Below are 144179 nucleotides of genomic sequence, written 5' to 3'. Positions count from 1 at the left end.
ATCACGTATTTGGCAGAGGAAGATACTGTCTGAGGAATTCAGTTCAGTTTTATTGAAATGGTGCTTAAGTATATTGACGAGGGCAGTGCAGATGATGTGGTTTACATGGACTTGACTAAGTCCTTAAACAAGATCTAACATGGAAGGCTGGTCTCACTGTTCACTTCACATCCATGTTGAACACACTGTTTCTGACTGAACAAACCTCCTGTGTGTGAACGAAACCTGTTCATGTTCAGTGGCTCCCTCTCCGGCCACCCGTGTTTAACTCTCATCATGGAATGCTGTCTTGTATTACTGTGGGAATGCCCATCAGGACTAATCCTGGAGTCTGTATCCCCGGGATCCACAAACTCCATTTATTTCCTCCTTCCTCTTTCATTCTGGCTATTGAACTGTCAGTTTCAATCCATTCTCCTGTCATGCTCTTCAACATACCCATGTGGGTGGACTATAGGCAGCTGGGATTTAATGAAGGGAAGTGGGTATGAGGCAGAAACACTAATAGAGGTGACAGCAAAGAAAGCTATCATGATAACAGCAGAGTTTCTCTGTGACCCAGTGAGTGGTGAGGCATCTGAGATTGTCGAGGGAGGCAGATTCAATCAGGGATTCGGGAAAACACTCAGACAATGACCTATCTATCTGATTGTTGACTCAGACAAATAGGCAGAAAGAAAGATGCACATTTAGATAGCACCTTTGATGACCTGGGGAAATGAAACATGCTTCAAACCCAATGATTTCAACCTCAAACCTCTGAAAACAGACACAAAGCTTCCTACTTGTACCAGATTGTCTCTCAGCCTCCTCTTTTCTTAAGAAAAGAGTTTTAAGCTGTTAATCACCCCCTGGTGATTATAACCTCTGCGTTTCTGTCAGATTTGTGACTGAACCTTTATTTTCCTGTTGTGAGTGATGCAAGCAGCAGAAACAGTTCCTGACTTGTGAGGTGTTTCGGTTGGAGTATTTATATTTACACATTCATTCCCACCCTCACATAGAGTGTGAAATTGATGTAAAACTGAAGGAAAGGATTGAGTGAGAACCCAGAGAAACACAAAATGCATCATGTGTACCTGAGCTGAATGAACCTGGCATGAGGAAAATGTGACAACAATCACAATTAGTTAGAATCACAGCATCCCTTAGGCACACAAACATGCTATTCAGTCTATTGAGTCTGCAATGACTTGCTGTCCCATCCTATCTCCATAACTCCACATTTACCATGGCTAACCCAACCCACCTAACCTACACACTACAGGCCATGTTAGCACGGCCAATCCAATAAACCTGCACATCTGTGGGAGGGTCTCAACTAATGTCTAAGTGCTCAGAATTGTGGATGAAGGCTCAAAATCCTCTTTTTTTTCAATATAAAATCTAGGGGAAACTGCAGCCAGAAATATTCCCTACCATGTGATTATTTGTTAACTAATCCTAAATTAACTTCAGATTAAAACAAGATTATCAGCTACTCAAGTCACCTTACTTTTCAAAATCTCTTTAAAATTACTACTATCTAAACACAACAGGCTTTAAGTTGCTGATCAAGTATTCAGATGTCTCCACTGTTACAATCACTTGAAGATTATCTTTACCTTCAGCTACATTTGGTGAATTGAACACTGATTGTAAATATATGAATATCAAAAGGACTTGAGTTTTATGATAATTAATCCAGTCTGACATTCTTGTTGGTTAATATCTTGAAGAGAACTGTCCTCAGAACTCCAGCTTTGCTCTGACTTCATTCACAACTGGATGTGGCTGGACTGCAGATCTTAGATCTGTTCTGTTGTTTCCCAGATTGCTTCACTCTGTCTATCACTTGCTGCTTATGCTGTTTGGAAGACAAGTCGTCCTCTTTGGTAACTTCATCAGGTTAACACCTCATTTTTTGGTATTCATGCTGCTGTTACTGGCATGCCCTCCTGAATTCTCTCAGTTGAATGAGGATTGATCCTCTGGTTTGAAGGTAAGAGGCAAGTTGGGGAATATGCTGGGACGTGATTCTGTACGTTTTGTTGGAGTACTATTCTACTGCTGTTGGTAGAAGTAAAGAGCTAAACTCTTGCACTGTAAGCCGTATATGCAAGAAGCTACATGCAGTCTCATGAACACTGATAGGCCAAGAAATGAAATGCAAGCATCACTGTACAATGATGCAGGATCACAACTGCAGCAAGGGGAGATTAAGAGCCAACTTGTCATAGGAGTAGGGAAAGAAGCAGCTGATCAGATTATTGTACTGCTGGAGGTGAGGATGGAGGAGGTCGGGGAGATGGAGAGCCCTTCAAAAGAAACTAATCTGCCTGAGAGTTATGGGATTGACTTGATAGTCATGCACTTAATAGAAAGCTAATTGAAACTGTTTTTATCCCCACAGGATAGCAAGACAACAGAAACAAACCCCAGAATACATGGTTCAGAGATGGGTGTCAATAGCCCATCAACATCCAACTCCTGCAATTATTCAACAAACATATGTGTGATTACCCTTTTCTGATGAACCAGAAAACCACTGTTCACTCTATGCAGATGGACAGTGATGTGGGGAAGTATTGACCTACTGGTATTGTTGTGAGACAGTTAATCTAAAACCCCAGATAGTGTTCTGGAGACCTGGTTTCAAAGCCTGCTGCAGCAGATGGGGGGATTTGAATTCAATAAAAAAAAGCTCTGGAATTTAAGATTTTAATGATGACCATTAATCGATTGTCAGAAAAACCCATCTGGTTCAGTAATGCCCTTTCAGGAAGGAAGCTGCCATCCTTACCTGGTCTGGCCTACATTGTGACTTCAGACCCACAGCAATGTGGTCGACTCTTACCTGCCCTCTGGGCAATTAGGGATGGGCAGTAAATGCTGCCGGGCCAGCGACACCCTCATCCTGTGAATGAATAAAGGAAAATAAAAGTCTCTACCCAGTGTGAATCTGTACATGTTCAATGATGTTGTGAACATTTCTAAAACTAAGTTCTCTATGTGCACAACTTTATGAACTGCCAAAACCATTGTTCATTACTTGGTGACTTGGTGTGAACAAGAGAAAAAAAAATCCTTCAACTTGTGGTTATGAGTAAATTCACTGGTGTCTCAGCAGGATGGATGCCTGGGTGAATCCCTCCACCCCCCCCCCCCCCCACACACACACACAGCAGGTGAACAGCTTCTCCCCAGTCTGACGAGTTTGGCCAGTGTCCAGGTGGGATGGGTAAAGAATTCCCTTCTGGTATTCCTCACATTTCCAGAGTCTGTCCCTATTCTGGTATTTTGCCATTTCAGATAAATGCTGACAGACTGTTATACACACAGTTAGCAACCCCACACCCCCAACCCCCACCACCCCCAGAACCCAGTATAAAGCAGTAAACATTATCTCCTGCTGTCGAAGGACAGCCTGTATTGGTCTGAGTAGGGACACTGAGCAGATTTACCTCAATGACAATTTAATTGGTGACCAGAGCAAGTTAGGCAAGTCCAAATAAAATGCATTCTAGCACAGAAAGAAGCCCATCAAATCCAAGCTGGCTCTCTGTAGCAGAATCCAACATTCTCATTCCCCATCCGTCCCCAAACTCTGCGATTTTATTTCCTTCAGATCTGATATAATTTTTTTTTTATCAATCATTCATCTTCTCTGCTTGCAACACCATAATAGGCAGCATATTCTGCATATTTCCAGCCAAAACAGTCAGCAGATATACTTACTCATCTCCCGCTGTCACAAAACCTTACATCTAGTCTTAATTCTTGTGCCATTACCTATCAAATACAGATATTTTTGTCTGCTATATCTAGGTCTGTTATAATCTTATACAGCTTTATCAAAAATATATTTAACTTGTTTATTTCAAAGAAAATACCAATCTCTTCAAATCAATCCAGTGACTGCATTTTCTTCATCAGTGAACCACTCCAGTAAGTCTGTACTCCACACCCTGAAGATCACTTCTATCCTTCCTTGTTAATGTCTGTTTTGTTCCACAAATCCAGACAACACAAATTTTCTGTACATCAGCAGTAGCTTTATTATCGGACAGCTAGCAAGAATTTCAAAGCATCTCTAAAGAAGCCGAGTGTCTACTTGTACAGAGTCATCTTCACGAATCACTGCCTTACCCACAGAGACAGTATATTTAATAAGAATTAGACAAAGGCATATCAGTCGCATGGGCGATTGCCATTACCTAGTTTAAAGCTGGTAATTATGAAATTACAAAGCTTGATGAATATCAATGACCTGTGATTATCGTATTGTTCATGATTATGTGTTGACAGGAAGAGATTAAGGCAGAAGGGTTTTTCTCTCAGTAAATGGGGGATTCACTTACCTATGCTCATATGGAGGGGAAGTTAGACAATGGGAGCAGGAGGCAGTTTTAGAGGGTTGTGCCCAGGGTTCTCAGACTTGTCTGGAAAGGTCAAATTGCTCTATCTGGGGTTATGGTGGAATCCACATGTGTGGCTCCAAGAGGTTCTGTTTTGAAGATATGGTCTGCCTCACCCCTACTGAGGTGTTCAGTCTGTATTGGAAGAGTACAGGCCTTGTACTCTTACAATACGGCAGGAAGACCTTTGGCAGGAGAATGTTTAACCCTTGAGTCGCCAATGCATCCTGAAAGAGAAGCAAAGTATGGCACAGGCCCCCCTGTGCTATTTTAACTTCCTCATCCTGACCAGGAATCTGTTGACCACAATTGGATGCAATGATTGACTGTGACCTAACTAGAACTTTTTCAACGGTCAGCATCTTTTCCATGAGTATGTTATCATTCCCTCTGTTAATGAAGTCCAGCATCCTTACGTTTACTCAAAACACTTTATGTTCTCTCTCCTTTTAGGATTTGTACACATTGTCCCGCATTCCTGCTGTCCTGCTCTCTCTGTCTGTGCCATTCAAATATATATTCCCTTTCTACATTGCTTCTCTCAAAATGCATCAACTTACTGTGTGTTCTAACGAAGAGACGTATTATACTCAAAATATTATCTCTCGCTCCACACATTCTCCCCCCTGGAAAACAGAACGGTACAGCACCAGAATAATCGGCCCACCATGTCTGTGTGGATCATGATTCCATCTGCCTGTATATGATCCATATCCCTGCTAACACATGTTTGTTTATCTGTCTGTCCAAATGCCTCTTAAACATTGTGATTGTTTCTGCTTTTACCATCTCTCAGGCAAGTACATTCTAGTCACTGACCACCTTCTGCATAAGAAACTTGTCTGAGACAACTCCCTTTTAACTTGCACAGATGCTGTTGAAAATGCTCAGCAGGTCATGCAGCATCTGTGAAGAAAAATCAGTTAATGTTTCAGGTCCGGTCCCCCTTCCTCAGAAATGTTAACTAATTTCTCTTCACAGATGCTGCAAGAACTGCTGAGCTTTTTCAGAAACTTCTGTTTTTCTTTCTGGTTTACAACATCTGCTGTTCTTTCGGTTTTCATTTCCTTTAAACTTGCCCCCTCTCCCATTAAATCTATGGCCTGTGAATTGGTACTTTCCGCTTGGAAAACGATTCAGATTATTCACTCGAAACCTCTCGGATCACTCTACAGCCACTGACTTTCCAAAGACAACAATCCAAGATTTTCCAAACTCTCCCAATCCAGGCAACATCCTGGTAAACCCATTTCCACCCTCTCCAAAGCCTCACATCCTCCTTATAATGCGGTGCTCAACACAGCCCACAATCCCCCAAAGGTGGCCTAATGACAGTTTCATATTCAGTCCCCTGACAGAAGAAGGCAAACCTGCCATCCACCTCCTTCACCACATTCAGGGAGCTGTGAATTTGCACCTGAAGATCCCTCTGTATATCTGTGCTGCTCAGGGCACTTCCTTTTAGTGTATACATTCCTCTTACAATGAGCTGCCCAAAACACATCACGTCACATTTGTCTGAATTAAAATCTATCTGCAATTTCTCCGCATAACCTTCCAATTGATCTCGTCCTTGATCTTTCCTTTGACAACATTCTTCACGATTCACAACTGCTTCACCTTGTGCCATCGACAAACTTGCTAATTAAATCGTTTACTTTTTCAGGCTAATCATTTATATGTATTACAAAGGACAGATGTCCCAGCTCTGACACTTGTGGAACAGAGGCACTGGTCACAGACCTCCAGCCACCAACATACCCCTGCCCAACTGTTACTGGGAGAAATATCAAAGAGGAGCCTTGAGTTCTGTGCTGAGCAGCACAACCAATGTTTATTCAGAGCTCCTTACTAATGCCTGATGGAAGAGTTCCCTCTCTGGAATTCTGTGGCTCCCCCAGCCAAGTCCAGCATTTGGATGTGTTTCTTTCATACGTTCCACTAATATTTCTCCCCGACCCGATCTCCTGGGTTCAGGATGTCAGCTCGGATGTTTATGAGCTCCCTTTCCCAGTCTCTGATTCTCTGTCCCTCTGCAACTTCCCCTCTCAGCTCATGCAGTTGCTTTGTCAGTTCTTTCACAAATTGTTTCACCCTATCCTTGCCATTGTACATCTCCTGCCCTCCCTCTACCATATCCTCTGGCAGCTGCATAGTCCATCCGGTCACTAATTCAAAGGGGGATTGCTCAGTTCCCTTTGCTGGGGTTGACGTCAGTTTTATTAGGATTGTGGGGAGTACACTAACTCATCCTGGCCTGTCTCTGTCAGGGCCTTAGTCAGACTAGCTTTCAGTGTCTGCTTCATTCTTTCTACTGTCCCTGAGCTCTGGGGGTGGTGTGTGAGATGGGATTTCTGCTCAGTACCAAACAGGCCACAGAGCTGCTTAACTTCATTTCCTGGAACATGTGTCCCTTGGTCAGAATCTGTAGGGGAATGCTTCCACCCACTGAGTAAACCTGGCCAGCCCATCATATGTTTTTCATAATGTTTGTCTTATACAGTGGCACTGCTGGATCATCCTATGTCCTATTACTGCCCCACCCTTTTCCCGTTCCTGTTTCTCTTGCTGTGGGACTGTTTCTGGAAATGTCTTTAAACTTTCCTTTCTCGCTTCTGTAGCTACTGCCACTGCATCCTCCTCAAATGTATGCACTGTTTCAGTAAGTATGCTCACCCATGCTCACCAACTACCCCGTTGGTATGGAGTTTCTACTTCCCTGTGAGCTCTAATCTTCATTATTGCTGCTTCACTGGGAAAGTTAGCTGCTTCCACCAACTCTCTGACCTGTTCTTCATGCTCAATGTGGCCCCCAGACAGGGTGATATACCTTCACCGAGCTCAGTCATGAACTATACCAAAGGCATGCTGACTGTGTGCATTTTGCCTCCCTCACCACTGGTTAATGTCCGCGCTTCTGCCAGGGCTCGTGATGGTTCTCTATTTCTGGATAATTCCTCACAAAATTCCCACAATAATTAAACAATCCTAAAGTTTGCCTGATCCCTTTACGGTGTGCGGGTGGATAGTTTTATAATCATAGTTTTTGTTCCCGCTGGGTCTGTTCCCTCTCCCTTCCTGATTTGATCTCCCCACTATGATGTCCCAGTTCCGTCTCTCTCTATCTTCCCAGTTTCACTCTCTGTGTGTTAATTTTAAGCCTGGCCTGGCTAACCTGATCCAATACTCTGTCTAATATCTGGATATGTTCTTTCTCACCGCTTGAGGTGTTGTGGTTCGATCAGTGTGACAAAATCCATCAAACACACATCGGTGGGATATACTGGAATATTGTGGGATCCCTGAGGTAATAGTATCCTGGAGGCCTTTTCTCTTCGGTCAGTAAACACCACTCTCTTCTGCCATTCAATGTCCACAGGTATGGACCCAGACTATTTCCAGCTTCTGTCAATCTATCACTGTCACAATTACTGCCTCCTCAGCCCCAGCTTTGATGAGATCCCATTTGTGTGGGGAGTGAGAGGGCCCTCGATCTCTACAGAGTCGATAGACAACAACCCACTTTCCTGTTTGAGTTACGCACACCGCTGAGTGGGTCCGAGCTACAACCCACCAGATTCTCTGACTGTCCCAGTCTCCCTCCAATGTAGCTACTCCGGAGAGGTTGCCTTTCCTTTTCTTTCTGTCCCAGTCCTGGCCGGAGCATCCCCATGTTTAAATTCGGGTGTTGATGTCAGTAGTTGCCATTTTAGAAAAAATAGGAGCAACTCCCAGAATGGTCCCTTCTTGAGTTTCACACCTCCATATCTGAATACATTTTGTCATACTCCCGGTCTACATCGGGACAGGTTTGCTTCATCCAGCTTCCCAGGTTCCCTCTCCGACTGCTCTCATTTTAGTAATTGAGGGGGTGAGGGGTAAATCCTTATCAGTAACTGACAAAGGTGCTCCGGTGTTAGAATCATGCAAGGGTTGGCCCCTTAACAGCACGTCAATGAATATTCATGGGCTATGCATATACATACATGAACACAGGCCACTCACAATGTGAACACCTATCTCCCTCTCTCTGCCTATGTTCCTTGTCTATGTACCCTTTCCTGCTTCCCTTGTAACATTGTGGGTCTGATTACCCTCCCTGTACTGCAGCTATTCCCCTGTGTTTCTGTGTTTGCCTCAGCTCTCATGGCCCAGTTCAGAGTGTGGTTAGAATTATCTCCCACTGGGAGTCCCATGTTTATAATTACAGTTAAATAGTGTCCCATTTCATCTTTTAAATACATCAAACCTATTTCATCATCACAGGTTGGGGTTTGGTAATCCCCCGTGGTCCTTACACACCTCAGGCTTCCTCTCTGTATGATCCTCGATATTACCCTTGGTTCCCTAAGACACCAAGGTTATTTTAGCCCATTCAGCCTGTGTGTCCCCAGTGTGTCCCTGTAATATCTGTAAATGCCTGGCGCCATGGATCAGCTGTACTCTGGGGGGAACTGGCTCACACCCCATCCTCTCATTGCAGGGACAGTTTCTGCTGTACACGTCAGGGCATCTTGGGCCGAGGGAGGGTCCGTACATCATCTTCGGTGAGACTGTGTACCTCTACTAATTCATCCATATTGTCCCAATAAGGCCCATTACTACCATTTCTCCATCAGGCTGGGTGTTCATTCACCAACATCTGTCATTCAGCGGGTGAACGGTTCAGGTTTGGTTTCTGTCAGTTCCCTTTGTTGCTCCCTACTGTCTCTCCAAGTTGAGCTTTGATGCCCAGTGGTGTCATAGACACGGCCTTCTGGGCCTTATAGGGCAGTGGATCATCCCACCCATTGTCGTCCCTCTGTCCATACATGGGCGCTTTGTCATCTAACCCGTTCCAGTCAGTGTCACCATCCTCACTGCCTTCTGAGGAGAGCGGGGCACTCGGTACCTCCCCCCACTGTAACTACCACCTGGCCCTTTGGCTTTAAGGCCTCACGTCAGAGAGCCACCACCTTCACTTGTTCCTGTTTCCCATAATAATTCAACACATCCTGTCATTCCTGGAATAAAACAGAGCAAAATGTGAATTTGGTTTTACTTGAAATATTAATAATTTGACATTCACTTTACATATCTATACAGGTGAAAATTCTACTGTGATTATTTAAGTGAATTTAACGTGATCATCAATGAAAATAACAGATAATCAACGACAATGAATGAACTGAATAATATGATATTTTGTACAAGTTCTTGCAATGAAAATTCAATTTTATTTAACGTTTGTCACCCATTACACCGTGGGCATTCTTATTAGGGAATAAATTAATTGAAGGATATCAGAGAAAATAAATAGACATTAATTTTAGCTTTACTGCAATAATGAACCAAATATTTGGAAATATGGTTGAACTACATGACAAAGTTTCCAGTGTCATTATTGACATGAAAACTATTTTAGTTTGCAAGTTGTTTTGCTCTAAGAATAATTGGAAATGAATTGTGATTTGGAATACACCATTGAAAATATATTTTGAAGAGAATAATCAGATACATTTTTTGGAGGAAATTAGGAATGGAAATAAATATATATTCATTTATATTAATAGTTTTAAAATGTTGAGAAGTTGACTGGGATTATTTTAATTGAGAGAGGCTGCATGATTATAAAGACTAATTTGCCATTTTCATTGCACTGTTGGTTTCACGAGAATCTGTTGTGGTCTAAGCTCTTGGTGTGTGCAATGGACTGTCACTAATAGCTTAATTAACCTGCGAGTCCCTGATCAGGTTTCCTTTGTCTGGAAATCAGTCTGTAAGTGAGCAACACACCTCCTTTTGTGAGGGGAAATAAGTGGCAGTTCACCCTGAGAATGGTTTCTAGCACACACCATCAGCAGGGAAGGGTTTTTTCTAAAGATTTCCAATCTCTATCTACAAATCTGATTTGTCAGTTTGTGGAGGATTCAGCCCCTTTGTTCTGAGCTGTTTTTATACAAGCAGTTGGTTCATTCTGTCTTTGCCAAGAATGTTGTTTACTTTCCCCTTTTACTGTGATTCTGCAGGTTCGCATATTCTGTGAGTCAATAATGTTCAGTAACTGAACATTGATTGATTTTGTCTCTAACAGAGCAGTGGCCTTGTTTTCAGCTAATTATTCACTTTCCATTTCCTGGTTGTATTGAATGTTCCAGAACCAGATTCTGAGCAATGTTTCCATTCACTTGTGTTGGATTCACTGACAGCCACATGGTCAGTCAGTTTCAGCAGTTTGAATTCAATAATCATCTAGAATTATGAGTCTATTGATGAAATTATTCTCGATTGTCAGGAAAAACCCATCTCGGTCACAGATGTCCTTTAGGGAATGAAGCTGCCATCCTTACCTGATCTAGTCTACATGTGACCCCTGACCCACAGCAATGTGGTTGACTCTTACCTGCCCTCTGTGTAATAAATGCTGCCCATAGCCAGTGGCACCTACATCCAGTGAATGAATTTTCAACAAAGCTCTCAGTCCTGTGTCATGTGAGAATGAAGCAGAAGGTGAAGTTTCAGCCCCTCAAGTCCACTCCATCATTCAATAAGGCCAGGCCTGATCTGTTAGTGATTTGTGTTCCATCTTCCCCCAATGTCCCTTAACAAGAACCTATCAACCTGTATCTTAAAATAATCAGTGAGCCCACCTTCTGGGGCAGAGAGTTCCAAAGTTGCACAGCCCTCTGAGAGGAAATAAATCTCCTCATCTCTGTCCTGAAAGGGTGAATCTAATTTTAAAGCAGTTCTCTCGAGTTCACGTATGACCCACAAGAGGAAACATCCTTACCACATCCTCCTTAACAAACCAAGCAGGATCTTAGACACTTCAGTCATGTCACCCCTCACTCTCCCAAACTCCGGTTGAAACAAATCCAGCCTGTCCAACCGATCCACATTTTATTACTGTTACGCCGGGTTGAAATGTTGTATTGTGTTTATTATGCAGTGAATGTGTTGTTCCACTGTGTGGGGTCTAAGAGTCAACGTGAGCCATACTAGCTTTCCTGTCTCACTGTGTTACATATATCTTACATCACTGTGGTGATCCCATCCCTCCCTACCTCATATAACCAAAAAGAATGGCAGAGAGAGATCAAGAAAAGTTGTTAGAAAATTTGTTGTTGCCGAAAAAGTACTTGGTCTGTTTGTAGAGATTGCATTGTAATTGAAGTAACTAGTTAATGAAAAGTTACTGACAAAATATTTTAAGCGGAGTTGCTGCTGGTGATGGAAATGCTGCTGGTTGGTATAAGAGAGGGCTGGGGGGAATACTGTACTGATGAGAAAGTTGAGCAAGGTAACCTTTTATCTTTGTCAATAAGAAGAGGCAGAGACTGCAGCTAGGACAGTGTTGAAGCTGTTTTTATCTTGCAGACATTATTTTAATATTTATTTGATGTGATTTGGGTGTCACTGGCTGAGCCCAGCATTTATTGCCCGTCCCGAGTTACCCTTGAGAAATTGGTACTGAGCTGTCTTCTTGAACCGCTGCAGTCTACCTGCTGTGGGTTGACCCATGATGCCATTGGCGTGGGGATTTCCAGGACATTCACCCACCGACAGTGAAGGAATGGCAATATATTCCCATGTCAGGGTGGGTTAGTACCTTGGAGGGGAACTTGAAGGTAGTTGCCTTTCCATCTAGCTGCTGCCTTTGTCCTTCGAGATGGAAGTGGCCATCAGTTCCTTGAGTGTTGTTAGGGTGGCACTAATCCAGGCAAGTGGGGAGTATTCCATCACACTCCTGACTTGTGCCTGGTAGCTGTTGGGCAGGCTTTCAGGAGCCAGGAGTTGAATTACTCTTGTAGCCACTGTGTTTGTGTGGTGAGACCAAATCAGTTTCTGAGCGATGATTATCCCCAGGATAATGTTGATAGTGGGTGTTCAGTGATGGTAACAGCACTGAATGTCAAGTGATGGTAGTTAGGTCATTTCTTATACGTGATGTCGCAGCCTGCATTTGTGTGGCATGTATGTTACTTGCCCCTTGTCAGCCCAAATCTGGATATTGTCTAGATCTTGTTGTTCTTGGGGTTGGACTGCTTCAGTACCTGAGGAGTTAATTGGTTAACAATGTTCAATAATTACAAGATTATGCAAATTCCTTTTTCTATCAAATGTCATGGACTGTATCTTGTGGTCACTCTAATATTAACTTTCGTTATCTCCTTATTTTCTTCCTAATTCAGACACAAATGTTTGAACATCGATCAGGATAAAATTAAATAATTTAAAAACAAACGTTTCTACATGTAAACTAATTAAATGAAATACATTACTTCTGTATTGTCTGCATTTTGAGCAAAAATCATTTCTTTTCAATAATTACTGAATGACTCATTTATTGTCCTCAATCCATCAATCCAGCTGTTAGATTTTAGTCTTCAATTTACCGAGCTTAATGGTGTCTAATCAACATTAGAGCAAAGTGCTTTTAAAATGTTGAGTCAACATATTTGTTCTGATTCCAACATTTATTATGAATTCATTATCTTTATAATAATTACAGAATAATTTGTTTGTCTGTCTAACATGTATAGTCAGATCCATATTTTAATTTAATGCATTGTAACAATACTATTGTTTTCAGGTCAAGTATCCCACAATGGAACCAATGATTTTGCACCCAACATGCTTTGAAAACTGACTTTTGCTCGTTTGAATAATCACAGTAATCTCAGCCTTATAAATTCAGAGAACTGTAATTACTTTTCACTGCAATGATTGCTGTTCATGTCTACACATTGCACAGTCACATAGCAACATTAAATATCTCCTTCTTTGAAGTGCACTGATATATTTTCAAAAATCTATGTGTTGCTAATGTGTAACTATTGTTCAGTTCAGTAAGGGGTATAAATGTGTAATAATAGCTCAGTACATGAACTGATGTGAATATATTGCAGTGTACAAACTCACAATCATTGTGAAAATCAATTTTTATTTTAACCATGGAAACACAGTTGAATTAATTCAATTCTATTTCACTTTAATGCTCGCATTCATTGTATTTCTAATCACAATAAGAGTGAACTATTTCATGTGACACAATTATTTAAAATTCATGTCACTTTTTTATGGAGACAAAACAGAATTAATACCCGTTTTTGCTTTCCTTTACCTATCACAGTCAAGTTTGAATTGTAGAAAGTTAGACTGATACAGCACGGAAACAGGCCATTCAGCCCAAATTGGCATTCCGGCCAGGTTTCCGAAACTAAACTAGTCCCATTTTCCTGTGTTTGTCCCATATCCCTCTGGATGTTTTCTATCCATGTAACTGTCCAAAAGTCTTTTAGATGTTGTAATCGTACCAGCCGCTGCCTTTCCTGTCACATCTCATCTCAGTATGCCAAACACGCATTGTGAAAAGAGTTGCCCCTCAGATGCCTTTTAAAACTTTCCCCCTTACCTTCATAACATTCATACTTTAATCAGTGACCTGAAGCAAATAAATTCAATATATTGTGACCATTATAATCAACAACAGATACAAGTTGAGAAAATGTTGGATTGAAAAGTAATTCAATTGACACTTAGATATTTTCTAATCAACTCTGAGGTGCTTTGACACATCTCTGTTTAAGGTAGGAATTGAATGCCTACCTCATGGTCTATTAGTACAGACTTTACCAGAACCCTCCATAATGTTCCCATGCAGAAAGGGCAGGACTATGATCATATACTTACTGTGGTTACTCACACGGAAAACTGCTCAGATATTTATCGTGATAATTGGACTAGGATTGTATTAGACAGCTCCAGTGTGTAATGGAGAAAAAGAATTCCTAATTTCTAATAATGATGGAACGAAGCGGCAATGATCTTAAATAAATATAATTCTCATGATAATCAAATAATTCAATGTGTTTGAAGCAGTTATTCATATACATAAATTAACATTGACCTGCTTTGTAACGCACATGAATTGGAAATAAAGCATTCGCCATTCAACGTGACTACTCAGCGAAAGACAACTTTCCTCAGTTTCACAAAATTGTGATTTCTAAGAATTCAAGATTTATTGTAAAAGAATAGATCAATCATTTGTTAATCAGGTTTGTGTACACAAGAAACATGAAATTTAAATAATGTTTAATGTGAAAAATAGTTAGCTCTTTTGTATTAATCAGAAATATAGAAATGTTAGCATTGAAGTGAAATACAATCAGTACAAGAACGCAAAAAACTGTGGATGCTGGAACTCAGAAACAAAATCAGTAATTGCTGGAAAACAACACAACAGGTCTGGCAGCATCTGTGGGAAGCATTCAGTGTTAATACTTTGGGTCCAGTGACCTTTCTTCAGAATGTATTTTTGCTCACAGCCAATTCAATCCAACTAAGCTTCCATACTGAAAATTATTTTGCTAAGATTAAGAGATCGTAGAGTGCAATATTGTTTGTCAGTTGATGTATTGAGTCATTGTTCCACATCGACAGCTGGATATATTGCATTTAAACAATGATTACCAGTTAGACATTAGCAATAATTAGTTTTAAAATGGCTGAAACCAAATTTAAGGTTGATAAGAAAATCCTTATTGCAATGTAATTGTGCAGTATATCTGAAAAAAAATGAAATATTGAAGTGAAAAATAATTAGCCATCTCTTAATTGATAAGGCTGATTAATAATCCTTCCATTAATATGAGAATTCAAATGTAAGAGAATGAGATAGTTACTATGAGTGTTGGGTGAGAAAACTCTGGAAGATTGCAGGTGCGTTGACCTGAAAAGAATGTTAACATTTCATTGTGATACTGAAATAATGGATTCAACTAAAATGTGAATCTCATGATGGTGTGAGAATTGAAATGACAATCAAATAATAATTAATGTTAGAACTCAACACTTCAAATGATTCAATATATTAAAAGCAGTTTGTACTGGATATTCATTAAGATCAGTAAACTGAGAATTAAAATATTGGGTTAATTTAAAACAAAAATCACAACTTCAGAGATTATTCATCAGAATTGTTTTGTCATTGAAAAGAACACATTTATTCAAGAAATTTCCCTCATTTTCTGTCTTTTTTCCACAGGGATCTGTACTGGAACCCTTCTGGTTACGATACAAATATATAGAAGTGACATGAATTAAAACCTAATTGGGTGAGTTAATAAGCTTGCAGATGATACAAAGTTCAGTGCAGTTGTGAATAATGTAGAAGGTTGTCAAAGAATGCAGCACGAAAAAGATAAACTGCAGCTATGGGCAGAGAAATTAAAGGTAAAGCTTAATCCATACAAGTATGAGGTGTCACACTTTGGAAGCTCAAATGTTAAGGGAAAGTAGATAGTTAATGGCAGGACCCTGAACAGCTTTGTTGTTCAAAGGGATGTTGGCGTTCAAGACCATGGCTCCCTGAAAGTGTCCATGCAAGTAGATAGGGTGGTAAGGAAGGCAAATAGCATGCTTGCCTTTATTCGTCAGGGAACTGGTTACAAGAGTCAGGATATCATTTTGCAACTTTGTAAGACTTTGGTTAAGGCATACTTAAAGTATTGTATTCACTTCTGTTCGCCACATTTCAGGAAGGGTATGGAGGCTTTGGAGATGGCACAGAGGGCGTTTACCAGGATGTTGCCTGGATTTGGAGAGGCTGCTTTTTTGTGGAGTGGCGGTGGCTGAGGGGAAGAATTGATTGAAGTCTATACAATCATGGGATACATAGGTAGGGTTGGCAGTCAGGACGTTTCTTCCCAGAGTTGAAACGTCAAAACTATGAGGCACGCATTTAAGGTTGGGGGGGTAGGGAGGGGAAGTTCAAGGGGCATGTGAGGGGCATTTACTTTTTACACAGGAAGTGGTAGGTCTCTGGAATGAACTTCAAGGGTTTGTGGTGGAGGCAGATACATTAAGGCTAATTAATGTTCATTTAGATAATTTGGACGGATATGGACCAAGGATAGGCAGAAGGGATGAGTTTCTTTTGGATTATATTCAGCACAACGTTACGGGCCAAAGGACCCATTCCTGTGCTGCACACATCTTTCAGAGAAAACTAATACCTCACTCATATGACATTTAATCTAATCAATATTTAGCCACTGGTGTCAGAAATAGGAAGAAAATAAGTAGAGAACAAACTTGACTATAATCTAAAGATAGAGTCAATGACATTTACAGAGGTAATTTTTTGATTTTTTTAAAATTATAATATTAATAACTTTGGAGATGTGTTGAAAATGTTTGCAGTTACTGATGTGCTGAGCCAAAATTACCCTTTTTAAATTGAAGATTGGACTAGAAACCTGTTAGAAAACTTGAAAATATTCAGTAAGGTGTGATGCACATCATACTTTAATCCATTGATTATTACTGCCAATACTACAATAAAAAAAATTCAGCTCTACACCAAAAAGTATCAATTTTCCATCCAATGCTCATTGGAAATATTGGAATACTACTCATTTCAACAATCAAAGTAATCACAGCCTCATCGATTAAGAGATATCTAATGATATTTCACCAATAATTGCTGTTTATTTTGACACATTGCTCGTTCAAACAGCAATGTGAAGTTTCTCATTAATATTCAGTTCACTGACAGCATATTAATAATTTAGTTATTGCTAATATCTAACCATTGACCAATCCAGTCAGGGATAGAAAAGTGGAAATATGGCTCAGTACATCAACTAATGGAAAGATATTGCAGTGTTCACTCTGCCAATTATTGTGAATATCGACGTATATTTTGATTTGATTTGATTATATTTTTCTTCAACACAAAGATTTATTGTAATTCTGATCACAGTAAGATTATTTAAATTTGTGACTTTTTCATAACCAAAAAAATAGAATTTACAGGTGTTTGCTCTTTCCTTTATCAGTCAGAATACATTTGGAATTGTTGCAAGTTATACATTTGTGGAAGGAAGAGAAGATGTCTGCAGCTGAATAGTCACAGTGAATGACCTTTTCTGCTGATTCCGTCCGACTGCTAAACATTCTCATTATCTTTTTCTTTATAAGAAAAACTGCTTTAAACGTATTCAGCAGTTGTATTTTTTATGAATTTACAATAAGCTCATGATATGTCGATTTATCTTTCTTCCAATTAATCTGATGTTAATTTGTAAGTAAGAGCATATGTGCTTAGTACCATTATTATAGTGAAATACTATTTCATTCTCAGTCCATTACACAGAAACAGTCTAATTAATTCTCAGCCCAATTATTGGAATGAACACTGGTTAGTTTTCATTTGAGTAATCCCAACCTTCCTTGTTGGGACGATAATGAAAGGCACTTGTGTATCTCTAGTAGTGTCTCTCCTAAGAGACCAGATCACCTGATACAGAGCCATAGCCTTGAAAGCTCGTGCTTATAAATAAACCTGTTGGACTATAACCTGGTGTCATGTGATTTTTAACTTTGTCCACCCTAGTCCAATACCGAGATCTCCAAATTATTGTTGCACAAAGGAATTCTCGTAATTTTTAAAAGAAAATATGACTTTAATTAAGATCTTTAACACACGATTATTAATCCCTTCCTATATTCTTAAAATATAGTTGTAATTGAAAAAAAATGCTCACTGAACACGGCACACACAACCACACAATTATCTTCCTGGTCATCTAATTACTGCTCAGAGAAAAACCTGAGTAAGTATCTTATTGTTTCTGAGAACAAGAACCACAATAAACATTTGGTGAGCTGTTCCATCCAATAAATGCACTTGATTTCTTACATTTCACTTCAGTAATTGCACACGAAATATTTCGCTAAAACCAATTACAATGCTTTATTACAAATGAGCGAGGATGCTAACGTCACCATACATAGCAGATTTCCAATCCAGTTGAAGTATCGCAAAATAAAATGATGTATTTTGGTTTAGTACAACCAGTAGGTGAAAACACTTTGAGCTTGCACCTTAAAAATCTTTGCAAGAACGACATGAAGATGTTCAAGGTCCTCGAATTCCTGTTGAGTCGAATCCCCTTCATAAGGGTCTTATTGTCTCGCGCCGATGTTTTTTTGTGACTGGTGACTGATGCGTTTTCAAATCATGTGCACTGCAGAAGGATTTTTTTAATTTTCAATTTGTTATGAGCAAAAAAACTGCTTTGAACATGTTGATTTACTTTTTTTACTCCAAAGTTATTTATCAATGTACAATCATCACAAAATTATGGAAGTTCCCTGTATCTTACGTTCACTGTCATACGCACTTTCACTATCTACTTATTAACTTCCTACTTCTGACAGGAATGTCGAAACATTGGTCATGATCAAAAGTATATAAATTAAAAGTACGTCTCAAGAAGCAAACCAATGGATGGTAACATGTCATTCTTGTAATTCTGCATGTTTGACCCGAAAACAATTCTGCTGAATAATAACTGGCTCATTTTTGTGAATCCATAAAGCTAGCCATTATATTGTATTCCTCAGTTTATCGACCTTAATGAATATCCAATAATCATCACAGCAAAGTGCTTTTAGAATATTAAATCAATTTATTTTTTCAGATTATAATGTTATTTTTCCAGTCACTGCCATTACAATAATTGCACAATTATTGGAGTTAATCTTTCTAACAAATATAGTGAGAATCGCATTTTAATTGCATCAATTGTTTCTGAGTACGAACCCTACAATATAAAAATCAATTTACTGTTCAGCTGAACGATTCCATAATGGAACCAATGACTTCCCATTCAATGCCTCATTGTAAATATTTGATGATTGCTCATTTGAATGATCACGCTAATCTCAGCCTGAAGCGTTCAGAGAACTGTAATTACTTTTCATTTGAATAATTCCTGGGCATTTCTCCAAATTGTTCAGTGAAATAATCAACTAAGATTTCTCCGTATTCTTAAATTAACTGATAGAATTTTGACAATCCAATTGCTGCTATTATCTAATCATTGTTCAATATAGTTCAGGGTATATCTGTGGAATTATGGCTCATGCATGAAATATTGTAAAGATTTGCTGTGTGTGTTGTAAATATCATTTTTTATTTTAACCCTAGCAAAAGTTGAATTGATTTAATTATGTTTCGCTTACATGCTAACATTTACTGTATTTATAAACACTATAAAGTTAATAATTTTTCATGGAACAAAATCATTTAAAATTCTTGTGACGTTTTGAAGTACAACAAAAGGAACTAACATCTCTATTGTTACATGAAATAGTCACAGTACATTTTGAACTTTGGGAATTTGAACATTTTGGGTAAGAAGGGAAGATGTCTTCAGATGAATAGTCATATTGTTTGACTAATTCATTTATTTTCCTATTCATTTATGTTGCAAAAGCATTTTAATTTTCTTTTTATTCTGTGAAAACTTGCTTTGAACATATGGAACTATTTGATTGATTTTTGTTCATCAGTGTATAATGATCAAATGATTAGGCTTTTTTTCCTATCATGGATCATCATGAGATTCATATTTAATTAAAGTCATTATTGCTTTGTTACAACTTTACTGTAAATTACTAATTCATTTTGTCAGTTCATTACACACAGAAAATATGTAATTAATTCCCATACAAATTATTACAATAAGCATCTGATTCATTTTCATTTGTGTTGCCACAGTTAGCATGTGACTATGGTCCTACCCTTCCGGGGGTGGGGACATTATGAAGGGTCCGTGTGGAGCTCTGACAGTGTCTCTACGACAAGATCAGGAGGAATAATTTCAATTCCCACATTCAGCAGAGATGTGTCAGAGCAGCTCAAAATATTCATGACAAAATACCTGGCATAGATTGAACTGCTTTTCAAAACAACATGAAATATACTTCAATCTGCTGTGCATTTCAATCATCCCCATATCTACTACTTATTTTCTTCAGGTCACTAATAAAACGTATCATATCTGCTAGTTCAACATTCCTTGAAAAAGTAATTGAGAATGTTGCAATCTTAAAGTTGGAAGAGACTAAGAAATGATACTCATTGATTTTTTCTTCTCTGTTTGAAAGAACCTAGTTCAGACATTTCAAGCACATAAATCCTTTTCCTCCAGTATTATAAAGATGAAAAACTAAACAGTCAAAATTCCTCTTCAGCAAAATAACCAAATGCAACTTCATATTATTCATTGGTCAGTTGATCACCTACAATTGTAACTAAATATTGCAATTCATCTAAATATTGTTATGTGCTTTGAACAAATTAAATTTCTTATTACTATTCATTCTTGAATTGTCAGGAATTTGTTTTTATTTTCCATCCACCAATACATAATTCATAAGATTGATATGCTTTCAAAATATCGACGTGTTCATTTGAACATTTAATTTGTCTCTCTCTCTCACTTATCTCACTTCATGCATGACAGCTTCAATGCATTTTGCTCATTAACTCTACGAAACTTAAAAATGTTGTTGACTTTACTTCTTTTGTACGCAAGAAATCAATGTAGGTACACCCATCTGTTCTTTAGCTCAAATAACACTAAATTTTAAATTATTGAAAATACTACACTGGGGAAAAAAGAACGATTCTTCATCTCAAATATCATATTAAATGACACTTTTTCAAATCAATACAAAATGATTTGTATTTTAATTTCATTATAAGAAAAAAAAACCTGCTTTGGAAATGTTAAAATCTGCTTCTTTTACTTCCAGCATGAGTTGTCAATGAACAATAATCACATAATTATCAGTCATTTTGTGCAAAATAATTTTCTGTACCAAATGTCATTTATTTGACTTTTTGTTCACAATAGTACTCACTTTCCTGGTCTAATTATTTTCTTCCTTATTCTGACATAGATGTCTAAACATTTATCACGAGAAAAATTTAAAAAATAAACACGACTCAACAAAAAAACCCAATGTTGAAAGGTGTCAATTGTTGCTGAGTATTTTTTAGAATTATTAAAACGACTTTTTATATATTAATTTTCTGTTTATCAATCTTAATTATGACGCAATCGATGTCAGAGCAAAGTGCTTTCAAAATATTAAGTTAATTTATCTATCAATATTCTAGAAACAATGAACAATTACAATAATTACACAGCACTTTGTGCTTGTTACGAAGTCTAAGTTAATGTGTTATTAATATTTTCTATATTTCTTATTGTGAATGCTACAATATAAAAACCTGTTTGGTCGGGCCAATACACCCAGAAAAGACCAATAACTACCCTTGCGACATCCTTTGTAAATATCTGACTTTTGCTCATTTGAAAGATCACAGTCATCACAGTCATTGATATTCAGAGAACACCAGTTACTTTACACTGCAATATTTCTCTTCATTTCTGCACATTACTCAGTGGAATAGTAAGATAAGATAAATCATTATTCTTAAATTCATTAATAGTAGTTTTAAAATCAATTTGTTGCTCATATCAAATAATTGTTCAATTTGGCAAAGGATGTAAGTGTGGAATTATGGTTCCATGTAATAACTACTGCAAGAACTTAGCAATGTAGAATCTTTCAATCATTGTGAATATTGCTTTTCATTTTAAACTTGGAAACACTCCTGAAATGATTTGGTTTTAATTCACTTCAATGTTAACATTTATTGTGCTTCTAATCACAATAATAGTTGAATATTTTTCTTGTGCAAAATTATTTAAATTCCGATGAATTTTTTTGAAGTACACAAAAAAAGGATTGACATCTTTCTTGTTTCATTAAACACTCACGGGAAATGGTGACTTCTTAGAAACCAGACATTTTCAGAATCAATGAAAGTTGTCTTCAGCTGAATAGTAACATTGACTGACCAAGTCATCATTTTGTTCCAATTTACGTGTAGAACAAACAAAGTTTATGTTGCATTTTATAAAATGAGAAACTATTATAAACATGTAGAATGATTGTATTCATTTTTATTTATCAATTTACAGTAATCACACATCTGTCAAGTTGTTATTCCACAAATTATCATAAAAATCATATTTAATTAAGACATCTGTTAACTCCCATCATTATTATAAATTACTATTTAATTTTAAGTACATTACACACAGGATCCATCCATTTAATTACAATCCAATTATCACAATAAACATCTGATTATTTTTCACTTGAGTAACCACAGTGAGCATGTTATTATAGACCTGCCCAGCCTAGTTGGGAACATTATGAAGGAATGTTGTGCAGCTCTGATAGTGTCTCTGTTACCAGACCAGGAGGTACAGTTTCAATTCCCACCTTGCACAGAGTTGTGCCAGAGCAGCTCTGAATGTTGGTTAGAAAATATCTAAGAATCAAATGAATTGCCTTTCAATTTAATGCTAGATATGCTTCCATCTGTTGTTCATTCCAATATTTGCTATTAATTTTCTTCAGGTCACTAATAGCAGAATGTATCTAATTCCACTCAATCAATATTCGTTGGAAAATATTTGAGAATGTTGCAGTCATACAGATGAAATATACAAAGTAATGATATTAATTTATTTTCTTTTGTTCTGAAGAGCTGAGTTCAAACAGTACATAGAACTTGATGCTCCAGTGCTATAAAAATGAGGAGAAAAAATACATTTCTTGTTCAGTCAAATAAACAAATGCCAATTCTTTTTATTTATCAATTTTTAATTATTGATGTTTATGAATTGTGTGAAATTTGTTTTTTCATTTTCCACTCACCTATTTATATTGAATGTGAGATTGAACTGCTGTGAAAATATCCAAGTGCATTCATTTGAAATTTGACTTTGCATATTTATCACTGTGGGATATATGTAAAGCAGTGTTACTTCTGCAATCATAATTGTTTATTCAAGGTAAATGAACTCGCACCAGTGTATAATTGTTTCAGCCAAGAGCTGAGTTAACAAGAATGAAAACTATGTGAAGGAAATATATTATTGCTTTTGTATTAGCTAAAATGTGCATACAAGATTGAAATGTGTCTGCACATAATGGGAGATGTTATAGACAAATAGTTAAGGTGCTGTGAGGGGAGGGGTGTAGGTTAAGCTAGATATGCCTGTACAAACAGTTACAAGCATCTGTTTCCCGCTTCAGCAGGAACAAAATAACACCATCAAAAGGTCATAAGGCTCGGTGTAAATAAAGAATAAAAAGAAATTATGCTTTGGTTAGCATGGAAATAGATGGCAGTGAAGAAGGATAAATAACAATAAGACCACAGAGGGAGGTGGTCAAACGGCCTTGTGAGGCCAGAGATAAACATTTTGTCAGGGACCAGGCTGGATGAATTCAGAGATAAACAGCCAGTTTAGATTAGAAATAGTTGTAAACAGGGGAGGAGCAATAGGAGGAGGGAAGAGAAACGAATTACATAAATATTGTGTACTCATTAAATTCAGTGTGTGTGTGTGTGCCTTGTGGACAGTGGACACCACACCCCTCGTGCAACAGCGTAATAAACGATACTACTGATTCAGGTCTTGTTCCAGACTGAAGTTATTGAAGTGACTGAACTTCGTTTCTCATAATCACTTATCTCATTTATTGCATGATGTCTGAAGTGTGTTTTGCTCAGCAATTCTATCAACTATTTAAAAAGTCTAATCTTAAATAAGATCCTTAACACCCAATTACCAATCTATTCCTAATTCATGTAAATATCTCAATTTTCTTGAAGTCAATGTTCACACAAAACAGTGCACATAAAGCGACACAAAGATATTCATCATCAGCTGATTACTGTTCAGTGGAATAACCTGAGTATCTTATTGTTCCTGAGACTAATGACAACAGTAAGCATTTGTTTACTCGTCCATGCAGTAAGTGCATTTGATATCTTATATTTCAGTTCAGTTGTTAACGACGATTTATGTTGTTTAAAACAATTATTCTAATTTATCATGGATATTGACTGTAATACAAGAACACTGGAAACATTTTTTTAACTATTCTAACAATCTTTAAGCTCCTCTTCTGTTGTGTGTGTGCAAGAGACAATTCAAATTATAACCATTTTTGTTGCAAATTCAACAAACGCTACATTTTGAATTTATGAACTTCTTACAATTTTGCAAAAAGGTTAGTCTTCACTGTATGTCATATTAAAAGACTGCTTTTTCCAAACATGCATGCCAAAAAATGATTATTGCTTTCATTGCATTGTAAGAAAAGAAGTGTTGATTTTTTTTGTTGTTTCAATTCCAACATTATTCATCATTGTACAATAATGACACAATTATTACAATCGCTTTATATACCACCCAGCAGTGACTTCATTGTTTGTTTAGTTTCATGCTCATTTTCATGATCTATTAATTCTCTTCCTAATTCTGACACTTTGATTATAATATTAATCAACGTACCATCTCTACAAGGAATCCAGTGGAAAGAAATTCACAATTTGTATATTGCATATATTTTGGAGTTCAGAAAAGAATTTTGTTCAATAATCACTGAATGTCTCATTTTTTCTTTAATACGTAAAGCTAGCTACTATGTTTTATTCCTTAGTTTACTGATCTTAGTAAATATACAATCGACATCACAGCAATGTGCTTTTGAAATATTGAATCATGTTAATTCTTCATATGTATTGCAGTGTACAATCTCTCATTCATTGTAACAACTAATTTTTATTTTACCTGTTGAAACATAGTTGTATTAATGTAAATATATTTCACTTCAATGATAACACTTAAGACTTAAGCATTTTTCATGCAACAAAATCCAATGAAAAAGCATCAGCATCTCTTTATTGTTTCATTCAACAATGACAATAAATTTTGAATTTTTGGAAGTTGAACATATTTTGAAAGAAGAAATATTGTCTTCAGTTGAATGTTCGCATTGAATGACTTTTTCACAGTATGTGCTGTTTATTCTCTTCTTCGGGTTCCCAAGAAAAGAAATTAAATAGTTCTGCTGGTTCTAAATTCCTGAAAAAATATTTGAGAATGTTGCGGTCTTAAAAGTGAAAAGCTAAGTGATCGTAAGTGATCAGTATTTTGTTCGAAAGAGCTTGATTCAAACATTTCGGACATTCACATTGTTATTCTGCTGTGTTACAAGGGGGGAAACCAAGTCACTTTCTTCGTCTGTAAAGTAAACATATGCCACTTCCAATTATTCATTAGTCAGCTAATTACCTACATTTGTTATTAAAAATTGCAATTCATCTAAATATTGGAATGACCTTTGATCAAATTAAATTTCTAATTATTTTTCATTCATGAATTGTTGGAGTTTTTTTTGTTTTCCATTCATCTATTCGTATTGAATGTAAATTTTACATGCTTTGACAATAGCGGAGGGTGTTTATTTGAAATTTGTCTTTGTATATACACTGCTGCCTCACAGTGCCAGGGATCTCGGTTTGATCCCATCCTCGGTGACTGTCTTTGTGTACTTTATCCATTCTCTCCAAGTCTATGTGACTTTGCTGTGGTTTCCTGCAACAATCCAAATATGTGCAGGTTAGGTGAGCTGGCCATGTTAAATTGCACATTGTGTTCAGGGATGTGCATGTTAGTCAGCAGTAAATGTCGAGGAATATGGTTGGGAAAGTGTTTGGCTGGGTTACTCTTTGGAGGGTCATTTTTTTCAACGAAATGACCTGTTACCACACTGTGCTAACAGGGATTCTACAATAGTTTAATTGTGTTTCTCTAAGCAATTCTAACTTTTTTAAAGTTGACTTTAGTTAATACCTTGAACACTTGATTATCAGTGTTCCGAAATCTTGTAAAATATCTCAATGTTTTTTTAAATCATTGCTCACACAAAACACTAAACATGAGGCCACACAAAGGTCTTCATGACCATCTAATTACTGTTCAGTGGAATAATCAGAAGAACTATCTGATTGTTCCTGAGATCAATCCCCACTGCCACAGTAAGGATCTGGTTATCATTCCCTCCAATAAATGCAGAAGTTGTCCTCTGGTATTTCAGTTCAGTAATTACACACGATACTGGTTGTTCAAAGCAGTGGTTATTCTTTATTATAAATGGCAAAGGATTCTAACAGAAGAGGTGTTCATATGTCCTAATGTGTTGCATGATCACAAACAATTTTCAGTCCAAATATTGCACAAAAAAGTGTAAATTTGGTTTTGTTCAACTGCCGAGGCGATCATTTTCAGTTCATGTCCATTACAAATATTTGGAGAAAGTGAGGAAAGTAGATGCTGGAGATCAGAGTCAAGAATGTGGTGCCGGAATAGCACAGAATGTCAGGCAGCATCTGAGGAGCAGGAGGAACCATGTTTCAGGAATAAGCCTTCATCGGGAATCTCCGGCTCCATGGATGCTGCCTGGTCTGCTGTGCTTTTCCACCACCACACTTTCGACATAAAAAATATTTGCTTATTTGAAACAAATACTCTCTGTTTCCTCTGCAATTTAAATTTACTGTGCTTTCTATTCACTCAAGTTCTCATTTTAATAGCTCCTCGTTTTCTTCTTAATCTGATACAAATCTCAAAACTCCGGGCACAATAAAAGCAATATGAATTATAAAGTAGCATCTGGACAAGAGAACCAATGAACAGCTACATAGACCTCTTGAACAACAAAGATATTAGAATGAAAAAGCAATGCCTTCCAAAAAAATCTCTGTACGTCTGTATCCTTTTTCAATTCAATAATCCTGCAAATAGCTTATAATTGTCAGTTGATCTCTCTTAATGACTATCTAATCAATGTCATTGTAAACCACTGATAAAATTGAAACATTTTATTTATTAAAATGCAAAGATTCATTCTCAATTCGTTATTACAACAGTAAGTGAACCATATTTTATCTGTCCGCTAAGGTCAAGTGACCAGTGGCCCATAATTGAACATTCTAAATATTCCTACAGCTGGGAAAAGCAGAGCTAAAAAAAAAGGTCAAACTAAAGGAAACAGTAGACAAAGTAACCAGCTCCAGAAAACAGTGGAAAGCCCGGTAAAAGAGCTCACAAAGGTTCGGGAGATCCTGTTACAACCAGCCCAAGAGCTGTGTTTTGGAGAGGTTGAAGCAGACTTCCTGGCACCTTGACTTCCAGCCAGTGCCTGAGCATCAGACACCTCACTTGAGAATGACGACAAGTGAAGGGTGTTTGCACGAAACCCATTGAATGCTTAGAATCCAGAATTTTGGTAAATGTTGTGAAACATTTCCCAGATCATGGAAATCAGCTCAACATTATTGAAATCAAAGTACCTGTAATGGTCTTCAAGACCACCTAATTACTGTTCGGTGAAAAACACTTTGTACGGGCCTTATTGTGCTCAGGATGAATAATCATAGCAAACATCACAGTCTCACCAGATCCAAACATATGTAAGAGACACCTTATTATAATTTACACACTACGTCTTTCCCAGATTATTGATAACACCTTATTACTTATGCCTGAGGATACTACGTGCAACATGTATCGAGATGAAGCAAGTCCTGAATATAGGATTTTTTTTCTGATAGATTTCCAATCCAAAAATTATGATAAAAATGATATTGTGGTTGATTACATTGTCAACAGATCCCCATTAAACATATTTAACTGTTTATTCAGAGACAATATTGAAACAAATACGTTGATAAATGCTGTTGACTGTATGTTTCTGTGAAAATAAATCTTCCTTATTGACTTATTTTCATTATAATTCTGACTCAAATGTCTAAATATTGATGATATGAAAAATTGCATGAATTAAATACAATGCAGAATTTGTTCTTATTATATATTATATTTCTCCAGAAGAAAAGTAGAGAAACCAAGGATAGAAATCTTGAAGATCTGAGAATTGTGAATGACAAACCATTTCTGATCAACGTTCACTGAATGTCTAATGTCTTTCCATGTCATCATGCCAGAATTTTCATTCTCAGCTGACAGATGAAGAAATATCTAGTCAACATCAGAGCAAATCCTTTTGGAAATATTGAATCATTTACTTTGCCAAAGTTCTAAAATTAATTATCAATTCATTGCCATTCCAAAAATCACATAGTAATTCAGTTTAGGTTTTGTAACAAACTTCGTCAAATTCACATGTTAATTTTATCCATTATTTCTTAGTGTCAATATTAAAATAATAATAATAGTTCTCTTATTCCAGGATAACACAAACACAAACTAATTAATGATTCCTTATCCAACACTCACAGATAATATCTGTTCCCTTCTCATTTGAATGTTCACAGAAATCATTGGATTAATATTCGGCCTTACATATTAAGAGACGTCTGATTATTTTACATCCAATAAATGCTGCTCATTTTTACACATGAAGGGCAGCTATATGAGATTTCTAACCATTTTTAAGTGTTGCTATGAAATGTTTTTAAGATTAATTGTTACTTATATCTAATATTTAAGAATTGATCAAATCCAGTATATCTAGCTTTAAGTGTGAAAATAAGGCTCAGTAACGTAAACGTATTGCATTGTACAGAAACCAATGGTAGCGAATAGTGATTTTTATTTCAATACTTGAATCTTAGTTGATTTACTGTTCTGGGCACGGCCTGCCCCACCTGGAATAGAATGGTCCAAATTGGCTCGTACAAAATGCCTGACAATCAAAAACAGGCAGCCTACCTTAGAACTAAAACACAAGGTGTCAGGGGGTGATAAACTAGATTAACATTCTGTTCCAGCCTTAAATTAAAAGAAAGCACACTACCAATGGACCTACTCCAACGCCAGGACGACAGCATTCCTGACATTTCTTGATAAGAGCATGCCGACATACAGACAAATGACCAATCCTGATCTTCATAAATGAAAGGATAATTGTCCCAGTAAATGACTAAACAGCAGCTGTAGGGTGCAGCCCAGTTAACTCACGAAGCAGCTATCATGACAACAGAAGAGTTCATTTGTCAGATATAGTTATTATTTTACAGTTACTCAGAATATTAAACATAGGTTCTAATTACAGATTCTTGAGTATAATAGGGGAAATTTGCAATGTAAGTTTGATATATGTAACCAATGCCGACTAAAACATTATAGAAAAGCATTTAGAACGAGATTTGAAGTTAGCTAGTTTTAGGAATTAACTTCACGGTATGATGTTGATTGCTCATTAATTATAAAGTCCTGAAAGAACGAGTAGCTGTATAATTTTACACAATATAACGAACTTGATAAAATAAAATATAATGAATAGCAGAACTCAAAATGTCCCAGCTGATAAGGTATCCTGAGAGGCCCGAGGGAGTTCAGGAATAGCTTTGGAATCTAAGTCAATAAGATACATGGAAAGATCCCAATAGGAATCTGGGGATGTCCATTAGAATGCCCATCTGCGATTATGTGTTTCAATTGGGTGGCTGGATGAGGAGGGAAGGGCTGTAACCACATTGCATGTGGCCATTGTGATGCAGAAAGTCCATAAAAATGCTGCTTTTTACTGTGCATGTTACAGTGTGTTATGGATCTCCCTTCCGAGATGGGCTTCCGGGGATGATCCCTTCATTAACTGGTTGCTGCATGAGTAAACATCTTCCACATGGCTGAGCTCAGATTGCCTCCTGAGTCCTCATTCCCTGCCAGTGAAAACAATTCTACAGCTATGATGACATTTCAATTCAACACATACATTTATTGTGTTTGAAATGATTACATTCAGAGCGATATAATTTTCATGATAAAATTGCTTTACATTTACTATTTTTTGGTGTACAACAAAACATTTCAATTATATCCGTTTGTTCTTTTGTTCAACCAACACTAAGCTTTAAATTATTGTGAAGACTCCAATGGGGGGAAACGTGAACGAGTCTTCAGCTCAAATTTCATATGAAATGACTGTTTCCTTTTTTCAAACAAATTGCCCTACAAAATTATTTTTATTTTCATTTCATAATAAGAAAAAAATTGCTTGGAAATGTTGACAATTCTCCTTTTCCTCCCATATTAGATGTCAGTGAACAATAATCACACAATTATGAGAATTCCTTTCCGTATCAAATGTCAGTGACCCTGTGTTTTGTTCACAATAATAGTCACTTTCATGGCCTAATTCTTTTCGTCCTAATTCTGAAATAAATATCAGAACATTTATTGTGGTAAAAATTACATCAACAAAATTGACATGACTCTTCAAGAAAACTATTGGAAGCATATAAATCTTGCATTGCCTGCATTTTTAAACAAAATCATTTTTTTCAATTGCTGCTGAATGATTTTTTCACATCATACAGCTAAGTTTTATGCTTTAAGTTTCAGTTCCTTAATCTTAATGAATATCCAATCAACTTCAGAGCAAAGTGTTTTCAAAATATTAAGTCAATTTATCTGTCAGGATTCTAAAAGCAATTATCAATTACAATAATTGCACAGCAATTTAACATAGACTTGGTAAAAATGCAGTGTTTTTTTGAAAATGTCATTCATTATTTCTTGTTGTCAATGCTACTATATTAATACCTATTTGTTCAGGCCCATACACATACCAAACGACCAATAATATCCCTTGCAAAATTCTTTGTAAATATCTGATTTTTGCTCAGGTGAAATATAACAATTATCTCAGCCTTTGAAATTCAGAGAACTCCAATTACTTTTCCCTGCGATATTACTCTTCATTTCTACATATTACTCAGTCTAATATCACGATGAGATATCTCATTATTCTCAAATTCACGAATATATATTTTTAAAATCCATTTGTTGCTAATATATCTTATATCTAATAATTGTGCAATCTAGTAAGGGCTAAAAATGTGGAATTATGCTTCTGTACAATAAATACTGCAAGGACATTACAGTGTACAATCTCTCAATCATTGTGAATGTTGTATTTATTTTAAACTTGGAAACATTTTTGAATTGATTTGATTATAATTTACTTTGATTCTGACACTTACTGTATATCCAATCACAATATCAGTAGATTATTTGGAGGTATCATCGTCCATTCCAATAATCACAGTATCTGCTATATACTTTCTTCTAGTCACTCATAGCAAAATGTATCTAATTCCACTCAATCAAGATTCCTGAGAAAATATTTGAGAATGTTGCAGTCATAAAGCTGAAATATGCAGTCATGATAATCATTAACTTTCTCTTGTTCTGTAGATCTTAGTTAAAACAACACAGAATTTTATGCTCCACTGCTATAAATATGAGAAAAGTTCAATTACTTCTCAGTAAAATAAACAAATGTCACTTGCTATTATTTATCAATTTTTGGTCAGTTTATGAATTGTGTGAGATTTGTTTTTAGCTTTCCAGTCATCTATTTATATTGAATGTGACATTGAAATGGTGTGAAAATATCAGGGTGTGTTCATTTGAAAGTTAAATTTGCATATCTGTCACTTATCCCATTGATTGCATGATGGTTTAAGAACGTTTCGTTCAGCAATCCTCGTAAATATCAAAAACTGTCTGATTTTAAATCAGATCATTCGCACCCAATTATCACTCTGTTCCTAATTCATGTAAATATCTCAATTTTATCGAACAAATGTTCATACTAAACAATACCCATAAAACAACACAAAGACTTTCATCACCATCTGATTATTGTTCAGTAGATTAACCTGAGTAAGTACCTTATTGCTCCTGAAACCAATGACAACAGTAAGCATTTGTTTACTATTCTATGCAACAAGTGCAACTGTTATCTTCTATTTCAGTTCAGTAGTTAAAGATGATTTATGTTGCTTAAAACAATGCTTCCAATTTATCACGATATTGACTGTAATACAATCATGTAAACAACAAACGTTTTGTGATTCTAAAAATCTTTAAGATGGCTTATTTTAAATTTGTGTGCAAGAGATATTTCAAATTACAACCGTTTTTGTTGTATAATTCAGCAAACCTAAGTTTTGAATTTGGGAAAGTCTCCATTTTTGCAAAATGGAAGTAGTTTTCAGTTTATATAACACTGTAAATGACTGGTTTTTTTTCCAAATCATGTGCTTTGCAAAATGATTATTGGTTTCATTTAATTGTAAGAAAATAACTGTTTTGAACATGTTAATTCTTTTTGTCTTTTCTATTCCAACATCACTGTACAATAATGAACAATTATTATAATTCTTTTATGTACCAAATGTCACTGACTGTATCATTTGTTCACTTTCATGCTCACTTTCATTATCGATTAACTTTCTTCCAAATTCTGACACAAATGTCTGAACTCTGACCATAATATTAATCATCTCAATTAAAATAACATGTCTCTATGATGAAACCATTTGATAGAAATTCATATTTCTTGTGTTACCTTCATTTTTTAGTAAAGAAAGAAAAAAAATTTCTATAATCACTGAATGGCTCATTTTTTCTTCAATTCACAAAGCTAGTTACTATATTTTATTCTACAATTTACCAATTTTAATAAATATCCAATCAACATAACAGCAAATATTTTGAAATATTGAATCATTTTAATTGCTCGTATAGCAACATTATCAAGTCATTGTCATGATAATAATTGTGCAATTATTTAAGAAAGTCGTTTGAACAAGTAAAGTGAGATTCACATTTTAATTTAACCAATTGTTTCTGAGTACCAACACTGCAATATGAAACTTTATTTTCAGGTCAAGTTTCCCACAATGGATCCAAGGACTTCCTATCCAACATTAATTGTGAATGTCTGATGTTTGCTTATTTGAATGATCTCTGTAATCACAGAATTTAAATTCACAGACCTGCAATTACTTTTCATTGCAATAATTCCTGTTTGTTTGCACATATTCCTCAGTCAAATAGCAAAACGAGATTTCTCATTATTTCTAAATTCATTGATCGAATTTTATAATTCAGTTGTTGCTCATACCTAATAATTATTCAATCCAGTACGTGCTGTGAACATGGAATTACAGCTCTTTACACGAATAACTAATATAGTGTGCAATCTCTCAATCATTGTTAATATTAATTCTTATTTTACCGGCAGAAACATAATTGAATTCATTTAAATATATTTCACTTTGATGCGAACATTTACTGTATTTCTAATCATCATAAGATTTAAGTATTTTTCATGACACAAAATCATGTAAAATTCCTGCGTTTTGTTAAGTCAAATGAAAAAGAATTAACATTTCTGTATTGTTTCATTAAACAATGAGAATGCATTTTGAATTTTTCGAAGTTGAGCATTTTTGCAAAGAAGGGATGTTGTCTTCAGCTGAATAATCACATTGAATGACTAATTCACAGAATCTGCTGTTTATTCTCTTCGAGTTCCCAAGCAACCAAATTAACTAATTCTGCTGGTTCTAAATTCCTGGAAAGTATTTGATGTTGTTGCAGTCTTAAAGATGAAGAAGTCAATGTGATTTTACTGATTTTTTTTTATTGGGAAGAGCTTAATTCAAACATTTCAGGCACATGAATTGCAATTCTGCAGTGTTACAAAGATGAAAAGCAAGTCAATTTCTTCATCAGTGAAGAAAACAAATTTCACTTCCCAAGTTAGCCCTTTCCCAATTTTGTAATTAAACAATGCAATTCATCCGAATATTGTTGTGCCCTTTGATCATATTAATTTTCTAATTATTGTTCATTCATGATTTGCCAGGGATTTCTATTTTTCGTTTTCAATTCACGTATTCGTATTGAATGTAAGATTGATATGCTTTGGCAACATCAGAGAGTGTTCATTTGAAATTTGACTTTGCACGTCTCTCACTTATCTCATTTCTTGCATGGGGGCTGGGCATTGAGAACAGAGGATCAGTGGTTAGCACTCGTGTCTTACACTGTTATGCACTTGGGTTTGATTCCATCCTCGGCCACATGTTTGCGCGGAGTTTGCATGTTCTGGTTTTCTCCCACAATCCAAAGATATGCAGGTTAGGTAAATTGGCCATGCTAAGCTGCACGTTCTGTTCAGGGATGTATAGGTTAGGTACATTAGTCAGTGATAAATGTCCAGTAATCTGAGAGCAGAATGGTGCTGAGTGGACTATTCTTTGGAACGTCAGTGTAGACTTGTTGGGCCAAATGGCCTGTTTCCATACAGTAGGGATTCCATAAACTTAGAATTGTGTTTTGCTAAACAAAACTGACATTTTTTTAAAATGTTGCATTTAAAACTTATCTTTAACTGTTAATTGTCAATCTTGTAAAATATTTAAATGTCACTGAAATCAATGTTCACACAAAACCCTGCACATTAAGCCACACAAATATCTTCATGACCATCTAATTACTGTTCAGTGGAATAATCACAGTAAAATTTTATTGTTTCTGAGATCAATCACCATTATCACATAAAGGATCTGGTTATCATTCCCTCCAATAAATGCAATCGTTGTCCCTCTGATATTTCAGTTCAGTAGTTATACACCATACTGGTTGTTCAAAGCATGGTTATACTTTATTATGGATGGCCAAGGGTTCTAATGGCAAGAGATGTTGTTTGATCTGATTTGTTGCATGTTCTCAAACAGGTTTTCACTATAGATATTGCAAAGAAATGTGTTAATTTGGTCTTGTTCAACTGCTGATGCGAACATATTCAGTTCGTGTTCATTAAACATATTTGGAGAAAGTGAGGAAAGCTGTAGAATTGGAAAAGGGCAGGCACATCCAAAGAGCAGGTGTATCAACCTGTCGGGCATTAGGCCATCATCAGAAAAGATTCCTGATGAAGGGCTCATGCCCAAGACGTCGATTCTGCTTCTCCTCGAATGCTGCCTGACCTGCTGTGCTTTTCCAGCACCACTCTCTTTTGACATTAGAAATATTTGACTGAATGTTCAGAGATAATATTAAAAGTTGCCTCGATCAATTTAATTTACGGTGCTTTCTATTCACTGAAGATTCCATGTTAATTCTTCCTCTTTTTCTTCTTAAATCTGATGCAAATTTCAAAATACGAACACATTAGAATTCACATGAATTATAAATTTGACTTCTCGACAAGAAAACCAGTGAAAGGCGATATAGAATTCTTGAAAAGCCTACACATTTGAATGAAAAAGCAATTCCTTCCAAAAAATGTTTGCACGTCTGAATCTTTCTTTCAATTCAATAATCCTGCAAATAGTTTATAATTGTCAGTTGATCTCTCTGAATGAGTACCTAATCAATGTCAATGTAACCAGCTGAAACATTAACATCAGATTGATAACTGGGTGTTAAAGACCTTATTTGAAGTGAACAAATGTTTGGAATTTACTTGAATTCCACCAAAAAACATTCTTGAATCATAATACAAGAAATGAGATATGTGAGAGATGTGCAAACCTTATTTTTAAATGAACGAACTCCAATATTTTCAAAGCATTTCAATCTTATGGTCAAAATGAACAGGTGAATGGAAAAATAAAAACAAGTATCTGACAATTCATAAACTGAACAACAATTACAAATTCACTTTGATCAAAGGACAGAGTAATATTTAGATGAATCAACAACATTTAGTTACAAAGTAAGCAATCAGCTGACTGACAAGTAATAGATGGTAGAGTTTGTTAGTTTACTGAAGAAGGTATCAACTTTATTTCAAATTTATAGCATGAGAGAATAATGTTTAATGTGTTTCAATTGTTTGGACTTGCCCCTTTGCAACAAAAAAAAGATCAATCTAATTACTTAGACATCGTAATCTTGAATTCTGCAACATTTTCAAATATTCTCCAGGAACTTATAAGCGACAGAATTAGATACAGGTATCCCCACTATCCGAAAGTAAAGTGTTATTATGAAACCTTACATAATCTGAAAAGGCCTTAGTCGAAGAAGCATTAATTTATATGGGAAACATGTCCTCTTTTTTCGTAAAAGTGAAAATCCTCTTCATATTTCTTTCAGTTAGAGAAAACAGGGACAGATGAAAGTCTTTTGTAAAAGCAAAGTGGCTGAAGCGAATTTTCCAACACATATTTCTTGGTAACCTGGTAATCTGATAAGTATCAGATTTTGTGATGATTGATATAATAGATAAAAGCAGATCTAATGTTGTATTGAATAGCAATTCAGTCTGTGCTTAGGTACTCTCTAATCAACATTCAGATAGCTCTTGCTATATTTCTGTTGAAGGTGTGATTTGAAACCTTCCCTCGGGTCTAGTAATAGAGACACTGCCACAGCTCCACAGGCTCCTTTCATAATGTTCCCACTCAGGACGGCAGGACTGCAATATTGTGTTTCATGCGGTTTCTCAAATGAAAACTAATCAGCCGTTTATTGTTGTAATTTGAATGGGAATTAATTAGGTAGTTTCTGTGTGTAATGGACTGGAAATTGAACAATATTTTACAATAACAATAGAATAAATGAATGATACTCTTAAATAAACAGGAATCTCATGACAATTCTTTGAAAGACAAATTGACAAAACTGCGTGATCATTGTACTTTGATTTAAAAATGCATCATTCAATGTGAATATTCAGTTGAAGACAATTTCCCTTCCATTCAACAACGTACAACTTCCACAAATTCAAAATGAACAGTCATTGAAAAAGGAAGGAACAAGCAGATGGTAATTCTATTTTCTGTACATAAACGTGCGATGAATTTTAAGTTTTATATATGTAAAAATGAAACTCTTATTGTGGTTTGAAATACAATAAACATTAGCATGATGTGAAATATAATCAAATCAATTCAACTGTGTTTTCTCAGTTAAAATACAGTTCAATATTCAAAGTAATCGAGTGATTACACTGCAATATCTTTACATTAATTCAGTACTGAGGCGTAATTCCACATTTATATCCCTTATAGTGAAGCAAGCTTGTGCCAGGAGTCTGAGAGGGTAGGGGAGGTCCTTAATGAGTACTTTGCTTCAGTACTTACGAGTGAGTGGGACGTTGTTCTTTGTGAGGACAGCGTGAAACAGGCTGATATGGTCGAACAGGTCGATGTTAAGTCTGAGAATGTGCTGAAAATATTGAAAAGTCATGGGGATAGATCAGTCCCCTGGTCCAGAAAGGATATAACTTAGGTTGTTATGGGAAAGGAGGCAAGAGATTACTGTACTTTGGCAATGATCTTTGCATCCTCACTGTCCACCGGAGTCAGACCAGATGATTGGAGGGTGGCAAACGTTATTCCCTTATTCAAGAAAGGCAATTGAGATAATCCTGGGAATCATCGATGAGTCAGTCTTACATCAATTGTGGGCAAATTATTGGAGAGGATTCTTAGAGATAGGATTTATGATTATTTGAAAAAGCATTGATTGATTAGAGATGGTCAGCATGGCTTTATGAGTGGCAGGTTATGCCTCACAAGCCTTATTGAAATATATGAGGATGTGACAAGCACATTGGTGAGGACAGAGTAGTGGATGTGGTGTATATGGATTTTAGCAAGGTGTTTGATAAGGTTCCCCATGGTAGGCTCATTTAGAAAGTAATGAGGCATGGGATACAGGGAAACCTGCCTGGTTAGATAATAAATTTGCTGGCCCATAGAAGACAGGGTGAGATTACATCGATAGTTTTCAGCTTGGAGCACGGTGACCAATGGTGTTCTGAAGGGATTATTTCTGGGATCTCTGCTCTTTGTGATTTTTACAAATGACCTGGATGATGAAGTGGAAGGGTGAGCTAGGAGGTTTGCCAATGACATGAGGGTTGGTGGAGTTGTGGGTCGTGTGGAGGGCATTGGTAGGTTGCTAGAGGACATTGACAGTATGCAGAGCTGGGCTGAGAAGTGGCAGATGGAGTTCAACCGGGGAAAATGTGAAGTTATTCATTTTTGAATTTCAAATTTGAATGCATATTTTCAGATTAAATGCAGGATTCTTGGCAATGTGGAGGAACAGTGGGATCGTGGGGTCCACGTCCATAGATCCCTCATACCTGACATCCAAGATGATAGGGTTATTAAAACGGTGCATGGTGTGTTGGTTTTCATTAGCAGGGAGATTGAGTTTAAGAGTGATGAGGTTATGCTGCAGCTCTATGGATCCCTGGTGAGACTACTCTTGGAATATAGTGGTTGGTTCTGATCAACTCATTACACATTGGATGCGGATGCTTTAGAGAAGGTGTAGATGAGATTTATCAAGATGTTGCCTGGACTGGAAGGCGTGTCTTATGAAGAAAGGTTGAGGGAGCTGGGGCTTTGATCATTGCAGTGGAAGAGGATGAGAGTTTACTTGATAGCTTTGAGTAAGATGATGAGAGGCATAGATGGAATGGATAATGAAAGACGTTTCCCCACAAAATGCATAATTTTAAGGTGAATGGGGGAAGTTGTGGGGAGATGTCAGAGATGTTTTCTTTATAGATAGTGGTGGGTGCGTGGAATGCACTGCCAGTGGTGGTAGTAGATTCAGATCCATCAGGGACATCTAAGCAATTCTTGGATAGGCACATGAATGATAGTAAATGAAGGGCATGTTGGTTAGTTTGATCTTAGAGGAGGATAAAAGGTCGGAACAACATCGTGGCCAAAGGGCCTGTACTGTGCTGTACTGTTCGATATTCTATGGACGGAAATGAACATTTATATATTAGCAACATATAGATTGTCAAAATTGTATTAGCATACTTAAGAATAATGATAAATTTCATCTTGCTATTTGACTGTGCTATATGCAAAAATAAACAAGAATTGTTGCAGGGAAAAGTAATTAGGTTTTTCTAAATTTATAAGGCTGGGATTACACAGATCATTCAAATGAGCAAAAGTCATATTTTTAACAGTGCATGTTGCATCAGAAATAATGGATTCTTTAGTAGGTGTGTTGATTGGAAATAAAATGGATTTTTATATTACTTTATAGGTACGAGGGAAGATTGGATTAAATTCAAATATAAACTTCACTGTAGTTGTTAGCAAGATAAACTAAACCATATAACAATTATTGTCATGCAAATTCTTTAATAATTACTGTTAGAATCCTGAAAAAATGATATACTGTACCATTTTTCAAACAGTCAATAAATTAAATTGTGAACCTCAGTATACTTATTACCCAGACCAATTATTATGCAATTATTGTAATGGCAATGACTTAATAACTAATGCTAAAACCTAAACAGATACATTGGTTCAATACTTTGTAAGCATGTTGCTCTGAAATTGATTGGATATTTATTAAGATCGGTAAACTGAGGGATCAAATAGCTCGCTTGATAGAATTGAAGGGGAAAAAAAAGTGTTTATTGAACAGGATTGTTTTTGTTTAAAAATGCAGTTGATGCAAGAATAATATATTTTCCTACATTGGTTTTCTTGTAGAGACATGTCCTTTTAAAAAAAAAATGTCATGAGTCAATGTTGACACTTGTGTCAGAGTCTGCAAAGTGGAGAGTAAGAGAGAAAGAATTTTTTTAAAAGGAGAAAAGAAAGGAACTGGCGAGAAGAGGAGTTCCAACTGTAGTGTCTCACTCTGCTAACATCTTATTGGGTGAACTGGAACGCAGACTAGTCAAGCAACAAGCTGACACAATCATATGCACAGAATCATAGCTTACAATGACTTAGACACCATCGTCACCATCCTTGTATGTCCTGTCCCACCGGCAGGACATGGATGTAACTGAAATGCTGGAACATGCAGGGTAATGGACTGAGATCTGCAGAATGTGATCAATGTGATTTATTTGACACGTCTCCAGAATATTAAACTCCAGTCCAATTTGAAAAGTTACGAGCGTCATCAGACTTTAACGACAAATGTCAGAAAAAGAAATTATCAGAAAGGTACAGCACAGTTTGAGCCCATTTGGCCAATCCTGAGTATGTGTTGGCTGTAAACACCCCAGGCTTTACAGCTTTTTGTACTCACCATTGAGAGCAACAATTTCAGACTGTACTCTGCCCTCTATGCTTTTATAATCTGTTTTTAACATATTTCTTTGACAGCTGCACACCTTGTTTCCTTGTTTCTTTCCCAGCCCTAATTCTATGCCCCATGACCTTGGGGGGGGGGGGGGGGGGTCGACCATTTCTGCTGTTTAATCTCTCCTGCCTTCGGCGGTGTGACAGAGTGTCTTGATGTCCTTGTCTCACCCCCACCTTGCTCACAACCTGTTACATTTCTGATGGTTCCTAGACCTCTGTAACTATCACTGCGCCCCCTGGGTCAATGGCACGAGTTTTGAATTCTCTTCCTCCTGAGATAAATCAGAAATCTTTCCGGTTGCAGTTTCCCCCTGATTTTATTTTGAAAAGCAGAGCATTTGTGTCAGAGTCATTTGTGACCCTCCCACAGATGTGTAACGTTACTGGATTGGCTATGCTAACATGGTCGCAGTGTGCAATTTAGGTGGGTTGGGCTAGCCATGGTTAATGTGGGGATATGGGGGTAGGGTGGGTGAGCAGGTCATTGCAGACACGATGGGCAGAATAGACTCTTTCTGCACCCACTAGATTCTGTGATTCTAACTAGTTGCGAGTGTTGTCCCATTTTCCTCATGCCAGGTTCATTCAACTCACACATATGATTCTGTGGGTGCTCACTCACTCCTTCCCTTCAGTTTTACATCAATTTCACACTGTATGTGAGGGTGGGAATGGATTTGTAAATATAAATACTCCAACCGAAACCTGTCACAGGTCAGGAGCTGTTTCTGCTCCTTTCATCACTCACAAGGAACAGGAAAGTAAAGGTTCAGTCACAAATCCTAAAGGAACATAGCGGTTATAATCACCAGGAAAGGCTGAACAGCTCAAAACGCTTTTCTCAAGAAAAGAGGAGGCTCAGAGACAGCCTGGTACAAGTAGAAAGCTTTGTGTTTGTGTTTTCAGAGATTTGTGGTTGAAGTCATTGGGTTGGAAGCATGCTTCATTGCACTAGATCATCAAAGGTGCTATCTAAATGTGCATCTTTCTATCTATCTATCTGAGTTAACAATCAGATGGACAGGTCATTGTCTGAGTATCTTACCAAATCCCTGATTGAATCTGCCTCCCCCCACAATCTCAGGTGCCTCACCACTCACTGTGTCACGGAGAAACTCTGCCGTTACAATGAGAACTGTCTTTGCTGTCACCTCTCCTCGTGTTTCCGCCTCATCCCCACTTCCCTTCATTAAATCCCAGCTGCCTCTAGTCCACCCACATGGACATGTTGAAGAGCATGACAGGAGAAAGGATTGAAACCGAGAGTTCAATAGCCCGAATGAAAGTGGAAGAAGGAAATAAACGGGGATTGTGGATCCCAGGGGATACAGACTCAGTGATTCATCCTGCCCCCGAGACTCCAGCGGGTTCACGCTGGGTAGGAGCTGTTCACCCCTCTGTGTGACAAGGGATTTGCGGCGTCTTCAACACGATTGAGAGCCCAGTGAGTGCTCACAGGGAAGTGGTCAACCCCCTGATCCGTGTGGACTGCAGGATTCTGATTCTGATGTTACTGTCCATCAGAGTCAGGAGTGGACCTTGTACATGATGACACTGCTGGAGGATTGATGGTGTTGTTGTTAATCACATTAACTGGGCTGGAGGTGACTGAACTTACATTGCCACTTTCTGAACCTCAGGATGTCTCTCTGGGCAGTAAGTCTCCACAAACAGCAAAGTGACAATGAGCAGGGATCATCTGTTTTGATTTAAATTGTGATTGTAGCACGGCTGCTTCACAGCACCAGGCACAAGGTTGGAGTCCAGCCTTGTCCAACGGCTTGTGTGAAGTTCCCACATTCTCTCCAGGTGCTCTGGCTTCCTCCCACAGTCCAAAGATGTGCAGGTTAGGTGGATCAGTTGTGCTAAATTGTTCACAGGATCCAGGATTGTGCAGACGAGGTGGATCAGCCATAGGAAATGCAGGGTTACAGTGAGAGTGTGCTCTGGACGTGATGTTCTTTTGATGGTCGCTGGGGTCTGATGGGCCAATGCTCTCCTTCCACACTGTAGGGATTTTATTCTATGATTGAGGATAAAGGCTACACAGCAGGGTGTCCTTGGAGAAGGAGCATGTGGTGTGGATCAATGCCCTCAATGCCTTTAGATAGAGATGGGCACCGCAGGGGATACAGTACTTTATCTCCACCCCTGCCCCCTCCCCACAACTCTACTTTGATTTAGTCCCTTCTCACTCTGTCACTTGTAATGGTTTGCTTGGCGCGTAATGGAGTTTGAGTAGCTGGAAAGTGACGGTGTCTGGGAATAGACAGGATTTTGTTTTACAGGAGGTTGAAAGCTTTAAAACTGTTATATTCAAACAGTTCAATTTATTTTCTTTAATTTTGCTTGCGGTGCAAAAAGCTCTTACAACGTTTTAAAACCAAAATTTACAAACCTTGTGTTAAAGATAAATGTTAAATAAAATCCATCAAACCATCCCTCACTGAAAACTGTTGTGGAAGTGCAATCTCCTGGAGAATTCCTGCCCCCTTCTTCCTACCCGGGCTCCATGACTATATACATACCTGGGAGATAGCAGCAGGAGGAGACCATTCAGCCTTTCAATCCTGCTCCACCATTCAATGGGAAACAGCTGACCATCCTGCTCAGTCTCCTGTTCCTGCTGCGTTCCAATCCCTTTTCATGACTTTACCTTGAAGAACTGTATCTAAGTCCTCCTTTGGCTTCACTGCCTTTTGTTCCAGTGACGTTGCTGTGTGGGTGTAGGCAGGGGTAATATGATGGTGCTCTTCCTGGAGGATGCACTCAGCATCCCTCATCATCCTGCAGTAACATCAACTGGGTTTCAGCAATGAGAGATAGAACCCATTTCCAGGATATGGGCATCACTGGCTCAGTCAGCCTGTATTCCCCATCTCTAGTTACCCTTCAGAAGATGGGAATCTCTGCTGTCTTGAACCATTCACAGTCCATTTGGCGCAGATAGACCGACAATGCTGGGAGAGAGTGTTGCAGGATTTTGGCCGAGTGATTCTCCATCTTTGGTTCTTCAAATGCTGGTTAACTTTATCACAATCTGCACATGATTTTGAGATTTCAGTCTGCAAATCTTCACTATCTAGCACCCTGAATAAAGGAATATGTACAGATTAGAAATTCAGAACAGACAATTCTAGTTTCTGTGGAATATCTATTTCCCCTTTCTTCCCCCAAAGCTGTAACCCTCCAGCCCACTTACTCTCTCCCACCATTCTGACTCTACTGCCCCTAATGTACACCCTCTACATTCTCATGGAGTTACTGATAAACAGATCCACGGCACCACTTCCCGTCCCTAGTTAGACTCTGCACCCTTTCTGGGTTCACTTCCTTTCCCTTCAGTTGCTGCAAGTCAATAATACAACAGCAGAATGAAACAAAATAAAACAGAAAGGGAGGTGGCAGATCCTGGACAGAAGAGGAACCTTCACTGGGAGAATGGGTCAGATTCTTCCTTGTTTCCCATTGGTCAATTCCCAGTGTTATGACAAGTTGCGAATGGAACTTGGTCCCATCTGGGTGTAGTGACACTTTGCACCCCCCCCCCCCAACTGATCAATACCATCGGCAGATGCATCCCTTCTCCAGCCAATCACAGTGTGAAATGCTTTCCACTAGTTAACCCAAAGAACATGCTCCAAAACCCGCCCACATTCTGTACATATACAGAATATACATATATTTCCCCACACACATGTGGTCCCTGCCTCAGGGACTGTGGGATTTGTAGTCCCCATGAAGCCTCTAGAGACCTTTCCCTGGAAAGTGAAAGAAAGTGTGGGCTGGAGGGTGTTGTGTATAGGTTATCCATTCAGACACACAGGACATGTGGGCTGTCACTGGGATTTACTGAGACATCTGCTTAGACACCCGGACTTCTGACGTAAGGAATATACATTCAGCCAATTGTGGGGTGGGGAGGTTAATAATGGGCAGCAGATTTTAAGCAGAGGTGGCTCAGTGACTAGCACTGCTGCCTCACAGCATTAGGGACCCGGGTTTGAATCCAGCGTTAGGCAACTGTGTGGAGTATACACATTCTCCCCATGTCTGCATGGTTTTGTTCGATGCTCCAGTTTCCTTCCACAGTCCAAAGATGTGCAGGTTAGGTGGATTGGTCAGGCCAAATTGCTCATAGGGTCCATGCATGTGCTGGTTAGGCAATTAGCCACAGGAGATGCAGGGTTACAGGGAATGAGTGGGTCTGAATGGGATGCTCATCATAGGGTTGGTGTGGACTCGATGGATGAATACCCTGTTTCTGCACTATAGGGATTCTATTCTATTCTCATCAAGAAGAATGTACCTATCTCAATGTGTTGTGAATCTGTGGAATTCCCTATTCAAAATGCGGTGGATGCCAAGACGTGAGCCAATTTAATGAAGAGATACAGATTTTTAATTTGCAATGGGTTGAAGTGTGAGAGAGAGCAGGCGGGAAAATCCAGCTGAGACCGATGTGAGCTCAATCATCACCGAATTAAATGGTGGAGCTGGTTCGAAGGGCTGCATTGCCTCTCCTGTGCCCAGGGCTTATCTTCATACGGTAATAACCAGAAAGATGAATCCAAAACTCACCACCTTCACCAAAGGAGATTTTCAGAAACAGCAGGATAGTCAGGTGGATTAGCGTTCCAAACTTAGGTAGTGAGGAAGTGTGTAGGAGATAATGGTTTTGCAATTTTAAACTGAGGGGAGACAGTGATTTATGGTTTTAGACTGTGTAGTACATTCACACCGTCCAGAATACTCTGTTGTGAATATCTATCCTGGACCTTTTTTACAAAGCCAAGGTCACTGACAATGAAACCAAAACACCCAGGAAACATCACCTCCCCTCGTAATCTGATAAAGACTTGTCATTAATCTGGTTGAATTTAGAACACAGATGGAAAGCGGAAGATTAAATCTAATCCCAAGATCCTGTGCTTAAACAAAGGAGACTACAATAGGATGAGGCAGGAGTTGGCTAATGCAGACTGGAAGCAAAGACTTTACTGTGGGACAGTTCTCAGACAGTGGAGGAATATCAAAGTAATTTTTCAAATTTCTCCGCAAAAATATATATCAGTGAAAAGGAAGGACCAGGAAAAGGAGTAATCTGCCATGTCGAAGGAAATAAGGGAGTCTATGAAATTGAAGTCGAAGGCATACAAATTGGCAAAGACCAAGGATAAATTCGGAGATTGGAAAAACTTCCAAGCTCAACAGAAAGTGTGATGGAATTGGGGATAAAAAGTGATGAGTAGCTATCCCCAGGGACAGAATAGCAGTTTACCCTGCTAGAGGGAAACCTATTGTATGGGGAACATATGGCCTCTGTAATTGTTGAAGCACTTAACTGTTACCATAGAGATAATCCTGATCAAGTTAAAAATCACAGCACACCCCAAAAGCTTGTACTTCCAAATAATCCTGTTGGACTATAACCTGGTGATGTGTGGTTTTTAACTTTGTCCACCCCACCCCAACCCCGGCACCTGCACATCAGAATCCTGATAGATACCCCACTGAAACTGAAGCACCTGTCAGGTACTTGAGGGAGCCACGGGGGCGTGGGGGAGGGGTGTGTGGTTTAACAACAGAGTGCTGAACTGAACTAGACTTTTGAACTGCCGTTGCCATGGAGATAATATTGAGAGACAGTCTGTATTCAAAGTCACAAACCACAAAAGGTATAAGAAGGGGAGCTGTACATCGGACAGGCGGGGAGTTACCTGATGCTGCCTGGAGGTGTTTTGCATGTACACTATCCATGTACCTGCCATGTTTCATCAATAAAAGACTCAAAGAAGACCTCTCAGATTTCTGTGCCTAGTTATTCCTAGCCAGCAGGGTTCAGGAATATGAGCACACAGCAGTCAGTCTTCACAGTGGAGAACACAAAGAGCATGCCAGTAATTGATAAGGAGACTGAGGAATGTGAAGACCAAGAAACAACCATTATCACGAAAGAGTGAGAGCTGGGCAAGCTAATGGAGATAAAGATAAACAAGTCTCATTGCCCTGATGGAATACATCCCAGGATACCAACAGAGTTAGGGGGAAAATTAGCAAATGCACTTAGAGTTATAACGTCCTGCAGCAGAGACAGGCCCTTTGGCACAAACTGGCCCATGCCAATCAGATTGTCCATCCACACTAACCCCATTTCCCTGCACTTGGCCCATCTGCTTCTGAAACTTTCCTATCCATGTATTTGTCCAAATGTCTTTTACATGTTGTTAATATACCCACCTCAACCACTTCCACTGGCAGCTCATTCCATATACGTACCACCTTTGTGTAGAACAGTTGCCCCTCAGGTTCTCTTGTATTCTTTCTCCTCTACCTTTAACCTGATGCCCTCCAATCCTTGAGTCCCTGTGAAAAAGACCGAGTGCATTCACCTTACCCATGCCTCTCATGGTCTTATACACTTCTATAAAATATTCCCCCGCAGTTTCCTCTGCTAAATAAAAATGTCCTCACTTGTCCAACCTCTCCCTGTAACTCAGACCCCTGAGACCTGGCATCATCCTTGTAAATTTCTTCTTCACCTTTCCAGTTGAATAACTGAAACCTACACTGCACTCATCAAATTTCCCGTGTTTCCCCACGGCGCTGGAACCGATGTGACAACGCCAATGGATTACATTCAATGATCGATAATTCACTCCATTACAACAATCCCATTTTCATAGCTTTTTCCATGATGCAGGAATCCTTTTGTCTTTCTGGTTTCATGGCTAATTGTCCTCATACAAAACCAATCTGTGGCTTACCTGTTCCAGGGAAATGTGCCATGATTGTTTAGACTTTCAAAAACCAATGAAATCTCTCTCCATCGTCCCCACACTTACATGGACTTCGCTGTCTCAGTACTTTTTCCAGTCACTCAGACATTTGAAATATTCACCCACGGACAGAATACACCACCTTTCCATCCAGATGAAAAGGTCAATGATATTCAGATCGGCATGGATCCAGTAACATGAAGTTCAATTTGAATTTCTCAACTGCAAATCCCCCCTTTCAATACTCTATAACAGAGAAAACAAAGTGCTGGAGATCCTCAGCAGGTCTGGCAGCATCTGAAATGGTAACAGATGCAGGAAACATTGCAGCCTTGAAGAAGTGTTGAGATGATCACACCAGGCACGTGCGCTTGATGACCATTATGGAGAAGATGGGGACAGGGATCCCTTTCTGGAAGGGCCTTGGTGAGACCACACCTGGAGTACTGTATACACCTTTGTTCCCCTTTTCCAAGGAAGGCTCTCCTGCTTATTGAGAGAGTGTAAAGGAGGATAACCAGATGAGTCCTGGGATGTGAAGATAGTTAAGGACTGCAGATGCTGGAAGTCAGAGTCTGTACAATATGGACCTGGGGAGGTGCAGGTCAGGCAACATCAGAGGAGCAGGAAGGTTGATGTTTTGGGTCGGGACCCTTTGTCAGTCTTGATAAATAGCCCTGACTGAAACGTCAACTTTCCAGCCCCATCGTATTCATGCTGGTCATCAAGCACCTATTTATGCTAGTCCCACGTTCTGGCACTCAGCGTGTAACCGATATTGCAGTGCCTGGTGTGATCATCTGAACACTTCTTCAAGGCTGCAATGTTTCCTGCATCTGTCATCATTTCAGACACTGACAGACTTGCTGAGGATCTCCAGCGCTTTTTGTTTTTATTGCAGATTTCCACCATTTTGCTGAAGCACAGAGTCATAGACATGTAAACAGCTCCAGATTTTGTTGACTCACCTTCCTGGGATGTCAGGACTGATGGATGAAGAGGGACTCAATCTTCGTTTAATCCTCCTTTCCTTTGGCTTTCTGAGCCGCTAACTACATCACTAATATTCTACCTCCCATTCCCTGTCCTGAATCTGACCCATATAAGCCTACACTTTCGTTCCCATCTCCCTGCCAGACTAGTTACAAACTCACCAATCGAACTGGCAAAATCCCCCACCAGATTTGTCTCAGCTCTGCCCAGGGGTAACCGGTCAGGCTGGTACAGGTCCCACCCAGAAACAGTCCCAGTGCCTGAAGAATCATAACCCTTCTGCGGTACACCATTTCCCCAGTCACACATCCAGCAGATCTACCTTCTCATTCCTGCTCTCATTAGCACATGGCACTGGAAGTAAGTCTGACATTATTACATTTCAGGAGCTACATTTTAATGCATCTCTGCTCTCCCTATGTCCATCTTTCAGGCCCTCAGCCCTCTGTTTAGCAATGTCCTTGGTATCTGTGTGTTGCACGACCATGGACTGTTTACCCTCCAGCTCCAGAATGTCCTGCAGCCACTCCATGATATCATGGATCTTGGCACCAGGGAGATTACATCCCATCCTGGATTCTTGTCTGTGGGCACAGAAGTGCCTGGCTGTACCCCTGATTATTGAATCCCCTGTCACTATAGCCCTGCCACTCTCATTCCTCTTGTTCTGATCAGCAGAGCTCTTTGTGGTGTCATGAACCTGGCTGATGCTGATTTCCCGAGAAGCCACCCCACCCATTCCCGCCCTTACAGAATCCCAAGCGGTATACAGTATCTGTATGAGAAGGGGATAACAACAGGGGACTCCTGTACTCACTTCCTGAGCCTTTTACTTGATCTGATGTTCACCCATTCCCTTTCTGCCTGTGTAACCCTCACCTGCAGTGTGACTAACTCACTAAACGTGCTGTCCATAACATTCTCAGTATTGCAGATGCTGCACAGTGAGTCCACTCACAGCTCCAGCTCTGAAAGGCAGTTTCCCAGTAGCTGCAGATGGGAACCCTTCCTGCACAAATAGCCGTCAGGGACACTGGAAGCTGCCCTTATTTCCCACATTGTGCAAGAGGAACACACCACGGGTCTGAGGGCTCCTGTCACAACGTCTCTACATTCTTCTAGTTACTCCCATTAAGAGAATTTAAATGAGTGAGTAACCTTCCTTCACTTCAAACATGTCCATTATAATAACAAAAAAAATCTTTACTTAAGCTGATATGTCATACTTTAAAAACTTAAATACTCCACAGGTATCACTGACAAATTGGCTATTCCCATTGGGACTGAATTTCTGAAAGGCCTGAATTAAAACGGAGTTTCAGCTTCACCTTCTCCCTGTCTCACCTCACTATTTACACCCAACTCCAGAACACTCTCATTGAGCCAAGCAGCCCTCACAGTGCAGCCCTGTCATTTTCATTGTCTGCTCACACCTACACTGCCCTCAGCCTCCTGTACTGTTCCAATGCATCTCAATGGGAGCTCAGACCAGCATTGCATCTTTCAATTCATCCCTTTGTAACCCCAGAGTCAAAATGGACTTTAGCAGTTTCTGAATGAACAGACAATTGTCAGAATCTGGAATGTTCCACCTGAAATGGTGCTGGAATTTGATTCCACGAGAAATTTGCAGAGAATTGGAAGTAGGGTGTTTACAGATTAACATTATAAAGTGGATGATTGAGACTAAATCTGACAGTTCCTGCAAAAAGGAGAGGTGGAATTTGGTTAAATCTGTGCTCTCTCTCATGCCAATACCTCCTTCCACAGCTGCAGGGCCAAGGATTGAACACATACCCCAAGGGTGATCCAACCATGACCTTGAACATCTTTCTGCTTTTGGCTTGACAAAAATATTGAAGATATTTTCCCACAGACAGAACAGACAAACCTTTCTCATTCCACAGTTAAATGCCAATGATATTCAGATCCTGAGGACTCCGCTGACTGTAGAACCTTGTTTTTTTGAGATCCCAGTCTCAATTATTCTCAATTAATATCCTATAAAATGAATTCACAAAACAAAGCTCACAGTCAGTGCAAGATGAATAGTGAAGACAAACACTTCTCTCGGTATGTGTTTGATGTGTAAATGCTCCTCTTCAAATCGCCTCGCCCCCACCCAGGAAGAGGACACGTGCATGCTCCTTGCTGTACCTTGCCCCAAATAACGATGGCGGCTATAACCCAGGACTTCTCACTACCTGAGGCCCAAGCCATCTTCCCCTTTGCTGCAAACGTGGGACCAAGAGTTTCTAATTCAGACTAACGACTTGCAGAGTGTAAATAAACCCTCCCAGTCTACACTGAAATTTCATCTGGTTTCTGCTGCCACTCTCCCCTTTCCTCCTCCTGCACACACCATGGGTTATCGTGGGTCCAGTGACCCTTCCTCAGAACAGATGACAGCTGGGAAAATTAGAATCCCTTCAGGAAACAGGCCCTTTGACCCAACAATTCCACACCCACCCTCCGAAGTTTATCCCACCCAGAGCCATTCTCCTACTCTATTACTCTCCATTTCCCCCGAACTAATGCACATCCCTGAACCCTATGGGAACCTTAGCTGGGCCAATTCACCGAACCTACAGATCTTTGGGCTAGAGGAGATAGGGGTTAAAGAGTAAATAATAGGTGGGGACAGAGCCCAAAGAGACACAGGAACATTTGGAAAGATAAGGGAGTGGGAAGGTGGAAAGCTGTTAATGGAGGAGACAGGAACCTTCCAGCATCTCAGTGGCGGTGGTGGAAATGGTGGCTGATGATCTACATTGTGCCTGCAAAAAAAGACCCTGAGCTTCCAGTTGCCTGCTCATTAACACACAAGACTGTTCCCTGTCCAATATCTCTGTCTCATGCTTACTGCAGTGTTCCAGTGAAGCTTGATGCAAGCTGGAAGAACACTTCAGAACATACCAAATGGCTTCCTATTTCAAGGACTGCAATTTCCCCTCACATATGGTTAACAATGCCCTCCAGTGTATCTCCTCCACTTCCCACACCACTGCCCTTGAACCCCACCCCTCCAAATGCAACAAAGATGGAATCCCACCATCCTCACCTTCCACCCAGATACAATGCATCATCCTCTGCTATTTCCACCATCAGATCCAACCACCTGAGATATATTTCCCCTCCCCACCCCTTTCAGCATTCCACAGAGACCATACCTTCTGTGACTTCCACGTTAGATCCACGGTCCCCACCAACCCACCCTCCACCCCAAGCACCTTCGCTTGCCACTGCAAGAGGTGGAAAACCTGTGCCCACACCTTCCCTTTAACTCCATCCAAGGCACCACTGGATCCTCCCACATCCAGCAGAGATTTCCCTGCCCACCCAAACACCTCACCTATTGTGTCCCTTACTCTCAGGATGCCAAATTTTGGAATATTTCAGGGAACATTTCTGGGACACATGCACCAACCAACCCCACCGCCCTGTGATCGACCATTTCGCCTACCCCCCACCCCATCCGCCACCACGCTGACAAGGACATGCAAGTCCTCCATCCCCAAATCCGAGCCACCCGGCACCTGGAGGAAGAACACCTCATCTTCCACTTTGGGAACTTTCAAACACATGGCATCAAGGTTTCCTCATCTCCCACTCCGCAACTTATCTCAGATTCAACCCTCCAACTCGGCACTGGCCTCTTGAACAGTCCTACCTGCCCATCTTCCTTCCCAATTATCCATTCCACCCTCTCACCACTACCCTCCATCTACAACCACCTATTGCCTCCGAGCTCGCTTCCCCCAACCCCAAGCACCACTCCCTATTTATCTCTCAGCCGTATTCCACCACCCACATTTCTGATGAAGTGCTGACATTCCCAATACGTCAATTCTCCTGCTCCTTGGATGCTGCCTGACCTGCTGTGCTTTTCCAGCAGCACACTTTAACACAAGCTGGAAGAACGACACCTCATCTTCCACTTGGGGACCCTGCAACCCTCTGGCTTCAACATCAAATTCAATAATTTTAGGTCCTGAACTCTCCCACGTCCTCGTGTCTTTGCCCCCTACCCCACATACCAGGCCTTGTTGTTGCATAGCCTTCCAGTACACACTACCTATGGTTAGTCACTAACAGTCCCCATAAACAGCTATTCACCCTCCCCCCCGTCCGATCATTATTCACTCCTTTGTCCAACTGCTCCTATCTCTCTCTTTGGACTCTATCCCCACCTATCATTTACTCCTTAACCCCAACCTTCTGCATAAAAACAGACTTTTTTTTTTCTCAGTAACGTCAGTTCCTGAGGAAGCGTCACTGGATCGAAAATGCGAACTGATTTCTTTTCACAGATGCTGCCAGATCTGCTGAGCTTTTCCAGTCCCTTCTGGTTGTTGTGTGTGATTTACAGCATCCGAAGTTCTTTTGGTTCTAGTTTACCCGGAGTATCTAATTCAGGTCCAGCAGACTGAAACAGTGTTTATCAACCTTCCCAGTCCACACTAACTCCATCTCTCTCCCAGTATCTGCTGTCTCTCCCACTCCTTCACATTCAGTCCCCCCTCACAGTGACACTGCACCTGCAAAGCTGATGGTCATGTGTTGGCCTGCTGAACCCACCCCTCATTCACTCCCATTGGTTGTAGGATCACGCCAACTCTCCTATTGGTCTGAAGCTATGTCAATCAGCCAGGCCCCATTGTGACCTGAGTGGTGGGATCCTCCCAGGTGCATCAGAGGCTGAGGGGTGACCTCATAGAGGTTTATAAAACCATGAGGGGCCTGGGTAGGATAAATAGACAAGGTCATTTCCCTGGGGTCGGGGAGTACAGAATGAGGGGTCATAGGTTTAAGGTGAGAGGGGAAGAATTTAAAATGGATCTGAGGGGCAATTTTTTTTCCCCACTGAGGTTGGTGCGTGTATGGAATCTTCTGTCAGGAAGTGGAGGATGTTGGTACAATTAAACCATTTGGCATTTGGATGGGTATATGAATAGGAAGGGTGTAGAGTGATATGTGCCAAGTGTTGGCAAATGGGTCTAGATTAGGTTGGGATATCTGGTCAGCATGGACCAGTTTAACCAAAGGGTTTATTTTCATGCTGTACATCTCGACGGCTCTGCCCTGTGATGGGCTTCATCATTCACAGTGAATGGGTCAGTATCACAGAACACAGGGACTGGAGGCTATTCAGCCCATTGGGGCTGTACTCTCTCCCTCTGGAGATGGTGCCAGTCTATCCCAACTCACCTCCCATTTGGACATAGCCCTCCAAATCCTTCCTTAAAAAAGTTACATTTCAAATTTGTTTTGACAATAACTACTGTATCTGCATCCAGCTGTCTTTTAAACTGTTCCAGATGCTAAGAACTTAGTGAGTGAAATAATCTTCACATTTTTCCTCTGCATTATTTGCCAGTTACCTGAAAATAGTTACTAAAAATTGTGACGTTAAAAATTTCTCACTCTGTCTCTCTGTAAATGAAATATCCTGGAAACAAATCAACTCCTGGTCGAAATCACTGCTTAACCTTCTCAGCTCCAAGGAGAATTGTCAGACCTTCTGCTAACTCTCCATAAAAGAGAAACCTATCTTAATTTTAAGTTATTAGTGCCATAGAGATGTACAGCACAGAAACAGACCCTTCAGTCCAACTTGTCCATGCTGACCAGATATCCTAAATTAATCTCGTCCCACATGCCAGCCCTTGGCCCATAGACTTCGAAACCTTTCCCAATCACATATCCAGTGAGATGGCTTTTAAATGTTCTAACTGTACCAGCCTCCACACTTTCTCTGGCAGCTCATTCCATACACGTGCCACGTTCAGCTTGAAACTTTGCCCCTAATATCCCTTTTCAATCTTTTCCCTCACTCCTGTGCTTTCTGGTTTTGGACTCACCTAAACAGGAATAAGACCCTGGCTGTTTACACTATCCATGCCCCTAACGATTTTATCAATCTCTATCGTCACCTCTCAGCATCCGATTCTCCAGTGAGAACAGCCTCAGTCTATTCAGCCTCTCCCTATAAGCTCAATCCCTCAACCCTGGCAACATCTTTGCATCTTTTCTGAATCCTTTCAAGTTTCACAATATCATTCCAATAGCAGGGAGACCAGGAATGAAAGCAGAATTCCAGAAGTGGCTGAATGAATGTCCCGTACAGCCGCAAAATGACGTCACAACACCTGTACTCAATGCACTGACCAGTAAAGGCAATTACACCAAACATTTACTTCACTACCCTGCCTATCTATGGTTCCACTTTGAAGGAACTATGAACCTGCACTCCAAGATCTCTTATTTCAGCAACACTCCCCAGGGCCTTCCCATTAAGTGTAGAAGTCCTGCCTTGATTTGCTTTTCCAAAATGCAGAACCTCACATTTATCTAAATTAAACTGAATCTGCCACTCCTCAGCCCATTTGATCGGAGTCTCATTGTACTCTCAGGTAACTTTGCTGTCCATTGCACCTCCAATTTTGGTGTCTATTGTAAACCTACTAACCATAGCTCCTATATTCACATAGAAATTATTTATATAAATGGCAAAAAGCAGTGGACCCAACACCCAACCTGACAGCATATTGCTCATCACAGGCTTCCAGTCCAAAAGTACCCTCCACTATGACACTGACTGCTCAGCAAGGTTAGAGCTCATGGAATACAGGGAGAACTAACCATTTGGATACAGAACTGCCTCAAAGACAGAAGACAGAGGGTGGTGTTGGAGGGTCACTTTTCAAACTGGAGGCCTGTGACGAGTAGAGTGTTACAAGGTTCAGTGCTGGATCCACTACCTTTCTTCATTTATATCAATGACTTGGATGTGAACATAGGAAATTTAGTTAGTGAGATGACACCAAAACTGGAGGTGTAGTGGACAGTGAAAAAGGTTACCTCAGAGTACAATGGGATCTTGATCAGATGGGTGAATGGGCTGAGGAATGGCATTTTAGGAAAGCAAATCTTAGCAGGACTTATACACTTAATGGTAAGGTCCTGAGGAGTGTTACTGAACAAAGAGACCTTGGAATGCAGGTAGATAGGATAGTGAAGGCGGCATTTGGTATGCTTTCCTTTATCGGACAAAGTATTGAGTACAGGAGTTGTGAGGTCATGTTGTGGCTGTGCAGGATATTGTTTCGGCCACTTTTGCAACGTTGCGTACAAATATGGTCTCCCTCCTATTGGAAGGATTTTATGAAACTTGAAAGGGTTCAGGAAAGATTTACAAGAACGTTGCCAGGGTTGGAGGATTTGAGCTAGGCTGGGGGGTTAAATAGAGGTTGAATAGATTGGGGCAGTTTTCCCTGCAGCGTCGGAGGCTGAGAGGTGATCTTATCGATGTATATCAAAACATGAGGTGGATGGATAGGATAAATAGACAAAGACGTTTCCCTGGCGTGGGGGATCCCAGCACTAGAGGGCATAGGTTTATGGTAAGAGGGGAAAGACTTTAAAGAGACTTGAGAGGCAACGTTTTCACACAGAGGGTGGGACGTGTATGGAATGAGCTGACAGAGAAAGTGGTGGTGGCCATTATGATTGCAACATTTAAAAGACATCTTCATGTGTATATGAATAGGAAGGATATGGGCCGGGTGCTGACAGGGGGGACTAGATTGCATTGGGATATCTGATCAGCATGTACTGGTTGGACCGACGGGTCTCTGTTTCTGTGCTGTCCATCTCTGACTCTTTGACCTTCCAGCCAATTCCGTATTCAAACAGCTAGTTCCGCCAGTATTCTATGGTATTGAAGCTGCTAACCAGTGTGTTATGTGAAACCTTGTGTCTTTCTCAAGTCCAAGTTAATGATTTCAATGCACAAAGCCATGCTGACTCTCCCGAATCATTTCTTGCCTTTCCAATGACATGTAAATCCTGTCCCGGAGAATCCCTTCCAACAACTTCTCTGCCACTGACTTCAGGCTCACCGGTCTATAGTTCCCTGGCTTTTCCTTACCACCTTTCTCAAATAATGGCACCCATCTTCCAGCACCTCACCTGTGGCGATCGATGATACAAATATTGCAGCGAGGGCCCAGCAAAAGCTTCCCTATTTACCCACAAAGTTCTGGGATACACCTGATCAGATTCCAGGGATTTATCCACCTTTATGCATTTTAAGACATCCAGTACCTCCTCCTCTGTAATATATACACTTGCCAACTTATCACTATTTATTTCTACAACATCTCAACTTTTATATCACCTTTCAGTAAAAACTGACATGAAATAATTACAGAATCTCTCCCTCCTCCTGCTGTTCCATAGACAGTCTTGTTGACTGTTGAGTCTCATGTCCTCTTTTCTGCCTCCTGGTTTCCCGCGAATATACTCCTACTGCCCTTATAGTCCTCTAGGGACTCACTCAAACCCCATGGTCTGTACCTACCATATCCTTTCTTCATTTTCTTAATCAGAGCTCCAATTTCTCAGGTCACGCAGCATTGTCGACGCCTCCCAGCCTTGGCCTTAACGGGAACTTACTATCTGCATATTCTCATTGCTGCAGGCCTATGGAGGCAATGGCAGATGATGACAGAGAAACAATCATTATCAGTAAAGAGGTAGTGTTGGGAAAGTTAACAACTCATCCTTATCTCTGTAATTCCTCTCTAGCCTCTGAACTATCACTATCTTTGGGATCAAAAACATCTCAATCAATGCAACATCTTCCAATCTCTAATCTCCTCCAGTCTCAACACCCTCCCTATCTCTAATCTTGTCCACCCTCACAAATTTCTGTGATGTGCCTTTCTTTAATTCCAACGTTCAGGATAACCCATTTTTATTTCAGATTCCTGAACCCTGAGCTCCACAATGTCCCGCTTAACCTCTGCCACATTTTCGTGCAAAAAATATTAATCAATTCCGTATCACCTATTCTAATATCACCTTCTCTGACCTGGTTTCTATTGTGGCTTGTCATATTCCTATATTACGCGTCTGTGGTCTACATGACAGAAAATGGTTTTGTGGTCCATTGGGTTTATGCTGTAAAGAAATCTCCCAGCTAACTATTTTAATCCCATATTCCAGCACTGAGCCCAGAGACCTGTCAGCCTTGGCATTGCAAGTGTGTTCCTAAATACATCTGAAATGCCATCGGGATTTCTGTCTCTCACTCACTTCCAGACAGTGAGGTTTAGTGAAACCGTTGCTCTTTGATATCACCCACAGGAACACAGAGCAGCTGGGTCTGTGTGAACCAGAGATCGCCCAAAACATTAGGAAGGATGGCAGGGTCCCTCAGAGGGGGCACAGGAGATTTACCAGGATGGTTCAAGGAATGAGGGATTTTAGTTGCAGAATTTGTGGGGCTTTTTTAACATTAATTACTCATGTGACATGTGTGTTGCTAATACACATCAAGAATAACCATCCACAATTAATAGACTGTCCTTTTCAACCGAGCCCCTTGCCTGCACTGTGGTAACCTTCAGGTTAACCACCACCAGACATCTCTCTCTAATAGAGAGCAGTCCTATGGTCTGGGAGGACAATGCTGACTTGATCTTTCACACAGTGATGCCACTGTCCCTCGGGGATGGGGAGAGGGAATGCTGAAGGTGGTGGATGGGAAACCACTCAGGTACAGTGCTTTACCCTGGAGGATGTTCAATTTCTTTAATCTTGTTGGGTGAGGGGGGGTGCACTGATGCAGGCAAGTGGAGAATGTTCCAACACAATCCTGATGTGTACCTTATAGAGAGCAAACAGACATTGGGGAATCAGGGGTTTAGAAAAACTGAGAGTATTCTCCTTGTAGCAAAGAAAATTGTGGGGAGCTGTGACAGAGCGGTTTACAAAAGTTACACATTATAATATTAAATCTTACACCCGTCAGCTCATTATACAAGGGTTACAGAACACATGTTGAAGATTTGGGAAGATCTATTGAGAGGATGGTTTGTTTCAAAGAAGAACTTTTATGCAGCAAATGGTATTGATCTGGAACACAATACTCTCACACAATATGAATATCCAGGTCCTGATGTATTGAGTAATTCTGTCAGTTTGGCGTTACAGTGACTGAGATTACCATCTGAATATCTGCCTGTAATACAAGTTTATAAAATCCGTCACTGTCAGTTCAAGTTTGAAACTCATACAATCCCTTCCTCCTGGCCCAGGAGGACTGTACACATTACCGCTGGTGGAGGTCAGCAGGCAATTCAGGGGCAAATCTATGTGGGTTTCTATGAGTTTCCACCTTGGGACTTCATGTGACTGAATATGGGACAGAATGTTCCAAGATTCAGTGAGATATGGAGAGAAGGATTTGCTTCCTTTTTGTTCTTCCGTGCTGCCGCGGAGCCTCCTCAACAAGACCATGGGGTGTGAAAGGCTCATGCAGCTCGATGGGCAAGTTGTCTCCATTCTCACTAAGGGGCAGCAAGCTCCTCCCAGTCATTAAACAGAGTATCCCTGAAAAGATAGCAAATGAGCATGATTCCCACTGCCCAGTGCTCACAGTAAATATTTCAAATAATGAGGGGGAAAATCAAGACAAGGCATAACAGGAATGTTCCAAGAGAATTATAAACAGTTTACAGAGAGATATTCACAGGAAAAGTGGGCAACAAGTTGGCAAATGGAGTATAACTTGGGATAAACTGTAGAAAGCTGCACCACAAAGGGACTGGGATAAAATGAGCAGGAAACACAAAGCTAGCACACAGTTACAACAGGGAATCAGGAAGCGGTATGGAATGTTGTCCCTTATTTCAAGGAATTTGCAACATAAGAGTTTGGAATGTATACCTTAGGGCAACTAAACAAATGGCGAGTGAGACCACAACTGGAGGAACGTGAACAGATTTGGTCACTTTAGTTAACGAAATAGAGCAGTTGATTGGAGGCATTTCAGAGAAGATCCTTTGGGATCATCCCTGTTTTATAGGGATTATCCTGTAAGCAAAGGCTGAACAAGTTGGGAATCTACTCACTGGACTTTGGAAGACTGAGAGGAGATGTCTTTGAATCATACAGGAATCTGTCGAGGTTTGACAGGGTAAATATGGAGAGGATGTGTCCTATTACGGGTGAGTCTTGAACCAGATTTTGGGTCTGTCGCGGAATCAAGGGTTCTGTTTCAGATTTGGCAAGTTAAAGGCAACACTGACACAGGTTAGGGATTCAGTAGCAATGAAGCTGGGTTGAGAAGGAGATAAGCAACGTTTTAGAGATTGGAATTCCTGGTGTTTGTGATTATGTAGATGTCTGATCAGAAGGGCACCTTGGGGTCAGATATGAAAGCAATATTGTGAATAATGTAGTTCTGCCTCAGACACTTCCCAGTGAGAGGGAGGTACACAGCAGTAAGGAAAATGTATTTGGAATAACAACTGAAGGCAATGGGTTTAACAATTTCAGTGTTTCATTGGAATGAATTGCAGCTCATCGAAGCATGGTAAGCAGTTTGATAACTGAGTAATAGTGGAGTAATGGAGACGGATGAAGGGGAGGGAGAGCTGGACATTGTCAGTGTACATGTGAAACCTAACACAGTGCTTTTGGGCGACGTTACCTCCTGGCAGTGTGTAGGTGAGAAACAGGACGGACCAAGGAAAAATCCTGGAGGGACACCAAATACAAGGAATTCAGAAAGGAAAGGGAGAGTGGAGATGGAGCAGGATTTTCCAATGATGGTGAGGTCAGATATCAGTTTGTTGCAGAATGGGAGAGAAGGACATAACCAGAAAAAACAGACAGATCATGGAACAATATCTGTGAATTGCAAGGGGAGGGGGGTTTGCAGTGACAAGCAGGAGGATGAGAGAGAGATTTGGAATGTCCATAATTTAGCTACTCTAGGGTAAATTGTTAAGATGACCTCTAATAAAGCTTGACAAGGGACTCTAGGAAATGCAAGTTTAGGACTTAAATGAGGAGCATCCTTGTGAGGCAGAATGGCTCGGTGGGCTCGTGGAGAGGGAGGAAAGAAGCAGAGGCAGCTGATCGGATTATCTCAATGTTATTGACAGAGAAACTCCATGTGCTCCTCACTCTTGTTGTTGGAGGGGAGGATTGAGGAGACAGGATAATGGACATTGTTTTCGAAATAATGAAAAACAAAACCTGTGATAGTGATTCTAAAAATAAGTGAACAAACCTGTCGTATTTATCATTTATCAAGAATATTAAAATATACAACTGAAGTTCAGGTTTGAATCCCAAATTGGTAGAGGGTTGCTCTGAAGTCAAGAAAAATAAAGAAACTGGAATGAAGAATCAACTGTTTGCCATGGGACCATTAAGGATGTTTTTTTCTGCCATTGACAATGTCCTTGAGGGAAAGAAAGCCGACAATGGGCCAACAAATCACTCATTGTATTAATCACTGCACAGTCTCAACAAAGGACGGCATGGTGGCACAGTGGCACAGTAGTTTGCACTGGTGCCTCACAGTGCCAGAGACCCGGGTTCAATTCTGGATGGGTTGCACTTCGGTGGGTCGATGTGGACTTGTTGGGCCGCAGGGCCTATTTCCACACTATGTAATCTAATCTAATCTAAATGGAATGAAACTGGATGGACCACATTACATCTACCAATGCACCAGCAAATACAACCACAAAATCAGCCCTCTTGTCCCTGCAACCTCTGCCTCACTCTGGGCCAACAAGAGCAGTAGAACTGTACTCCAGTCCAATCTGAAATCTCATGGCCTGGTATATCCCCCACTCAACCATTAACATCAAGCCAGGGGAATCAATCCTGGTTCAATAGTGAATGCAGGAGGGCATGCCAAAAATGAGGTGCCAACCTGGTGCAGCTACAAGCAGCAAAAACAACACCAAATAGAACTAAGTGATTCCATAAACAATGGATTAGATCTGAGTTCTGCAGTTCTGCCACACCTCGTCAGGAATGGAGATGGACAATTACAGAATCACAGATATCCCACCCTTACTGATGGAGGGGTCTCACACACCATTCCACAGATAAGAGGACAGCATTTGCAGCAATTTTCAGCCAGCAGTGCCAAGTGGATGAGCCTTCTCCATTGGTCCCTGACATCACAGATATGAATCGACTTGGTTTAAAACTCATGTCAAATCAGATCAAGAAATGGATAAGTAGTGTAAAGGCTAGGGGCCCTGCCAATATTCTGGCAATAGTACTGATGGCTGTGCTTCAGAACTTGCTGCCCACCAAGGCAAGTACTGCTCCAGCACTGGCACCTACCGACTTTGTGGAACATTGCTCAGGGATGTTCCAACACAAAAACACAGGGCAGATCCAACTCAGCCAATTCCCCTCCATCAGTCCACACTCACTCAGCAGTGAAGTGATGGAAGGTGTCATCAACAGTGCTGTCACGCAGCTGCTCAGCAATAACCTGTTCTTCGATGCCCAGTTTGGATTCTGCCAGGGACACTCAGTTCCTAAGCTTGTTACACACTTGATTCACAAACTGACAAACAGCTGAATGAGGTGAGGATGACAGGCCAGCCCCACTCCAAGTCCACTATTTCGACTTCAGTGATATCACCTGGCCTCACCAGTGTCTCAGCTCATTTACTGAAACTCTCATTCATTCCTTTTGTTAACTCTAGATTTCATTATCTAAATCCACTCCTGGCCAGCATCCCACATTCACCCTCCCGATAATCTCAAGAATATTGAAAACTCGACTGCCGAAGTGCTCACTTGTACCAAAACTTGCTGATCAATCAAAAGATCAATAAGCAACAACAATTTACTTTCGCACCTTTGAATTAATTCCTGGGTGTAATCATTCCTATCTCCCTGCACCACACACCCTTTCATATCTCAATAGCTCATTTTAGTTCAGACTCTCAATGATGTGTTTATTTTTGAGTTCACCTGTGTGACTGTTTCTATAGACTCCAAGGGAACATGGTCTGGAATACCCACTCTAACCCTCTAAGATCTACTTTCTTCCTTTAAGGCATTCTTGAAAAACTGCTTATTTGGCAATGGTTGTGGCCACTGGACACAATATTCTCCATCTGTAGCCTTACGTCAAAAGTTCTCAATAATATTTTTGTGAAATTAAAACCATGATGATTTGTACAGATATCTTCCACTCTTCAATATCACTGAGTAAGTAATCTGTAGTGTCTCTTACCCAACCACCTTCACCACACAAACTGCAGCAGTACAAGGCAGTCAAACATCACCCTCTCCACAGGCAACAAGGCTTTGGGATTGATCACTGGTTTCTGTGGAAGGAGAAATACAGAGTTGATGTTTCAGGGAGTGCAACATGGATCACAGGGAATGGGAATGGGGCAGAATTTGACTGTCAGAAATGGAAGGAAAATGCACTCGCTTATTGGAAAAAAGAATTCCTGACTGTCAAAGATATTGTGGAAAAAATAACCTGATAATGGAACAGCATATGGTCAGGAGCCGGGCAGCAGTGGACAATTCATTTGCATTCCTGAAGAAGGGCTTATGCCCAAAACATTGATTCTCCTGCTCCTCGGATGCTGCCTGGCCTGCTGTGTTTTTCCAGCTCTACATTTTTCAATTCATTTACAAAACAGCTGTGAAAGTAATAGTAAAATACTATACAGAGCAAAAATATGCCCATGAGACTGAGGAAGCTAGATACTGAACAAGTGGACATCAGAGAACCCAGAGAAGAACCAGAGCAGAGTTCACTTTTATGATCCCAAAGTCAAAGATGTCTAGCACAGAAACAGGCTTTTTCGGTCCAACCTATGCCAACCAGATATCCTAACCTAATCTACCTAAATTAAATTCTTTTTGCCACTCCTCAGCCCATTGGCCCATCTGATCAATATCCCACTGTACTCTGAGATAACCTCCTTCGTTGTCCACAATACCTCCAATTTTGGCGTCACCTGCAAACTTACTAACTATACGGCCTCTATTCACATCCAAATCATTTAAATGAATGACTAAATAAATCCAGAAAAAAAAGTCCATTTCTCTGGGTTTGAATGTGCTCTGTGTAAATCCTGCCCTATGACTCTTTTTACCAGGGAAGGCTGTACATACATCCCTCTGAACTTTGCCCCCTACAAAGATGGCGGCCGCGCACGTGTCCAGTGAATCATTGCCCCGAATAAAGATGGCGGCGCTCACTCGGGCCGATTACTCAACGAGGCATATTCCCGTTTGCTGCAAAAGTTTCAAATTTGTATTTTCCGATGTGTACCAAATGATTGTAAAACCTCTCAGACCATACCAACACCATTTCCCTCCCGCTTCCTGCTGTTTATTTCTTTCCTTACCGACAGCTCTCCGCGCACACACACTCTGAACATCCGCGCCCCAGGAAAGTCTCGTCCCCCCTCATTCACTGATTGGTCGGAGGACCAACTGCCCCGCCAGGTCCTCCAGCTCCGCCCCTGCCTAGGCATTGGTCCACCGCTGACATCAATCACTTCTTGGGTCCAACCTGTCGATGTTAACCAGATGTACTCACCTAATCTATCTAAATTAAATCCTATCTGCCACTCCTCAGCCCACTGGCCCATCTGATCAGTATCCCACTGTATTCTGAGATAACCTTCTTCATTGTCCACAATAACAACTGTTGGCTGGAGCTTGCGCACTGCTTCGTGGCTTTTGTTGCTGTTTCTCAGTTACAAGAGTGAGGGACAAAGTTAAAAATCACTCAACCAACTGATGAACGACAGGCAAATTAGTGCTTCGAAATAAACCTGTTGGACTATCACCTAGTGTTCTGTGAATTTTAATTTTGTCCATCCTAATCCAACACCAGCACCTTCAAGTCACGAGTGATGGAGGCATGCATAATATAAAAACAAAAGATCTAGGAAAAGGAGAAGGCCATCCTGCCCTACCATTCAATAAGATCATGGCTGATCATTTTATGGGTGCAGAACCATTTACCCACGTTCTTACCGTATTCCTTAATTAATTATTTTTTTTTAAAAAAACTAACTTAGCTTTAAAAACGTTCATTGAACTAGCATCAACTACTTCCCTGGGCAATGCATTCCATAGAGGTCAAGAAGTCCCTTCTCAATTCAGTCCTAAATTTGCTGCCTCTAATCTTGAGGTGATGCCCTCTTGTCCTAGCTTCGTCTGCCAGTGGAAACATCCTCTCTACTTCTATTTTATCCATTGCATTCATTATTTTATATCTTTCCATTCTTCTGAATTCCAATGAATATAATCCCAATCTACTCAGTCTCTGTTCAGCCAAACCCCTCACCTCCGGAGTCAACATAGTTAACCTCCTCTGCACCCCCTCTAGTGCCAGTACATCCTTGAGCAAGAAAGGAGATAAAAACTACATGCAGTACTCCAGGTGTGGGCTCACCAGCACCCACTATAGCCCACCTCTGCTTTTAACCACAATCCCTTCAGCAATGAAGGACAATATTCTATTTGTCTTCTGAATTGATTGTTGTACCTGGTGACCAACCCTCCTACAGAAGGATGTTCAGGTGCCTCTGCATAGCAAATTATGCATTTTTAAAAAATTCAAGTAATAATCTTTTTACTAATATTACTCCAACCAAAGAGTATGACTTTACATTTATGAACATAATATTCCACTTGCCAAACCATTGCCCACTCACCCAATGTATCTCTGTTCCTCTGCAAAGTTTCACAGTCCTCCACACACTTTGTTCTGCGACTCATCTTAGTGTCATATGCAAACTTTGACACCCTACATGTGGTCGCCAACTCCAAATCATCTGTACCAATTCTAAATAATCGCAGTCCCAACACTGATCCTAGAGGCACACTACTAGCTACTGATTGCCAGCCAGAATAAGGTTTATTTATCCCCACTCTTTGCTTCCTGTTAGTCAACCAATCTTCTATCCATGCTAATACTCTATCCCATGCACCCTTATATAATGCAACAGCCACTTGCGTGGCACCTTGTTGAAGGCCTTTTGGAAATCCAGACATTCCATGATTCCATGCTCTGTCTGCCCAATGGAACAATTTCTATCGAGATTCCCTGCTATTTCTTCCTTGATAATAGACCAAAGCATCTTTCCAACTACAGAGAATAAACTAACTGGTGTAGAATTCCCTATCTTTTGTACACCGCCTTTTCTTACAGTCCTTCCTTTTCACTGGAATATGCCTTTGCTGAGCACTTCCTAAAATGACTTTGAAAATCTTTCACTGCTCATCAACTGTCCCACCATAAAATCTTTGTTTTCAGTCTACTTTATCAGGTTCTCCCTCATTCTATTTTAGTTCCCCATGTTCAAGCACAGGACCAAGGTATTAGATTTTATCTTTACACTCTCCATATGTACTCTAACTTCAACCATACAGTGATCACTTCTTCCCAAGAGGATCCCTAACACTGAGGTCATTAATTATTCCTGTCTCATTGCACAGGGGCCAGATCTTGGATAGATTGCTCCTTGTCAGTTCCATTTCATGCTGTTCAAAAAAACTATCATGGATACACTTAATGAACTCCTCACGGCTACCCTGACTGAGCTGGTTCGACCAATCTACATGTAGAGTCAAATCACCCATGGTAATAGACATGCCATTTTTACAGGCTTTAGTTATTTCTTTGTTTATTGCCCATCCCAACGTGACGTTATTATTTGGCCTACACACTGCGCCTATCAGTGACTTTCTTGTTAACATTTTGAAAGCATCATTCCTGTTTCTCCTAACGTATGGCAATAACAACAACTACTTGCATTGTATGGAATCTTTCACAATACCAAATCTCCTACGGTGCTTCATGGATGATCAAAACATTGATTCAAGAGAATGATTTTAAAATACATCTTAACGGAGGATAGAGAAGGTTAGGGAGGGTATTCCACAGATTTCTGTCCTTGACAGTTCCAATTGCGGAGTGATGAAGTTGGGGTGGGTTGGAAAGGGAACGTGCAAATGGGAAAACGAGGAGTGCAGGCAGTGCATAAGGTCTTAAGGACAGAGGAGGTTCTGGACTGAGTCTGTCTGTCCTAGAGAGTACGGCTGCTTCATGGAGTTTGAAGCACCGCAATGGGCCCGTGCATGTCATATTAGTCAAGAATACTATAACGGTGGCTGAGGGAACTTTTGATGAGGACTTCTCTACTGAAGTAGTGTGGGCTGAGGTTAGAAACAGGAGAGGGGAGGTCACATTGCTCGGATTTTTTTATAGGCTGCTGCAGAGTTCCAGAGAGGGGGAAGGGAGGATTAGCAAAATTACTCTGGGTAGGAGTGAAAGTAACATGGTGGTCATTATGGGGGACTTTAACTTCCCAAACATTGACTGAAAATGCTATAACTCTAGTATATCGGATGGATCAGTTTTTGTCCAACGTGTACAGGAGGGTTTCCTGACACAGTATGTCGAAGGGCCGACAAGAGGGGACGCCACATTGGATCTGGCGCTTGGTCATGAACCGGACTATGTGTTTGATTTAGTTGTAGGTGAGCACTTTGGAGACAGTAATTAGAATTCAGTTATGTTTAGTTTAGCGATGGAAAGTGATAGGTACATGCCACAGGTGAGGAATTATCGATGGGGCAGTGGCAATTATAATGCAATTCAGCAAGAATTAGGATGCATAGAATGGGGTAGTGAAATGCAGTGGATGCAGACAATGGAAATGTGGAGCTGGTTTAAGGAACAGATATTGCGTGTCCTTGATAGGTATGTCCCTGTCAGGCAGGGAGGAAGTGATAAGGTCAGGGAACCGTGATTTACCACAGAAATTGCATCTCTTGTTAAGTAGAAGTAGGAGGCTTATGTGTTGATGAGGCAAATGGTACAGATGAGGTGATGGAGACTTTACAGATCAGCTAGGAAGGATTTAAAGAGAGTTAAGAAGAGCAAAGAGAGGACACGAGCAGTCTTTAGCGAGTAGAATAAAGGAGAACCCTAAAGCTTTCTACAGATAATTGAGGAATAAAGGATAGGGTAGGAATAGGGCCAATCAAAGACAGAAGTGGGAAGTTGAGTGTGGACAATGTGGAAATTGGAGAGGTGCTAAACGAATATTTCTCATTGGTTTTCACTCAGGAAAATGAGAATATTGCAGACAATAATGAGGTAGAAGATGTTAGATGAGAAAGGATCGAGGTTAGTTATGAACAGGTGTTATCAATTCTAGAAGGATTGAAAGTAGACAATTCCCCTGGGCTGGATGGGATTTATCCATGGATTTTCTGGGAAGCTAGGGGGAAGATAGCAAATACGTCGGCTTTGATATTGAGTCATCATTGCCTACAAGTTCAGTACCAGGGGACTGGATGATTGCAAATGTTATGCCCTTGATCAAGAAGGGCAGTAGAGATGACCCAGGTAATTATATACCAGCGAGCCTTACTTCTGTTGTAGGAAAGGTTTTGGAAAGGATTACAAGAGACAATATTTGTAATCATCTGGCAAACAACAATATGATTTCAGATCGTCAATATGGTTTTGTCAAGGGCAGGTCGTGTCTCACAAACTTCATTGAGTATTTTTGAGATGGTGACCAAGCATATAGATGAGGGTAGGGCAGTTGACGTGGTATACATGGAATTCTGTAAAGCCTTTGATAAGGTTCCAAATGGTAGGCTCTTAGATAAAATGCAGCGACATGGAATTGAGTGTGATTTAGCAGTTTGGATTAGAAACTGGCTTTCTGAAAGAAGGCAGCGAGTGGTGGATGATGGAAAATAATCAGCCACCAGTGCGGTTATTAGTGGTGTGCCACAAGGGTCTGTTTTGGGATCACTGCTGTTTGTAATTTTTTATAAAAGTCTTAGACGCAGGCATAGGTGGATGGATTGGTAAATTTGCAGATGACACGAAAGTCAGTGGAGTAGTGGACAATGTGGAAGAATATTACAGATTGCAGGGGGACTTGGATAAACTGCAGAATTGGGCTGAAGGGTGGCAAATGGAGTTCAATGCAGCTAAATGTGAGGCGATGCACGTTGTGAAGAATAACAGGAAGGCAGAGTACTGGGTCAATGGAATCATTCATGGTAATGTAGATGTGCAGAGGGATGTTGGAGTCCATGTACATAGATGCCTGAAAGTTGCCACCCAGGTGTACAGTTAAGGTGGCATACAGTGTGTTAGGTTTCATTCGTAGATGGATTGAGTTCTGGAACCACAATATCATGCTGCAACTATACAAAAAACTGGTGCGGCCATATTTGGAATATTGTGTGCAGTTCTGATGCCCATATTTCGGGAAGGATGTGGAAGGACCTGCTGTGCTTTTCCAGCAACATATTTTTCAGCTCTGATCTCCAGCATCTGCAGTCCTTACTTTCTCCATGTACGAGGTAAAGTCAGGGCAATAATAAGAGGCTGCAACAGGAGGGAGACAGGTATCTGCATACAAAACCCGACTCCTTCTCAACTGTTTTCACCACAAAAACCGAGCGCCTTCCAGAAAAGCATCTCTATATCCCACCACAACATTTTGCCCCCACAATCGTGGTATCTGGCTGTGCACGAAGAGCAATGCAACAGTCTGTACTGGGACCCTGAAACGCTTGGTAAAGAGTCAAATCATCTGAGCATTGAAAGCCACATCACATTGCATGCATTTTCTCTTGTTTTCACTCTCTTTCTGACTTCCCTTAGTTTTCCTAATGAACCTGCTAAAGTTGTTATTACATACATCTGCACAAGCTGTGAATTGAACCCAGGCCTCTCGTTCAAGATTCTGGATATTTTCACCGCGTCACAAAACATCGACTCAAACTTCCTTTGTCCCTTGCCTGCTAAGTCACGCCTGAATCAACTCTGCAATTGGGAGGAAGGGGCGGAACAGGAGGACCGAGTAGCGGCCGGTCCTTTAACCAGAGTGAGTGAGGAGAGGGGCCAAAGAATTCTCGGGAGTGAACGCTTCAAGATTGGTCAGAGAGCAAACTATTTTGCAGGATTGATCATTCTAACGACATAGTGGAGCATTAAACGTCTCTCATAAATCAATGTGAGATTTTAAAAAATACTGTAGTTGAAATGTAAATCTGATAACGTACATATTTCCAATCGATTTGCATAACTCGAGTAAGAAACTTCTTTTCAAAATCCAAGAACAGTTGGTGATTTACATACCTGGCCGGTATGGTTGATTTGGACCAGACAATTTGCATGTTATACATCTCCATGATTATAACTCGACAAAGCCATTGTTAATGACTAATATTTGACCCATCAGTCTGTGCAGATATGAATATTCTCTATAAACTCACTGATAACCTCAGACGCACGCGCAGTTTGGTTTCTATGCAGAGCATGCGCAGTGTCACATTGGTAAGGGCACAGAGAGAGAGAGACATGGAGCTACTTTCTCCGGCAGCGGCTGCGATCGGCTTCAGAAAGCGGCGCTCTGAGCCGGTGTGTGGGAGCCTCGCCGGGCGAAAGGAGCGGAGAGAATTCACAAATCCCGGATAAAGGTTAAAAAAAACTCGGAAAAGTCCCTCCAGGCCCGGGTAAGGAGGCGGCGGTCTCTGATCAGGGAAGGGGCCCAGGGTCACGGCCGCCATTTGTTTGAGGGAAGAGGGAGCGCGGGCCTGAGGGCCGCCATCTTGAGAAGGTCAAGGTGCAGGAGGGCGGGGCTCCCGGGGTCTGTAGACCAATCAGAGGAAAGGGAAGACCCATTGTTATTGATTAATTCCACGAACACAGCGTCACTGGGCGATCCTGCAGGAATATCCTCTCTCAGTCCTGCTGTGATGTTTCACCCCATCAGAACCAGCAGCTCTCCTCCTCTCTCAGCTCCCCTTCTGTCCTTCCTGCAGCATCTGTCCCCTGGAACATTGAGCTGCCTGTCCTGTCCCTCCCTCAGCTGTTGTTTCTGTAATACCTGTGATATCCCAGTCCCATCTTAGATTACTTCACTAAAGACATGAATGCACCTGATGGATTTTTCTTAACATCAGCAATTGTTTAATACTCACTTACAGGTTTTTAATTACTTTTGTTTTAAGCATTTACTTCACGTTCAATCATTTGCAATGGTGGGACTTGAACCTATGTCCAGAGAACACTTGCTGAGTTTCTGGATAAATTGTCACACAATAATGCCACTTGGCCATCACTTCGCCTGCTCACAGGTTGTATTTCGCAGTGCAACATGAATCAAAACCCTTTCTTCCCGCACAATTATTTGATCCTGAACTCTGGTGATATCAGTCAGTATTTCTCCATGTGGTATCCCTCACTGTATGTGTCTAATTGCTGCCTCTGTCAGTGTCACTCACTCTTGCAGATACTCCAGATCATGAGCCAACAGAATTCTCCACTCCAGAGAGATGAGGCAGCACAGGTCAGGAATGGAGACTGGGATTTTCCAGAATCTGTGACCTGTTAATTGGTAAAGAGAATGTGTTCATTTATCCTGTGGCCTCAGGTTGGTCAATACAGTGTGTGAATGATCTAATGGCCTTAGGATGGTCAATATTGTGTTTGAATAACCGTTGATCTGAGGATGATCAATACTGTATGTGAGTAATCCTGTGGACGGAGGATGGTCAATACTTTGCGTGAATAATAATGTGGCCTGAGGGCAGTCAATAATGCTATGGGCTGTGAATTATCAGTACTGTGTGTGTATAACCCTTGGCCTGCAGATGGTCAATACTATAAGTGAACAATCGTGTTGCCTGAGGTCGTTCAGTACCGTGTGAATAATCCTGTGGCCTGAGAATGGTCAATACCGTGTAGGAAAAATCCTGTGGCTTCAGGATTGTCAATACTGAGTGTGAATGATCCATGGCCTGAGGATGGAGATACTTTGTGTAAATATTCCTGTTCCTTGAGGATAGTCCTGTGTGGGAATAATCCTGTGACCTGAAAATGATCAAAACAGTGTGTTCATTAATCCTGTGGCCGTCGGCTGGTCAGTACTGTGTGTGAATAATCATCTAGCCTGAGGATTGTCAATTCTATGTTGGAACAATCCTGTGACCTGCAAAAGTTGAAGACCGAGTGTTCATTAATCCTGTGGCCGTGTGCTAGTCAATACTGTATGTGAATAATCCTGTGCCCAGTGAATGGTCAATACTATGTGTGAATATTCCTGTGGCCTGAGAATCGTCAATACTGCGTGAAAATAATCCTGTGACGTGCAAATCATCAAGACAATGCGTTCATTAATCCTGTGGCCGTATAGTGGTCAATACTGTGTGTGAATAATCCTGTGGACTGAGAATATTCAATACTGTGTGGGAATAACCGTTGGGCCGAAGGATAGTCAATACTGTGTGTGTGTGTGTTAAATATCCTGCTGCTTGAGGATGTTTAATACAGTGAGTGAATAATCTTGTGGCCTGAGAATGGTCCATACGTTGTGTGTGAAAGATTATGTTGCCTGAGGACAGCCATACTGTGTGTGAATAATCCTGTGACCTTAGAATAGTCAATAATGTATGGGAATAATCCTGTGGCCTGTGAATCGTCAGTACTGTGTGTGAATAACCTTTGGCTTGAGAATGGTCAATACTGTGTGTGAATAATCCTTTGGACAGTGAATGGTCAATACCATGTATGCATAATGCTCTGGCCTGTGAATCTTCAATACTGTGTGTGAACAATCCTGTAATTTGAGAATTGTCAATATTGTGAGTGAATATTCCTGTAGCCTGATGATGGTCAATACCATGTAAATATAATCATGTGCCCTGAGGGGATGGTCAATACTGTGTGTGACTACTCCTGTGGCCTGAGAATGGGCAATACTGTGTGTTAATAATCCTGTGGCCTGAGGATAGTCAATACTGTGTGAATACTCCTTTGGTCTGAGGACAGTTAATACTGAGTGTGAACAATCCTGTGGCTTGAGGATGGTCAATACTGGGTGCGAATATTTCTGTGACCTGTAAATGATCAAGACAGTGTGTTCATTAATCCTGTGGTCGTATGATGCTCAATACTATGTGTGAATAATCCTGTGGCCTGAGGATGTTCAATAGAGTGTGTGAATAATCCTGCAGTGTGAAGATGGTCAATATTGTGTGTAAATAATCCTGTGGCCTGAGAATGGTCAATATAGTGTGTGAATGCTCCTGTGGTCTCAGAATGTTCAATACTGTGTGTGAACAATCCTGTGGCTTGAAGATAGTCAATATTGTGTGAAAGTAATTCTGTGACCATGTAAATGGTTAAGTTAGTGTGTTCATTAATCCTGTGGCCGTGTTCCAATCAAGACTGTGTGTGAATAATGCTGTGGGCTGGGAATATTGAGTATTGTGTGTGAATACTTGTGTGTACTGCGGATGGTCAGTACTGTGTGTGGATAATCCAGTGGCCTGAGGATGTTCAATACAGTCTGCGAATAATCCTGTGGCCTGAGGATTGTGAATACAGCGTGTGAATAATCCTGTGGCCTGAGGATTGTGAATACAGCGTGTGAATAATCCTGTGGCCTGGATACTGTCAATATTGTGTGTAAATAATCCTGTGGCCTGAGGATGATCAATACTGTGTGTGAACAATCCCGTGGCTTGATGATGGTCAATACTGTGTGGGAATAATCTTGTGACCTGTAAATGGTCAAGACAGTGTGTTCATTAATCCTGTGGCCGTGTGCTAGTCAATGCTGTGTGTGAATAATCCTGTGCCCTGTGAATGGTCAATACTGTGTGTGAATATTGCTGTGGCCTGAGAATAGTCAATACTGCATGGTAATAATCCTGTGACGTGTAAATGACCAAGACAGTGTGTTCATTAATACTCTGGCCGTATGGTGCTCAATACTGTGTGCGAATAATCCTGTGAATTGAGAATGTTCAATACACTGTGTGAATAATCCTGTGGCCTGGGGATTGTCAATACTGTGTGTGAATAATCCTGTGGCTTTAGAATGGTCAATAATGTATAGGAATAATCCTGTTGGCCTGAGAATGGTCAATGCTGTGTGGGAATAATCCCGTGGCCAGAGGATGGTCAATACTGTGATTTAATAATCATGTGGACAGAGAATGGTCACTACTATGGGAGAATAATCTTGTGACCTGAGAATGGTCAGTACAGTGTGTGAACTATCCTGTGCACTGAATACTGTGTGTGAACAATCCTTGGACTAAGGATGGTCACTACTGTGTGTGAACAATCCTGTGGCCTGAGGGTAGTGAGTAATATCTGTTGTCAAAAGCTGCCGATGGGTAACTTTCATTGGAACAGGAGGAGGCCATTCAGCCCCTCAACTCTGCTCTACCATTCATGATGATGATAGCTGATGTGTGACCTAACGTACAACTTTCAAACCTCTCTAATTTCATCAATAAACTCCTCTGAAACACACAAGATGAGTATTGGAAAACTAAACATCTGCAAACTCTGGGACATCAGAAACAAAATCAGAAATTGCTGGAAAACTTCAGTAGGTCTGGCAGCATCTGTTTCGAGTGAACCGTTAGTGTCCAGTGATCAGTCAGGTGACCAGCTGTAGCTGACCATTCTGTTGTTTCTGTAACACTGGAACAGGCTCTGGTGCGAGGGGAATGAGATTGTCAATAACAAACGAGAAAACAGGAGGACGTACTCAATCAGAATTAGGAATTCACTTACCCCTCCCAGTGGGACACCCACCGACACAGTCACACTGCGGAGAGGCCCGTCACCTGCCCCACGTATGGGAAGGGATTTACTCGATCTTACAATCTGCTGAGTCACCAGAGATAGCACAGTGGATTTAGACCCTTCACCTGCTCAGTGTGTGGGAAAGGATTCACTCAGTCTTCTGATCTGCTTAAACACCAGCGAGCTCACTCTGGGGAAAGATCATTCACTTGTTCCCAGTGTGGGGGGAGATTCACTCAAATGCAGCACCTGTGAAGTCCCCAGTGAGCCCACACACGGGGGAGAGACCATTCAGATGATCAGTGTGTGAGAGAGGATTCAGTGATTCATCTCACCCCCTGACACCCCAGCGTGTTCACACTGGGTAGGAGCTGTTCACCCCTCTGTGTGACAAGGGATTTGCTGTGTCTTCAACACGATTGAGAGCCTAGTGAGTGCTCACAGGGAAGTGGTCATCCCCCTGCTCCATGTGGACTGCAGGACTCTGATTCTGATGTTACTGTCCATCAGAGTCAGGAGTGGACCTTGTACATGATGACACTGTTGGAGTATTGATGTTGTTGTTGTTAACCACATTAACTGGGCTGGAGGTGATTGAACTTACATTGCCACTTTCTGAACCTCAGGATGTCTCTCTGGGCAGTAAGTCTCCACAAACAGCAATGTGACAATAAACAGGGATCATCTGTTTTGATTTAAATTGGGATTATAGCACGGCTGCTTCACAGCATCAGGTACAAGGTTGGAGTCCAGCCTTGTCCAACGGCCCGTGTGGAGGTCCCACATTCTCCCCACGATAGTGTGGGTCCCCTTCAGATGCTCTGGTTTCCTCCCACAGTCCAAAGATGTGCAGGTCAGGTGGATCAGTCGTGCTAAATTGTTCACAGTGTCCAGGATTGTGCAGACTAGGTGGATCAGCCGTGGGGAATGCAGTGTTACAGTGTTAGAGTGCTCTGGGCGTGATGTTCTTCGGATGGTCGGTGGGGTCTGATGGGCCAATGCTCTCCTCCCACACTGTAGGGATTTTATTCTATGATTTTATTCTAAGGCTACACAGCAGGATGTCCTTGGAGAAGGAGCATGTAGTGTGGATCAATGCTCTCAATGCCTTTAGATAGATGTGGGCACCGTAGGGGATACAGTGCTTTATCTCCACCGCTGCCCCCTCCCCACAACTCTACTTTGATTTAGTCCCTTCTCACTCTGTCACTTGTAATGGTTTGCTTGACCCGTAATAGGCTTTGTTTGGAAATATTCAATTGGTTACACAAATGGTTTACTGCTGGTGATTATATGTCTCGACTACAGTGGTGCTGGAAAAGCATAGCAGGTCAGGCAGGATCCGAGGAGCTGGAAAATCAATGTTTTGGCGAGAGCCCTTTTCCAGCACCACTCTAACCTAGGCTCTGTTTTCCAGCATCTGTGGTCCTCACTTTTGCACTGCTGGAGATTATAGGTTAACCAAAAGCAAAATGGCGTAATAATGATTTTGATGGTGGGACGGTTGCTGTGCTCACATTTCTGGGTCAGAGAAATGGGGAAAAAGAACGCTTCACACCTCACAGAATGACAACTGAAAAGCAGTTAAATCAAACCAAAGGTTCAGACAGGGAGGGAATATTTCCCTGGAGTTTGAGTAGCTGGAAAGTGATGGTGTCTGGGAATAGACAGGATTTTGTTTTACAGGAGGTTGAAAGCTTTAAACTGTTATATTCAAACAGTTCAATTTATTTTCTTTAATTTTACTTGCGGTGCAAAAAGCTCTTACAACATTTTAAAACCAATATTTAGAAACCTTGTGTTAAAGATAAATGTTAAATAAAATCCATCAAACCATCCCTCACTGAAAACTGTTGTGGAAGTGCAATCTCCTGGAGAATCCCTGCCCCCTTCTTCCTACCCGGGCTCCATGGTTATATACATACCTGGGAGATAGCAGCAGGAGACCATTCAGCCTTTCAATCCTGCTCCATCATTCAAGGGGAAACAGCTGACCATCCAGCTCAGTCTCCTGTTCCTGCTGTGTTCCAATCCCCTTTCATGACTTTACCTTGAAGAACTATATCTAAGCCCTCCTTTGGCTTCACTGCCTTTTGTTCCAGTGACGTTGTGGTGTTACTGTGTGGGTGTAGGCAGGGGTAATGTGATGGTGCTGCCTCCTGGAGGATGCACTCAGCGTCCCTCATCATCCTGCAGGAACATCAACCGGGGTTCAGCAACTAGAGATAGAACCCATTTCCAGGATATGGGCATCACGGTCTCAGCCAGCATTTATTCCCCATCTCTAGTTACCCTTGAGAAGATGGTAGGGAGCTGCTGTCTTGTACCATTCACAGTCCATTTGGCGCAGATAGACCGACAATGCTGGGAGGGAGAGTGTTGCAGGATTTTGGCCGAGTGATTCTCCATCTTTGGTTCTTCAAATGCTGGTTAACTTAATCACAATCTGCACATGATTTTGAGATTTCAGTCTGCAAATCTTCACTATCTAGCACCCTGTATAAAAGAATATGTACAGGTTAGAAATTCAGAACAGACAATTCTAGTTTCTCTGGAATATCTTTTTCCCCTTTCTTCTCCCAAAGCTGTAACCCTCCAGCCCACTTACTCTCTCCCACCGTTCTGACTCTGCTCCCCACTAATGTACACGCTCTACATTCTCATGGAGTTACTGATAAACAAATCCATGGCACCACTTCTCGTCTCTGGTTAGACTCTGCACCCTTTCTGGGTTCACTTCCTTTCCCTTCATTTGCTGCAAGTCAATAATGTAACAGCAGAATGAAACAGACGGAAACAGAAAGGGAGGTGGCAGATCCTGGACAGAAGAGGAACCTTCAGTCTGGGAAAATGGGTCAGATTCTTCCTTGTTTCCCATTGGTCAATTCCCAGTGTTATGACAAGTTGCGAATGGAACTTGGTCCCATCTAGGCGTAGTGACACTTTGATCCCCCCAAAACTGATCAATACCATCGGCAGATGCATCCCTTCTCCTGCCAATCACAGTGTGAAATGCTTTCCGCTAGTTACCCAAAGAACATGCTCCAAAACCCGCCCACATTCTGTACATGTACAGTGGTGGGTTTCCTCACACACGTGTGGTCCCTGCCTCAGGGACTGTGGGATTTGTAGTCCCCATGAAGTCTCTGGAGACCTGTCCCTGGAAAGTGAGAGAAAGTGTGGGCTGGAGGGTGTTGTGTATAGGATATCTATTCAGACACACAGGACATGTGGGCTGTCACGGGGATTTACCGAGACATCCACTTAGACACCCGGACTTCTGACGTAAGGAATATACATTCAGCCAATTGCGGGGTGGGGAGGTTAATAATGGGCACCAGGTTTTAAGCAGAGGTGGCTCAGTGGCTAACACTGCTGCCTCATAGTGTCAGGGACCCGGGTTTGATTCCAGCATTAGGCAACTTTGTGGAGTTTACACATTCTCCCCACGTCTGTATGGTTTTGTTCGGTGCTCCAGTTTCCTCCCACAGTCCAAAGATGTGCAGGTTAGGTGGATTGGTCATGCCAAATTGCTCATAGGGTCCATGCATGTGCTGGTTAGGCAATTAGCCACGGGAAATGCAGGGTTACAGGGAACGAGTGGGTCTGAATGGGATGCTCATCATAGGGTTGGTGTGGAATCAATGGATGAATACCCTGTTTCTGCACTATAGGGACTCTGTTCTATTCTCATGAAGAAGAATGTACCTATCTCAATGTGTTGTGAATCTGTGGAATTTCCTATTCAAAATGCGGTGGATGCCAGGACAATGAGCCAATTTAATGAAGAGATACAGATGTTGAATTTGCAATGAGTTGAACCGTGAGAGAGAGCAGGCGGAAAAATCCAGCTGAGACCGAGGTGAGCTCAATCATCACCGTATTAAATGGTGGAGCTGGTTCGAAGGGCTGCATTGCCTCTCCTGTGCCCAGTGCTTATCTTCTTACGGTAATAACAGAAAGATGAATCCAAAACTCACCATCTTCACCAAAGGAGATTTTCAGAAAGAGCAGGATAGTCAGGTGGATTAGCGTTCAAACTTAGGTAATGAGGAAGCGTGTAGGAGATAATGATTTTGCAATTTTAAACTGAGGGGTGACAGTGATTTATGGTTTTAGACTGTGTAGTACATTCACAGCATCCAGAATACTCTGTTGTGAATATCTATCCTGCACTTTATTACAAAGCCAAGGTCACTGACAATGAACCCAAAACACCCAGGAAACATTGCCTCCCCTCGTAATCTGATAAAAAGACTTGTCATTAATCTGGTTGAATTTAGAACACAGATGGAAAGCGGGAAGATTAAATCCAATCCCAAGATACTGTGCTTTAACAAAGGAGACTACAATAGGAGGAGGCAGGAGTTGGCGAATGCAGACTGGAAGCAAAGACTTTCCTGTGGTACAGTTGACAGACAGTGGAGGAACATCAAAGTAATTTTTCAAATTTCTCAGCAAAAGTATATATCAGTGAAAAGGAAGGACTGTAGGAAAAGGAGTAATCTGCCATGTCTAAGGAAATAAGGGAGTCTATCAAATTGAAGGAGAAGGCATACAAACTGTCAAAGACCAAGGATAAATTCGGAGATTGGAAAAACTTTAAAGATCAACAGAAAGCGAGATGGGATTGGGGGAGAAAAGTGGTGAGTAACTATCCCCAAGGACAGAATAGCAGTTTACCCTGCTAGAGGGGAACCTATTGTGTGGGGAACAGATGGCCTCTGTAATTGCTGAAGCACTTAACTGTTACCATAGAGATAATCCTGATCAAGTTAAAAATCACAGCACACCCCAAAAGCTTGTACTTCCAAATAAACCTGTTGGACTATAACCTGGTGATGTGTGGTTTTTAACTTTGTCCACCCCACCCCAACCCCGGCTGCTCCACATCACCATCCCGATAGACAGCCCCACGGAAACTGAAGCACCTGTCAGGTACTTGAGGGAGCCACGGGGGCGTGGGGGAGGAGTGTGTGGTTTAACCACTCGACTTTCTAACTGCCGTTGCCATGGAGAGAATACTGAGAGACAGTCTCTATTCAAAGTCCCAAACCACAAAGGTTTAAGAATGGGAGCGGCACATCGGACAGGCGGGGAGTTACCTGATGCTGCCTGGAGGTGTTCTGCATGTACACTATCCAGGTAACTGCCGTGTCTCATCAATAAAGACTCAAAGAAGACCTCTCAGAGTTCTGTGCCCAGTTATTCCTATCCAGCAGGGTTCAGGAATATGAGTACACAGCAGTCAGTCTTCACAGTGGAGGATACAAAGGACATGCCAGTGATTGATAAGGAGACTAAAGGAGGGTGAGGACCTAGATAATAACCATTATCGTGAAAGAGTTAGAGCTGGGCAAGCTAATGGAGCTAAAGGTAAACAAGTCTCCTTGCCCCAATGGAATACATCCCAGGATACCAGAGTTAGGGGGAGAAAGAGCAAATGCACTGAGAGTTATAGAATCCTACAGCAGAGACAGGCCCTTTGGCCCAAACTGGCCCATGCCGATCAGAATGTCCATCCACGCTAACCCCATATCCCTGCACTTAGCCCATCTGCTTCTGAAACTTTCCTATCATGTATTTGTCCAAATGTCTTTTACGTGTTGTTAATATACCCACCTCAACCACTTCCACTGGCAGCTCATTCCATATACATACCACCTTTGTGTAGAACAGTTGCCCCTCAGGTTCCCATGTATTCTTTCTCCTCTAACTTTAACCTGATGCCCTCCAATCCTTGAGTCCCTGGGAAAAAGACCGAGTGCATTCACCTTACCCATGCCTCTCATGGTCTTATACACTTCTATAAAATATTCCCCCGCAGTTTCCTCTGCTCTAAACAAAAAAGTCCTCGCTTGTCCAACCTCTCCCTGTAACTCAGACCCCTGAGTCCTGGCATCATCCTTGTAAATTTCTTCTTCACCTTTCCAGTTGAATAACTTAAACTGACACTGCATTCATCACATTTCCCGTGTTTCCCTACGGCGCTGGAACCGATGTGACAACACCAATGGATTACAATCCATTGGATTACAATCAATAATTCACTCCATTACAACAATCCCATTTTTATAGCTTTTTCCATGATGCAGGAATCCTTTGGTCTTTCTGGTTTCATGGCTAATTGTCCTCATACAAAACCAATCTGTGGCTTGACTGTTCCAGGGAAATGTGCCATGATTGTTTTAGACTTTCAAAAACCAAGTCCCCACGCTAACATGGACTTCACTGTCTCAGTACTTTTTGTCACACTGAGATTTGAAATATTCGCCCAGGGACAGAATGCAAACCTTTCCTTCCAGATGAAAAGGCCAATGATATTCAGATCGGCACGGATCCAGTAACATGAAGTTCAATTTGAATTTCTCAACTGCAAATCCCCCCTTTCAACACTCGACAGCAGAGAAAACAATGCACTGGGGATCCTCAGCAGGTCTGGCCCCATCTGAAATGGTGACAGATGCAGGAAACATTGCAGCCTTGAAGAAGTGTTGAAATGATCACACCAGGCCCGTGTGCTTGATGACCATTATGGATAAGATGGGGACAGGGATCCCTTTCTGGAAGGGCCTTGGTGAGACCACACCTGGAGTACTGTATACACCTTTGTTCCCCTTTTCCAAGGAAGGCTCTCCTGGTTATTGAGAGAGTGTAAAGGAGGATCACCAGATGAGTCCTGGGATGTGAAGATAGTTAAGGACTGCAGATGCTGGAAGTCAGTGTCTGTACAAAGTGGACCTGGGGAGGTGCAGCAGGTCAGGCAGCATCAGAGGAGAAGGAAGGTTGATGTTTTGGGTCAGGACCCTTTGTCAGTCTTGATAAATAGCCCTGACCCGAAACGTCACCTTTCCAGCCCCATCGTATTCATGCTGGTCATCAAGCACCTATTTATGCTAGTCCCACGTTCTGGCACTCAGCATGTAACCAATATTGTAGTGCTTGGTGTGATCATCTAAACACTTCAAAGCTGCAATGTTTCCTGCATCTGTCACCATTTCAGATGCTGATAGACTTGCTGAGGATCTCCAGCGCTTTTTGTTTTTATTGCAGATTTCCACCATTTTGCTGAAGCACAGAGTCATCGACATGTACAAAGCTCCAGATTTTGTTGACTCACCTTCCTGGGATGTCAGGACTGATGGATGAAGAGGGACTCAATCTTCGTTTAATCCTCCTTTCCTTTGGCTTTCTGAGCCGCTAACTACATTAGTGGGCGGCACAGTGGTTAGCACTGCTGCCTCACAGCACCAGAGACCCGTGTTCAATTCTCGCCTTAGGTGACTGATTGTGTGGAGTTTGCACGTTCTCCCTGTGTCTGCGTGGGTTTCCTCCGGGTGCTCCAGTTTCCTCCCACAGTCACAAAGATGTGCAGGTCAGGTGAATTGGCCATGCTAAATTGCCCGTAGTGTTAGGTAATGGGTAGATGTAGATGTAGGGGTATGGGTGGGTTACGCTTCGGCGGGGCGGTGTGGACTTGTTGGGCCGAAGGGCCTGTTTCCACACTGCAAGTAATCTAATCTAATCTAAAAATCACTAATATTCTACCTCCCATTCCCTGTCCTGAATCTGACCCATCTAAGCCTACACTTTATTTCCTATTCCCCTGCCAGACTAGTTACAAACTCACCAATAGAACTGGCAAAAGTCCCAACGGATGTGTCTCAGCTCTGCCCGGGGTAACCGGTCAGGCTGGTACAGGTCCGTCCCCGAAACGGTCCCAGTGCCTGATGAATCATAACCCTTCTGTGGTACACCATTTCCCCAGCCACACATCCAGCTGATCTACCTTCTCATTCCTGCTCTCATTAGCACATGGCACTGGGAGTAAGTCTGACATTATTACATTTCAGGAGCTACATTTTAATGTATCTCTGCTCTCCCTATGTCCAGCTTTCAGGCCCTCATCCCTCTGTTTAGCGATGTCGTTGGTATCTGTGTGTTGCACCACCACGGGCTGTTTACCCTCCAGCTCCAGAACGTCCTGCAGCCACTCCATGATATCATGGATCTTGGCACCAGGGAGATTACATCCCATCCTGGATTCATGTCTGTGGGCACAGAAGTGCCAGGCTGTACCCCTGATTATTGAATCCCCTGTCATTATAACCCTGCCACTGTCAGTCCTCTTGTTCTGATCAGCAGAGCTCTCTGTGGTGTCATGAACCTGGCTGATGCTGATTTCCCGAGAAGCCACCCCACCCATTCCCGCCCTTACAGAATCCCAAGCGGTATACAGTATCTGTATGAGAAGGGGATAACAACGGGGGACTCCTGTACTCACTTCCTGAGCCTTTTACTCGATCTGATGTTCACCCATTCCCTTTCTGCCTGTGTAACCCTCACCTGCAGTGTGACTAACTCACTAAACGTGCTGTCCATAACATTCTCAGTATTACAGATGCTCCACAGTGAGTCCACTCACAGCTCCAGCTTTGAAAAGCAGTTTCCCAGTAACTGCAGATGGGAACCCTTCCTGCACACATAGCCGTCAGGGACACTGGAAGCGGCCCTTATTTCCCACATTGTACAAGAGGAGCACACCACAGGTCTGAGGGCTCCTGTCACAACGTCTCTCTACATTCATCTAGTTACTCCCATTAAGAGAATTTAAATGAGTGAGTAACCTTCCTTCACTTCAAACATGTCCATTATAATAACAAAAAAAAATCTTTACTTAAGCTGATATGTCACACTTTAAAAACTTAAATACTCCACAGGTATCACTAACAAATTGGCTATTCCCATTGGGACTGTGAATTTCTGAAAGGCCTGAACTAAAACGGAGTTTCAGCTTCACCTTCTCCCTGTCTCACCTCACTATTTACACCCAACTCCAAAACACTCTCATGGAGGCAAGCAGCCCTCACAGTGCAGCCCTGTCATTTTCATTGTCTGCTCACACCTACACTTCCCTCAGCCTCCTGTACTGTTCCAATGCACCTCAATGGGAGCTCAGACCAGCATTGCATCTTTCAATTCAGCCCTTTGTAACCCCAGAGTCAAAATGGACTTCAGCAGTTTCTGAATGAACAGACAGTTGTCAGAATCTGGAACGTTCCACCTGAAATGGTGCTGGAATTTGAGTCCACGAGAAATTTGCAGAGAATTGGAAGTCGGGAGTTTACAGATTAACATTATAAAGTGGATGAGTGAGACTAAATCTGACAGCTCCTGCAAAAAGACGAGGTGTAATTTGGATAAATCTGTGCTCTCTCTCAGGCCAATACCTCCTTCCACAGCTAGAGGGCCAAGAATTGAACACATACCCCAAGGGTGATCCAACCATGAACTTGAACATCGTTCTGCTTTTGGCTTGACAAAAATATTGAAGATATATTTTCCCACAGACAGAACAGACAAACCTTTCTCGTTCCACAGTTAAATCCCAATGATATTCAGATCCTGAGGACTCTGCTATCTGGAGAAACTTGTTTATTGAGATCCCAGTCTCAATTATCCTCAATTAATATCCTATAAAATGAATTCACAAAACAAAGCTCAGTCAGTGCAAGATAAATAGTGAAGACAAACACTTCTCTTGGTATGTGTTTGATGTGTAAATGCTCCTCTTCAAATCACCCCGCCCCCACCCAGGAAGAGGACCCGTGCATGCTCCTTGCTGTACCTTGCCCCAAATAAAGATGGTGGCCATAACCCAGGACTTCTCACTACCTGAGGCCCAAGCCATCTTCCCCATTGCTGCAAACGTGGGACCAAGAGTTTCTAATTCAGACTAACTACCTGCCCAGAGTGTAACTAAACCCTCCCAGTCTACACTGATACATTTCATCTGGTTTCTGCTGCCACTTTCCCCTTTCCGCCTCCTACACACACCATGGGTCATCATGGGTCCAGTGACCCTTCCTCAGAACCGATGACAGCTGGGAAAATTAGAATCCCTTCAGGAAACAGGCCCTTTGGCCCAACGATTCCACACCCACCCTCCGAAGTTTATCCCACCCAGACCCATTCTCCTACTCTATTACTCTCCATTTCCCCCGAACTAATACACATCCCTGAACCCTATGGGAACCTTAGCTGGGCCAATTCACCGAACCTACAGATCTTTGGACTACAGGAGACAGGGGTTAAAGAGTAAATAATAGGTGGGGACAGAGCCCAAAGAGACACAGGAACATTTGGAAAGACAAAGGAGTGGGAAGGTGGAAAGCTGTTAATGGAGGAGACAGGAACCTTCTCGCATCTCAGTGGCGGTGGTGGAAATGGTGGCTGATGATCTACATTGTGCTGCAAAAAAGACCCTGAGCTTCCAGTTGCCTGCTCATTAACACACAAGACTGTTCCCTGTCCAACATCTCTGTCTCATGCTTACTGCAGTGTTCCAGTGAAGTTTGATGCAAGCTGGAAGAACACTTCAGAACATACCAAATGGCTTCCTATTTCAAGGACTGCAATTTCCCCTCCCATGTGGTCAACAATGCCCTCCAGTGTATCTCCTCCACTTCCCACACCACTGCCCTTGAACCCCACCCCTTCAAATGCAACAAAGATGGAATCCCACCATCCTCACCTTCCACCCAGATACAACGCATCATCCTCTGCTCTTTCCACCATCAGATCCAACCACCTGAGATATATTTCCCTCCCCACCCCTTTCAGCATTCCACAGAGACCATACCTTCTGTGACTTCCACGTTAGATCCACACTCCCCACCAACCCACACTCCACTCTAAGCACCTTCGCTTGCCACTGCAAGAGGTGGAAAACCTGTGCCCACACCTTCCCTTTAACTCCATCCAAGGCACCACTGGATCCTCCCACATCCAGCAGAGATTTCCCTGCTCACTCAAACACCTCACCGATTGTGTCCCTTGCTCTCAGGACGCCAAATTGTGGAATATTCCATGGAACATTTCTGGGACACATGCACCAACCAACCCCACCGCCCTGTAGTCGACCACTTCGGTTTCCCCCCCACCCCCTCCGTCACCACGCTGCCAAGGACATGCAAGTCCTCCATCCCCAAATCCGAGCCACCCGGCACCTGGAGGAAGAACACCTGATCTTCCATCTTGGGAAGTTTCAACCACACAGCATGAAGGTTTCCTCATCTCCCATCCCCCACCCCCCACCTTATCTCAGATTCAACCCTCCAACTCGGCACTGGCCTCTTGAACAGTCCCACCTGTCTATCTTCCTTTCCAATTATCCATTCCACCCTCTCACCACTACCCTCCATCTACAACCACCTATTGCCTCCCTAGCTCGCTTCCCCCAACCCCAAACACCCCTCCCTATTTATCTCTCAGCCGTATTCCCCCACCCACATTTCTGATGAAGTGCTGACATGCCCAATACATCAATTCTCCTGCTCCTTGGATGCTGCCTGACCTGCTGTGCTTTTCCAGCGCCACATTTTAACACTAACTGGAAGAACAACACCTCATCTCCCAATCGGGAACCCTGCAACCCTCTGGCTTCAACATCAAATTCAATAATTTTAGGTCCTGAACTCTCCCACGTCCTAGTGTCTTTGCCCCCTACCCCACATACCAGGCCTTGTTATTACGTAGCCTGCCATTACACACTACCTATGGTTAGCCACTAACAGTCCCCATAAACAGCTCTTCACCCTCCCCCCGTCCGATCGTTATTCACTCCTCTGTCCAACTGCTCCTATCTCTCTCTTTGGACTCTATCCCCACTTATCATTTACTCCTTAATCCCTACCTTCTGCGTAAAAACAGACTCTTTTTTTCTCAGTAACATCAGTTCCTGAGGAAGCATCACTGGATCGAAAATGCGAACTGATTTCTTTTCACAGATGCTGCCAGATCTGCTGAGCTTTTCCAGTACCTTCTGGTTGTTGTGTGTGATTTACAGCATCCGAAGTTCTTGTGGTTCTAATTTACCCGGAGTATCTAATTCAGGTCCAGCAGACTGAAACAGTGTTTATCAACCTTCTCAGTCCACACTAACTCCATCTCTCTCCCAGTATCTGCTGTCTCTCCCACTCCTTCACATTCAGTCCCCCCTCACAGTGACACTGCACCTGCAAAGCTGATGGTCATGTGTTGGCCTGCTGGACCCACCCCTCATTCACTCCCATTGGCTGGAGGATCATGCCAACTCTCCTATTGGTTTGAAGCTGTGTCAATCAGCCAGGCCCCATTGTGACCCGAGTGGTGGGATCCTCCCAGGTGCATCAGAGGCTGAGGGGTGACCTCATAGAGGTTTATAAAACCATGAGGGGCAATGGGTAGGATAAATAGACAAGGTCATTTCCCTGGGGTCGGGGAGTCGAGAATGAGAGGGCATAGGTTTAAGATGAGAGGGGAAGAATTTAAAATGGATCTGAGGGACAATATTTTTCCCCACTGAGGTTGGTGCGTGTATGGAATCTTCTGTCAGGAAGTGGAGGATGTTGGTACAATTAAACGATTTGGCATCTGGATGGTAATATGAATAGGAAGGGTGTAGAGTGATATGTGCCAAGTGTTGGCAAATGGGTCTAGATTAGGTTGGGATATCTGGTCAGCATGGACCAGTTTAACCAAAGGGTTTATTTTCATGCTGTACATCTCTACGGCTCTGCCCTGCGATGAGCTTCATCATTCACAGTGAATGGGTCAGTATCACAGAGCACAGGGACTGGAGGCTATTCAGCCCATTGGGGCTGTACTCTCTTCCTCTGGAGATGGTGCCAGTCTATCACAACTCACCTCCCATTTGGACATAGCCCTCCAAATCCTTCCTTAAAAATGTTAAATTTCAAAATTGTTTTGACAATAGCTACTGAATCTGCATCCAGCTGTTGGTCAAACTGTTCCAGATGCTCAGAACTTACTGAGTAAAAAAATCTTGACATTTTTCTTTGCATTATTTGCCAGTCACCTGAAAATAGTTACTAAAAATTGTGACGTTAAAAATTTCTCACTCTGTCTCTCTGTAAATGAAATACCCTGGAAACAAATCAACTCCTGGTCAAAATCACTGCTTAACCTTCTCAGCTCTAAGGAGAATTGTCTGGCCTTCTGGTAACTCTCCATAAAAGAGAAACCTATCTTAATTTTAATTTATTAGCATCATAGAGATGTACAGCACAGAAACAGACCCTTCAGTTCAACTTGTCCATGCCGACCAGATATCCTAAATTAATCTCGTCCCATATGCCAGCCCTTGGCCCATAGCCTTGGAAACCTTTCCCAATCACATATCCAATGAGATGCCTTTTCAATGTTGTAACTGTACCAGCCTCCACACTTTCTCTGGCAGCTCATTCCATACACATACTACGTTCAGCTTGAAACTTTGCCCCTAATATCCCTTTTCAATCTTTTCCCTCATGCCTGTGCTTTCTAGTTTTGGACTCACCTAAACAGGAATAAGACCCTGGCTGTTTGCCCTTAATGATTTTATCAACCTCTATGGTCACCTCTCAGCATCCGATTCTCCAGTGAAAACAGCCTCAGTCTATTCAGCCTCTCCCTATAGCTCAATCCCTCAACCCTGGAAACATCTTTGCATCTTTTCTGAATCCTTTCAAGTTTCACAATATCATTCCAATAGCGGGGAGACCAGGACTGAAAGCAGAATTCCAGAAGTGGCTGAAGGAATGTCCTGTACAGCCGCAAAATGACGTCACAACTCCTGTACTCAATGCACAGACCAATAAAGGCACGTACACCAAACACTTTCTTCATTACCCTGCCTATCTATGATTCCACTTTCAAGGAATTATGAACCTGCACTCCAAGATCTCTTTGTTCAGCAACACTCCCTAGGACCTTCCCATTAAGTGTAGAAGTCCTGCCTTGATTTGCTTTTCCAAAATGCAGAACCTCACATATATCTAAATTAAACTGCATCTGCCACTCCTCAGCCCATTTGATCGGAGTCTCATTGTACTTTCAGGTAACTTTGCTATCCACTGCACCTCCAATTTTGGTGTCTATTGTAAACCTACTAACCATAGCTCCGATATTCACATAGAAATCATTTATATAAATGGCAAAAAGCAGTGGACCCAGCACCCAGCCTGACAGCATATTGCTCATCACAGGCTTCCAGTCCAAAAAGCATCCTGCACTATGACACTGACTGCTCAGCAAGGTTAGAGCTCATGGCATACAGGGAGATCTAACCATTTGGATACAGAACTGGCTCAAAGGCAGAAGACAGAGGGTGGTGATGGAGGGTCGCTTTTCAGACTGGAGGCCTGTGACGAGTGGAGTGTTACAAGGATCACTGCTGGATCCACTACCTTTCGTCATTTATATCAATGACTTAGAATGTGAACATAGGAGGTAAAGTTAGTGAGTTGACACCAAAACTGGAGGTGTAGTGGACAGTGAAAAAGATTACCTCAGAGTACAATGGGATCTCGGTCAGATGGGTGAATGGGCTGAGGAGTGGCATTTTGGGAAAACAAATTTTAGTAGGACTTATACACTTAATGGTAAGGTCCTGAGGAGTGTTACTGAACAAAGAGACCTTGGAGTGCAGGTAGATAGGATAGTGAAGGCGGCATTTGGAATGCTTGCCTTTATCGGACTAAGTATTGAGTACAGGAGTTATGAGATCATGTTGCAGCTGTACAGGACATTGGTTAGGCCACTTTTGGAATGTTGCGTACAAATCTGGTCACCCTCCTATTGGAAGGATGTTGTGAAACTTGAAAGGGTTCAGAAAAGATTTACAAGAATGTTGCCATGGTTGGAGGATTTGAGCTAGGCTGGGGGTTGAATAGAGGTTGAATTGACTGGGGCTGTTTTCCCTGCAGCGTCGGAGGCTGAGAGGTGATCTTATCGATGTATATGAAAACCTGAGGTGCATGGATAGGATAAATAGACAAAGTATTTTCCCTGGCGTCGGGGATTCCAGCACTAGAGGACATAGGTTTATGGTATGAGGGGAAAGACTTTAAAGAGACTTGAGAGGCAACGTTTTCACACAGAGGGTGGGACGTGTATGGAATGAGCTGCCAGAGAAAGTGGTGGTGGCCATTACGATTGCAACATTTAAAAGACATCTTCATGTGTATATGAATAGGAAGGATATGGGCCGGGTGCTGACAGGTGGGACTAGATTACATTGGGATATCTGATCAGCATGTACTGGTTGGACCGACAGGTCTCTGTTTCTGTGCTGTCCATCTCTGACTCGTTGACCTTCCAGCCAATTCCGTATTCAAACAGCTAGTTCCGCCAGAATTCTATGGTACTGAACCTGCTAACCAGTGTGTTATGTGAAACCTTGTGTCTTTCTCAAGTCCAAGTTACTGATTTCAAAAGAAAAGCCATGCTGACTCTCCCGAATCATTTCTTGTTTTTCCAATGACACGTAAATCCTGTCCCTAAGAATCCCCTCCAACAACTTCTCTGCCACTGACTTCAGGCTCACCGGTCTATAGTTCCCTGGCTTTTCCTTACCACCTTTCTCAAATAATGGCGCCAGTCTTCCAGCACCTCACCTGTGGCGATCGATGATACAAATATCGCAGCGAGGGGCCCGGCAAAAGCTTCCCTAATTACCCACAAAGTTCTGGGATACACCTGATCAGATTCAGGGATTTATCCACCTTTATGCATTTTAAGACATCCAGTACCACCTCCTCTGTAATATGTACACTTGCCAAGTTATCACTATTTATTTCTCCAACTTCTCTAACTTTCATATCCCCTTTCATTAAAATCTGACATCAAATACTTAAAATCTCTCCCACCTCCTGCTGTTCCATAGACAGTCTTGTTGATCTTTGAGGGTGGCTATTCTCTGCCTAGTTATTCTTTTCTCTTTAGTGTATTTGTAGAATCTCTTTGGATTCTCCTTAAACCTATTTCCCAAAGCTATCTCATGTCCCCTTTTTTGCCTTCTGGTTTTCTGCGAGTATACTCCTACTTCTCTTATCATCCTCTATGGATTCACACAAACACAGAGGGGTCTGTACCTGCCATATCCTTCCTTCATTTTCTTGACCAGAGCCTCAATTTCTCAGGTCATGCAGCATTCTCGATGCCTCCCAGCCTTGGCCTTAACAGGAACATACTATCTGTGTACTCTCATTGTCGCAGGCCTATGGAGGCAATGGCAGATGAGGACAGAGAAACAATCATTATCAGTGAAGAGGTCGGGTTGGGAAAGCTAACAACTCATCCTTATCTCTATAATTCATCTCTAGCCTCAGAACTATCACTATCTCTGTATCAAAGACATCTCAAAATCTCTGCAACATCCTCCAACCTCTAATCTCCTCCAGTCTCAACACACTTTGTATCTTTAATCTTGTCCACCCTCTCAAATCTCTGTGATGTGCCTTTCTTTCATTCCAGCCTTCAGGATAACCCATTTTTATTTCAGATTCCTGCACCCAGAGCTCCACAATGTCCCACTTAACCTCTGTCACATTTCCTCCAAAAAACATTAATCAATCACGTATCATCTATTCTAATATCACCTTCTCTGACCCGGTTTCTATTTGTGGCTTGTCATATTCCTATATTACGCATCTGTGGTCTACATGACAGAAAACGGTTTTGTGGTCCATTGGGTTTATGCTGTAAAGAAATCTCCCAGCTAACTATTTTAATCCCATTTTCCAGCACAGAGGCCATAGACCTGTTAGTCTTGGCCTTGCACGTGTGATCCTAAATAGATTTTAAATGCCTTCGGGATTTCTGTCTCTCACTCTCTTCCAGACAGTGAGGTTTAGTGCAACTGTTGTTTTATGCTATCACCCACAGGGTTCAGAGATGCTGGGTCTGTGCGCACCACAGATCGCCCACACATTGGGAAGGATGGCAGGGTCCCTGACAGGGGGCACAGGAGATTTACCAGGATGGTTCAAGGAATGGGGGATTTTAGTTGCAGAATTTGTGGGGCTTTTTTAACATTAATTGTTCACGTGACATGTGTGTTGCTAATACACATCAAGAATAACCATCCGCAATTAATGGACTCTCCTTTTCAACCTCTCCCCTTGCATGTGCTGTGGTAATATTCAGGTTAACCACTACTAGACATCTCTCTCTAATGAGTGAGCAGTCCTATGGTCGGGTAGGACAATGCTGACTTGATCTTTCACACAGTGATGCCACTGTGCCTCGAGGGTGGGGAAAGGGAATGCTGAAGGTGGTGGACGGGAAACCACTCAGGTACAGTGCTTTACCCTGGAGGATGTTCACTTTCTTTAATATTGTTGGGGGGGTGGGGGGGTGCACTGATGCAGGCAAGTGGAGAATGTTCCAACACAATCCTGATGTGTACCTTATAGAGAGAAAACAGACATTGGGGAATCAGGGGTTTGGGGAAACTGATGAGTTCTCCTTGTAGCAAAGGAAATTTGGAGAGCTGTGACAAAGCGGTTTACAAAAGTTACACGTTGTAATAATAAACCTTAGACCCATCAGCTCATTATACAAGGGTTACAGGACACATGTTGAAGATTTGGGAAGATCTATTGAGAGGATGGTTTGATTCAAAGGAGATCTTTTATTCAGCAAATGGTATTGATCTGGAACACAATACTCTCACACAATATGAATATCCAGGTCCTGATGTATTGAGTAATTCTGTCAGAGTTTGGCGTTATAATGACTGAGATTTCCATCTGAATATCTGCCTGTAATACAAGTTTATAAAATCCGTCACTGTCAGTTCAAGTTTGAAACACATACAATCCCCTCCTCCTGGCACAGGAGGACTGTACACATTACCCCTGGCGGAGGTTAGCAGGAACTTCAAGGGCAAATCTATGTGGGTATTGATGAGTTTCCACCTTGGGACTTCATGTGACTGAACATGAGACAGAATGTCCCAAGATTCAGTGAGATGTGGAGAGCAGGATTTGCTTCCTTTTCTTTCCTTCCATTCTGCCGCTGTGCCTCCTCAATAAGACATGGGGTGTGAAAGGCTCATGCACCTTGATGGGCAAGTTGTCTCCATTCTGACCAATGGGCAGCAAGCTCCTCTCAGTCATGAAACAGAGTATCCCTGAAAGATAGCAACTGAGCATGCTTCCCACTGCCCAGTGCTCACAGTACATGTTTCGAATAATGAGGGGGGATATCTCCTAGAAAAGGCATAACAGGAAAGTTCCAAAAGGATTATAAACAGTTTAGAGATAAATATGCACAGGAAACCTGGGCAACTAGTTGGCAAATAGAGTATAACTTGGGATAAACTGTAGAAAGCTGCACCACAAAGGGACTGGGGGAAAATGAGCAGGAAACACAGAAAGCGAGCACACAGTTACAACATGGAATCAGGAAAGGGAATGGAATGCTGTCCCTTATTTCAAAGAGTTTGCAATTTCAGAGTTTGGTGCATATACCTTCGGGCAACTAAACAAATGGCAAGTGAGACCACATCTGGAGTAACGTGAACAGATTTGGTCACTTTAGTTCATGAAATAGAGCAGTTTATTGGAGGCATTTCAGAGAAGATCCATTGGGATGATCCCTGTTTTGAAGGGATTATCCTGTAAGCAAAGGCTGAATAAGTTGGGAATCTACTCACTGGACTTTGGAAGAATGAGAGATGATCTCTGAAACATACAGAATGCTGTCGAGGTTTGACAGGATAAATATGGAGAGGATGTGTCTTGAACCAGATTCTGGGTCAGTCGCGGAATCAAGGGTTCTGTTTCAGATTTGTTAAGTTAAAGGCAACACTGACACAGGTTAGGGTTTCAGTCGCAATGAAGCTGGGGTGAGAAGGAGACAAGCAGCATTTTAGAGATTGGAATTCCTGGTGTTTGTGATTGTGTAGATGTCTGATCAGAAGGACACCTTGGGGTCAGATATGAAAGCAATATTATGAAGAGTGTAGACACTTCCCAGTGAGAGGGAGGGGCACAGCAGTAAGGGAAATGAATTTGGAATAGCAACTGAAGGCAATGGGTTTAACAATTGCGGTGTTTCATTGGAGTGAATTGCAGCTAATCGAAGCGTGGTAAGCAGATTGATAACTGAGTAATAGTGGAGAAATGGAGACGGAAGATGGGAAGGGAGAGCTGGACATTGTCAGTGTACATGTGAAACCTAACACAGTGCTTTTGGGCGATGTTACCTCGTGGCAGTATGTAGGTGAGAAACAGGACGGACTAAGGATAGATCCTGGAGGGACACCAAATACAATGAATTCAGAAAGGGAGAGTGGAGATCGAGCAGGATTTTCCAATGGGGGTGAGGTCAAATATTAGGTTTTAGCAGAATGGGAGAGAAGGACATAACCAGAAAAGACAGACAGACAGAACAAGGAACAATATCTGTGAATTGCAAGGCGGGGGGTGGGGGGGAGGTGCGGGCGGAAATGACGGTGACAAGCAGGAGGATGAGACAGAGATTTGGAATGTCCATGATTTAGCTACACTAGGGTAAATGGCCAAGATGACCTCAAATAAGGCTTGACAAGGGACTCTAGGAAATGCAAGTTTAGGACTTACATGAGGAGCATCCTTGCGAGGCAGAATGGCTTGGTGGGCTCGTGGAGAGGGAGGAAAGAAGCAGAGGCAGCTGATCGGATTGTCTCAATGTTATTGACAGAGAAACTCCATGTGCTCCTCACTCTTGTTGTTGGAGGGGAGGATGGAGGAGACAGGATAATGGACATTGTTTTTATTTCCAAAACAATAAACAAAACCTGTGATAGTGATTCTAAAAATAAGTGAACAAACCTGTCGTATTTATCAAGAATATTAAAATATACAACTGAAGTTCAGGTTTGAATCCCAAATTGGTAGAGGGTGGCTCTGAAGTCAAGAAAAAATTAACTGGAATGAAGAATCTACTGTTTGCCATGGAACCACTGGGGATGTTTTTCTGCTATTGACAATGTCCTTGAGGGAAAGAAACCCGACAGTGGACCATCAAGTCACTCATTGTATTAATCACTGCACAGTTTCAACAAAGGAATGAAACTAGATGGACCACATTACATCGACCAATGCACAAGCAAATACAACCACAAAATCAGCCCTCTTGACCCTGCAACTTCCGCCTCACTGTGGGCCAACAACAGCAGCAGAACTGTACTCCAGCCCAATCTGAAATCTCATGGCCTGATATCCACCACTCAACCATTAACATCAAGCCAGGGGAATCAACCCTGGTTCAATGGTGAATGCAGGAGGGCATGCCAGGAGCAGTACCAGGCATACCTAAAAATGAGGTGCCAACCTGGTGCAGCTACCAAACCTGCATGCCAAACACCACAAGCAACACCAAATAGAACTAAGTGATCCCATAACCAACAGATTAGATCTGATTTCTGCAGTTCTGCCACACCTAGTCAAGAATAGTGATGGACAATTAAACAACTCACTGGAGGAAGCATCACAGATATCCCCACCCTTAACGATGGAAGGGTCTCACACATTCATGCAACAGATAAGAGGACAGCATTAGCAGCGATTCTCAGCCAGCAGTGCCAAGTGGATGAGCCTTCTCCATTGGTCCCTCACATCACAGATATGAATCAACTTGGTTGAAAACTCATTTCAAATCAGATCAAGAAATGGATAAGCAGTGTAAAGGTATGGGCCCTGCCAATATTCTGGCAATAATACTGTTGGCTGTGCTCCAGAACTTGCTGCCCACCAAGACAAGTACTGCTCCAGCACTGGCACCTACCGACTTTGTGGAACATTGCTCAGGGATGTTCCAACACAAAAAAGCAGGGTAGATCCAACTCAGACAATTGCCCTCCGTCAGTCCACATTCGCTCAGCAGTGACGTGATGGAAGGTGTCATCAACAGTGCTGTCAAGCAACTGCTCAGCGATGCCCATTTTGGGTTCTGCCAGGGCCACTCAGTTCCTGAGCTTGTTACACACTTGATTCACAAACTGACAAACAGCTGAATGAGGTGAGGATGACAGGCCAGACCCCCTCCAAGACCACTATTTCGACTTCAGTCATATCACCTGACGTCACCACAGTCTCAGCTCATTTACTGAATCTCTCATTCATTCCTTTTGTTAACTCTAGATTTCATTATCTAAACCCACTCCTGGCCAGCATCCCACATTCACCCTCCCAATAATCTCTGGAATATTGAAAACTCTACTGCCGAAGTGCTCACTTGTACCAAAACTTGCTGATCAATCAAAAGACTCTCATTTGTAAGCGACAACAATTTACTTTCGCACCTTTGAATTAATTCCTGGCTGTAATCATTCCTATCTCCCTGCACCACACACCCTTTCATATCTCAATAACTCATTTTAGTTCAGACTCTCAATGATGTGTTTATTTTTGAGTTCACCTGTGTGACTGTTTCTATAGACTCCAAGGGAACATGGTCTGGAATCCCCACTCTAACCCTCTAAGATCTACTTTCTTCCTTTAAGGCATTCTTGAAAAACTGCTTATTTGGCAATGGTTTTGATCACTGGACACAATATTCTCCATCTGTAGCCTTATGTCAAAAGTTCTCAATCATATTTTTGTGAAATTAAAACCATGATGATTTGTACAGATATCTTCTACTCTTCAATATCGCTGAGTGAATAATCTGTAATGTCTCTTACCCAACCACGTTGTGGGAGCACCTTCACCACACAAACTGCAGCAGTACAAGGAAGTCAAACATTACCCTCTCCACAGGCAACAAGGCTTTGGCATTGATCACTGGTTTCTGTGGAAGGAGAAATACACAGTTGATGTTTCAGGGAGTGCAATATGAATTACAGGGAATGAAAATGGTGCAGAATTTGACTGTCAGAAAATTGAAGGAAAATGCACTCACTTATTGGAAAAAAGAATTCTTGACCGTCAAAGATATTGTGGAAAAGATAAACTGATAATGGAACATCATACGGTCAGGAGCCGGGCAGCAGTGGACAATTCATTTGCATTCCTGAAGAAGGGCTTATGCCGAATCGTTGATACTCCTGCTCCTCGAATGCTGCCTGCGCTGCTGTGTTTTTCCAGCTCTACATTCTTCAATTCATTTACGAAGCAGCTGTGAAAGTAATAGTAAAATACTATACAGATCAAAAATTTACCCACGAGAGACTGAGGAAGCTAGATAATGAACAAGTGGACATCAGAGAACCCAGAGGTGAACCAGAGCAGAGTTCACTTTTATGATCCCACAGTCAAAGATGTCTAACACAGAAACAGACTTCTTCGGTCCAACCTATGCCAACCAGATAGCCTAACCTAATTTCCCCAAATTTAATCCTTTTTGGCACTCCTCAGCCCATTGGTCCATCTGATGAATATCCCACTGTACTCTGAGATAACCGTCTTCATTGTCCACAATACCTCCAATTTTGGTGTCACCTGCAAACTTCCTAACTATACGGCCTCTATTCACATCCAAATCATTTAAGTGAATGACGAAACAAATCCAGAAAAAAATGCACTTCTCTGGGTTTGAATATGCTGTGTAAATCCTGCCCTATGACTCTTTTTCCCAGGGAAGGCTGTACATACATCCCTCTGAACTTTGCCCCCTACAAAGCTGGCGGCCGCGCACGTGTCCAGTGACTCATTGCCCCGAATAAAGATGGCGGCGCTCACTCGGGCCGATTACTCAACGAGGCATATTCCCATTTGCTGCAAAAACGGGACTGTAAGTTTCAAATTTGTATTTTCCGATGTGCAGCAAATGATAGTAAAACCTCTCAGACCATACCAACACCATTTCCCTCCCACTTCCTGCTGTTTCTTTCCTTACCGACAGCTCTCCGCACATATGTCCCTAAAATCCACGCCCACCGCGAGGGTGATCACGTGGTATAGTCTAGTGCCGCTCTTATTCACTGATTGGTCGGAGGACCAACTGCCCCGCCAGGACCTCCAGCTCCGCCCCTGCCTTTCCATTGGTCCGCCGCTGACATCAATCACTTCTTCGGTCCAACCTGTCTATGACGACCAGATATACTAACCTCATCTAACTAAATTAAATCCTATCTGCCTGTCCTCAGCCCACTGGCCCATCTGATCAATATCCCATTGTATTCTGAGATAACCTTCTTCATTCTGCACAATACCAACTGTTGGCTGGAGCTTGCACACTGCTTCGTGGCTTTTGTTGCTGTTTCTCAATTACAAGAGTGAGGGACAAAGTTAAAAATCACACAACCACCTGATGAAGGACCGGCAAAGTAGTGCTTCCAAATAAACCTGTTGAACTATAACCTGGTGTTCTGTGAATTTTAATTTTGTCCATCCTAATCCAACAACTCCAAGTCACGAGTGATGGAGGAATGCATAATACAAGAACAAAAGATCTAGGAAAAGTAGAAGGCTGTCCTGCCCTTCGAGCCTGCTCTACCATTCAATAAGATCATGGCTGATCATTTTGTGGACGCAGAACCATTTACCCACGTTCTTACCGTATTTCTTAATTAATTATTTCTCTTTTTAAAAAACTAACTTAGCTCTAAAAACATTTTCTGAACTAGCATCAACTACTTCCCTGGGCAATGCACTCCATAGAGGTCAAGAAGTTCCTTCTCAATTCAGTCCGAAATTTGCTGCCTCTAATCTTGTGGTGATGCCCTCTTGTCCTAGCTTCACCGGCCAGTGGAAACATTCTCTCTATTTCTATTTTATCCATTCCATTCATTATTTTATATCTTTCCATTCTTCTGAATTCCAATGAATATAATCCCAATCTACTCAGTCTCTGTTAAACCAAACTCCTCACCTCCGGAGTCAACATAGTTAACCTCCTCTGCACCCCCTCTAGTGCCAGTACATCCTTGAGCAAGAAAGGAGATAAAAACTACATGGAGTACTCCAGGTGTGGGCTCACCAGCACCCACTATAGCCCACCTCTGCTTTTAAACACAATCCCTTCAGCAATGAAGGACAATATTCCATTTGTCTTCTGAATTGATTGTTGTACCTGGTGACCAACCCTCATACAGAAGGATGTTCAGGTGCCTTTGCATAGCAAATAATGCATTTTTTAAAAATTCAAATAGTAAACTTTTTACTAATATTACTCCAACCAAAGAGTATGACTTTACATTTATGAACATTCTATTCCAAATGCCAGACCATTGCCCACTCACCCAATGTATCTCTGTTCCTCTGCAAAGTTTCCCAGTCCTCCGCACACTTTGTTCTGCGACTCATCTTAGTGTCATATACAAACTTTGACACCCCACATGTGGTCCCCAACTCCAAATCATCTGTACCAATTCTAAATAATTGCAGTCCCAACACTGATCCTAGAGGCACACTACTAGCTACTGATTGCCAGCCAGAATAAGGTTTATTTATCCCCACTCTTTGCTTCCTGTTAATCAACCAATCTTCTTTCCATGCTAATACTCTATCCCATGCACCCTTATATAATGCAACAGCCTCTTGCGTGGCACCTTGTTGAAGGCCATTTGGAAATCCAGGCACGCCGCATCCACTGGGTCCCCATTGTCCACCTTGCTCGAAATGTCTTCACAGAATTCCAAATGATTTGTCAAGCATGACCTGCCCTTCATGAATCCATGCTCTGTCTGCCCAATGGGACAATTTCTATCGAGATTCCCTGCTTTTTCTTCCTTGATAATAGACCAAAGCATCTTTCTAACTACAGAGAATAAACGAACTAGTGTAGAATTCCCTATCTTTTGTCCACCACCTTTTCTTACAGTCCTTCCTTTTCACTGGAATATGTTTTTGCTGAGCACTTCCTAAAATGTCTTTGAAATTTTTTCACTGCTCATCAACTGTCCCACCATAAAATCTTTGTTTCCAGTCTACATTATCCAGGTTCTCCCTCATTCTATTTTAGTTCCCCGTGTTCAAGCACAGGACCAAGGTATTAGATTTTATCTTTACACACTCCATATGTGTTCTAACTTCAATCATACAGTGATCACTTCTTCCAAGAGGATCCCTAACACTGAGGTCATTAATTATTCCTGTCTCATTGCACAGGGGCCAGATTTTGGATAGATTGCTCCTTGTCAGTTCCATTTCATACTGTTCAAAAAAACTATCATGGATACACTTAATGAACTCCTCATGGCTACCCTGACTGAGCTGGTTCGACCAATCTACTTGTAGATTCAAATCACCCATGGTAATAGACATGCCATTTTTACAGGCTTTAGTTACTTCTTTGATAATTGCCCATCCCAATGTGACATTATTATTTGGCCTACACACTGCGCCTATCAGTGACTTTCTTGTTAACATTTTGAAAGCATCATTCCTGTTTCTCCTAATGTATGGCAATAAAAACAACTACTTGCATTGTATGGAATCTTTCACAATGGCAAATCTCCTAAGGTGCTTCATGGATGATCAAAACATTGATTAAAGAGAATGATTTTAAAATGCATCTTAAAAGAGGATAGAGAAGGTTAGGGAGGGTTTTCCACAGACTTCTGCCCTTGACAGTTCCAATTGCGGAGTGATGCAGGTGGGGTGGGTTGGAAAGGCAACGTGCAAAGGGGAAATCGAGGAGTGCAGGCAGTGTTTAAAGTCTTAAGGACAGAGGAGGTTCTGGACTGAGTCTGTCTGTCATAGACAGTATGGCTGCCTCATGGAATTTGAAGCACCGCAATGGGCCCATGCATGTTATGTTAGTCAAGGATAGTATAACGGTGGCTGAGAGAACATTTGATGAGGACTTCTCTACTGAAGTAGTGTGGGCTGAGTTAGAAACAGGAGAGGGGAGGTCACACTGCTTGGACTTTTTAATAGGCTGCTGCAGAGTTCCAGGGAGGGGGAAGAGAGTATTAGCAAAAATACTCTGGGTAGGAGCGAAAGTAACATGGTGGTCATTATGGGGAACTTTAACTTCCCAAACATTGACTGAAAATGCTATTACTCTAGTATGTTGGATGGATCAGTTTTTGTCCAAGGTGTACGGGAGGGTTTCCTGACACAGTATGTCGAAGGGCCGACGAGAGGGGATGCCACATTGGATCTGGTGCTTGGTCATGAACCGGACTAGGTGTTTGGTTCAGTTGTAGGTGAGCACTTTGGAGAGATTAGTACAATTCAGTTATGTTTAGTTTAGCGATGAAAAGTGATAGGTACGTGCCACAGGTGAAGAATTATCAATGGGGCAGTGGCAATAATAATGCAATTCAGCAAGATTTAGGATGCATAGAATGGGGTAGCAAAATGCAGTGGATGTAGACAATAGAAATGTGGAGCTGGTTTAAGGAACAAATATTGCGTGTCCTTGATTGGTATGTCCCTGTCAGGCAGGGAGGAAGTGATAAGGTAAGGGAACTGTGGTTTACCACAGAAATTGCATCTCTTGTTCAGAAGAAGTAGGAGGCTTATGTGTTGATGAGGCCATGCAGACTTACAGATCACCTCGGAAGGACTTAAAGAGAGTTAAGAAGAGCAAAGAGAGGACATGAGCAGTCTTTAGCAAATAGAATAAAGGAGAACCCTAAAGCTTTCTTTAGGTATGTGAGGAATAAAGGATAGGGTAGGAATAGGGCCAATCAAAGACAGGAGTGGGAAGTTGAGTGTGGACACTATTGAAATTGGAGAGGTGCTAAACGAATATTTCTCATTGGTTTTCACTCAGGAAAATGAGAATATCGCAGACAATAATGAGGTAGAAGATGTTAGACGAGAAAGGATCGAGGTTAGTTACGAACAGGTGTTATCAATTCTAAAAGGATTGAAAGTAGACAAGTTCCCTGGGCTGGATGGGATTTATCTGTGGATTTTCTGGGAAGCTAGGGAGAAGATAGCAAATACTTAGGCTTTGATATTGAGTCGTCATTGCCTACATGTTCAGTACCAGAGGACTGGATGATTGCAAATGTTATGCCCTTGATCAAGAAGGCCAGTAGAGATGACCCAGTTAATTATATTCCAGTGAGCCTTACTTCTGTTGCCGGAAAGGTTTTGGAAAGGATATAAGAGACAATATTTGTAATCATCTGGCAAACAACAATATGATTTCAGATTGTCAATATGGTTTCGTCAAGGGCAGGTCTTGTCTCACAAACTTCATTGAGTATTTTTGAGATGGTGACCAAGCATATAGATGAGGATAGGGCAGTTGACGTGGTATACATGGACTTCAGTAAAGTCTTTGATAAGGTTCCAAATGGTAGGCTCTTAGATAAAATGCAGCGACATGGAATTGAGTGTGATTTAGCAGTTTGGATTAGAAACTGGCTTTCTGAAAGAAGGCAGTGAGTGGTGGATGATGGAAAATAATCAGCCTCCAGTGCGGTTATTAGTGGTGTGCAACAAGGATCTGTTTTGGGACCACTGCTGTTTGTAATTTTTTATAAAAGTCTTAAATGCAGGCATAGGTGGATGGATTGGTAAATTTGCAGACGACACGAAAGTCAGTGGAGTAGTGGACAGTGTGGAAGAATATTACAGGTTGCAAGGGGACTTGGATAAAGTGCAGAATTGGGCTGAAGGGTGGCAAATGTAGTTCAATGCAGCTAAATGTGAGGTGATACACTTTGTGAAGAATAACAGGAAGGCAGAGTACTGGGTCAATGGAAACATTCTTGGTAATGTAGATGTGCAGAGGGATGTTGGAGTCCACGTACATAAATGCCTGAACGTTGCCACCCAGGTGTACAGTACTGTTAAGGTGGCATACAGTGTGTTAGGTTTTATTCATAGATGGATTGAGTTCTGGAACCACAATATCATGCTGCAACTTTCCAAAACACTGGTGCGGCCATATTTGGAATATTGTGTGCAGTTTTGGTGCCATATTTCGGGAAGGATGTGGAAGCATTGGAAGAGGTGCAGAGGAGATTTACCAGGATGTTGTGTGGTCTGGAGGGAAGGTCTTATGAGGAAAGGTTGAGCAATTTGAACGTGTTCTCATTGGCAAGAAGGCGGCTAACAGAGGATTTGATAGAGACATAAAAGATGATCAGAGGCTTAAATAGGGTAGACAGTGAAAGTCTTTTTCCTAGGATGATGACATCAGTGTGTATGAGGGGGCATAACTACAAATTGAGGGGTGATAGATTTAAGACAGATGTCAGAGGCAGGTTCTTTTCTCAGAGACTGGTTAGCGCGTGGAATCCACTACCTACTAATGTAGTTAACTCAGCCAATTTAGTGAGATTTAAACAGTCCTTTAGATAAGCACATGGGTGATTTCAGGATAGTGTAGGGGGACGAGCTGAGAATAGTTCACAGGTCGGCGCAACATCAAGGACTGAAGGGCCTGTTCTGCGCTGTGTTTTTCTCTGGCTATTGTGCTACAAGAGATTTTTACTGTCTTAAACAGAGTGATGGATCTTGTATTGTGAGCTTACAAAGTGTCACTGATCTCAACCAAACATGTACAAGGTAGCGAATGCTGCCTGACCTGCTGTGCTTTTCCAGCAACACATTTTTCAGCTCTGATCTCCAGCATCTGCAGTCCTTACTTTCTCCATGTACGAGGTAGAGTCAGGGCAATAATAAGAGGCTGCAACAGGAGGGAGACAGGTATCTGCATACAAAACCCGACTCCTTCTCAACTGTTTTCACCACAAAAACCGAGCGCCTTCCAGAAAAGCATCTGTATAATCACCACAACATTTTGCCCCCACAATCGTGGTATCTGGCTGTGCACGAAGAGCAGTGCAACAGTTTGTACTGGGACCCTGAAACGCTTGGTAAAGAGTCAAATCATCTGAGCATTGAAAGCCCCATCACATTGCATGCATTTTCTCTTGTTTTCACTCTCTTCCTGACTTCCCTTAGTTTTCCTAATGAACCTGCTAAAGTTGTTATTACACACATCTGCACAAGCTGTGAATTGAACCCAGGCCTCTCGTTCAAGATTCGGGATATTTTCACCGCGTCACAAAACATCGACTTGAACTTCCTTTGTCCCTTGCCTGCTAAGTCACACCTGAATCAACTCTGCAATTGGGAGGAAGGGGCGGAACAGGAGGACCGAGTAGCGGCCGGTCCTTTAACCAGAGTGAATGAGGAGAGGGGCCAAAGCATTCTCGGGAGTGAACGCTTCAGGATTGGTCAGAGAGCAAACTATTTTGCAGGATTGATCATTCTCACGACATAGTGGAGCATTAAACGTCTCTCATAAATCAATGTGAGATTTTTAAAAATACTGTAGTTGAAATGTAAATCGGATAACGTACATATTTCCAATCGATTCACACTACTCGAGAAAGAAACTTCTTTTCAAACTCCCAACACAGTTGGTGATTTACATACCTGGCCGGTATGGTTGATTTGGACCAGACAATTTCCATGTTAGACATCTCCATGATTATAACTCGACAAAGCAATTGATAATGATTAATATTTTACCCATCAGTCTGTGCAGATATGAATATTCTCTCTCAACTCACTGATCACCTCAGACGCACGCGCAGTTTGGTTTCTATGTAGAGCATGCGCAGTATCACATTGGTCAGGACACAGAGAGACATGGAGCTACTTTGGCCGGCAGCGGCTGCGATCGGCTTCAGAAAGCGGCGCTCAGAGCCGGTGTGTGGGAGCCTCGCCGGGAGAAAGGAGCGGAGAGAATTCACAAGTCCCGGATAAAGGTGAAAAAAAAAACTCGGAAAAGACCCACCAGGCCCGGAAAAGGAGGTGGCGGTCTCTGATCAGGGAACGGGCCCAGGGTCACGGCCGCCATTTGTTTGAGGGAAGAGGGAGCCCGGGCCTCAGGGCCGCCATCTTGAGAAGGTCAAGGTGCAGGAGGGCGGGGTTATCGGGGTCTGTAGAACAATCAGAGGAAAGGGAAGCCCCATTGTTGTTGATTAATTCCACGAACACAGCTTCACTGGGCGATCCTGCAGGAATATCCTCTCTCAGTCCTGCTGGGATGTTTCACCCCATCAGAACCAGTAGCTCTCCTCCTCTCTCAGCTCCCCTTCTGTCCTTCCTGCAGCATCTGTCCCCTGGAACATTGAGCTGCCTGTCCTGTCCCTCCCTCAGCTGTTGTTTCTGTAATACCTGTGATATCCCAGACCCATCTTAGATTACTTCACTAAAGACTTAAATGCACCCGGTGGATTTTTCTTAACATCAGCAATTGTTTAATACTCACTTACAGGTTTTTTATTACATCTTTTTTGAAGCATTTACTTCACATTCAATCATTTGCAATGGTGGGATTTGAACCTGTGTCCAGAGAACACTTGCTGACTTTCTGGATAAATTGTCACACAATAATGGCACGAGGCCATCACTTCGCCTGCTCACAGTTTGTATATCTAAGTGCAACATGAATCAAAACCCTTTCTTCCCACACAATTATTTGATCCTGAACTCTGGTGCTATCAGTCAGTATTTTTCCATGTGTGAACCCTCACTGTATGCGTCTAATTGCTGCCTCTGTCAGTGTCTCTCACTCTTGCAGCTACTCCAGATCCTGAGCCAACAGAATTCTCCACTCCAGAGAGATGAGGCAGCACAGGCCAGGGATGGAGACTAGAATTTCCCAGATCTCTGTGGGCCATTCTACATGTGTAACCCTCACAGCATCAGTCTAATTTCCGACTCTGCTTATTTCTGTGTCTTCTACAGGTACTCGGGGAGTTCCTGACTCAATAGACTTGCCAACTGCTGGTTGGAAAGATGATTGGTCAGCCAGTGAGATGAAAGTCAGGGAGGTCGGGAGCCTTTAATAAATCCTGCTGCCAGGTAAGATCACTCACAGTGCACAGAGCAGAGAGCAATGAGAGGGCTCCAAACATCATCTAACAAGACATGACATAGACATAGTGATGGAGGGGGAGCAAAGTACAGGCACACCCCAGGCTCATACACCACCCCTACTTTAAGTTTTGTTGCACTGAGACAGCATCGGGAATTCCCAGTTTTCAATCTAGACGTGGGCTATCTTGGTGAGCACCAGGACAACAGAGGGGAATGCAGGCCTCACATGAGAGAGTGGTAATGCTGCCTGGGATCTTTCTGTTCTCTATTCCCCCTCCAACATTGTATCTATGGGTCATCTTGTGGACCAGTGTCTTCAATCATTCTAACTCCTATAACAGTTCCTATCTCTGTCATCCCCTCCCCTCTTACCAATTAATTGACATATTTGAAACCTCCAGTCTAGACGACCATCCGTATCGCTGTAACTTGCTTCAGTCTCTACAACATGCCTTGTCTCGATAGTCTCCTCCTCCAACAACTGGGCCATCGGGCCTGTTTCTGTGCTGCATGACTCTTTGTTTGCAGTTTCCTAATTGGAATGAGTTGCATTTGCCTGTGTTTCGCCCATACCCCTTCCAATCTTCTCCTCTCCATGTACCTGCCCAAGTATCTTTTCCATGTTGTAATTGTACTTGTTTTTCCCATTTCCTCTGGCGGTCCATTCCGTCTATGCACCATCCTCTGTGCAAAATGTTGCCCCTCAGCTCCCTCTTTAAATCATTGCTCTCTCACCTCACGTTTATGCCTCAAGCTTCGGACTCGCCTACCCTTGGCTTTTCACCTTATTTAGGCTCTATATGGTTTCATAAACCTTTATAAGGCCACCCCGTAGCCTCCTTTACCCAGGAGAAATATTGACGACAATGTTACAAATATCTCCAACTCATGTACTCAGTGCTCTGACCAATGAAGACAAGTGTGCCAAATGCTGCCTTCCCCACCATGTCCCCCTGTGATTCCATTCCAAAACAGTGTAAGTGCACCCCTTGGTCTCTCTCTGTTCAACAACATTGTCCAGAGCCCAACCATTACCTGTCTTAGTCCTCCCTGGTTTGTCTTAACTAAATCCAACACATGAATTAAATTCCATCTTTCATTCCTTGTCCCACTGGCCCAGTTGATTACCATCCCCTTCGATAACTATATTCCCTGCCCACTCTTCCACTAATTTTGGTATCCGCAAACATACAAACAGTGACTCCTATATTTTTACCCAGATCCTCTATATAAATGATGCACATTGGTGGCCCCAGCACCAATCCTTACAGCACACTGCTGGTCGAAGGCCTCCAGTCTGAACAACTCTCTCCCTCCTCCTATCAAACCCATTGTGCATCCAGTTGGGTCGCTCTCCCTGAACCCATGTGACCGAACCTTACTAACCCGTGAAGCCTGCTCAACCCTTTCAAAGGCCTTGCTGAACCCAGAAACAATGTCTATTGCTCTGCTTCCATCTCTTTTCTTGGTCACATCTTCAACAAACTCAGGCAAGTTTGTGAGGCATGTTTTCCTGCGCACAAAGCCTCTCTAACTGTCTGTAATCAATCCTGTCTTTCCAAATGCATGTAACTCCTATGTCTCAGAATGATCTCCAACACCTTACCCATCCTTGATTTCTGTCTCCTCAGTCTGCAGTTCCTTGGCTTCCCCTTGCAGTCTTTCTTAAATAGGGCACAAAATTATTTTCATAGTCAGACAGTCATACAGCACAGAAACTGACTGTTGGGTTGATACCGACCATAATCTTAAACTAACCTCGTCCCTCCTGCCTCTTCCTGGATCACACCCCTTCAAACCTTTCCTATTCCTGTACTAATATTTCAAGCTTTGTAATTGTACACACAATCACCCTTTCCTTGGGAATTTCATTCCACACACAAAACACACTCTAACAGTTTGCTCCTTATGTTTTCTGATTTTAAATGTCTCCCTTCTAACCTTAAGAAATCTAGCCCCTAGTTCTAAAATGACCTGCTGTTGGGGAAAGACAAGTCACGTTAACTCTATCTATATCCCTCATTATTTTATAGACTTCTATACGCTCACCTCTCAATCTCCAGGCTCATGTGAAAAATGTCCCAGACTATACAACCTTCCTTTATAACTGAAACTTTCTATACCCATCACCATCCTGGTAAATGTGATCTGAACCCTCTCCAGTTTAATATCCTTCCTATAACTGGGCAGAGTATTCCAGAATAGGCCTTACCAATGTCCTGTACAATCTACACACGACTTCCCAAACTCCTAAACTCGAATGACTGAACAATGAAGGCAAGTACCATTTATAACCATCCTGTCTCTCCTTGTGGCAAACTTCAAAGAACTACGTACCTGAACCCCAAGGCGTACAACACTACTGAAGACCCTACCATTAATTGTGAAAGCTCGACCCTTGTTTGTTGTAACCTAAATGTATTACCTCGCATTTACCCGAATTGAACTCTGTCTGCAGTTTTTCAGCCATTCACGCATTTCATCAAGATCCCTTTGTAAACTCAGAAAACCTCCATCACTGCCCAGAATGCCACAAATATCACTGCTCAGGCCCCTACAATTTCTTCCCCAGCTTCCCACAATGTTCTGAGATACATTTGATCAGGTCCTGGGGATTTATCTACCTCTATGTTTTAAATCTTCCAACACCGCCTCTTCTATAATGTGGACTCATTTCAAGACATGGAGTCATTGAGATGTACAGCATGGAAACTGACCCTTTGGTCCAACTCCTCCATGACGTTTGTCAAACCCATTTGCCAGAACTTTGTCAATATCCCTCTAAAATCCTGATATTTATATGCACATCCAGATGCCTGCTAAATATATTTCTGTTAGCCTCCACCGTTTCTTCTGGCAGTTTATATCATATATATATATATACCAACCTCTGCAGGAAACAGCTGTCCCTTTGGTCCCTTCTAAATCTTTTCCTCTCACCTTAAAGCTATGCCTTGTAGGTTTGGACTCACCCCCCCACGACCGGAGAAAAGTCTTTATCTATTGACCCTTTTCCATGCTCATCATGATTTTAAGAAACCTTTATAAGATAACTCCTCAGCGTCCCATGTTAAAGTATAAATAATCCCAGTCTCTTCAGCTTTTCTCTGTAGCGCAAACCCTCCAACCCTGGCAACATCCTTATTCATTTCTTCTGAACCTTTTCAAGTTCCACAACATCCATCCGATGGCATTGAGACCAGAATTGCACACAATATTCCAATAGTGGTTCGGCCAAACACTGAGCGCCCCAGACCTTATCCACAGTAAGTTCCAAAGTGAAATATTTGTTTAGGATCTTGTAGTTCCACACGTCGTTGGATTTGTTGATCATTAAGAATACCGGTTTTGTCCCGAGCTCTTCTTTTGCTCTTAATACACTTTGGATTCTCCTTAACTTTATGTGTCAAAGTTATTTCATGTCCCCTTTCTGCATTCCTGATTTCAATCCAAAGAGTATTCCTACAGCCCCTATGCTCCTCAGGGATTCCCTTGATCCAGCTGGCTATACCTGACATGTGCCCCCTTTTCCTTGAGCAGAGTCTCAGTCGACAGCCAGTGTTTCTGAAAACTGTCAGCATTGAGCTGCACACAAACAGGAACATGCTGGTGCTCAACGGTCCTTTTATCTCACATTTAAAATATTCCCAATTGTCAGAATTCCCTTTACCTGCAAATAGACACTCTAATCAACTTTTAAAAAGGTTAATGTCTAATACTATCAAGATTTGTCTTGCCACATTTTATAACTTTAACGTTTGGATCAGGCCTGTCTTTCAGCAAAGCTATTTTCAAACTAATAGAATTGCGGTCACTTTGCCAAAGTGCTCCCTCACTAACACCTCAGTCCTATTCCCTACCTTGTTTCCCAAGGGGAGGTCAGGTTTCGCTCCTTTCTCCAGTTGGGCCATTTACATATTGACTGAGACCTTGTCAAAGGCCTTACCAAACGCCAGGATAACCACATCATCTGCACTACTCTCATAAATAATTTTAGATAACTTTTCAAAAAAACTCAATTGAATTCATCAGACAGGATTCTCCTTTACAAAATCTGTCCTGAATCTGTTCCTTCATTTTCAATGTTGATACATCTTGACCCTCAGAATTGTTCCCAATTTTTACCCAATATCCCTATGGTCAGCAAAGTATTAAAAAGATCCAAAAGGGCCCCAGCAATCTCCTCCCTTACCTCCCACTGCAGCCTGCAATACATTTCATTGGGCACTGGTGATTTCTCCCCTTTTATGCCTGTGAAAGCATTTAATATCTCCTTATTGATCTTAACATGTTCTCGAGTCTCACCATCCTGACTGAAATCCCTGGGCTACAGTGTCTTTCTCCTGTGTGAATACAGATGGGAAGCATACATTGAAGACCTCAGCTACTTCCTCTGGCTCCATGCGCAGATCGTCCCTTTGGTTTCCAACAGACCGCACTCTTTAGCTGGGCATCTTCTTACTCTGCCTCTCGTCATATAATATCTTGTACCTTTTCCTTACTAGTGTCTGCCAAGGAGGTTTCATGGCCATTGAGTGCCCCTCATTTTTAAGGACCCCCTTGCACTCTCTATCGTTGTTGAAGGGCTTCACCTGGTTTGATTGCACTGTATTTTCTTTACCAAACTCACAATATCACTTGATGAGTATTCGCTGAACTTGGTGCCTTTGTCATTCACTGTTCATGGTACACGCTGGCCCTGAATTCTCACTGTATCACTTGAAAATACTCCCTCTTTCCAATTGTAGGCTCGACTGCAAATAGTTCCTCTGAGTCTATATTTTTCAAATCCTGTCTAATGCTAGTAATAATGATCAGTGATAGTGATAATGAAATGATAAGTAGCATTCCCCAAATTTGGACACACAACTTCTGCATGATCCTTAGCTCTTTCCATCATGACTTCAAAACGTACAGAATTATGGTCATTATCCCCAAACACTACCTTATCCTTATCTCTGTCAAAATGTTCAGTACCTACAGCCCACCCTGTCTCTTTAATATCCTCCAGCCGTTACCAAAGGCTTGTACCTTCCTCAAGCCTTTCCATCATATGATATCACTGCAAACTTCTCCAGTCCCCACAGCACTCCTCCATCCTATCCTACAGCACCTCACTCCCATGAACCTTCTACCATCCCTATAAACCTCCTTATTTGTATAAATCCCTCCAGCTCCCACAGCCATTCCTGCCCATCCTCCCTTTGAAGCCACATGACCGTTCCCCAGATCTGTAACCTTGGCCAATCTCTGCAATCTTATCTATCTCTGTGACCTCCTCCCATCACTACTAGCCTTCTTAACTCTGTAACCTCCTGCAGTCACTAAAATCATCCGTGAATGTGTACCATCCTATTGAGGACTGTCACCTCTTCCAGTCCCAACAGCTCTCTCTACCTGTAACCTTGGCCAGTCTGAAGAGTCCTTACTAATTCTTCAACCCTCGGTATTGATAACTTCATCCAGTTTCGATAACTGAGAAGAGAGGAATGAGAAGGCTCCAAACCTCTGTTAACAAGACATGACATCGATACAGATCTGGAGGGGGAATACAGTACAGGCCCACCCCATGCACAATCCCCATCCCAACTTTAAGTTCTGTTGTACTAAAACTTGCTACACTCCAACACTGCACCTTTGGCATGTTTTGTGGACTGGTGTCTTCAATAATTTTTAACTCCAATAACAGTTCGTATCCCTGTAACCTCCTCCTATCCCAATAGTCACTCCACGTATTTGAAACGTACTGCATTCCAGGTTACTATCCCTATCACTGTAACTTGCTTCAGTGTCTACAACATGCCTTATCTCGGTTGTCTCCAGTTACTGGAGGAGGAGACTGAGTCATGCAGCACGAAAATATTTCCTTCGATCCAACTCATCCATGTTGACCAGAGTCCCTGACCGAGTCGCATTTCCCTGCATTTGACCCAAATCCCTTCAAACCTTCTCCTCTCCATGTTTCTGCCCAAATCTTTTTTACATGTTGTTATTGTACTTTTCCCTACCACCTGCACCATCCTCTGTGTGAAAAATGTTCTCCTCCAATCCCTTTTAAGTCTTTCCCCTCTCACCTTATATTTATTCCCTCTAGAACATAGAAGACGGCGGCACAGTACAGGCCCTTCGGCTCTCGATGGGTTCCACAGGTTGGCGCAACAATGTGAAGCCCAAGTAGCCAACACTATTCCATTCTCATCCATGTGACTATCCAATGACCGTTTAAATGCCCTTAAGGTGAGCAGATCTACTCCTGTTGCAGGCAGTCTGTTCCATGCTCCTACTACCCTGAGTAAAGAAACTATCTCTGACATCTGTCATATATCTTTCACCCCTCAATTTAAAGCTATCCCCCCTCATGCTCGGTATTGCCATCTGAGGGAAAAGGCTCTCACTGTCCAATCCATTTCACTTTCTGATTATCTTAATATCTCAATTAATTCATCTGAAACGTCTTCACTCAAACAAAAACAGCTTCAAGTTCCTCATATCACATTCCCTCCATACCAGGTAACATCCTCGTAAATCTCCACTGAGCCTTTTCCAAATCTTACACATCGTTCCTCTAATGGGGTGACCTATCTGCTCTGTCATTTCCTGGCCTATCCCTGCTGCCCTTCTTGAACAAAGGAACCACATTTGCTATCCTCCAGTCATTCGGCATTTCATCCGTGGTCAGCAATGTATTAAATATATCCACCAGGGCCCCAACAATCTCCTCCCTTACCTCCCAAAGCAGATTGGGATACATTTCATTCAGAGGGAAGGGAGACCTGGAGCCTTCAAGAAATCCTGCAGCAAGATAGGCCCACTCACAGTGAACAGAGCAGAGAGCATTTCAGCGATCGATCTTTGGTATGGAGGACATGACATAGGTACAGAGTTGAAGGGTGAATACAGAGTGTGATGGTCCCAGGCTCAATCTCCACTCTCTCGTTTACTTTCTTCTCTGCTGTATTGAGTCTTCCTTTGTCAATATAGGAAGTTGACAGTTATCAATCCAGGCCTGTGCTGTCTTAGTGAGGATCAGTACAAAAGCGGGGAAAGCAGGCCTCCCCCAAGGAGATGGTTTTGAATCCTGGGATCTTTATATTCCACACTTCCCCCGATCACGCTAACTTTTGTCATGGGATGGAGTCATTCATTAAGGAAACGTTCCTTTCGGTCCAACTTATCTGTGCCTGGGCCATGAATGCTTGTAATTCCCAGAAAAGTTCTTTTTTCTATAACCTTAACCCTGCCCACAATCCCACTATTAATTTGATCCCTACTCCAATTCTGATGATTCCTCATATTTGTAAATTGCTCTAGTCTTGATAACATGCCGAATCTCAATAATCTCATCCTGCACTCAGTACAATAATCGCTATTTCTGTGGTTTTTCACAATAACTACAGTCCACCCTGCCACTGTAAAATCCTTTTCAGACCCTTTTCCAGTCGCCACAACACTCCGCATCTCTGTTTGCTCCTCTGAGCACCTCTAACACTCTCACTTTGTGTGGCCGGTAATCTGTGTGAATAACCCTTGGCATGTGGATGGACAATATGGTATGTGAATAATCCTGTCGCCAGAGAATGGTCAATACTGTGTGAGAATAATTCTGTGGTCTGCGGTTGGTCAATTCTGTGTGTAAATAATCCTGTTGGCTGAGAAAGATCAATACTATGTGAAAATAATCCTGTGACCTGAGGATGATCAATTCTGGTGTGAATAATCCTTTGGCCTGAGGGTGGTCCATACTGTGTGAGAATAATCCTGTGGTCTGCGGTTGGTCAATTCTGTGTGTAAATAATAATGTTGCCTGAGAAAGATCAATACTATGTGAGAATAATCCTGTGGCCTGCGGATGATCAATTCTGTGTGTGAATAATCCTTTGGCCTGAGGGTGGTCCATACTGTGTGAGAATAATCTTGTGGCCTGACATATGTCAATAAAATGTGTGAATAATCCTGTGGCCTGAGGATGATCAATACAGTGTGAGAATAATCCTGTGGCCACATGCTGGTCAATAAAGTGTGTGCATAATCGTGTGGGCTCAGAATGTTGAATATTTTGTGTAAATACCCGTGTGGCTTGAGATTGGTCAACACAGTTTGTGAATTATCCTTTGGCCTGTGAATGGTCAATACTGTGTGTGAATAACCCTTAGCCTGAGGATGGTCCAAACTTTGTGTAATTAGTCCTGTTGCCTGAGGTTATTCAGTACTATGTGTGAATAATCCTGTGCACTGTGAATACTCAACACAGAGTGTGAAAAATCCTGTGTCCTGAGGGCAGTCAATACTGTGTGTAAATAACCCTATGGCCTTTGAATTGTAAATACTGTGTGTGAATAACCATTGGCCGAAGGATGGTCAATACTGTGTGTGACTAACTCTTTGCTGAAGGATGGGTAATACTGTGTGTGAATAATCCTGTGGCCTGTGGATGGTAAATGCAGTGTGATAATAATCCTGTAGCCTGTGAATGGTTAATACTATGTGTGAGTAATCCTGTGGGCTTTGCATGGTCAATATTGTTTGTAAATAAGCCTTTGGTCTGAGGATAACCAATACTCTGTGTGAATAAGACAGTGGCCTGTGAATGGTCATTACTGTGTGTGAATAATTCCGTGGCCTGTGTACTATCAATGCTGTTTGTAAATAATCCTTTGGCCTGAGGATGGACAATACTGTGTAGGAATAATCCTTTGTTCTGTGGATAGTCAGTACTGTGTGTGAATATTATTCTGGCCTGAGGTTGTTTAATACTGTGTGTGATTAATCCTGAGGCCTGAGGCTGGTCAATAATGTGTGCGTATACTCCTGTGGCCTGAGGATGTTCAATACTGTGTGTGTATAATCCTGTGGCCTGAGGTTTGTCAATACTGTGTGTGAACAATCCTGTGGATTGAGGATGGTCAATACTGTGTGTGTAAAATCCTGTGACTTGTAAATTGTCAATACAATGTGTTCATTAATGCTGTAGCCATAGGCTGGTCAATACTGTGTGGGAATAATCCTGTTGGTTGAGAATGTTGAATACTGTGTGAGAATACTCCTCTAGCCTGAGGTTGGTCAGTACAGTGAATGAATGATCCTGTGGTATGAGGATAGTCAATACTGTGTATGAATAATCCTGTGGCCTGTAAATTGTCAAGACACTGTGTTCATTACTCCTGTGGCCTGTGAATCGTAAATACCGTGTGTGGAAGCCCCTTGGCCTGAGGATAGTCAATACTATGTGTGAACAATCCTGTGGCCTGAGGATGGTCAGAACTGTATGTAATTAATCCTGTTGCCTGAGGTTGTTCAATACTGGGTGTGAATAATCCTGTGCCCCATGAATGGTCAATGGTGTGTGTGCATATTGCTGTGGACTGTGAATGGTCAATACTCTGTGTGAATAATCCTATGGTTTTAGGATGGTATATACTGTGTATGAGCAATCCTGTGGATGGAGGATGGTTGATACTGTGTGGGAATAATCCTTTGGACTGTGCATGATCAATGCATTGTGTGAATAATCCTGTGGACTGTTAATGTTCAGTACCGTGTGTATGCTCAATGCATTGTGTGAATAATCCTGTGTGCTGTGAATGTTCAGTACTGTGTGTATGCTCAATACCATGTGTGAATAATCCTGTGGACTGAGGCCAGTCAATACTGTGTGTCTCTAATCCTGTGGCCTGTGAATCGTAAATACTGTGTAAATAAGTCTTTGCATTAGGATGGGCAATACTGTGTGTGAATAATAATGTGGACTGTGGATTGTCAATGCTGTGTGATAATCATCCTGTGAGCCGTGGATGGTCAATATTGTGTGTTAATAATCCAGTGGCCTGAGGGTAGTGAATAATGTGTGCGAATAATCATGTGGATTGAGAATGTCCAATACTGTGTTGGAATAACCTTTTGGCCTAAGAATAGTCAATACTGTGTGAGAATAATCCTCTGGAAAGAAGATGTTCAATACTGTGTGTGACTAATCCTCTGGCCTGAGGATGGTGAATACAGTGTGTGAATAACCCTCTGGCCTGAGGATGGTGAATACAGTGTGTGAATAACCCTCTGGCCTGAGGATGGTGAATACAGTGTGTGAAAAATATTATTGCCTGAGAATGGTCAATAAAGTGTGCGAATAATCCTGTGGCCTAAGGTTGGACAATACTGTGTGGGAACAATCCTGTGGCCGGAAGATGGTCTTCACTGTGTGTGAATAATCCTATGGCCTGACAATGGTCAATACTGTGTGTGAACAATCCCGTGGCTTTAGGATAGTCAATACTGTGTGGGAATAATCATGTGCCCTGTGAATGGTCAAGACAGTGTGTTCATTAATCCTGTGTCCATATGCTGGTCAATACTCTGTGTGAATAATCCTGCTGGCTGAGAATATTGAATATTGTGTGTGTATACTCCTGTGGCCTGAGGTTGGTCAATACTGTGTGTGAATGATACTGTTACCTGAGCATGATCAATACTGTGTGTGGTAATCCTCTGGCTTGTGAATGGTCAATACTGTGTGTGACTAATCCTTGGCATGAGCATGATCAATACTATGTGTGAACAATCATATGGCTGTGAATGGTCAATACTGTGTCAGAATAATCCTGTGGCTTGAGGATGTTCAATACTGTGTGGGAATAATCCTGTGATCTGTTAATTGGTAAAGAGAATGTGTTCATTAATCCTGTGGCCTCGGATTGGTCAATACAGTGTGTGAATGATCTCATGTCCTTAGGATGATCGATACTGTGCGTGAATAATCCTGTGGCCTGTGAATGGTCAATACTGTGTGTGAATAACCCTTGACCTGAGGATGATCAATACTGTGTGTGAGTAATCCTGTGGACGGAGGATGTTCAATACTGTGTGGGAATAATCCTGTGGCCTGAGGATGTTCAATACTTTGTGAATACCCCTGTGGCCTGAGGATGGACAAAACTGCGTGGTAATAATCCTGTGACCTGCAAATGATCAAGACAGTGTGTGCATTAATCCTGTGGCCGTAGGCTGGTCTATACTTTGTGAATAATCCTGGGCTGAGAACATTGAATATTGTGTGTGAATACTCCTGTGGCCTGAGTTGAGTCAATACTGTGTGTGAATAATACTCTGGCATGTGAATGGTCATTATTGTGTGTGACTATACCTTGGCCTGAGTATGATCAATACTTTGTGTGAATGATCCTGTGGCCTGAGCATGGTCAATAGAGTGTCAGAATAATCCTATGGCTTGAGGATGTTTAATACAGTGTGTGCGTAATCCTCTGGGCTCAGAAAGGTCAATAATGTGTGTGACTAATCCTGTGGCTTGAGGATGTTCAATACTGTGTGTGAAAAGTCCTGTTGCAAGAGGATGGTCAAAACAGGGTGAGAATAATCCAGTGGCCTGAGAATGGAAAATACTGTGTGGGAATAATCCTGTGCCCTGAGGATGTTCAATACTGTATGTGAATAATCCTGTGGTCTGAGAATGGTCAATACTGTGTGGGAATAATCCTCTGACCTGTAAATGCTCAAGACAGTGTGTTGATTAATCCTGTGGCCATATGCTAGTCAATGTTGTGTGTGAATAATCCTGTTGGCTGAGAATGTTGAATATTGTGTGCGGATAATTCTGTGGCCTGTGGTTGGGCAAGACAGTGTGCGAATGATCCTGTGGCCTAAGGATTATCAATACTGTGTGTGAACACTCCTCTGGCCTGAGGATTGTCAATACTGTGTGGGAGTAATCCTGTGGCCTGAGCTTGGTCAATACTATGTGTGAATTATACTGTGGCCTGAGTGTGGTCATAATCTGTGTGTGAAAACTCCTGTGGACAGAGGACGGTCAATATTATGTGTGCATAATCCTCTGGCCTCTGAATCATCAGTACTGTGTTTGAATAATCCTGAGGCCTCAGGATGTAGAATACTGTGTTTGAATAATCCTCTAGCCTGTGAATGATCAATGCTGTGTATGAGTAATGCTGTGGACTGTAAATGGTCAATACTGTATGTGAAGAATCCTATGGTTTTAGGATGGTCCATACTGCGTGTGAGCAATCCTGTGGACTGAGGATGGTCTATATAGTGTGTGAATACTCCTGTGCACTGTGAATGCTCAATACTGTGTGTGAATAATCCTGAGGTTTGAACATGGCCAATACTGTGTGGGAATAATCCTGTGACCTGACGTTGGTCAGTTCAGTGTGTGTATAAGTCTGAGTACTGAGAATGATCAATACTGTGTGTGATTAATCCTGTGGCCTGAGAATGGTCTATACTGTGTGTGATTAATCGTGTGGACTGAGAATGATCAATACTGCGTTTGAATAATCCTGTCGCCTGAGAATGATCAATACAGTGTGGGCGTAATCCTTTGGCCTGAGGATGGTAAAAAGCGTGTGTAATTAATCCTGTTGCCTGTAGTTGGTCAATACTCTGTGTGAACTTTCCTGTGGCCTGTGTCTGTTCAATGCAGTGTGTGAATAATCCTGTGGACTGAGGATGGTCAATACTGTGTGTGAATAATACTGTCGTTTTCAGATGGTCAATACTGTGTATGAGTAATCCTGTGAACTGAGGATGGTCAACATTGTGTGTGAATAATCCTTTGGAATGTGAATGGTCAATACAGTGTGTAAATAATCCTGTGGCCCATGAGTCATCAATACTGTGTGTGAATAATCCTTTGTCTAAAGATGGGCAATAGTGTGTGTGAATAATCCTGTGGCCGTATGCTGGTCAATACTGTGTGTGAGTAATCCCGTGGATTGAGGATGGTCAGTAGAGTGTGTGAATAATTCTGTGCACTGTGAATGCTCAATACGTCTTGCGAATAATCCCGAGGCTTGAACATGGTCAATACTGTGTGGGAATAATCCTGTGGACTGAGAATGTTCAATACTGTGATTGAGTAATCCAGTGGAATGAGGGTGGTCAGTATTGTGTGAGAATAATCCTTTGGAATTTGAATGGTCAATACAGTGTGTGAATAATCCTGTGCACTGTGAATGCTGTATACTGTGTGTGATTAACCATTTGTCTAATGATTGTCAATACTGTGTGTGAATGATAATGTGGCCTGTGGATGGTAAATGCTGTGTGTTAATAATCCAGTGGCTTGTAGATGGTCAATAGTGTGTGGGAGTAATTCCGTGGCCTGAAGATACACAATGATGTGTATGAAAACTCGTGTGGTCTGAGGATGGTCAATACTGTGTTGAAAGATGCTGTGGACTGTGAACGGTCAATACTATGTGAGAGTAATCCTGTGGACGGAGGATTGTCATACAGTTTGTGAATGATCCTGTGGCCTGAGAATTGTCAATACAGTGTGTGAATTACCCTTGGCCAAAGAATGGTCAATACTGTGTGTGAATAATCCTTTGAACTGTGAATGGCAAATACACTGTATGAATAATCCTGCGGCCTGAGGATGGTAAATACTGTGTGAATAATCCGATGGCCTGTGAATTGTCAAGACTGTGTCCGAATAGTCCTTTGCCGAATGATGAGCAATACCGTGTGTGAATAATAATATGGCCTGTGGATGTTCAATGCTGTGTGATCATAAACCTGTGGGCTATGGATAGTCAATATAATGTGTTAATAATCTCTGGCCTGTGCATGGTCAATACTGATTGCAAATAATACTGTGGCCTGTGGATGGGCAATACTGTGTGTGAATAATCCTGTGGTTTGAGAATGGTCAATACTGGGTGTGAATAATTCTGTGATCTGTGAATCAGCAATACTGTGTGTGAATAACCTTTGCCTGAGGATGGTCAATACTGTGTGTGAATAATTCTGTGGCCTGAGGATGGTCAATGCTGGGTGTGAATAATCCTGTGGCCAGAGAATGGCCAATACTGTGTGGGAATAATCCTATGGCCCTTGAATGTCAATACAGAGTACGAATAATCAAGTGTCCTGAGAATGGTAAATACTGTGTGGGAATAGTCCTGTGACCTGCAAATGGTCAAGACATTTTGTTCATGAATCCTCTGTCCGTATGCTTGTCAATACTGTGTGGGAATAATCCTGTCGGCTGAGAATGTTGAATATTGTGTGTGAGTACTTGTGTGGCCTGAGGATGGTCAATACTGTGTAGGAATAATCCTGTGTCTTGAGGATTGTCAATACTGTGTGGGAATAATCCATGGCCTGAGGATGGGCAATACTGTGTGGGAATAATCCTGTGACCTGTAAATGGTCAAGACAGTGTGTTCATTAATTCTGTGGCCGTAGGCTGGTCAATATTGAGTGTGAATAATCATGCGGCCTGAGGATTTTCGATACTATGTGGGAACAATCCTGTGACATGAAAATGGTCCAGACAAAGTGTTCGTTAATCCTGTGCCATGTGCTAGTCAATACTGTGTGTGAATAATCCTGTGGACTGAGAATTGTCAATACTGCGTGGAAATAATCCTGTGACGTGTAAATGATCAAGATAGTGTGTTCATTAATGATGTGGCCGAATGGTGGTCAATACTGTGTGTGAATAACCTTTGGGCCAAAGGATAGTCAATACTGTGTGTGTTAAATATCCTGCTACCCAAAGTTGTTCAATACAGCGAGTGAATAATCCTATGGCCTGTGAATGGTCCACACTCTGTGGGAATGATCCAGTAGCCTGAGGATGGTCAATACAGTGTGTGAATAATCCTGTGGCTTTAGAATGGTCATATTCTGTGTGGGGAAAATCCTGTTGACTGAGGACGGTCAATGCTGTGTGTGAATAATCCTGTGGCCTGTGAATGGTCAAGACTCTGTGGGAATCATCCTGTGGCCTGAGGTTGGTCAATACGGTGTGTGAATAGTCCTCTGGCCTGAGAATGGTCAATACTATGTGTGAAAAATGCTGTGGACTACAAGACCATAAGACATAGGAGTGGAAGTAAGGCCATTCGGCCCATCGAGTCCACTCCGCCATTCAATCATGGCTGATGCGCATTTCAGCTCCACTTGCCAGCGTTCTCCCCGTAGCCCTTAATTCCTCTAGACAACAAGAACCTATCAATCTTGGCCTTGAAGACATTTAGCGTCCCGGCTTCCACTGCACTCCGTGGCAATGAATTCCACAGGCCCACCACTCTCTGGCTGAAGAAATGTCTCCGCATTTCCGTTCTGAAATGACCCCCTCTAATTCTAAGGCTGTGTCCACGGGTCCTAGTCTCCTCGCCTAACAGAAACAATTTTCTAGCATCCACCTTTTCAAAGCCATGTATTATTTTGTACGTTTCTATTAGATCTCCCCTTAATCTTCTAAACTCCAACGAATACAATCCCAGTATCCTCAGCCGTTCCTCATATGCTAGACCTGTCATTCCAGGGATCATCCGTGTGAATCTCCGCTGGACACGTTCCAGTGCCAGTATGTCCTTCCTGAGGTGTGGGGACCAAAACTGGACACAGTACTCCAAATGGGGCCTAACCAGAGCTTTATAAAGTCTTAGTAGTACATCTCTGCTTTTATATTCCAACCCTCTTGAGATAAGAGACAACATTGCATTCGCTTTCTTAATCACAGACTCAACCTGCATGTTTACCTTTAGAGAATCCTCGACTAGCACTCCCAGATCCCTTTGTGCTTTGGCTTTATTAAGTTTCTCACCATTTAGAAAGTAGTCCATTCCTATATTCTTTTTGCCAAAGTGCAAGACCTCGCACTTGCTCACGTTAAATTCCATCAGCCATTTCCTGGACCACTCTCCCAACCTGTCTAGATCCTTCTGTAGCCTCCCCACTTCCTCAGTGCTACCTGCCTGTCTACCTAACTTTGTATCATCGGCAAACTTCGCTAGAATGCCCCCGGTTCCCTCATCCAAATCATTAATATATAATGCGAACAGCTGTGGCCCCAGCACCGAACCCTGCGGGACACCGCTCGTCACCGGCTGCCATTCTGAAAAAGAACCTTTTATCCCAACTCTCTGCCTTCTGTTAGATAGCCAATCCTCAATCCATCCCAGCAGCTCACCTCGAACACCATGGGCCCTCACCTTGCTCAGCAGTCTCCCGTGTGGCACCTTATCAAAGGCCTTTTGAAAGTCCAGATAGACCACATCCACTGGGTTCCCCTGGTCTAACCTACTTGTTACCTCTTCAAAAAATTCCAACAGGTTTGTCAGGCATGACCTCCCTTTACTAAATCCATGTTGACTTGTTCTAATCAGACTCTGCTCTTCCAAGAATTTAGAAACCTCATCCTTAATGATGGATTCTAGAATTTTACCAACAACCGAGGTTAAGCTGATTGGCCTATAATTTTCCATCTTTTGCCTTGATCCTTTCTTGAACAAGGGGGTTACTACAGCCATCTTCCAATCATCTGGGACCTTTCCTGACTCCAGTGACTCTTGAAAGATCTCAACCAATGCCTCTGCTATTTCCTCAGCAACCTCTCTCAGAACTCTAGGGTGTATCCCATCGGGGCCAGGAGATTTATCAATTTTAAGACTTTTTAACTTTTCTAGCACCATCTCTTTTGTAATGGCAACCATACTCAACTCAGCCCCGTGACACCCTTTAATTTTTGGGATATTACTCATGTCTTCCACTGTGAAAACTGACGCAAAGTACTTGTTAAGTTCTCCTGCTATTTCCTTATCTCCCATCACTAGGCTCCCTGCATCAGTTTGAAGTGGCCCAATGTCTACTTTTGCCTGTCGTTTGTTTCTTATGTACTGAAAGAAACGTTTACTATTATTTCTAATATTACTGGCTAGCCTACCTTCATATTTGATCCTCTCATTTCTTATTACACTCTTTGTTATCCTCTGTTTGCTTTTGTATCCTTCCCAATCTTCTGATTTCCCACTGTTCTTAGCCACTTTATAGGATCTCTCTTTTTCTTTAATACATTTCCTGACTTCCTTTGTCAGCCAAGGTTGTCTCATCCCTCCCCGGTTAATCTTTCTTTTCTTGGGAATGAACCTCTGTACAGTGTCCTCAATTATACCTACAAATTCCTGCCATTTTTGCTCTAGTGTCTTCCCGGTTAGCCTCTTCTTCCAGTCTATTTTAGTCAGTTCCTCTCTCATGCCCTCATAATTACCTTTATTCAACTGTAACACCATTACATCAGATTTCGCCTTCTCCCTTTCAAACTCCAGACTGAACTCTACCATATTATGGTCGCTACTTCCTAAGGGTTCCCTTACTTTAAGATCTTTTATAGAGTCTGGTTCATTGCAAAGCACTAGGTCCAGAATAGCCTGCTCTCTTGTGGGCTCCATGACAAGCTGTTCCAAAAAGCCATCCTGTAAGCATTCCATGAATTCCCTTTCTTTAGATCCACTAGCAACATTATTTACCCAGTCCACCTGCATATTGAAGTCACCCATGATCAATGTAACCTTGCCTTTCTGACATGCCTTCTCTATTTCCCGGTACATGTTGCGTCCCTGGTCCTGACCACTGTTAGGAGGTCTGTACACAACTCCAATTATGGTTTTTTTGCCTTTGTGGTTCCTCAATTCCACCCACACAGACTCCACATCATCCGACGCTATGTCATTCAATACCATAGATTTAATTTTGTTCTTAACTAACAAGGCAACCCCACCCCCTCTGCCCACCTCTCTGTCTTTTCGATAAGTCGAAAAACCATGGAGGTTTAACTGCCAGTCCTGACCCCCCTGTAACCAAGTCTCTGTGATGCCTACTACATCATAATCATTCACTATTATCTGTGCCATTAGTTCATCGGCTTTGTTATGAATGCTACGAGCATTCAGGTAAAGTGCCTTAATGCTAACTTCCTTATTAGAGATGTTGTAAGTCATATGTCCTAAGTTATCCTTGCTTTTTTCTGCATTCTCAGTCTGCCTCAATTTTAAATCCGCCTGGAAACATGCTATCCTGTTGCTTATCTTTCCATTTACCTCCATACTCCCTGTCGCTTTCACTTTCCCTTCCCCCCAACTCAGAAGTTTAAAGTCCTACTGACCACCCTATTTATCCTCTTCGCCAGAACATTGGTACCTGATCGGTTCAGGTGGAGACCGTCCCAACGGTACAGATCCCCCCTGTTCCAAAACTGATGCCAGTGCCCCATGAAGTGGAATCCCTCTTTCCCACACCAATCCCTTAGCCACGTGTTTACTTGCCTAATTTTCTTGTCCCTATGCCAATTGGCACGTGGCTCGGGCAGTAATCCAGAGATTATGACCCTTGAGGACTGTGAATGGTCAATACAACATGTGATTAATCATGTGGACAGAGAATGGTCAATACCATGTGTGAATTAACCTCAGGCCTGAGAATTGTGAATACAGTGTGTGAATAATCCTGTGCACCGTGAATGCTCAATAAAGTGTGTAAATAATCCTATGGCCCATGAGTCGTAAATACTGTGTGTGAATAACCCTTGGCCTAAGGATGGTCAATACTGTGTGTGAATAATTCTGTGGACTGTGAGTGGTCCATACACTGTGAATAATGTTGTGGCCTATGAATCATCAGTATTGTGTGTGAATAACCCTTGGCTTGCAGATGGTCAATACTGTGTGTGAACAATCGTGTTGCCTGAAGTGGTTCAATACAGTGTATGAATAATCCTGTGGACTGTGAATGGTCAATACTGCGTGTGAATAATCCTGTGGCCTGAGGTTGGTCAATACTGTGTGTGAAAAATGCTGTGGACTGTGAATCGTCAATACTGTGTGTGAACAATCGTGTTGCCTGAGGTGGTTCAATACAGTGTGTGAATAATCCTGTGGGTTGAGAATGGTCAATACTGTGAGAAAAATGCTGTGGACTGTGAATGGTAAATACTGTGTGTGAGTAATCCTGTGGCCTGAGGATGGTCAATACTGTGTGTGAATTAACTTGTGGCCTTAGAATTGTGAATACAGTGTGCGACTAATCCTGTGCACTGTGAATGCTCAATGCAGTGTGTGAATAATCCTGTGGACTGAGGGCAGTCAATACTGTGTGTGAATAATCCTATGGCCCGTGAATTGTAAATACTGTATGTGAATAACCCTTGGCCTAAGGATGGGCAATACTGTGTGTGAATAATGATTGGCCTGTGCATGTTCAATGCTGTATGATAATAATCCTGTGGCCTGTGGATGGTCAATACTATGTGTTAATAATCTTTGTCCTGTGCAATGTCAGTATTGTTTGCGAATAAAACTGTGGCCTGTGGATGGTCAATAGCGTGTAGGAAAAATCCTGTGGCTTCAGGATTCTCAATACTGTGTGTGAATGATCCATGGCCTAAGGATGGTGAATACTTTGTGTAAAAATTCCTGTTCCTTGAGGATGGTCAATACTGTGTGGGAATAATCCTGTGTCCTGAAAATGATCAAAACAGTGTGTTCATTAATTCTGTGGCTGTAGGCTGGTCGATATTGAGTGTGAATAATCATGTAGCCTGAGGATTGTCAATTCTATGTTGGAACAATCCTATGACCTGCAAATATTGAAGACCGAGTGTTCATTAATCCTGTGGCCGTGTGCTAGTCAATGCTGTGTGTGAATAATCCTGTACCCTGTGAATGGTCAATACTGTGTGTGAATATTCCTGTGGCCTGAGAATCGTCAATACTGCGTGAAAATAATCCTGTGACGTGCAAATGATCAAGACAATGCGTTCATTAATCCTGTGGCCATATAGTGGTCAATACTGTGTGCGAATAATCCTGTGGACTGAGAATGTTCAATACTGTGTGGGAATAACCGTTAGGCCGAAGGACAGTCAATACTGTGTGTGATAAATATCCTGCTGCTCGAGGATGTTCAACACCGCGAGTGAATAATCTTGTGGCCTGAGAATGGTCCATACATTGTGTGTGAAAGATTATGTTGCCTGAGGGCAGCCATCCTGTGTGTGAATAATCCTGTGGCCATCGAATACTCAATAATGTATGGGAATAATCCTGTGGCCTGTGAATCGTCAGTACTGTGTGTGAATAACCTTTGGTCTGAGAATGGTCAATACTGTGTGTGAATAATCCTTTGGACAGTGAATGGTCAATACCATGTATGCATAATGCTCTGGCCTGTGAATCGTCAATACTGCGTGTGAACAATCCTGTAATTTGAGAATTGTCAATATTGTGTGTGAATATTCCTGTAGCCTGAGGATGGTCAATACCGTGTAAATATAATCATGTGCCCTGAGGTGATGGTCAATACTGTGTGTGACTACTCCTGTGGCCTGAGAATGGGCAATACTGTGTGTTAATAATCCTGTGGCTTGAGGGTAGTCAATACTGGGTGCGAATATTTCTGTGACCTGTAAATGGTCAGGATAGTGTGTTCATTAATTCTGTGGCCGTATGCTGCTCAATACTATGTGTGAATAATCCTGTGGCCTGAGGATGTTCAATAGAGTGTGTGAATAATCCTGTGGTCTGAAGATGGCCAATACTGTGTGTAAATAATCCTGTGGCCTGAGAATCGTCAATACTGCGTGGTAATAATCCTGTGACGTGCAAATAATCAAGACAGTGTGTTCATTAATGATGAGCCCGTATGCTAGTCAATACTGTGTGTGAATAATTCTGTGCCCTGAGGATGGTCAATACTGTTTGTGAAAAATCCTGTGACATGCAAATAATCAAGACAGTGTGTTCATTAATGATGTGGCCATATGCAAGTCAATACTGTATGTGAATAATCCTGTGGTCTGAGAATGGCCAATATTGTGTGGGAATAACCGTTCGGCCGAAGGATAGTCAATACTGTGTGTGTTAAATATCCTGCTGCCTGATGATGTTCAATACAGTGAGTGAATAATCCTGTGGCCTGAGGATTGTCAATACTTTGTGTGAATAATCCTGTCACCTACGGACTGTCCATGCTGTGTGTGAATAATCGTGTTGGCCTGAGAATGGTCAATGCTGTGTGGGAATAATCCTGTCGCTTGAGGATAGTCAATACTGGGTGGGAATATTTGTGCGACCTGTAAATGGTCAAGACAGTGTGTTCTTTAATCCTGTGGCCGTATGTTAGTCAGTACTGTATGCGAATAGTCCTGTGGCCTGAGGATTGTCATTACTGTGTGGGAATAGTCCTGCAGTTTGAGGATGGTCAATACTGTATGTGAAAAATCCTGTTGCCGGAGGACGGTCAATACTGTGTGTGAATAATCCTGTGGCCTGAGAATGGTCACAACTATGGGAGAATAATCTTGTGGCCTGAGAATGGTCAGTAGAGTGTGTGAACTATCATGTGCACTGAATACTGTGTGTGAACAATCCTTGGACTAAGGATGGTCACTACTGTATGTGAACAATCCTGTGGCCTGAGGGTAGTGAGTACTATCTGTGCATAATCCTGCGGCCGGAGGGTAGTCAAAACTCTATGTGATAAATCTATGACCTGTAAATGGTCAAGACAGTGTGTTCATTAATCCTGTGGCCTGAGGGGGGGTCAGAGCTGCGTGTGAATAATCCTGTGGCCTGAGGATGATCAATACCATGTGTGATTCATCCTGTTGCATGAGGATGGTCAATACTGTGTGTGACAAGTCCGGTGGCAGGAGGATGGTCAATACGGTGTGTGATTAATCTTGTGGCCTGATGATGGTTAATACCATGTGAAAATAATCCTGTGGCCTGAGGATCATCAATACTGTGTGCAAAAATTCCTGTGGCTTGAGGATGGTCAATACTGTGTGTGAATAATTGTGTTGCGTCAGGATGGCCAATACTCTGTGAACAATCCTGTGACTTGAAAATGGTTAATACTCTGTGAATAATCCACTGGCCTGTGAAGCGTCAATACTGTGTGTGAATACACCATGGCTTGAGGGTTATCAATACCATGTGTAAACAATTCTGTGGCCTGAGGATGGTCAGGACAGTGTGTTTATTAATCCTGTGGCTTGAGAATGGTCAATACAGTGTGTGAATAATCGTTTGGACAGTGAATGGTTAGTTCCATGTATGAATATTCCTGTGGCCTGTAAACTGTCAAGGCAGTTGGTTCAAAAATCCAGTGGCTGTAGACTGGTCAATACTGTGTGTGAATAATCCTGTGGCTTGAGCATGGTCAATGCTGTGTGTGAATAATCCTGTTGATTGGGGTTGTTCAATGCTCTGTATGAATAACCCTGTGGTCTGTTAACGGTCTACGCTGTGTGTGAATAATGCTGTGGACTGTGAATGGTGAACACTGTGTGTGAATAATCCTGCAGTGTGAGGGTGGTCAATATTATTTGTGAACAATCCTGTGGCTTGAGGATGGCCAAAACTGTGTGGGAATTATCCCGTGGCCTGAGGATGGTCAGTTCTGTGTGGGAATAATCCTTTGGCCTGAGGAAGGTCAAAAAGGTGTGTGAGAAATCTGGTGGCCTGAGGATGGTCAATATGGTGTGTAAATAATCCTGGGAACTATGAATGCTCAACACTGTGTTGGAGTAATCTTGTGGCCTGAGGATGGTCAATGCTGTGTGTGAATAATCCTGTTGCCTGATGATGGTCAGTACCTTGTGAAAATAAACCTGTGACCTGAGGATCGTCAATACTGTGTGTGAAAAATCCTGTGGCTTCAGGAAAGTCAATACTATATATGAATAATCTTGTGTCCTGATAATGGTCAATACCCCGTGCTGGACAGATATATCGTCTGGGTTTATAGATCAATGCACTGCTGTGGTCTACACAGCTCCCCGTACTCTACAGATATCTAGTCCGGGTTTATAGATCAATGCACTGCTGTGGTCTCCACAGCTCGCTGTCCTGGACAGATATCTAGTCCGGGTTTATAGATCAATGCACTGCTTTGGTCTGCACAGCTCCACGTCCTGGACAGATATCTAGTCCGGGTTTAGAGATCAATGCACTGCTGTGGTCTACACAGCTCCCCGTCCTGGACAGATATCTAGTCTGGGTTTATAGATCAATGCACTGCTGTGGTCTGCACAGCTCCCCGTCCTGGACAGATATCTAGTCCGGGTTTAGAGATCAATGCACTGCTGTGGTCTGCACAGCTCCCCGTCCTGGACAGATATCTAGTCCGGGTTTAGAGATCAATGCACTGCTGTGGTCTGCACAGCTCCCCGTCCTGGACAGATAACTAGTCTGGGTTTATAGATCAATGCACTACTGTGATCTGCACAGCTCCCCGCCCTGGACAGATATCTAGTCTGGGTTTATAGATCAATGCACTGCTGTTGTCTGCACAGCTCCCCGCCCTGGACAGATATCTAGTCTTTGTTTATAGATCAATGCACTGCTGTGGTCTGCACAGCTCGCCGTCCTGGACAGATATCTAGTCTGGGTTTATAGATCAATGCACTGCTGTGGTCTGCACAGCTACCGGTGCTGGACAGATATCTCGTCTTGGTTTATAGATCAATGCACTGCTGTGGTCTGCACAGCTCCCCATTCTGGACAGATATCTAGTCTGGGTTTATAGATCAATGCACTGCTGTGGTCTGCAAAGCTCCCCGTGCTGAACAGATATCTAGTCTGGTTTTATAGATCAATGCACTGTTGTGGTCTGCACAGCTCCCCGTCCTCGACAGTTATCTCGTCCGGGTTTATAGATCAATGCACAGCTGTGGTCTGCACAGCTCCCCGTGCTGGACAGATATATCGTCTGGGTTTATAGATCAATGCACTGCTGTGGTCTACACAGCTCCCCGTGCTGGACAGATATCTAGTCCGGGTTTATAGATCAATGCACTGCTGTGGTCTGCACAGCTCCCCGCCCTGGACAAAAACCTAGTCTGGGTTTATAGATCAATGCACTGCTGTGGTCTGCACAGCTCCCCGTCCTGGACAGATATCTAGTCTGGGTTTATATATTAATGCACTGCTGTGGTCTGCACAACTCCCCATTCTGGACAGAGAAGCAGTCCGGGATTATAGATCAATGCACTGCTGTGGTCTGCACAGCTCACCGTGCTGAACAGATATCTAGTCTGGGTTTATAGATCAATCACTGCTGTGGTCTGCAGAGCTCCCCGTACTGGACAGATATCTAGTCCGGGTTTATAGATCAATGCACTGCTGTGGTCGACACAGCTCCCCGTCCTGGACAGATATCTCGTCTGGGTTTATAGATCAATGCACTGCTGTGGTCTGCACAGCTCCCCGTACTGGACAGATATCTAGTCCGGGTTTATAGATCAATGCACTGCTGTGGTCTGCACAGCTCCCCGTGCTGGACAGATATCTCGTCCGGGTTTATATATCACTGCACTGCTGTCGTCTGCATAGCTCCCCATTCTGGATAGATATCTAGTCCGGGTTTATAGATCAATGCACTGCTGTGGTCTGCACAGCTCCCCGTGCTGAACAGATATCTAGTCTGGGTTTATAGCTCAATGCACTGCTGTTGTCTGCACAGCTCCCAGTCCTGCACAAATATCTCGTCTGGGTTTATAGAACAGTGTACTGCTGTGGTCTGCACAGCTCCCAATCCTGGACAGATATCTCGTCTGCGTGTATAGATCAATGCACTGCTGTGGTCTGCACAGCTCCCAATCCTGGACAGATATCTAGTCTGGATTTATAGATCAATGCACTGCTGTGTTCTGCACAGCTCTCCGCCCTAAACAGATATCTAGTCTGTGTTTAGAGATCATTTCACTGCTGTGGTCTGCACAGCTCCCCGTCCTGGACTGATATCTTGGCCGGGTTTATAGATCAATGCACTGCTGTGGTCTGCACAGCTCCCAGTCCTGCACAAATATCTCGTCTGGGTTTATAGAACAGTGTACTGCTGTGGTCTGCACAGCTCCCAATCCTGGACAGATATCTAGTCTGGGTTTATAGATCAATGCACTGCTGTGGTCTGCACAGCTCCCCGTCCTGGACAGATATCTAGTCCGGGTTTAGAGATCAATGCACTGCTGTGGTCTGCACAGCTCCCCGTCCTGGACAGATATCTAGTCCGGGTTTAGAGATCAATGCACTGCTGTGGTCTGCACAGCTCCCCGTCCTGGACAGATAACTAGTCTGGGTTTATAGATCAATGCACTACTGTGATCTGCACAGCTCCCCGCCCTGGACAGATATCTAGTCTGGGTTTATAGATCAATGCACTGCTGTTGTCTGCACAGCTCCCCGCCCTGGACAGATATCTAGTCTTTGTTTATAGATCAATGCACTGCTGTGGTCTGCACAGCTCGCCGTCCTGGACAGATATCTAGTCTGGGTTTATAGATCAATGCACTGCTGTGGTCTGCACAGCTACCTGTGCTGGACAGATATCTCGTCTTGGTTTATAGATCAATGCACTGCTGTGGTCTGCACAGCTCCCCATTCTGGACAGATATCTAGTCTGGGTTTATAGATCAATGCACTGCTGTGGTCTGCAAAGCTCCCCGTGCTGAACAGATATCTAGTCTGGTTTTATAGATCAATGCACTGTTGTGGTCTGCACAGCTCCCCGTCCTCGACAGTTATCTCGTCCGGGTTTATAGATCAATGCACAGCTGTGGTCTGCACAGCTCCCCGTGCTGGACAGATATATCGTCTGGGTTTATAGATCAATGCACTGCTGTGGTCTACACAGCTCCCCGTGCTGGACAGATATCTAGTCCGGGTTTATAGATCAATGCACTGCTGTGGTCTGCACAGCTCCCCGCCCTGGACAAAAACCTAGTCTGGGTTTATAGATCAATGCACTGCTGTGGTCTGCACAGCTCCCCGTCCTGGACAGATATCTAGTCTGGGTTTATATATTAATGCACTGCTGTGGTCTGCACAACTCCCCATTCTGGACAGAGAAGCAGTCCGGGATTATAGATCAATGCACTGCTGTGGTCTGCACAGCTCACCGTGCTGAACAGATATCTAGTCCGGGTTTATAGATCAATGCACTGCTGTGGTCGACACAGCTCCCCGTCCTGGACAGATATCTCGTCTGGGTTTATAGATCAATGCACTGCTGTGGTCTGCACAGCTCCCCGTACTGGACAGATATCTAGTCCGGGTTTATAGATCAATGCACTGCTGTGGTCTGCACAGCTCCCCGTGCTGGACAGATATCTCGTCCGGGTTTATATATCACTGCACTGCTGTCGTCTGCATAGCTCCCCATTCTGGATAGATATCTAGTCCGGGTTTATAGATCAATGCACTGCTGTGGTCTGCACAGCTCCCCGTGCTGAACAGATATCTAGTCTGGGTTTATAGCTCAATGCACTGCTGTTGTCTGCACAGCTCCCAGTCCTGCACAAATATCTCGTCTGGGTTTATAGAACAGTGTACTGCTGTGGTCTGCACAGCTCCCAATCCTGGACAGATATCTCGTCTGCGTGTATAGATCAATGCACTGCTGTGGTCTGCACAGCTCCCAATCCTGGACAGATATCTAGTCTGGATTTATAGATCAATGCACTGCTGTGTTCTGCACAGCTCTCCGCCCTAAACAGATATCTAGTCTGTGTTTAGAGATCATTTCACTGCTGTGGTCTGCACAGCTCCCCGTCCTGGACTGATATCTTGGCCGGGTTTATAGATCAATGCACTGCTGTGGTCTGCACAGCTCCCAGTCCTGCACAAATATCTCGTCTGGGTTTATAGAACAGTGTACTGCTGTGGTCTGCACAGCTCCCAATCCTGGACAGATATCTAGTCTGGGTTTATAGATCAATGCACTGCTGTGGTCTGCACAGCTCCCAATCCTGGACAGATATCTAGTCTGGGTTTATAGATCAATGCACTGCTGTGGTCTGCACAGCTCCCAATCCTGGACAGATATCTAGTCTGGGTTTAGAGATCAATGCACTGCTGTGGCCTACACAGCTCCCCGTACTGGACAGATATCTATTCCGGGTTTATAGATCAATGCACTATTGTGGTCTGCACAGCTCCCCGTGCTGGGCAGATATCACGTCTGGGTTTATATATCAATGCACTGCTGTGGTCTACACAGCTCGCCGTCCTGGACAGGTATCTAGTCCGGGTTTATCGATGAATGCACTCCTGTCGTCTGCACAGCTCCCCACCCTGGATAGATATCGCGTCTGGGTTTATATATCAATGCACTGCTGTAGTCTGCACAGCTCCGCATGCTGGACAGATATCTAGTTCTGGTTTATAGATCAATGCACTGCTGTGGTCTACACAGCTCCCCGTCCTGGACAGATATCTCGTCTGGGTTTATAGATCAATGCACTGCTGTGGTCTGCACAGCTCCCCGTCCTGGACAGATATCTAGTCTGGGTTTATAGATCAATGCACTGCTGCGGTCTTCACAGCTCCCCGTCCTGGACAGATATTTAGTCTGGGTTTATAGATCAATGCACTGCTGTGTTCTGCACAGCTCCCCGTGCTGGACAGATATCTAGTCCGGGTTTAGAGATCAATCCACTGCTGTGTTCTGCAAAGCTCCCCGTCCTGGACAGATATCTAGTCTGGGTTTATAGATCAATCCACTGCTGTGGTCTGCAGAACTCCCCATTCTGGACAGATATCTAGTCTGGGTTTATAGATCACTGCGCTGCTGTGGTCTGCACAGCTCCCCGTCCTGGACAGATATCTAGTCCGGGTTTGTAGATCAATGCACTGCTGTGGTCTACACAGCTCCCCGCCCTGGACAGATATCTCGTCCGGGTTTATAGATCAATGCACTGCTGTGGTCTGCACAGCTCCCCGTCCTGGACAGATATCTCGTCTGGGTTTACAGATCAATGCACTGCTGTGGTCTGCACAGCTCCCCGTCTGGACAGATATCAAGTCTGGGTTTATAGATCAATGCACTGCTGTGGTCTGCACAGCTCCCCGTCCTGGACAGATATCTCGTCCGGGTTTGTAGATCAATGCACTGCTGTGGTCTACACAGCTCCCCGCCCTGGACAGATATCTCGTCCGGGTTTATAGATCAATGCACTGCTGTGGTCTGCACAGCTCCCCGTCCTGGACAGATATCTCGTCTGGGTTTACAGATCAATGCACTGCTGTGGTCTGCACAGCTCCCCGTCTGGACAGATATCTAGTCTGGGTTTATAGATCAATGCACTGCTGTGGTCTGCACAGCTCCCCGTCCTGGACAGATATCTCGTCCGGGTTTATAGATCAATGCACTTCTGTGGTCTCCACAGCTTCCTGTCCTGGACAGATATCTAGTCCGGGTTTATAGATCAATGCACTGCTTTGGTCTGCACAGCTCCACGTCCTGGACACATATCTAGTCCGGGTTTAGAGATCAATGCACTGCTGTGGTCTGCACAGCTCCCCGTCCTGGACAGATATCTAGTCTGGGTTTATATATCAATGCACTGCTGTGGTCTGCACAGCTCCCCGTGCAGGACAGATATCTCGTCTGGATTAATAGATCAATGCCCTGCTGTTGTCTGCACAGCTCCCCGCCCAGGATAGACATCGAGTCTGGGTTTATAGATCAATGCACTATTGTGGTCTGCACAGCTCCCCGTGCTGGGCAGATATCACGTCTGGGTTTATATATCAATGCACTGCTGTGGTCTACACAGCTCGCCGTCCTGGACAGGTATCTAGTCCGGGTTTATCGATGAATGCACTCCTGTCGTCTGCACAGCTCCCCACCCTGGATAGATATCGCGTCTGGGTTTATATATCAATGCACTGCTGTAGTCTGCACAGCTCCGCATGCTGGACAGATATCTAGTTCTGGTTTATAGATCAATGCACTGCTGTGGTCTACACAGCTCCCCGTCCTGGACAGATATCTCGTCTGGGTTTATAGATCAATGCACTGCTGTGGTCTGCACAGCTCCCCGTCCTGGACAGATATCTAGTCTGGGTTTATAGATCAATGCACTGCTGCGGTCTTCACAGCTCCCCGTCCTGGACAGATATTTAGTCTGGGTTTATAGATCAATGCACTGCTGCGGTCTGCACAGCTCCCCGTCCTAGACAGATATCCAAACTGGATTTATTGATCAGTGCACTGCTGTGGTCTGCACAGCTCCCCGTCCTGGACAGATATCTAGTCTGGGTTTATAGATCAATACACTGCTGTGGTCTGCACAGCTCCCCGCCCTGGACAGATATCTAGTCTGGGTTTATAGATCATTCCACTGCTGTGTTCTGCACAGCTCCCCGTGCTGGACAGATATCTAGTCCGGGTTTAGAGATCAATCCACTGCTGTGTTCTGCAAAGCTCCCCGTCCTGGACAGATATCTAGTCTGGGTTTATAGATCAATCCACTGCTGTGGTCTGCAGAACTCCCCATTCTGGACAGATATCTAGTCTGGGTTTATAGATCACTGCGCTGCTGTGGTCTGCACAGCTCCCCGTCTTGGACAGATATCTAGTCCGGGTTTGTAGATCAATGCACTGCTGTGGTCTACACAGCTCCCCGCCCTGGACAGATATCTCGTCCGGGTTTATAGATCAATGCACTGCTGTGGTCTGCACAGCTCCCCGTCCTGGACAGATATCTCGTCTGGGTTTACAGATCAATGCACTGCTGTGGTCTGCACAGCTCCCCGTCTGGACAGATATCTAGTCTGGGTTTATAGATCAATGCACTGCTGTGGTCTGCACAGCTCCCCGTCCTGGACAGATATCTCGTCCGGGTTTATAGATCAATGCACTTCTGTGGTCTCCACAGCTTCCTGTGCTGGACAGATATCTAGTCTGGGTTTATCGATCAATGCACTGCTGTGGTCTGCACAGCTCCCCGTCTGGACAGATATCTCGTCTGGGTTTATAGATCAATGCACTGCTGTGGTCTGCACAGCTCCCCGTCCTGGACGGATATCTAGTCTGGGTTTATAGAACAATGCACTGCTGTCGTCTGCACAACTCCCCATTCTGGACAGATATCTCGTCTGGGTTTATAGATCAATGCACTGCTGTGGTCTGCACAGCTCCCCGTCCTGGACAGATATCTAGTCTCTGTTTATAGATGAATGCACTGCTGTTGTCTGCACAGCTCCCGGTGCTGGACAGATATCTCTTCCGGGTTTATAGATCAAGGCACTGCTCTGGTGTACACAGCTCCTCGTGCTGGATTGATATCTATTCCGGGTTTATACATCAATGCACTGCTGTGGTCTACACAGCTCCCAGTGCTGGACAGATATCTAGTCTGGGTTTATAGATCAATCACTGCTGTGGTCTGCACAGCTCCCCGTCCTGGACAGATATCTAGTCCTTGTTAATACATCACTGCACTGCTGTGTTCTGCACAGCTCTCCGCCCTATACAGATATCTAGTCCGTGTTTATAGATCAATGCACTGCTGTGGACTGCACAGCTCACCGTACTGGACAAAAACCTAGTACGGGTTTATAGATTAATGCAATGCTGTTGTCTGCACAACTCCCCATTCTGGACAGATATCTAGTCCGGCATTATAGAACAATGCACTGCTGTGTTCTACACAGCACCCCGTCCTGGACAGATATCTAGTCCGGGTTTATAGATCAATGCACTGCTGTGGTCTACACAGCTCCCCGTCCTGGACAGATATCTAGTCCGGGTGTATAGATCAATCCACTGCTGTATTCTGCACAGCTCCCCGTGCTGGACAGATATCTAGTCCGGGTTTAGAGATCAATCCACTGCTGTGTTCTGCACAGCTCCCCGTCCTGGACAGATATCTAGTCTGGGTTTATAGATCAATCCACTGCTGTGGTCTGCACAACTCCCCATTCTGGACAGATATCTAGTCTGGGTTTATAGATCAATGCGCTGCTGTGGCCTACACAGCTCCCCGTACTGGACAGATATCTATTCCGGGTTTATAGATCAATGCACTGCTGTGGTCTACACAGCTCCCCATTGTGGACAGATATCTAGTCCGGGATTATAGATCAATGCACTGCTGTGGTCTGCACAGCTCCCCGTCCTGGACAGATATCTCGTCTGGGTTTACAGATCAATGCACTGCTGTGGTCTGCACAGCTCCCCGTCTGGACAGATATCTAGTCTGGGTTTATAGATCAATGCACTGCTGTGGTCTGCACAGCTCCCCGTCCTGGACAGATATCTCGTCCGGGTTTGTAGATCAATGCACTGCTGTGGTCTACACAGCTCCCCGCCCTGGACAGATATCTCGTCCGGGTTTATAGATCAATGCACTGCTGTGGTCTGCACAGCTCCCCGTCCTGGACAGATATCTCGTCTGGGTTTACAGATCAATGCACTGCTGTGGTCTGCACAGCTCCCCGTCTGGACAGATATCTAGTCTGGGTTTATAGATCAATGCACTGCTGTGGTCTGCACAGCTCCCCGTCCTGGACAGATATCTCGTCCGGGTTTATAGATCAATGCACTTCTGTGGTCTCCACAGCTTCCTGTCCTGGACAGATATCTAGTCCGGGTTTATAGATCAATGCACTGCTTTGGTCTGCACAGCTCCACGTCCTGGACAGATATCTAGTCCGGGTTTAGAGATCAATGCACTGCTGTGGTCTGCACAGCTCCCCGTCCTGGACAGATATCTAGTCTGGGTTTATATATCAATGCACTGCTGTGGTCTGCACAGCTCCCCGTGCAGGACAGATATCTCGTCTGGATTAATAGATCAATGCCCTGCTGTTGTCTGCACAGCTCCCCGCCCAGGATAGACATCTAGTCTGGGTTTATAGATCAATGCACTATTGTGGTCTGCACAGCTCCCCGTGCTGGGCAGATATCACGTCTGGGTTTATATATCAATGCACTGCTGTGGTCTACACAGCTCGCCGTCCTGGACAGGTATCTAGTTCGGGTTTATCGATGAATGCACTCCTGTCGTCTGCACAGCTCCCCACCCTGGATAGATATCGCGTCTGGGTTTATATATCAATGCACTGCTGTAGTCTGCACAGCTCCGCATGCTGGACAGATATCTAGTTCTGGTTTATAGATCAATGCACTGCTGTGGTCTACACAGCTCCCCGTCCTGGACAGATATCTCGTCTGGGTTTATAGATCAATGCACTGCTGTGGTCTGCACAGCTCCCCGTCCTGGACAGATATCTAGTCTGGGTTTATAGATCAATGCACTGCTGCGGTCTTCACAGCTCCCCGTCCTGGACAGATATTTAGTCTGGGTTTATAGATCAATGCACTGCTGCGGTCTGCACAGCTCCCCGTCCTAGACAGATATCCAAACTGGATTTATTGATCAGTGCACTGCTGTGGTCTGCACAGCTCCCCGTCCTGGACAGATATCTAAACTGGGTTTATAGATCAATACACTGCTGTGGTCTGCACAGCTCCCCGCCCTGGACAGATATCTAGTCTGGGTTTATAGATCATTCCACTGCTGTGTTCTGCACAGCTCCCCGTGCTGGACAGATATCTAGTCCGGGTTTAGAGATCAATCCACTGCTGTGTTCTGCAAAGCTCCCCGTCCTGGACAGATATCTAGTCTGGGTTTATAGATCAATCCACTGCTGTGGTCTGCAGAACTCCCCATTCTGGACAGATATCTAGTCTGGGTTTATAGATCACTGCGCTGCTGTGGTCTGCACAGCTCCCCGTCTTGGACAGATATCTAGTCCGGGTTTGTAGATCAATGCACTGCTGTGGTCTACACAGCTCCCCGCCCTGGACAGATATCTCGTCCGGGTTTATAGATCAATGCACTGCTGTGGTCTGCACAGCTCCCCGTCCTGGACAGATATCTCGTCTGGGTTTACAGATCAATGCACTGCTGTGGTCTGCACAGCTCCCCGTCTGGACAGATATCTAGTCTGGGTTTATAGATCAATGCACTGCTGTGGTCTGCACAGCTCCCCGTCCTGGACAGATATCTCGTCCGGGTTTGTAGATCAATGCACTGCTGTGGTCTACACAGCTCCCCGCCCCGGACAGATATCTCGTCCGGGTTTATAGATCAATGCACTGCTGTGGTCTGCACAGCTCCCCGTCCTGGACAGATATCTAGTCTGGGTTTACAGATCAATGCACTTCTGTGTTCTGCACAGCTCCCCGTCCTGGACAGATATCTAGTCTGGGTTTATCGATCAATGCACTGCTGTGGTCTGCACAGCTCCCCGTCTGGACAGATATCTCGTCCGGGTTTATAGATCACTGCGCTGCTGTGGTCTGCACAGCTCCCCGTCTTGGACAGATATCTAGTCCGGGTTTGTAGATCAATGCACTGCTGTGGTCTACACAGCTCCCCGCCCTGGACAGATATCTCGTCCGGGTTTATAGATCAATGCACTGCTGTGGTCTGCACAGCTCCCCGTCCTGGACAGATATCTCGTCTGGGTTTACAGATCAATGCACTGCTGTGGTCTGCACAGCTCCCCGTCTGGACAGATATCTAGTCTGGGTTTATAGATCAATGCACTGCTGTGGTCTGCACAGCTCCCCGTCCTGGACAGATATCTCGTCCGGGTTTATAGATCAATGCACTTCTGTGGTCTCCACAGCTTCCTGTGCTGGACAGATATCTAGTCTGGGTTTATCGATCAATGCACTGCTGTGGTCTGCACAGCTCCCCGTCTGGACAGATATCTCGTCTGGGTTTATAGATCAATGCACTGCTGTGGTCTGCACAGCTCCCCGTCCTGGACGGATATCTAGTCTGGGTTTATAGAACAATGCACTGCTGTAGTCTGCACAACTCCCCATTCTGGACAGATATCTCGTCTGGGTTTATAGATCAATGCACTGCTGTGGTCTGCACAGCTCCCCGTCCTGGACAGATATCTAGTCCGGGTTTTTAGATCAATGCACTGCTGTGGTCTGCACAGCTCCCCGTCCTGGACAGATATCTAGTCTCTGTTTATAGATGAATGCACTGCTGTTGTCTGCACAGCTCCCGGTGCTGGACAGATATCTCTTCCGGGTTTATAGATCAAGGCACTGCTCTGGTCTACACAGCTCCTCGTGCTGGATTGATATCTATTCCGGGTTTATACATCAATGCACTGCTGTGGTCTACACAGCTCCCAGTGCTGGACAGATATCTAGTCTGGGTTTATAGATCAATCACTGCTGTGGTCTGCACAGCTCCCCGTCCTGGACAGATATCTAGTCCTTGTTAATACATCACTGCACTGCTGTGTTCTGCACAGCTCTCCGCCCTATACAGATATCTAGTCCGTGTTTATAGATCAATGCACTGCTGTGGACTGCACAGCTCACCGTCCTGGACAGTTATCTCGTCTGGGTTTATAGACCAATGCACTGCTGTTGTCTGCACAGCTCTCCGTACTGGACAAAAACCTAGTACGGGTTTATAGATTAATGCAATGCTGTTGTCTGCACAGCTCCCCGTCCTGGACAGATATCTAGTCCGGGTGTATAGATCAATCCACTGCTGTATTCTGCACAGCTCCCCGTGCTGGACAGATATCTAGTCCGGGTTTAGAGATCAATCCACTGCTGTGGTCTGCACAACTCCCCATTCTGGACAGATATCTAGTCCGGCATTATAGAACAATGCACTGCTGTGTTCTACACAGCACCCCGTCCTGGACAGATATCTAGTCCGGGTTTATAGATCAATGCACTGCTGTGGTCTACACAGCTCCCCGTCCTGGACAGATATCTAGTCCGGGTGTATAGATCAATCCACTGCTGTATTCTGCACAGCTCCCCGTGCTGGACAGATATCTAGTCCGGGTTTAGAGATCTATCCACTGCTGTGTTCTGCACAGCTCCCCGTCCTGGACAGATATCTAGTCTGGGTTTATAGATCAATCCACTGCTGTGGTCTGCACAACTCCCCATTCTGGACAGATATCTAGTCTGGGTTTATAGATCAATGCGCTGCTGTGGCCTACACAGCTCCCCGTACTGGACAGATATCTATTCCGGGTTTATAGATCAATGCACTGCTGTGGTCTACACAGCTCCCCATTGTGGACAGATATCTAGTCCGGGATTATAGATCAATGCACTGCTGTGGTCTGCACAGCTCCCCGTCCTGGACAGATATCTAGTCTGGGTTTACAGATCAATGCACTGCTCTGGTCTGCACAGCTCCCTGTCCTGGTCAGATATCTAGTCCGGGTTTGTAGATCAATGCACTGCTGTGGTCTACACAGCTCCCCGCCCCGGACAGATATCTCGTCCGGGTTTATAGATCAATGCACTGCTGTGGTCTGCACAGCTCCCCGTCCTGGACAGATATCTAGTCTGGGTTTACAGATCAATGCACTTCTGTGTTCTGCACAGCTCCCCGTCCTGGACAGATATCTAGTCTGGGTTTATCGATCAATGCACTGCTGTGGTCTGCACAGCTCCCCGTCTGGACAGATATCTCGTCCGGGTTTATAGATCAATGCACTGCTGTGGTCTGCACAGCTCCTCGTCCTGGACGGATATCTAGTCTGGGTTTATAGATCAATGCACTGCTGTCGTCTGCACAACTCCCCATTCTGGACAGATATCTAGTCCGGGTTTATAGATCAATGCACTACTGTGGTCTGCGGAGCTCCCCGTGCTGAACAGATATCCAAACTGGATTTATAGATCAATGCACTGCTGTGTTCTTCACAGCTCTCCGCCCTAAACATTTATCTTGTCCGGGGTTATAGATCAATGCACTGCTGTGGTCTGCACAGCTCCCGGTGCTGGACAGACATCTAGTCTGGGTTTATAGATCAATGCACTGCTCTGGTCTACACGGCTCCCCGTGCTGGATTGATATCTATTCCGGGTTTATACATCAATGCACTGCTGTGGTCTGCACAGCTCCCCGTCCTGGACAGATATCTAGTCCTTGTTAATACAACAATGCACTGCTATGTTCTGCACAGCTCTCCGCCCTATACAGATATCTAGTCCGTGTTTATAGATCAATGCACTGCTGTGGACTGCGCAGCTCACCGTCCTGGACAGTTATCTCGTCTGGGTTTGTAGACCAATGCACTGCTGTTGTCTGCACAGCTCCCGGTGCTGGACAGATATCTAGTCTGGGTTTATAGAACAATGCACTGCTGTGGTCTGCACAGCTCCCCGTACTGGACAGATATCTTGTCCGGGTTTATAGATCAATGCACTGCTGTGGTCTGCACAGCTCCCTGTTCAGGACAGATATCGAGTCTGGGTTTATAGATCAATGCACTGCTGTAGTCTGCACAGCTCCCCGTCCTGGACAGATATTTATTCTCGGTTTATAGTTCAATGCACTGCTGTGGTCTACACAGCTCCCCGTCCTGGACAGATATCTAGTCCGGGATAATAGATCAATGTACTGCTGTGGTCTGCATAGCTCCCCGTACTGGACAGATAACTCGTCTGGGTCTATAGATCAATGCACTGCTGTGGTCTGCACAGCTCCCCGTGCTGGACAGATATCTCTTCCGAGTTTATAGATCAATGCACTGCTCTGGTCTACACAGCTCCCCGTGCTGGACAGATATCTATTCCGGGTTTATCCATCAATGCACTGCTGTGGTCTACACAGCTCCCAGTGCTGGACAGATATTTGGTCTGGGTTTATCGCTCAATCATTGCTGTGGTCTGCACAGCTCCCCATTCTGGACAGATATCTCTTCCGGGTTTATAGATCAATGCACTGCTCTGGTCTACACAGCTCCCCGTGCTGGATTGATATCTATTCCGGGTTTATACATCAATGCACTGCTGTGGTCTGCACAGCTCCCCGTCCGGGACAGATATCTCGTCCTTGTTAATACATCAATGCACTGCTATGTTCTGCACAGCTCTCCGCCCTATACAGCTATCTAGTCCGTGTTTATAGATCAATGCACTGCTGTGGACTGCACAGCTCACCGTCCTGGACAGTTATCTCGTCTGGGTTTGTAGACCAATGCACTGCTGTTGTCTGCACAGCTCCCGGTGCTGGACAGATATCTAGTCTGGGTTTATAGAACAATGCACTGCTGTGGTCTGCACAGCTCCCCGTAGTGGACAGATATCTAGTCCTGGTTTATAGATCAATGCACTGCTGTGGTCTGCACAGCTCCCTGTCCTGGACAGACATCGAGTCTGGGTTTATAGATCAATGCTCTGCTGTGGTCTGCACAGCTCCCCGTCCTGGATAGATATTTATTCTGGGTTTATAGTTCAATGCACTGCTGTGGTCTACACAGCTCCCCGTCCTGGACAGATATCTAGTCCGGGATTATAGATCAATGTACTGCTGTGGTCGGCATAGCTCCCCGTACTGGACAGATAACTCATCTGGGTCTATAGATCAATGCACTGCTGTGGTCTCCACAGCTCGCCGTCCTGGACAGGTATCCAGTCGTGGTTTATCGATGAATGCACTCCTGTCGTCTGCACAGCTCCCCGCCCTGGATAGATATCTCGTCTGGGTTTATATATCAATGCACTGCTGTGGTCTGCACAGCTCCACATGCTGGACAGAAATCGAGTTCTGGTTTATAGATCAATGCACTGCTGTGGTCTGCACAGCTCCCCGTCCTGGACAGATATCTCGTCTAGGTTTATATATCAGTGCACTGCTGTGGTCTGCGCAGCTCCCCGTCCTGGACAGATATCTAGTCTGGGTTTATAGATCTATGTACTGCTGCGGTCTTCACAGCTCCCCGTCCTGGACAGATATTTAGTCTGGGTTTATAGATCAATGCACTGCTGCGGTCTGCACAGCTCCCCGTCCTAGACAGATATCCAATCTGGATTTATTGATCAATGCACTGCTGTGTTCTGCACAGCTCTCTGCCCTAAACAGATATCTAGTCTGGGTTTATAGATCAAGCACAGCTGTGGTCTGCACAGCTCCCCGTCCTGGACAGATATCTCGTCTGGGTTTATAGATCAATGCACTGCTGAGGGACACAGCCGTTTGTGTACAGGGAGTACAGTACAGTAGGGGGCTGAGGGACACAGCTGTGTGTATTCAGGGAGTACAGTGGGGGGCTGAGGGACAGTGCCATGTGTGTACAGGGAGTACAGTAGGGGGCTGAGGACACAGCCATGTGTGTACAGGGAGTACAGTAGGGGGCTGAGGGACACTGCCGTGTGACTGATCACTACCCAACACTGCAATCTCCTCCTCCCTGACTGATCCCTACCCAACACTGCACTCACCCCCTCCCTGACTGATCCCTACCCAACACTGCAATCTCCCCCTACCAAGGCAAAAAAGAATAACTAGAGAGAAAATAGGACCCTTCAAGGACCAAAGTGGACATGTGTGTGCAGAATCGCAGGAGTTATTTCTCCTCTGTGTTGACCTTGGGGAAGGACATGAAGGCTTGGGAACTTGGGAAAGTTAGTGATGATCTCTTGGGGTCAGACCATATCACAGGAGAGGATGTGTTGAATGCATTAGAATGTATGAAGGTGGATAAATCTCCTGGATCTGACCAAACATATCCAACGGCACCTCAAGAGGCGAGGGAAGTACTTGTGGGGTCCCTGCTGATCTTTTTGCCTCACCGTTAGCCACGGAAGCCTGAAAGAGAGCATATGTTGCGCCCTTATTCAAGAAGGGCTGCAAAGATAAACCTGGGAACGATCGATCAGTAAACATAAGATCCGTGGTAAGTAAGTTACTTGAGAAGATGCTGAGAGATTAGATAGACATGCATTTGGAAATACATTTGATTGGGAGTAGTCAGCAAAGCCTTGTGCATGGGAGACCATGCCTCACAAATTTGTCAGCGTTCTTTTTTGAAGTGATCAGGAAGTTTGACGAGGGCAGGCCAGTACATGTAGACTCTACAGATTTCAAGAAGGCATTTGATAAGATTCCACATGGTACCTTGCTCTGGAAGGTTAGATCGCATGGAATCCAGGGGGCGTTGGCAAGCTGAGTACACAATTGGCTTGATGGTAGGAAGCAGAGGGTAACAGTCAGACGGGAGGCCTGTGACTAGTGGTGTGCCTCAGCGGTCATAGAATCATAGAATCCCTCCTCTGTGGAATGTGTACTCTACATTTACCCCTGACTAATGCAACGTACTTACACATCCATGAACATTCTCGGCAATTGAGCATTGCCAATTTACTTGACCTGCAGATCTTTGGACTGTGGGAGGAAACTGGTGCACCCAGCGGAAACCCACGCAGACATGGTGAGAACGTACAAACTCAGTTGGTGTGGCATGGTGGCACAGTGGTTGGCACTGCTGCCTCACCGCGCCAGGGACCCGGGTTCGACCCCAGCCTCGGGTGACTGTGTGGAGTTTGCACATTCTCCCTGTGTCTGCGTGGGTTTCCTTTGGGTGGTCCCGTTTCCTCCCCATTCCAAAAATGCGCAGGTCAGATGGATTGACCAGGCTAAATTGTCCATATTGCTAGGTGCATTCGTTAAGGGTAAATGTTGGGTCGGGAGAATGGCTCTGGGTGGGTTACTCTTCAGCAGGTTGGTGTGGTTTGTTGGGCCAAATGGCCTGTTTCCATACTGTACGCAATCTAACCCGAACAGGATCTAACCACACAGAGCATCCTGTGAGGTTGGAATTGAACCCAGATCGACAGTGCTGTAAGGCAGCAGTGCTAACCACTGAGCCATTGTGCCGCTGAGCTTGTCAGTGCTAGGCCCATTACTGTTTGTTATCTATATCAATGATTTGGATGAGGATGTTTAAGGCATGATTAGAAAGTTTTCAGATTATACTAATGTAAGTGAGGAAAGTTCTCAGCAATTGCAACATGGCCTTGATCAGCTGGGGAATTGGGCTGAGAAACGGCAAATGGAGTTTAAAATAGACAAGTGTGAGATCTAGCATTTTGGAAAGTCACATCAAGACAGGGGTCTCATGGTAGGGCCTGAAGGAGTGTGGTGGAACAGAGGGACCTTGGATTCCAGGAGCACGGCTCTCTGAACTCAGGGAGACAGGGCAGTGACGAAGGCTTTTGGCACACTGGGCACTTCATCAGTCAGGGCATGGAATATCGAAGTTGGTCAGTTCTGTTGTAGTTGTGCAGGATATTGGTGAGGCCGCACTTGGAGTATTGTGTTCAGTTTTGCCCACATTGCTATCGAGTGGATGTTATTGAACTGGAAAAAGAGCAGAAGAAACTTACAAGGATGTTGCCAGAACTCAACTAGACAGATATAGAGAGAGGTTGGACAAGCAAGGACATTTTATTTCATGTGTAGGAGACTGAGGCGTGTCCTTATAGAGGTGTATAAGATCATGGGAGGCATGGATAGGGTGAATGCACTCAGTCTTTATCCAAGGCTTGGGGAATCAAGGATGAAAGGGCATCGTTTTAAGGTGAAAGAGGAAGATTAAAAGGGAACCTGAGGGACAATGCTTTTACCCAGAGGGTGGTACACATACGGAATGAACTACCAGTGCAAGTGGTCGAGGAGGATAAATTTAAGAACATTTAAAATGCACTTGGACAAATACATGGAGAGGAAAGTATTGGAAGGATATGGGCCAAGTGCAGGGAAACGGGGTTAGTGTGGATGGACCAGTTTGGGCCAAAGAGCCTGTCTCCATGCTGTAGAATTCTATGAACATACCTAAGTGTCCCATCATCCAGAAGCGGCCAAAGCAACATGAACACGAGCTGGTACAAATGTGAAACAGTCCTGTAGAATTTGGCAGGAAGCCAGCCTGGCCTTGCAGTGAAGGATTCCTGGTACAGGAGCTGTGGTGA

At 42.9% G+C, this 144179-nt stretch overlaps 3 long non-coding RNA genes across 9 annotated transcripts; 1 reads left to right on the top strand and 2 right to left on the bottom strand.

Annotated features, from left to right (window-relative positions):
* Positions 1–28209: 28209 nt before the first annotated feature.
* On the bottom strand, positions 28210–95168 carry LOC140471643 (uncharacterized). 4 transcript variants are annotated; one of them, XR_011957132.1, is made up of 5 exons: positions 94966–95168; positions 94748–94854; positions 89169–89294; positions 82620–82728; positions 74977–75750 (listed from the first exon to the last, which is right to left on the bottom strand). It is a non-coding gene; the product is annotated as an uncharacterized lncRNA (long non-coding RNA). The 4 variants fall into 4 exon arrangements; XR_011957133.1 differs by lacking the exon at positions 89169–89294 and having other exon boundaries at positions 74979–75750; XR_011957134.1 differs by lacking the exons at positions 74977–75750; positions 82620–82728; positions 89169–89294 and adding an exon at positions 28210–29799.
* LOC140471644 (uncharacterized) lies at positions 42325–68847 on the bottom strand. Of its 4 annotated transcripts, none has more exons than XR_011957137.1 (5): positions 68788–68847; positions 61873–61966; positions 56167–56288; positions 46312–46398; positions 42325–43122 (listed from the first exon to the last, which is right to left on the bottom strand). It is a non-coding gene; the product is annotated as an uncharacterized lncRNA (long non-coding RNA). The 4 variants fall into 4 exon arrangements; XR_011957138.1 differs by lacking the exon at positions 68788–68847 and adding an exon at positions 63008–63066 and having other exon boundaries at positions 46273–46398; XR_011957136.1 differs by lacking the exon at positions 68788–68847 and adding an exon at positions 63008–63066.
* Positions 95169–102560: 7392 nt separating the features above from the next.
* Positions 102561–110259, top strand: LOC140471645 (uncharacterized). The gene is made up of 3 exons (XR_011957140.1): positions 102561–102691; positions 103677–103793; positions 109903–110259. It is a non-coding gene; the product is annotated as an uncharacterized lncRNA (long non-coding RNA).
* Positions 110260–144179: the final 33920 nt, after the last annotated feature.

Source organism: Chiloscyllium punctatum, unplaced genomic scaffold (assembly GCF_047496795.1).
Source record: "Chiloscyllium punctatum isolate Juve2018m unplaced genomic scaffold, sChiPun1.3 scaffold_137, whole genome shotgun sequence".
NCBI classification, from domain to species: Eukaryota; Metazoa; Chordata; class Chondrichthyes; order Orectolobiformes; family Hemiscylliidae; genus Chiloscyllium; species Chiloscyllium punctatum.
The sequence above is the reverse complement of the archived record's forward strand: the minus strand, read 5'-3'. Positions and strand labels throughout refer to the sequence as shown.